General features: G+C 40.5%; 4 protein-coding genes across 11 annotated transcripts; 2 read left to right on the forward strand and 2 right to left on the reverse strand.

The window, feature by feature from the left end:
- Positions 1 to 5,752: 5,752 nt before the first annotated feature.
- LOC311504219 (signal transducer and activator of transcription 5B-like) lies at positions 5,753 to 21,325 on the reverse strand. 2 transcript variants are annotated; one of them, XM_084567229.1, is made up of 19 exons: positions 21,002 to 21,325; positions 18,580 to 18,716; positions 16,635 to 16,791; positions 15,292 to 15,381; positions 14,928 to 15,105; positions 13,690 to 13,820; positions 13,147 to 13,298; positions 12,767 to 12,922; positions 11,369 to 11,548; positions 11,061 to 11,148; positions 10,348 to 10,470; positions 9,046 to 9,138; positions 8,316 to 8,522; positions 7,943 to 8,037; positions 7,514 to 7,656; positions 7,119 to 7,274; positions 6,850 to 6,901; positions 6,458 to 6,565; positions 5,753 to 5,900 (listed from the first exon to the last, which is right to left on the reverse strand). In XM_084567229.1, exons 2-19 carry the CDS (start codon positions 18,705 to 18,707, stop codon positions 5,777 to 5,779), a joined length of 2,361 nt encoding a protein of 786 aa, XP_084423355.1. In that variant the 5' UTR covers positions 18,708 to 18,716; positions 21,002 to 21,325; the 3' UTR covers positions 5,753 to 5,776. The 2 variants fall into 2 exon arrangements, with proteins under 2 accessions (XP_084423355.1, XP_084423356.1); XM_084567230.1 differs by lacking the exon at positions 21,002 to 21,325 and having other exon boundaries at positions 18,580 to 18,846.
- A 1,048-nt stretch (positions 21,326 to 22,373) lies between these two features.
- Positions 22,374 to 46,297, reverse strand: LOC311504959 (caveolae-associated protein 1-like). The gene is made up of 2 exons (XM_084568324.1): positions 45,463 to 46,297; positions 22,374 to 25,917 (listed from the first exon to the last, which is right to left on the reverse strand). The coding sequence occupies exons 1-2, from the start codon at positions 45,991 to 45,993 to the stop codon at positions 25,039 to 25,041; spliced, it is 1,410 nt and encodes a 469-aa protein (XP_084424450.1). The 5' UTR covers positions 45,994 to 46,297; the 3' UTR covers positions 22,374 to 25,038.
- A 5,138-nt stretch (positions 46,298 to 51,435) lies between these two features.
- On the forward strand, positions 51,436 to 75,618 carry LOC311504474 (V-type proton ATPase 116 kDa subunit a 1-like). 7 transcript variants are annotated; one of them, XM_084567601.1, is made up of 21 exons: positions 51,436 to 51,623; positions 52,837 to 52,915; positions 53,141 to 53,238; positions 53,325 to 53,453; positions 53,711 to 53,793; positions 54,099 to 54,225; positions 54,514 to 54,596; positions 55,084 to 55,177; positions 55,876 to 56,088; positions 56,524 to 56,674; positions 57,539 to 57,678; positions 57,755 to 57,918; positions 58,026 to 58,116; positions 58,215 to 58,333; positions 58,753 to 58,969; positions 59,657 to 59,764; positions 60,641 to 60,841; positions 62,672 to 62,689; positions 64,273 to 64,390; positions 64,559 to 64,730; positions 73,471 to 75,618. In XM_084567601.1, the coding sequence occupies exons 1-21, from the start codon at positions 51,507 to 51,509 to the stop codon at positions 73,562 to 73,564; spliced, it is 2,616 nt and encodes an 871-aa protein (XP_084423727.1). In that variant the 5' UTR covers positions 51,436 to 51,506; the 3' UTR covers positions 73,565 to 75,618. The 7 variants fall into 7 exon arrangements, with proteins under 7 accessions (XP_084423727.1, XP_084423729.1, XP_084423726.1 ...); XM_084567603.1 differs by having other exon boundaries at positions 60,734 to 60,841; XM_084567600.1 differs by lacking the exon at positions 62,672 to 62,689.
- Positions 75,619 to 75,753: 135 nt separating this feature from the next.
- On the forward strand, positions 75,754 to 89,268 carry rfng (RFNG O-fucosylpeptide 3-beta-N-acetylglucosaminyltransferase). Its single transcript, XM_084567710.1, has 9 exons — positions 75,754 to 76,104; positions 77,369 to 77,947; positions 81,868 to 81,916; positions 83,522 to 83,624; positions 83,757 to 83,910; positions 84,106 to 84,191; positions 85,402 to 85,567; positions 85,662 to 85,747; positions 86,980 to 89,268. The coding sequence occupies exons 2-9, from the start codon at positions 77,462 to 77,464 to the stop codon at positions 87,053 to 87,055; spliced, it is 1,206 nt and encodes a 401-aa protein (XP_084423836.1). The 5' UTR covers positions 75,754 to 76,104; positions 77,369 to 77,461; the 3' UTR covers positions 87,056 to 89,268.
- The last annotated feature ends 54,911 nt before the right edge of the window (positions 89,269 to 144,179 follow it).

The raw sequence follows: 144,179 nt of genomic DNA on the forward strand, positions 1-144,179 counted from the left end.
ACTGGGGATTATAACTGCTTTAATAGAAGATGAAAAGAAAAAAAAAGTTGAATTCATTTGAAATCAATAAAACATATAGATCAAATAAACAATTAGTTGAAATAAACAAATAGCTAAATTCCTAAATGTTTTTACACTCCATGTAAAATATACTTGTCAAATCACTTGCTGTAGTACAAGCTTTTTTATTTCCTCACCGTATTGAAGCAGAGGTATACTTAATACAATCCCATTCTGAGGTACAGCACTTGAGTGCCGCTGCATTTGGACTCATGTGTCTTTATTTCACAGTGACTTAAGTTTATGGCATGAACTTTCACTCCGAGTAAGTTCATTTGTTGAAGCTGGCTGAAGGTGGTAGTCATGTGCAGTGCTAACATGGCTTTAAAACATGGTATAGATGCTGCTGTTTCTTCACAATCCACAAGACACAGATCAGCAGATAACTGGAGCAACATGTCTGAGCATGTTGAGGAGACCTCAATAAAGCACAATGAACTATGATTAATTAGAAAAAAAACTTTATTCCAATCTTCAAGTAAAATGTAGCACAAAGCTGAAGAAAATAGGAATCCCCAGACAGACCACACACACCGTACAGAATCCAGAAAACACACAGCAGCTGAAAGCCAGATAACTGATTTACACTGAACATGAAAAAAAAACTTTACATTAAACTGAATCAAAACAAACAGGAAATTACTGCATCAGCAAGGCAAGGACGTTAAATAACTGCTGGTGTGAGCATAAAAGTGCTTGTTCACGTTTGCGGATTGACTACAAATAAAAAAACAAAAAAACAAAAGTGTTTTAGCTGTCTAACAGTCTAATAAAAATTCAGAAGTTAGAAAAGAATCCCATCTACATTCCAGGCATTTTCCACTCCTCTATCTTTATTTCACAGTGACTTTTAATGACGTTTACTGTATGAATTTTCACTCCATGTGAAACGTTTGAGGCTGAGGCTGGTAGATGTAGCGCAGTGTTAACGACATGGCTTTGAGGTGCTGTCCCTTAACCAATCCACAAAACACAAAGCTGCAGAGATTATTGTATCATCACGGAGAATGTAGAAAAAGCTGATGCTGGTGGTCTCACGTATTGGCAACTAGATTAGGTCATTTAATAATTAATGTATGCAGCGTTTACAGCTTCCTGCTTTGTTGCGTGACAGTAAACATGTATTTTGGATTGCTGGTTGGGGAGAACAGACTTAAAGACGTAACTTTGGGCTTTAGTTAATTATTAATGACAAAATAAGCTGCTGATTCATCAGTAATGAGAAAAACTGTTGTTTGCAACCCCAGCATGCTGCTGTCTAGTTATTCCGGCCAGAGAAAAGAAGCATTCTGATTGAAAATAGTATTACAAAGTAAGGTTTGAGTTAATTTCCCAAAGAAGTCCACCTATAACAACGCTTAGCCTGTAAGAAAGCACACACAAAGCACATAAAAGTTCCATCGTGACAACATACTCTATATTTGCGCATGGGATATGTTTATGATTCTCTATAAAATGTGATAGTCATTCTCTTTAACTACCACAGTCCCAACTGACACTAGTAAAAAACAGAAACTTGTCACGTCTAGTTATGCTGGAGGAGGATTAAATGTTCTATCAAAACCAACTGTTAAAAACAATCAATAGTTTGTTTAAGTCGAGTTTAGGTACACGGACTGAATTCCAAGCTCCCTTTGGATTATCATACATCAAAGCGGCTTCCTTAAGTCATGTCAAACCTTGAATAGTCATTTTAAATGTATTTTGAGGGTGTGTTTTCTGTGAATTCTATCCCCGGATTCCAAAACAAGACACCACCCTGATTTCCAGTTAAATGGGAAAGCCTCTGACTCTGAGTGCTATATCTGAACAGAAAAACTAAATATATATATATATATATATATTTAGTCCAAATCAAGGGTAAATCTGCAATTTCTCAATATTCATGATATGCCAAATAAAAGTAGGGTATTACTTATTTTCCACGTAAACCTTTACTGGACTGAAAACAAGAGTCTTAGCATATTGGCCATATGTGTAAATACATCCCATGATCAGGGTTTTTTCATGCCAGTCTGCTGACTGAGAATTTACTTTACTGACCTAATTAGAGAAACTTAGCATCCACATCTGAGGAATAGTCTACTGAAAGATTTACCAAAAATTTAGGAAAACCTCTAACCTCAAATTAACCACTTTAATGTAGGCCATTATGAAACACGTTTAACCCCTAAAATCTGATCCTGTAATCTGTAACCTATAAATTCTGAAGCCTGTTTAAAAGCTGACAGACTACCAGGGTTTTCATTGCAGTTAAGTCCTCTGCTGCGTCTCAGCAGCTTGCAATGCACATAAGCAAGGTCACTCAGGGATCCTCAAGACAGCTTCACAGTGATTCCACTCTGCAGGAAGAAGGCTCTCCCTGCAGAGGGAGTTTTGAACAGCCTCTCCCAGCTCGCTGAATAAAGAAGCACTTTGCTGACTATTGCAAAGGTTAAATCCCCATAACCATGGCCCATAGCCTTTGTTATCACTTTATTCTGTATGCACCATTACTGAACATTTTAACTTGCATTTTTATAAATATATATATATTTTTAAGTCACTTTTACAAGGCAAAAGCAGTTAATTCCTGGAAAGCCTGGTCCGCACTTCATCATATATATATATAGACTTTCACTGCGTCTAATTTATATTTAGTCTGATTAGCAGATGGTCACTCTGTTAGGTGCAGCACAACAGAAATGACAAGTGATCTCATATTTCCTAGGCACAGATTTAACCACTATTCTGTGGGTATAAAAAATGTAATACATTATCTTGACACTACCAAACCCCACTCCTTTTATTCTGAAAGTCGCAAGTCTTAACGTTAGAATCAACACATCATGACACTCCACCAGATATTTCTCCCAAATTGTAAAATACCTCAATCACAAATCTGTTACAAATCAGGCTCTGTGCTGCCTGAGAGAGCTGTGGTTATCTGGAGGAACTCTGAGGTTTGGGGAAAAAAGAAAAAGAAACTTTACACAAACAATTCAATTTACAACAGCGTACCTGTGGGTGTGAAGAAGAAAGCAAGTTGCATTATGGGAAGTGGATTGAGTGTTTTGAGCTTAATTTTCATTGCTCTCTTTATAAAAATGATGAATCTAAGCCAGTGACATTTTAACACAAATTCATTCTACGTGCTTTCATGCACATGATGTGCAGACTCTCTAGTTGTCCAGATGTATCTCAAACAACAACACAACCCATTCCAAACAGGCACAACTTTAGTCATTTAAATGACCACAAACGAATGATAAACATTCACCAAGGCATGGAGCATTGTCTAAGCAGACCCCAGCGTCTGCATTTAGGACTTTAAGGCACAAAAATAAGTAACTGATCTGACATTGGTAAAAAAAAAAAAAAAAAACAGTGAGAACAACTTAGGCATTTTAATATGACTATATTTCATATTGAGGTCTAATTTAATTAGACTGGGAAACCTCAATCAGTCCAAAAGCTGGTACAACTTGTATTGTTGGTACAGCTTATTGTACCACCATTTGTATTTAGAACTATATCACAACTGCTCATTGACTCCATTAAATCATGTGATTAGCATCTAAGACCATTTTGTAGGGTTGGGCATTGATTCCAGATTCCAACTTTGAACTGGTTTCAAAATTCATATTCCAAAGTAAGTGCTAAGAAAATGTAATTTTGATTCTGCTTATCGGCTCCAAAACACATATCACTGACAATCCACACTACTTTCAGTCATCTTGGTGTCCGGCCCGATTGATTTTGGACACTTGCATGCTGGCTCTGTGTTTCTGCTGGTAACATTTATCTGTGGTAAGCTGCATTTCACACAACTCTTTTGTGAAGAATGCAGACAAAATGAAATATACAGCAAATGCATTATGCTGCCTTTGAGTGACTACTATGCCTGTCTCTGTCTAGGCATATGATACTACAGTAACTTAACCACTCCTTTAGAATACAATATCTTTGTCAATGCAAATAAATGACCCTGTTACTAGTTTACTATTACATTTATACAACTGTATTATTATTATTATTAGTGCATTCATGTAGAAGCAGGATTTCTCTGTTGTAGATGGTTGAGATGGAACTTTGAGGTAACTGATTATTAATTTCATAGTCAATTTATCTGCAGATTTTCTCAATAAATCAATTGGTTTGTAAAAATAGCCACAAATGCAATCTCTATTATCCACAGTCAGAAACAATATTGTTCTGTCCAACCGATGGTACAAATTGATCTGTTTAACGTTTTTGCACGAAAAATGCTGATTATTAAATTGTTGCCAGTTATATTCAAATGAGCATGTGACCTTCTGTGATGCCAACCATCAGATTTCATGAAATATTAACTGGTTTTGAGAAGCCGAATTGGAACCGTTAAAATCGAAACAATACCCAACCCTGGCAGTAAGGCAGTGGTATAAAAAAACTGAACAGAAGCATTTAAGGAAAATATAATATATAGAAGTTACAAATGTTAAAGTCCATTTTCACTACTTAGAGCTAGACTATGTAACCTTTGCAAGAAGAAATATAAAAAAAAAAAAAAAGAATCATTCTGTTCCAAAAAGTGAAACTAAGTTGACTCGTGGTTTTGCTGCTACAGTATTACTTGGTCTGATGCGACCTGTTGCTCACAGTGGCTAAACTTAAATGTGAACATGTCACTGAGGTTGGCGGATTTCTGACTACCTGCGCTACTGTTATGCTCTGTTTTATCCCGTTATACAAAACATTTCAATATTTTCACTCCAAAGGTAAAACTTAAAGTAAACATACTGCAGTTACTGTGTCACTTAGCATCTGACCAACTAATGGAGAATGAGTCCAGTTAAACCAGGCCAGTCACAACATTAAGTCATAATGTTATGCCTGATCGGTGTATATGTATATCATTCATGCATTAAATAGGTCTGTACTATCATTACTCTGTTTAAAATCGACTACAGTATCAATGATGGTAAAATCTATTTGTCTCTCAAGGTTGAGCTGGAAACTAGACTTAAGATATAACTATGTATGGGGTTTAACATAAGTCTCAACGTTACAATCTCTGGTGTTAAATGGTTTCAACAAGTCGCCATTGGGGCGACACTAAACCAGAGACAAAGCTAAGCTAATGATTAAATAACCCTGAGGTACATCACTGTAAACCACTGTCCTATTCTGTATGTATGATTCTGTCATTCCATTCCATTTGTTTTCATTATGGCTGATGTCAGGCAAAAGTTACATAGTCCCACTTTAAGTGTTAATTTTCCATTTTTAGACTTTCTATACAATAATAAAATAATATCGACAAATATTTTCTGTAATAAAAAATAGATTCAATTTGTCAGCACTTAGTCACATTAACTAATGTTAAATGTGTATAAGGTAAAGAAAACTTTTCAAAAATATTTTTTTTAGTGAGAATCTTGTTTGTTTGCTGTGGAATCTTTATGAAAAAGTCTTCTGGTGGCAACTGATAGCACATATGAATGCAAACTGTAGTTTTGATGTGAGATTTTTATCTCAATGACCCAAACCAGCTCTGCATGGCAGCCCTGAGAAACAATGGCAAGCGGGAGAGGACATTAAACTTCTGCTGAATGCCAGTAACATTGACTCTAGCGACACTTAGGCATGTAAAAGACTATTCATTAACAGATGAGCTCTTTCTCTGTATGCAGTAAAAACTGAACTTTAAAGGTGGAGGAAACCTGAAGGTGCACAGCAGGTTCAGGTTTCTGGTTCAGGGCTGCTGGCTGCTCCACTGATTGGCCATTGGCCTGCGGAGCAGTTCCTCCACGTGACGCGCCACGTCCATTGTGTCCTCCAGGTCGAAGTCGCCGTCTGGATCTAACATGTTGTCACTCCTGATGGGACAACAGCAGAAACAAGATGATGGAATTCACTGGAAAATGACTGTGGGACATTCTACAACATACTCATATCTGTGAGAATGTACCACATGCAGTTGGATAAGATTAATTCTAAACTACATTTTTGAATATTACCAGTCACAACTATTTCAAACAAAATTAAGGATCAACCGAGAAAATTGTTAATAGGCATTAAGTTTGGGAGGTATCAAGGTATAAGTTTCTACAAAACTGAGACAGACAGTATTTAGGTGTAGTGCACAGCACGTGCCACCAGAGGTCAGTCTCATTGTTGGAACCATAGACTATACAGTCTAACGTCGGAACAGACAACTGAAATGAGAAAAATGGCAAATGAGAGTGCTGGGGATAATGTTATATTAGAGAAAGAATGAAAATTCTTGAAAGTCCAGCATTCAGAATTTTAGCTACACATAGCATTGCCATCATTAAAACGACAAAAGCAAAAGTACTGTTTATGAAGTTTCCGTGTCTTGTTTACAGGGTTTTATCGTGAGTTAATGTGGAGTTAAAGGAAAGGAGGGGCTTACATGGAAGTGAAAACACCAAAGTTGTTGGGGTGGCTCACAGAGGGAGAGGCTGTCTGGTCCATGAATGAAGGAGCTCCTCCACTGGGTTCTGGATTCTGCGTGGTGAATCTACCACAGATGTGTGGCACACATTACTGTTTCTGTCCACAATCATAATCATAATCCACTAAAGCTCTACTGACTGACTACATTGTAAAGTAATAACATATCATACAAGTTAAAATACTCATTTCTGCAACCAACTTTAAATGACATGTATTTATGTAAACAGGGCGATACTGCAATTTGATGACATTTCACCTACAGGTGGTGATACATTAGCATATTTACAATTTGACACAAATGAGTCAAAATTGTCTGTTCAGTTATATGTTTCCTGAAGAACAACTTACTCTGGTACAACTTGTTTTATCTGTGGTTTTACATATCCATCCACTGCTTTTGCTGTAAGAGAGAGACATACTGTCTTAAAATCAGAAATCTAGAGTACTTTCAGCTTTACTGTGTCATTATGTTCTGAACTAAAATCACCAGTTAGATTGCCACAGAATCAATGCATATCAAAATACATTTATGCCAAGAAAGTATTCTTGCTAGTCTTACAGACATGAGTATAGCAGTAATGTGTCCATGTTTAGAAATAAGCATTGCCAATACATACAAAGTGGAGGGGTGTAGTATTTGGCGAAGACCTCATCTTTGGGCCGATCAGGATAAAGAAACAGAAGATGGTTCAAATCACTGATGCGGTCAGCCAGAGAGCGAATAGAGAAGTCCTTGGTTGTGTAAGGCAACAGATTCCAGACCAGCCTCTCACCTACAAGAACGGAATTAAGGTCTACAGGTATTGCACTGACTGAGGATAAATACAGAGATAAATATGATTTGTGCACTGCTTTATGCATGCATGTGTAAACATAATCACTCAAATGTTTGCTTTCAAGAAGAGCTGCATGTACATGTTGTGAAATTCAGCTGCATGCTGTTACAATGACAGTAGAATGTATTGTCCTTCAATTATAAAAGGGCCTGTACCAAAGCAAAACAGTTCAGTACCTGGTTTGTTGGGGTTTTCAGCAACCCAGGCTATGGTGATGCCTCCAATTTCAGAGTCACTGAATCGCAGGAGGAAGGTGCCATTTGGTTTGGATAGGAGCATGTCCTGTGCCTGCTGCTTATTTACAAAGCCCAGAATAGCCCTTTAACACACAAATGTATATACTTTAACATGCAAACACTGTTTGCAGGTGCAAAGTCATAGGTTCAGCAGAGAGCACATCTGTCCACATCCAATCTCCGTTGGTTTTAATAAGAGGCAAAAAATATATAAAACATTCATCAAAAAAAAAAGCAGTTAAACACTACAAACAGTACTGAGCAGGCATGAACATGTTACTTTTTAAATTTACTTCATCCTACTGATGAATAAATGAAACAAAAAAAACATTACACCAGTTTCTTCAAAATGTTACATTGAACAATTACCCATCATTCCAGTGAGGCTTGAGTTGTTTCTTCATGAGCTCTACAACTCCATCAAACCACTGCCAGAAGGTGAAATTACGTCCAGGTAAGCTCTCCTGTATAAATTAAACAAGCTCCATCAGTGTGTTTACAAGCACACACCAAATTACCCTGAAAAGTCTCTTTAAACAATTAAATTCTTTTTTGTGAATACAAAAACTATAGAAACCAGGTTACATTAAAACTCCTTAGCATGCAGCAGGAAATGCAAGATTTCATCCCTCCCTGTAATTTACTGGCTTACTTGTTCTCTGTCTTCAATATGATGCAACTCTCTTATTTATTCGTTCTGTTTGCGATTGTGTGTGTATTTGCTACGTATTACTGGCCTCACCCGGTTGAACTGGGCCCAGGATATAGTCATGTTGCGGTAGTCCTCAGGGTTATTACTGCTGCTTGTAAAAGCCTTCTGTGCCAGGAAGACCAAGTTATCTTCTGATAGGCCACGCCCACTGTGCATCTCTGCCTTGTACTTCATGTCGAGGGCCTCGCACAACTGGGGCCACAGCACCTTGTCTGGAACAATGAATGGTACTCTGCCCTAATGAGTTGACAGACACAGAAGAATACATAAAGGAGAGAAGAGAAACTTTTATTACACATGGTGGTCCAAACATTCATAAGTCACAAGAGACTTGATGGATACAACATGAAAAAAAAATGTCCCTATTTCGAGATTTTATTTTCATAAAACAATGAGCCACTCTAGTTTTTAGCAAACAGTGTACAGTGCATTTAATGGGCACTATTTGTAGTGTCAGCTTTAACCACCTTGATGTTACCAAGGGAATACCCGATGCAGCAGTAAACTATTAAAAGCACATCAAGGCCTCACTGATGTGTTTTTAATAGTTCTGGATAAAAAGGTACAACGGTCTGACAGAGACAATACATTTATTGTTGGTTAGGTTCTCTACACAGCCTTTAACAGCTCATTATGCTATCTAACACCTGACAAGCAGGTAATGTTTCAGGGAAACACTGCTCGACACAGTCACCACGTGACACAACAGCATACAAAAAGGCCAACATGCCAACAGACTGTCCAGGAACAGCCAACTTACCGGCTCAGCAAAGGCATTGTCCCACAGGACTGTTGCTGTGGCGTTGTTGTCCTGACTTCCGTGAACAATCACCACCACAGGCAGGGATAACGTCTTCAGGTCACAGACACAACAAGAGGGACAGTAACAGGTTAAAGTTTAAAAATGCTGTTAACATTTCACACGCAACACTGGAACTTGAAAATCACAATGACAAACCACTCATTTTACAATTCAAAAACATTCAAACATTATTTTTTTTGGATTTGGCACAATATCCATTGATAAAAATACCACAGTTCAGAAGGCTAAACTCAAACCACTAGACACACCATTAACTTCTTCAAATCTATATCAATTCTAGGACTAAAGGCAACAATTAATGCCAACTTTACAGACAGATGTACTGTGAAAGGAGCCAGAGTCAGAGGATGTGCAGAATGACCAAGTGAAGAACCTAGATTACAACTTCTGAGAGATTTGGGCCACTCTGATACAGTACTACAGTAAGCAATGATTATTGTTGAAAACTTTAAAAATATACGACTCAGCTGAAATTTTAAACTGTATGTACAATGTACATATTATATAGCATAATTAGAGTGCTTTGAAGGACTATAACTATGTATAATTTATGGAACAAACTACTATTTTGTGGGGTAAGGACTTTGAATACGGGAGTCAGTATGGTCAGAGCAAACACTGCTGTAATACTGAAACAAATACATACACAAATAGTTGAAGATAGAGATATATATTCCAAAATATAAACCGGGTGCATTGGTTACTACCTGAATATGTTAAAACCACCTATGAATTAAGTCTATGGGCTACTGCTTGAAAAAAACACATAAAAAGTCAAATACGTACACAATGTGTGAGGAAGTCTTGTGCATTCCAACTGTGTAACTAATTGAATTCTAACAGCACTGTATCGCCATGTTACTATATTGTAATGTAAAGTACTGTACTTCACCTTATTGATTGCTTAGAACTATTTCTGATATTTACTTCCTGTTTCAGAAAGTTACTGGACAAGATGGAGCTGCAGTTCCCCAACAGTTCACATTTGATGAAGTAGGTTTCATTTGGAGACAACATTTAACATTAAAAATGTTGAAACTTGTGTTTGCTTTAGCAAGATTTGGGAAGTTTGGGGATTCATATGTCAGTTTTTATATTTGAATCAAAGTATCTTAGTTTTTGCATTGTGAATGAAAAACTGTAATGTTAGAAAATATTAGGCTAAGACAAACAGTAAAGCTGAGCAGTATCCATTAAAAGACAATAGCTCACAACTATCAAAGATCAAACATTCATTACTTTGACATGGAAGACGAGCTCATTGCCCCCAATGCTGAACTGGGACTCGAACAGAACTGTGAACTTCTCCTCCGTCACTGATTCTGCACCTCTGCGGTCTGAACGCTTGATGCGCTTCAGTGACTGTAACAACATAAAGAGACAAAGACATGATAAAACATAAGAGACATATCCATCAGAATAAACAACCATGTGACTGTCTATCTCTGGAAACCGACCATTTAGTGCCAGATCTGTTCTTCACACTTCTGTTTGTTTAAAGTGTTATTATTCCAACTGTATTAACTAGTAAGCAGTAAAAACAAAATAAATCAAAGATCTACAATGTGCTTTACTATGGAGGACTGAAACCGTCCAAAAAACCTTTGTACTAATTTTACTATTCTTGTACTTTCATTTTTCTTTCGTTTTTATGTATTCAGTTTTAAATGTACGTATTGATTTCTGTATATTTTCAATTCGCCTTTCTCCCCATTTATTTTACTGATCATGTTTTCTTTTTACATTCCTTTGTGTATTTCTACATCATTATGCAATGACTGGGCTGTCACAAAAAATATGTGTCATGGGTCACATCAGTTTTTGCAAGTGGTAAAAGGAATTTGGTAAAAGGAAACATGTTATTACCAAATTAATTTTGACAGGCCTACTATAAAGGTAAGTGACAAAAAATTTCAATATAGTGTAATGGTTACACTTCTAAAAACACTTACCATGTTTCTAAAGTGTGCACTGAGGGTTCCAGTAGCCTGGTGATACTCCATCACACAGTTGTTGTTGAGGATTTCTCCACTGCTTTCACTACCAAGGAAAAACAAAGCAGAAATAGCACGTTTAACACATTCTCAATTACGGTGTCTGGGGATATCAGGACAATTTAGGACATTTGAATCAGGAATAACACATGATAATAAAACAATAGCTAAAAGTTTAGTGATCGTAACAAATTAATTGTCTTTTAACACCAACAAAGTATGTGTCTTATATCAAACACGTCTTTATGCTGGCATGTGCTCCTCACCTGTGTGTACTCTCATTCTTCAATAAAGCTTTTGCCTGCTGCTCGCTTACAATGACAGCCTTCACCTGAGGTGGATTCATATGGACATTGAGCTTCCCACCCACCAAAAGACGGACAGTGGCTGCAAACTTGGTCTGTGTCTTCAAAACCTGTGGTGGCTGCTTTTCAATGATGAAGGTGCTGAAGAGAACAGAGAGCACTGGTTATGACTAGAATTGTCAAGCACTGACATTTGTTTGACATCAGTATCAGAACACAGTGGATTAGGATAAGAGAGTCCACGGAACAGAAAAGGGGAGTCAGTGAGAGGGCACGACACTAATTGGAATCCTATAGCCACAGAGAATGTACTTGACACCCAGCCAAGAAAACACACTGAAGTCCCTGTGGTTTAATAAAAACAGCTTGAATCAGATTATGCACCCCATATTCCAGCAGTAAATGGGAGAGGTTGCTGAAAATAAACTGTAACCTCACAGTAGAATGAGTGAGTGTTACTGTACTGTCTAGGGAGACAAAAGCAATCAGTCTATGAGCCACTGTGTGTAACTGAAAGGACCTTAGAGCCTCATGTCTGCGGTGTAAGCCACTACTGTGGTGTTTGTCTGGACCAATACATGGTGTCTGATTTGTATAATGATAAGTCACCGGAAAAGCATTCTACACTCGTGTTGAGCGTTCTGACGAGGTTGACCATGGAAATGATCCTGTGATTATACACCCACACACACCTGGGTCCCCCTGGTAGTCACATGGCTCCATAATATAAATGTCAAATTCACAAAAATTTCATGCATCGATCTACAATGGGGAAAATGGTTGAATCTGATTAAATACAGTAAAAATATCAAATATCACTACTTTTCTTCTAAAATGCTAACATTACCGAATGCATGGCCTTATACTGTATTGGCAGTAAAAATGCAACAGCCTCGAAAGTGGATACTCCCTTTTGTTGTCTTAGACATATAAACATAGTTACTGGGGACTAACAAGACGTGTACCATGAATGATTAATAATACAAGGGAGAAAAAAATATTTTTGACATATGGCCCAGCCTTGAGTCAACGCCTATCAGGCAACCATAATAGAACACAGGTAATATAGAGCCTAACTATATAGCCTAATTGGTGGAGTCTAGTTGAGTGATTTTGAACATTTGTTTAATGACTCCCTAAAGAGAGAAATACAAAATGACTGTGTATGGGTGAACAAAAGAGAAACAGAGAGAGCAAGCAAAGAGAAGTGAAACTGAAATTTGTCTGTTTGGAAATTCTTTTGTAAGTCTTGCTGCAGTGCAGATGGGGAACTACACTGAAGACTGAGGATCTGATTAATTACGAGTCAAAAAATAGAGACTGACTGCAAGAGCCAAATAGGTAAAGTGTACTTCTCACCTGGTAACCAAGGCAGAGATGATGTCAGTAATGTCAGCATTGAGTTTGCTCAGCAGCTCTTCCATGGGGCCTGGTAAAGGAAGCTGCTGGGTAAGATGTTCACAGCGCCTAATCTGCTGCCGGTTCTGCCAGATGAGGTCAGCCAGTTTCTCACACCTGGAGAGCAAGGAGAGGAGGTGTAGATGTCAACAGTGTGGAATTGAAGGAAGTGATATAATTTGCTGTGTGAGTTATTTATACATTTATGCTTTACTAGTCTGAATGTCTTTACAAACTTTCTAACAAATCGTACAATCATGCAATTAAAGACTGCAATCTGTAATAAAAAACAAATACATGTAGGCCAATTTAACTGGTTAATAAGCATTCTCACTACATACCAAGACTGTAGAACATCCAGTCCCCCCTCATGAGGAGCCCCATTGCCAGCGAGCTGCTGCCTCCTCTTCCACTGAATGAGCTCCTCATCCAGAATGACGGTCTGCTGCTTCCTCAGGAGGCCCAGTGTCTTTTGGTGTTGTTCTGACAGATCCTATAAACACAAAGCCACATACCCACCAACATTTACATACGAAATGTAACTCTCACTCTATGACTGTTAAGACGGGACTGTGCCCTTGATCCATTTCTCTGCTGAAAAAATGCATACCGTACAATAATTGTTGTGTTAATTTGTTGCAATATTCTTTATTTCTGTCACCTCAGTGTTTTTATTGTCTGCACTGTATTAAACTGATTTTTTTTTCAGTTTGATACAACTGTGCTGCTGCTAGTGGCAACAGGGAGCAATGCATTCATGAGCAAGACCCTGCAAGCAAGTAAACATAGAAATCCAGCTTCAAACAATTGTCTGTATGCAGTATGTTGTGTATTCTTGTCAGCCTGAGTAACTTATGTATATGATGCATATGTGTTGTTCATACAAGCCTGTATTTCTGTAATGTGCTGGCCTCCCTGGTAAGCCAGGCCTCCACTGTGGCTCTCTTGCTCTGTAGGGTGGTCTCCCGCTGCGCGCGCTCAGTCGGAGGCAGTGAAGACAAGCTGCTCAGCTGGGCTAACAAGAAACGTGAGATAGGATGTTACAAAACAAGCCACCACACACAGTCTTTACCACCTCTGGGTAAAGAAGGTAATCTGGGTAATAGCACTGTCATTCAGTTATATTTTACTATTACTAATTCTCCACTATAACTTGGCTGCTACCATGAGGGTTATGCATTATTTCAAGAGGTTTTGCTCCCATGGCACTGCCCTCAATGACTTACAATTTGAGACATATCACGTAGCCCTATTTCGTAATATTCCCTGCTTTGTTCAAAACTCCTATCAGAACCTAAAGTATACCTAGGTATACCCCATGCCCCATGATCTGACTAGAACTCATTCATCTGGACACAGTTCAGATAGCTCTTTTTCTACTCAACAACTTCTCAATCTATGCTCCAAGACTGAAAAATCACCTACTAACACCACTGCTTATAGACAGAGGTCTTGAGGTTTTTGTGTTAGCAGACAGGGTCACCACAATAAGGTATCAATTTAGTGATACCCTGCTTTCATTATTTAGATGTTTGCAGCTAGGGTTTAGTATTGCTACTGCTTTTCTGAATCGATTCCGATTCACAAGGTCCTGATAGGATTCAAATCAATTCAGTGTTGATATTTCAGTTTTGAAACTTCTATTTTGACACTTCTTGTATATGGCTTTCCCTCTGTACAGCTCTTCTTTATCAACATAATTTCATTGTCATGTTTTGGATTTGAGGATGCATATATTTAGAAGAATCTATGGATTCATGTATCAATTAGGCCTTTACAGTTTTTTTGACTCGATGCGATGTGGTTGCTCTATTCCATTCCGAACCCTGCACTGGCATGCTTGAAGAGGTGGCCCAGAGTGCCAGCACTAATGAACTTGAACACTAATGAGCCACAAGATACTGTAAATAGAATCATAAACTCTATTGTGCAATGTAATGTGCTGTAATGCGCACTTGGACGATGATGTGAGTGCCCACGTTCAGATTGGTCTTTGCATGATTTTCTGTCTCACTCACTGACTCTGTCTCACTGACTCTGTCTCACTGACTCTGTCTCACTGACTGTCTCACTCACTCTGTCTCACTCACTCTGTCTCACTGACTCTGTCTCACTCACTCACCTTGGATGCGCAGGTTTTCCTGGTATTGGATAATGAAATATTCTTGGCTGTGCTGCAGCTTTCTCAGTTCATTCTCAGTTTCCTGTGTGGCCAAGCGGAGCTCTTCAAATGCCTGGTTGATCTGCTGGTGGCGCTGAGACAGGGTGTCCATGGCCTGCCCACCACTCCCACAGCTAGCCTACGCACAAAACATTTAAAAGGCCACTTAAGTTTGGTTCAGACAATGTAAAGGCAACAATAAGCGTGATGTAGTGCGAGTCATGGATTCTTCCTCTTTTTAGACTCTCTTAACCCTACCACAACCTGGAAAGGGTGTCCTTCATTCCTGAAAATGATGACCCATAACAATCTCTCCAACACTTACATTTGTAGCTTCTTGAACCAGTCTTTGCTCTGACTGGAGGATATGTTTAATGCAGCGCACCAGCTCCAAAGGACAGCGATCATAAGTGCTCTGCAGAGATGACAGACACACAAATCAAGTGTTAATCAAATCAGTTAGCTGAATCAAACATTAGGGCCAGAGCTCTTTTAGTCTGGCTTCAAAGTCTAATCCCTGTGCTTTTATAGTGAAGGGTGACACGCTTTATTAGATCTTGTTGCAACACTTTTCACTCCATCGAAACTAAAGAATGATGATACAGAGGAATACGGCATCTTTGTGAGGACACTACCCAGGACACAGTTTCTCAATAACAGTCAGTGTTATATGTTAAGAGGAGTATTTGAAAGGTCTTCAATTTCTGCATTTCTAAACCCATAGAAAAGAGTGATTGCACTTGCACAGTGATTCTTATCATCAGTCGCCTATGATACGATCATATTTAATAGCCCCTGAGCTATATATTCAAATACATTCATCAAAAATAGTTTGTGAAGGACATTTATGTCTTGTAATTAGATTCTACATGTATGCTTTAGTCAGATGTATGACAGATGTATGTTTATCTGGTTCCTCCTGCTGCTCTCCTCTCCCCTCTGTTTTTCTATCTCTACCTGGCTGACTTCTAGCCATGTAGCTTGCTCCGGGGGTTTTCAGGCTGGGTGATGATAGTTCATATTGTTATTGAAGATATATAAAAAAAAAATAACTGAAATAGTTTAAATTAGTTTATAAATGTTTTATAATTATCAATAAATCAGCATAAAAATACAAATCTGGGGAGTTGTGTTTTTGCATGTAAAGTGAGGAAGCCCACATCTGTCTTCCAAAACTGAGGACACAGCAGACTGATGCCAACATGCACAACAACGTAAACACAAGCACCTCAAGGTATTTGATTTCGGACTGTTATCCACTGCCAGTAAAGAAACTTATTTTAAATTTGCATCCCTAGTAGTAAGGACAAACATTTACTCCACACACCCACACACACAAACAAACATTGATGGTAGTAATCAGATGCAACAGTCAATTATTTCACCCCTTTTAAAATAAATACCAATTTTCAGATCTCGAGAACTGTGTTTAAGGGAAACTTACCAACAGTGGTCAAATTTTATATATATATATATATATATATATATATATATTTTTTTTTTTTTTTTATTTTTTTTTTAAGTCTGAATAGGCTGTCATTTTTATAATAAAAGAACAAACATATGATTAATTTTAATTCGAACATAACTCTTCTTTTTTGAAAGGGATATAGGCTTCCTATATCCACTGTACTAGTAAGCCCTTGTCTTGCTGTGGACAACTGGTACCTTCAGCTGGTTGGCATAGTGACCAAGCTTGATCTTGAGAAGGAAGCCATCCTCTCCTCCCTGAACCTGGGCTTTCCTCTGCAGCTCAGCCACCAGGTTGTCCAGCAGACGCTTGGCTTTGCCCTCCTCTGCTGGGCTGTCCAATTCTACTGAGTCCCTGTTAAAGACAAAATACATTTATGGATTTTAACAAATTCCTAGAAAATATCAAGCTCAGTGATACCTAACTATCACTAGACATTGATGAAGGAATAGTTATTAAGGGACTACATAATTTACACAAATTGCTCAGAAACTTGATAATGGCGGTACTGTGCTGTCGTGGTTAGCACTGATACCTCACGGTAAGAAGGTTCTGGCTTTGAACACACCTGCTTTTCTGAGCAGACAGGTGTGAACACCCCCAGGACGCACTGAGATAGCATTTGAGAGATCCTATCTCTGACCACATTTGGAGGTAGTCTAGGTCACATGTGTCTGCACACGTGTCCGCATTCCTTTGGTAGTGAGTACGCAATGCAGACCACCTATACCCAATAGGCTTTGCTCCTGCGCTCCCTCAATTATTCAGAAAAAAAAGCACACAATTGTTATTATAAATGATTGCCCATGAAGAAGAAAAAAAGACACCATAAGTGATATCTGTTCATTAGTAAAGAGAGCCTTTTAAAACATTCTGTCCTTGTAGCTGTTAACTATTCATTCATTCATTCATTTTCTGTAACCACTTGTCCTCTGAAGAGTCGCAGGGGGGCTGGAGCCTATCCAACTGTCATTGGGCGAGAGGAGAGGTACACCCTGGATAGGAGCCGTTAACTAACTCTATAAAATAAATCTGAGTAAGAATTTACAAATGAAAGCATTTAATAGGAGTACACAAGTGGGATTCTGTGTTAATTATTGATGCGGTCATGTTGATGTATGAGGAGCGGTGTGTAGTTAAGTATTTCCTCAGTCACCAGTGTCTTTATTTACCTTTATTACTTGCGATTACAGTGCGTATGGAAACTTCCAGGGTTGGAGTTATAATCTGAGTTTTGTGCAGGTCTAACTAACGTCAGGGCGGAGATCAATAAATAATAACTCAACGCGTGTGCCACAGTCATGACGCACACAAATAAAACAGCGATGTTCTCAGGTTTGGAGCAGCTGTAGAGATCCATTAGAGACATCAGCTGTTACAATATTCTACCGTGGTCCAGATGATTTCTGGGTTTATTTGCATAGAGAGCACAAAACTAAGATCAGATCTGGAGACACATTTGGAGATGGATGTTAATGCCAGGTCTGAAAACACCTACCTAAAGCTGGTCACTTGCGACTGGATTGCCCAGCTCGGATCTAAATGCAAAGCCTGAACAGGCCTTTTATGTTAACCCTGTGATAGACTGACGACATTTCCAAGGTCTGTCTGATCTTTACTTACATATCAATTTCAAAACAAGATTACAAAGTCAAAAAAGAATAACATGTGAATAACATGACAAGAATTCATTGTTGTGACACTAATTCCATCTCCAATTATACAGTATAGTTGCTGTGATTTCATTCCTCCTTTTCTCTTCAAAATCCATGAAAGAATTGTCAATTGTACAGGGATGGGAGTATGTTGAATCATACGCTATCAAGTCATCTTTAGTATTGTAATATGTTTGTTCATTTTTTCATAAATCCTTTCATCTCCTGTGGTCTTCATGTCTAAACACACAAGCATAGTGTTTACCTACCCTGGGACCTAGTGACAGCGTAACAACAGTCCTAGATTTTACTGTAATAACTAACCATATGCTCAGTTCTTGGTTTATTACAGGTACAGCTAGTTGGGACTAGTGCAGTATAAATTAGTAGGGATAAGTCAATCTAAAGGCCAGACACTTATGTCCAAGAGACTGCAAATGCCATTAACAAATTAGAATAAAACTAAAGATAGAAGTTTAGTGCTTACCAAAGCTGGCTTTCAATCCACTGGGCCAGGTAGTGTCGCACCTCAATAGGGAAGTGCTGGCCGTACAGCGCCTGCATCTGGTGCAGTGCCTCACCCTGCAGCTGCTGGGCCTGTATCCACATTGCCATGGTGCTACTCTGGAAGCAGAAACAGTGAGAGGGGGAAGAGCAGCATGAGCAGAAGTAATGCACAAGATGACCATTGTTATTATAAGATTTAACGGAGAACACCAGCAGGACTGTCCAGCAGTAGTCTGTGAAGGCAGAGGAGGGAATGATAAAGTGTTACAGGGTAAGTGACAAGGTGCTGTTTCAGGAAGATCTCACTCAGTGTCTCACTCAGCATGTAACAAATAACAAGGCCTGTGAGGAACCCTACTAAGAGAATCTGCTGTTTCTCCAACAACTGGGTCGATAAACAAGCATATCAAAGCCACGATAGGTGACAAGGAAGATACCAAGAAAGAAACCTGGAGGTAGCGGAGGAAGGAGAAAAGGAAGGTTAAAGACTTTTACAAGAATGCGATTGGGGGGGATAGTTGAAGAGAACAATGTGCAGGGATCTGAAACATGAAATTATCAGAAGGAATGAACTACTATAGATGGGACAAAGCAATGCGACAAAACCCGAATCCCCCTCAACACATGTATTGAGCCAATTCAAAAATCAACTACTGCCTCCTACCTGTGCAAGTCTGAGACATGGCAGTCACTGCTCATCTCCAATCTCCATTCATCTCACCAGTGCGCCTAAAATCCCTGATATGAAGACCTTTGAGTGACAGTACCACAGGTCCCTGGTACATGACTACTAGTTTGCACTGCAGTCTAACACTGATGTGTAAGATGCCACCATCTACCTAAGCTTAGAAGCATTTGAAAAGGCCACAAAGCACTGCATGTACCATGCTCTTTGACTTCTCCAATGCTTTTAACACTGTCTGGCCACTCTGGATGGGTGAGAAGCTTTCTGCGAAGCAGTTTTCCCTGGAGCCTTGTGGCTTAGATTACAGACTACCTCATGTACAGGCTGCAGTATGTCAGACTGCCTGTCTGACATGGTGACAAGAAACATCTCATATTTAGATGAATAGAAAGAGGCTGAGAGCTGATAATTCAGAAAATATTATTTTCATGAGGCAGACCTTCCCCTAATTTTTATGAAAAAGGCTTAATCCTCAAAAACAGCATGTACATATGCTAAATCATAATTTCAGACTTATTCTGTGAGAGATGAATGTCATAATAATAATATTTTTCACTGTAGTGATCCTACAGAGGGAAATTATGTATTTAGTATGTACACTTGGAGCAGTGGGCTGCTAACTGAGATACTTGAATACACTGAATAGATTACAGGTTGCACTGAAGTGATGTGGTAGCATTTGATTTTGTTGTTGTTGTAAATCCAGAAACATGTACTTAAAAATACAACATGTCTTAGTGTGAACAGTAATGTTTTAAGTTCTTATACTGGTAATTAGTATTGGCAAGTACACAAATGTATCAACTTGTACTTGTTCTGACTAACCATGCCTAAGCCTGTGGACAATGCCTACAATAAAGCTTCATATAATTTGTCCAAAACATGCTCTTCCATTAAGCATACTATTAAAATAAGTACAGGCATTTAAATGAATTTATCTTCACAACATTTAAACTAAATATGTCCTTTCCTCCAATTAGCTTTACTGTATCTTTATTTTAGGGCAAATATGTAGGCATACTAAACATACTAGTTACTTCATCTAGATATCAATATTACCATTATCTAACAACATAATTAAAATATATTATATTATAATAATATTATAATTCTCCAAACGGAGAAGCACCTTGCTTCTTTAATCCATGCGGGAAATTTCCACCTCAATCCAGCCCACGTTTACTGACCATCAGATCTAAAAGTAGTACAGCAGATTTTTATTTCGAAGAAACGGTACGTAATTTCAAAGCTGACTAAAAAATATGACGCGTGATTTGACTGAACAGAGCATGTTGCCGACAAAAGTTCATTAGAGTTGTGCAATTTTTCATTTATGACAAGGTACGGGTTTTGGCAGTACCTTCAGACTACACAAGACAACAGAAAGCTAGGATGTCAGTCGGTCTCCGGCAGGGAAGTAGCAGCAGGGAAGTAAGAGATAGCTTACCGTGCTAACACTGTTGTACATTGATACGGGATCGCTGAACACTGATATTATACTTATAGGACACATACATACCCTCTGATTGTTGCTGAACGGGTGTTTCCAATGCGGAATGGGACGAAATATACTACTTTTCTTTATTTTGGTAAGGCAAAGCGACGTAACGTTAGCTAGCTAACGGTAGGCGATTCTATTAGCTAGCATAGTGGCAAAGCGTACAGAAACTTTGCTTTCATGCGCCACAAGTAGTTAGGTGTTAAGTCTATAACTCACCTTTTAAGAGACAACAGCACTCCTTACAGCAAAACCATGGACAAGCAGCGGTCAGTACATACACACATACAACCAAGCATACACACACAACTTGTAAAGCATACACGGGTTAGCTGACATACAGACAGTACATGTCAAACTCTGACGTTACTTTTTGGCTTCTGGTTTCTGGTAAAGCATTCGTAGCTGACGAGAAGAAGGAGAAGAATGAATGTTAAAGACAACTTCCGGTTTCAGATTTCATAATAAAATGGTATTAAACTGCGATTATGTTTAATTTAAGTGGACATGTCAGTGATGGCTGTGTATTTTATGTTGTAGTCTATTCAATATTGTATGGACTTCATTAATAAAATGTGATGTTTATGTCCGAAAAATATCTTTTTACAATTTTAATTTAGATGGGAAGCCTTCCATTTCCGGTTTTCTTTTTGCTAACAACAGGCAGCTTGTTACAGTACTGCCCCCTCTCCCGTAATAGCCACACCTCCCTCCCGCACAACACTGGGCGGTGCACAGACACCTGTGTGGGCGCGCCATGTAAATTCTTTCTACACGTTTGTAAACAAATTATGAACATTTAACAGTGTCTGATAAGTAATCAGAATGAATGAACGCAACTACACAGAAACAGTAATAAGGGGTGATGAATTGGGGTTTAGGGTAGGGGGCTTTCTGGCTGTAATGTCAGTTGCCACTATTGATCTACTTTCCAGTTGTTTGTAAACACTTACTGTTTACTCTCTTATTTTCATAAAATGTATTGGCTGGGGAAAGAAATGTTGCTGACTGAGCAAAACTTTTCACAGTGTTTAATGTGTTCCATGTGTCACACATTAATGTGCCATTAATGTGTTTTCATGCCTCATTAATGCGTTTCATGTGTTATTTATTGTGTCATGGTCCTGTGTTTAAAGATCCCCTGTGAACCTTTGAGTTTCCTGTTTTATTTTGTAAAGTTCTTCCTTGGTTTCCTTGGTGTCCTTGTGTGCTCCGCCCTCATTAGTTTCACCTGTGTCATGTCACCCCTCTGCCCACGTGTGTGTATATATAGCCCTGCCTTTCCCTTTGTTCTCTGTACTGTCGTCTGTAATTCCCCCATGTTGTGTGGATCTTCTGTCCTGTTCTCCTTTCCCTGTATGTTTCTTCTGTCCTTCTCGATTTTCCAGTTCTTGCTGCTCCACGCGCGGCGCATTCAGTTACCCGCTTGTTTGTTAGTTTTTGTTTCTAACTCCTGCCTCATCTCCTGGAGTCCTGTGTTTGGGTCCTACCTCACCACCGAAAACCATGACATATAGCCTAGCCCAATACGTGTCATATATGTTGGAAGTATGCTGGAATAGAAGCGATAAGCACTAAATAAAAACCTAACTGTGAAGCAAGTAGCTTTTATTACTTAAATCATTAGTGGTTAAGCAATGCGACATTATACAAGAATCAGTTACAGACAAAACAAAAGCAAGGAAACAGAATGAAATACATTTTGAGATCCATTGTGAGGCCTCAGTACAGTATTCTCTCTTAGCCATGGTGTTGTTAATCCACTTTGAATGGGTGAGCAGAAAACTGTACTTCTCTGCCACATCTGCACACAAAAGGTTACAATATTTCGTTTTTGCACATCTAAACGTCTTTCGCTGCACTGTGAAATCTATGCAAACGTGATTATGGCTTGGTCTGGAAGCTGAATGTAGAAGGAATGCAAGCAGTAGATAGCAACAGGCACACCGGTTAATTAAAATCAAAATGCATTATGAACTGCAGTAGCAGTGATTCACATTACATACAAAAATGAACACAAATATAATGGTGAGTGTGAGCAGAAATTAAACTTTGGCAAGAGTTCTGTATTTAGCTCTCTTTTCTCTTACTTGGGTTCACAAATATATCTTGGCATTGTATCAGCATTAGCTCTTCTACTGCTAAATTGTCTAAAGTGTGCTGAAATAAGTTGCTCCCCCAACCCTGACCAGGATTGGTTTAGAAAATCAATTGGTGGGTGAAAATATATCTTGCTTATGCTACAAAAAAATGCAGTCAGAGCAGTACATTCAAGAGTGAAACACATGAATTCTTGAATTCATCTTGCAATGCAATCCTAAAATATCTCCAGAAGTGGCAAATATATAAAATACATTTCTGCTTATTACATACAAGTAAATGTGGAAAAAAAAAAAAAATGAAAAGAATAAAATGGTCAGAGAAAATGATATTGGAATGACTGGACACCAGGGGTCAGTGTCAGACCACAGCAGTAACAGCACACCCGCTTGTTTTCAAACTTCAGTCATAGGGGTAGGCATGTCCCAAGAGTACACACTGCTGATAAGAGTCTAAACTTGTTCAGCTAGATATTTGTCTTTTCCATATTCTCATTCCACAGTTTATTTATGGACAACATCTTTAAGTAACTCAGAACAGGTTTTTAAGAAGATAATTCTCATGAGAAAATAATACTAGCAGTGTGGGAAATATACCGTTGGTATCTCTACCTTGTGTCTTGCAGACCTTCATTTTCATCTCTAATGATTATTGTTTAGGAACTATGGTAGTTAAATGTCACATAAAAAGACTGCACGAAACAAAAAATGTACTAAAAAGACAATGATTAGGCTACATTAAAAGGAGATTACATCACCTATTGTAAAGTGTGATCACATACAAAATCACACACAAATACTTGTGCTCATCAAAGAAATAATGACAGACATCACTGTTCTTCTGAATAATGTAAATTAAGCATAGTAAGATGATTCATCAGTATTTGAACAGTAGAACAGCAGAGAAGCTGGAAGGAATCATTTTCAAAGTGATATGTGATATTTCTAAAACACAAAGAATTTCTAGTATGATGTACTCATTGTGTTCATGGATAATTTGGCCATTGGAAATCTACCACCCAATATAATTTTCAACATTTTCCACAGAAATTCAAAGGGCAGGAAAGGAGAAGTCATTTCTATATTCTCATTCCACTTGTTGTGTTTTGCTAGTGTTTTGGTATACAAGAAAACAAAAGGAGAAAATGAAATGGGATGATGGTGTCCCTCCAAATGATCCTCTGATCATGTCAGTTCTGGTATTGCCCATCTTGCTTTCGCCAACCCCACATGCAGTGAATTTGCTGCTTCTTCTTTCAGTTCATGATCATTTGCACCACAAAATCAACACAAACCCTTGAAGTGCTTTTGTAAATATAGGAAGAATTTGATTCAAATTAAATAACTTTTAGCATAAAACGTGTAGTCAAACAAAGTCAAATCCTGACAATTACATTTTGTCCAGCTAGGGTCTTATTTTTGTTGTTTTAGCCACCATTCCTGCTCTTGATGAAAGTAATGCTGTCACAAGCTAAAGAAAATTGTTAGGACAACAACAACTGGGCATGTAGAAACAATTTCCTTGTACTCTCTGTGCACTATGTAGTTTTTCCAATCCTACCTCGCAAGAATTCTGACCACCTCAGAGCAGCATAAAAAAACTGTAAAAAATAATGTAGCCCATGCTCAAGCCTATTTATACAGATAGCAAATATTAGCAACATAAACAGTCATATGTGAGTTGTACATAGTTGTGGATTCACTCTATTTTGGCTCTGTTTTGGTCAATACCAACACCTGTTACAAAAGAAAAAACAACATTTGTCTCCTTAGGCGTTACATGCTCTTCCTTCTTATGCCCAGCTTTGCCTGTGTGCTCTTTGGTACCTAGCAAGTAGTGTAAATTCTACAAGCAACAGCTTTCACATTAGATGTTGCCATGTGGCAATGATGGTCTTAAAATGACACATCAGTTCTGGAGCGCTCAAGTTCTGAACCTTCTGTTTCATTTCCTTACCAGTTGGTGGGCAAAGTTATCTTATCTGACAGGAACAATGGCAAAAATATATAAAAATAAGACCCAAGTTTTAATCAGTCTCAGTTAGCCTTTAGCAGTCTCCTAAATCCCAAATTTTCTTGAGTTTTTACAAAAGAACCCCAGGGTTGGTGCAAAATATATATTTTTTTAGGATCTTGTTGAATAATTCTTTTCTGTATTTAGTCGCTGTCTCTATCTCTGTCCTCATTATCCTGCATGGCGTCGTGGCTCTCTTCTTCTTCATCCTCATCAGGCTCTTCCTCATCCCCACCTCCGTTCATCATCTCCATCTCAACTTCCTCTGTGCCTTCCTCAACTTCTCCATCTATCCCACTGAATGGCTCAGGATCCTGAGACACCTCCACCATCTCAGTGCCTTGGACCACCTCAACAGCACCCTCACGGATTTTCTTGACATGGAAGGTGAAGGGAGGCACCTTGTACACGGCGGTCTTGGACCGCGCATAAACAACATGGTCTGGTGTAAAGGATTTCTTCATCTTTTCACTGGATGTCTTCATCTTTTGTTTGCGCTCAGGGTTGACACTCATTCGCGTTCCTAGTTTTCCCATCTTCTTCTCAATGTTGTGACGTGTCTTTTCCAGGTTCTCCTTAGTCTTCTGCTTGGTCTTTTCTAAATTTTCTTTGGTTTTTTGCCTGGTCTTTTCCAGGTTCTCCTTTGTCTTCTGCCTTGTCTTCTCAAGGTTTTCCTTGGTTTTTTGTTTTGTCTTCTCTAGGTTCTCTTTGGTCTTTGCTCTGGTCTTATCCATCTTCTCCTTTGAGAAAACGGTCTTCAGGGTTTGTACACGCTGCAGGCTGCTGCGCTTGATGCGTTCAGCACGAGACTCCTCAGTGGTCTCCTCGATCTCCAAACCTTCCTCATCTGATGAGAGGTCCACATGGGGTTTGTCTGCCTTTTCCCCTTCTTGTCCTTCTTCTCCGGGTTCTTCGGCAGCTTCTTTAAGCTCTAGCAGACTGCCCCCTCTGCTTCCTGACACAGATTCCGAAACCTTCATGGATTTAGAGATGCTGAGTTTTGAGGGAACTTTCACTTCATCCTGTGGAGAGGAGAACATAAGGAATTTAGAAATGTAGTCTGATAGATAGTTGCTCAAAGTTCAAGCATAAGGAAGAGTACCTTACTAAAAAAGAGGTACAGCAATATATTCAGACAATAGTAAGCTCATTCATTCATTCATTTTCTGTAACCACTTGTCCTGTGGAGGGTCGTGGGGAGGCTTTAGCCTATTCCAGCAATTACTGGGCAAGAAGCGTGGTACACCCTGGACATGTCACCAGTCTATCGCAGGGCTAACACAGAAAGACAGAACACCATTCACACTCACACCTACGGCCAATTTAGAATCACTAATTAACCTAACAAGCATGTCTCTGGACAGTGGGGGGAAGACAGAGTACCCGGAGAGAACCTATGCAGACACAGGGAGAACATGCAAACTCCACAGAGAAAGGCCCCAGTCGGCCGATGGATTCAAACCCCAAACCTTCCTGCTGTGAGGCATCAGTGAAAACCACCACACTACTGTGCCGCCACAATTGTAAGTTCAGTTTTAAAAAACTTTTAAAACAGTTACTGAGCCAGGGGTTGAAGTGAATAATTGAAGGTTCCAATAAGAAAGTTAACAAGAAAAGTCTAAGCCACTGTCTGAGAGTAAAGTGGTTAAGTTACGCTATAAAGCTTGGATTTTGTTTCATGTTAATGGGATGAACTAATAAAGACAATTTCTTACAGCAACAGTGTGTCCTATTTAATACTCTCACTCAAACCACCACTTCCCACCTCTTCCCTGTTTTCAAGGGACAATTACACATATAAAGGAATAACTTATAAAAGTGTATGTGGAACATACACCAAACCATAGGGAATTATGTCCCTAGATTTAAAAACAGTATGTCTCCTTAGAATTCACCACAATGGAAAATTCTGCCTGTTGCTGGAAGAGCAAGGAGTCAAACCACAATAAAGTAAAATTGGAAACATAAAATGTTTTGTTGAGCTGAGAGGAATCTAGATTCTCTGTGAGGGAAACTTTCATGTTATACTGAATGTAGTCATTTTATCACAGTCAATATAAAAATCTTGTTTAAATGAAGCATCCAGATTGGCAAAAGAAGGAGAGTTCGAATTTAGCTTGGTTGTCTGAATGTAACAAACTGGCAGGGTAACCACCTGGGACAAGGTTATTTGTAAAAGTCAGTTTGTGTGCATTTTCCTTTATGTCTGTACAAGTACATACAAGCTAATTGAGGTGAGCAGCGTGACTCACCAGCTAGGGACTGGTACAGAATAGAGGCCAGCCTAAACAGAGATGTCTGCTGAGCCCAAGGCCAAGTGGAATCTGTGACAAGGCTCCTGGTTTCAATGATTTATGTCATACCAGAGGGAAGGCACGACAGAGAAAAATGCAACTGTCCTAAAGATTTCTGTTACATCTGTCATCAAACTTAAGCAAGATAATACCAGATTGAGCACAAAGCTGCACAACCTTTTAGACTTTTTACTGTTATTCAAACCTATACACCAGCAGTGAACATTCAAATGAAATTACATTTCACTGACTCCCAACAGAAGCTTTTGCTCACATTAAGTCAATTTACCAACACATAGAAACCCAGTGGCTGGATGCAGGATGGAGTGGTCAGCCAAAGTTTTGTCATCTGATTGTTTCTTCCATGCCAGCACATGCTCTTGTAGCTACCTAGAATCACTGTATTGCGTGCTTACAAAGACACGATCAACTGCAGCAAGAGAGGAAGTGCATTACAGCAGACAATGTTTCTCCATTTTGTGGAAGGTAACTCAAGAATCTAAATGTTGCGCATGTACACACGTCTCTGGCACATCTCTGACTGAGGTTATGCATATTTTTGTACAGCAGGTACAGCAGGTACAAATCACGGATGGGGCAAATTCATTCCTTTGCCAACACAAAAAAAGTGCCAAAGCCAAATTGTTTGAAGTCGTAAACATTACGCAACCTTCACTAAATTTAATGCCACGTTAAATTTGTATACAAAGAAACAACTGTTCATGGTGGTAAAAGTTAAAATTTAGTCCTGGGGCTGGACTCAAATCCAGAACTCAACATGCGGTTTCATTTCAAAATGTAAATAATGCGCATGTGCACACTGAAATGTCCAAATGTGATTAATTGTCAGATAAGTTAGCATGGTGAAACCCATATTTTGTTTCACAATGCTAAGAGAGTGTTTGGCAATTAGATGTGAGAATGGTCCAACAAAACCTTGGCTCATGCCATGCCTGCTTAATGGAATAAAACATACCAGGTACAGGCTAGCACATGACAGCCAATATCAAAAATGCCTGCTTGTAGTCCGAATTTACCATAATCCATAAGACAGATGTAATTGAAAATTCAATCATTTGATATGCCCCACCTCCCATTCTCCTTTCAAGACCCTTGTCTTTAATCACTTGCAAATTGATGATGTCTAGACTCCAATACCTGCAGAAGAGAAAGGAGTGTGAAACCTAGGGGGTGTTCCTCAGTTTTAAATGCTTATGTCTCTCCATGCTCAGGGTCTTTCCTTTACCGCTCAGGTGAGGACTGATCTTTTTTATGCAAGGAAATAAAACTGAATGGTATATCATACATTTTCTTATAAGATGACCTGTTTTGACTTTAATGACCCAACGACCTTTCATTTAGTGCTCCCTGAGAATGCAAGTTTAGCAGATTCAGTGGCCCAGATTTTGGGATATCTAGTTCCATAACTACAATCCTCTACACACTCTACAAAAACAACAAATACAAAAATATACAAGCAAATATGATCTGACTACGCCTCACCCTGGCCCTCCCTGATAAAGCATTCCTTCACACCAACGCTGTATGCTCTCCTTTTTCCATCATTTATTGCTTCATTCCCCTTGCTCGTTCAGCTCCCACACACCTTTTCCTCTCCTTTCCTCATTTGCATTCCAGATGAGGGAGCCTTTCTTTCCCTTTCCCTCGTGTGCCCCCTTAACCTCGTAAATACAATGATCTGGCTTGTTAATGAAGGAATGGGAAGGAGGGGTAAGGGGAGGGGGGTCTTCCTCTTTCCATCACGGCAAAACTTCATCCAATTGGGCTCCTGGATGTCTGTATGGACTGCTTTTTGTATGTTGAACGTACTGTCTTTTCCTCTCCCCTAGACCGCCTTTATGATCAAAACAGGAACACAGTACGGCCTGAACAAAGGACTCTCAGGGAGTTTGTGTGTATGTGTGTGTGTGGTTGGAGTGGAGATGATATTCTGCTGTCGTATGAATCGAGTAATAGCTCAAGTGGGATGAAGAGAGTCTTGGAAAACCATCTGCTCAGCAGGAAGATGATAGCATCAAAGTGTAAGCTGGAAGGTGGCAGAAGAGGGGGGGTCGACTCTCTCCATTGTGTTTTGTTGCAGTGTAATGTTGGTTTTAGGGAGGTATTGTATCACAGTATCTTGGGTAAACTTGACCTTGAATGAGGGATTTTGGCTTTCCTGAACAGCTGTGTTGACAAAGGGAGCAGCTGGAAAATACCTGTCTCGCTCAAATTCATTACGTCTTATTTCAAACTCAAAGACAATGGAGTGTGTGTTGAAAATCACTTAATCTACATGAGGCCATCATGGCTTCACAGTGTGACATTAGAAGTCTCATTCAGTTGCATTTTAGCGCTTGATAATTGTGCTCAGCCTCTTGTGGGAATACATCCGCGAAGTTGAGCTTCTTGCTGTACCTTAAAAAAATATCTCAGTATTTTGGGATTCTTGATGTTCACAACAAGAATGCAAAAGTACAGTGGAATATATCATATTGGAATATTATTCAAGTTAACAGAAAAAACAAAAATAACCAGCATGAAGTGACCCTGAGTTTTTTTGGGATTCTCAGGGTCTTGAATTGCATTAGGAAGTGTCAGCTTGACAATGCAGAGTTATTTATACTTTCTGAAACATATTTACCAGACAGCGGTTAATGCAGCGGAAGCATTTTTGCTTGAAAAATGAAGTGTATCTGGAATTATTGCTCATGCTGGAGGAGCCTGAAGCCCAGTCTCAGAGAGTAAGTCACAGGCTAATGTGTTTGCATAAGAAGGTTTCAATAGGGAATTCCGTGTTGCGTGCATGTGTGTCCTAACGACATGGAAAGAGTGGATGGGAAGTTCAGGCATTCACCTTGGTGTGTTGACTTCCTGACCCTCCTAATTTAATGGGACATTGTTCTCCATGAGTCTGCTCTACCAAAGACAGGAAGGTACACTCAGCCATGGAAAATAGATGAATGAGGTATGTAATGGCTCTGAGTGTGTGTGTGTGCGTATGTATGCATGTGTGTGTGGTGCGTGTGTGTTTCTAAGGCAGTGAGACTGTTTCACACTTGCTCTTGCAAAGCATGCGTAGGGAGACAATTTCCATAACTTGTTTGTATTTAAATCACAAACTGCAGTTGGGTGAGAAATCTGTTGCAAAACACAGTGTGTGCATGGATCTGATTTGTGCTATTTTTGGAGACACAAACTAAACTCAAGGTTGCTGCTGTAATCTGGGACAATAGCCGTGTCCCCAATGAGAAATAAAAAACAGTTTTTGGTCTGTGGTTAAGCTTGGGGTTATGTTATGGTAAAGATCAGGGTAACTGTACAGTAACATACAATTTGCTAAAAGTGGCCTAGTAAGTGTGCGTGTGTTAGGTATTACTGGTGGGACACTGAAAAGCTGTACATAAGCTTTCTTTTGTCTTTCAATGCAAAACTAAATCAGTGTGTAGCAGACATGATCCCCTGAGACTTGTGCCCTCCACAGAGGAAACTGTTAGTTTCAGCATGACCCTTTAAGAATTAATTTTTTGTAACTGAGATCCAAGAACAAACTGTTTTCCCCCCACTTCCTCTCCATTGTCAACTAATCCCAGTCTTTGAAAAATGGATTCAATGAAATTTGGCACACATTTACATATAACAATAGTAACATGTTTTTAAACTCCTTGTATACATAATTTGGATAGTATGCATTATCCTGCTCATCTGCACATAGCTGGATTTTCAACTCTTCAACATCCAGCCTGTCTTTGCTAGATGCTTGTTGTTCTCTCGGTATATTATTTGGCTGTACTAACTGTACTAACAACAGTACAGCAAGTCGATTTGAAACCTTGTGTGCAACCATTATCCCTGTTTCTACCCGAGTACTCCAAATTGAATATTCAAATTTGTCAAAACCAATTAGGGCATTCTGCCAGTCTTAGAAACCAGGAGATGTACACCCATAGACAGGATGCCCCAAAAGCTCAATCCTGACTGGAATGTACACACTCACATTAAGTGTAACACAAGTTTCACAAGTAGCTGCAGGATTGTTAAAATTGTGTCAATCCTCTGGTTCTTCTTGGTTTGGCTTTACTCTAGTAAAGAGTTCAGAGAAGAGGTACAGTATGTAATAATGCAAAGTCTAGAGTTCTGTCCAGAAGTGTTTCATTGTTTGCTTTTGTTTGTGTGTGTTGTGTGTTCCCTTGCTGAGATCTTTCATAATGAGTGTGCACAGTGACTCACTGTATGTCCCACTGTCCACTCTGCTGCTGGACAAGTTAGCAAGTAAGATGAATTTGACTTGAGCTTTACAAAGACTGTGGCAATGCATACATTATCGCAATCAGCAGCTGTTGTCATGGACTGACCTGCACTCCGATCTTTAGAGGCATGCTGACAGTACTGCTGAAATAATAATGTAAATGCAAACTTTCGTCCTGTTTAAAATCATTAACAAGTGTACATGCTTGAGGTGTCTTGATACAGAAAACAATAGACTATGCTGGGAAAATAAAACTTCCGGCCTCGGTGTTTTTCTTTTCTGCTTCATCCATTATGTTCTTGTACCATGACGTCTTGTTTTGCCTCATTATTCCACATCCCTGGATGTGTGCGTTCACGTTGGTGCCTGTGAGTTTCCTGGAAGTCATCTTTGAGAGATGCTGTGTGCGTTTCATGTGGGCATAGTTACATTTTTTTGGGCGTAGTCAGTGGTAAACCACTATGACTATCACCCAGCACATAGAAACCATGGCAGCAACAACAATACCAGAGGAGTTACCTCAGCCAAGTGTGTGCTGAGTGTGTGTATGCACTTCCTTCCTTACACTGAAAACAGTTTAATATATCTTTTTAGCTAAATCTGTGATTGTGTACTTCATGTCATTATTGTTACACTGTGGTGTCTGATAACTGAAAGCCTACAAGTCTAAACCATACCATTTATGGCCATTTTTTTAGTTTTATTGTCTCTGTGTGCAGTGAAAACATTTAGTTCTACTTGTGTCTCCATGGTAACAGTGGTGAGTCTAAATGGAACTATAATGTTTCCAGATGAAAGGAAAAAACTGTTTCACTACAGTTGAGTCAAAGTAAACCACAATGTGTGTGCGTGTGTGGGAGCACACTGCTTATCAGTCCAAGTTTGTGCATGTGCATAGACTTGTATGACTATGTGGTTACACACATGTAAATGTGAACTGATGGTCAAGTAGGTGTGATCGTGTGTGTGAATTGAACATGTCTGCGTATGTGTGTGTGTGTGTGTGTGTGAGAGAGAGAGAGAGAGCGAGTGAGTGGGACAAGAATCACACCATGGAATCTTTCCACTCTCACACTGCAACCACTCATCAGGCTGATTTAGAGGGAGAGAGAGGAATCCCACTGTAACACACCCCTCTCTGTTTCTGTTTTCCTGTTTAAACTCAAACCACTAAGCACTCCCCTACTGCTGTGGAAAAGCCAGATGCATGTGTGTATGTGTGCGTGTGGTTGTGTGTGTGTGTGTACCTGTACGAGCAACTTGCATACAGTACTGTGCAAGCACTGAGTCCGCATGCACATACGCAATGAGGGGATTTTCCAGTAAACCCAGGAAAAAGGGGAATCCTCGTGATATAACTGCTGATGAGGAAGAGGAACTGAGGGCGGGCCCAGGGGCGAATAAGGACACTGTTATTATTATTCTGGTGCTTTGGAATTAAAACATCTTATGTATTTAAGTTCATAAAGCTATTTCACCATAAGGTCACTGTCTCATTTTCCTCATCTCACACATTATCGTGCAAATGTAGATGTTCCTTCTTAAACCTTTAAATGAAATGTTTGGTTTCTTGAATTCAGGCTGTATAGGGTACTAGTCGGTGTATGACCCACAGTTAATTGTGGTTAGCAGGGTAGCCTGCCAGGGTAGAGAAGCAGAGAGGAGTACAGTACCCAAGTAATGAACTTCTGTGGGGAAGGTCTGCAACAAAAAGAGTTTTAGCCACCTTCCCCAAGGAGGAACCTAAAAAATCTGTATCAGTTTTAAACAATGGCAAGCATCAAGTGAGCAGCTTCAATTACAGCCGTGAACACAACCAAGATGCGCTGAGGACGCATTTGCGATCCAATCGGCTCATTTAGAGGTGGTGTCCGGTTTATTTGTAATGTATTCATGTTATGTCATGTCCATTAATGGTTCTGAAACAGTGGTAGGTAAAGATCCATTGTTACAGCGGCTGTTTATGTAATATTTTATGGTGCCTCAAATGATGTTGGTGTTTCTTTGCGTACAGAGTGTAAATCTAAAATTGAAGCACCACTGGTAGTCCAGAAGTATTTAAATACCAGGTGTGAACACACATACTTAACACTGGACAGTTGCTAAGGATGCCTGTTAATACAAGGTCTGAATAGGGCCCTGATTTTACAAGGTTAACTTCTGTGTATTAATTAGGTACTAATAAAGTACTTACTGGTTCATTCTGGTGCTTACAGTTGAAGTAGACAAGACTATGTAGAACAAATTAGCGACAATTTTCAATTTCAGAGGAAATATGAAATATATATATTTTTTTAGTAAATACTTCCTGGGAAGCAAAATTAAGTTAGTCAAGTTTGATACAAAATTGTGCAAACAGTTTTTGATGCACAACTAAACAATTAAAAAGGCAAGACAGGCAGAACTTGATAGTCCACATGACCTTGTTTTGTAATTTGAAGTAAATGGTAAATGGTCTTGCTTTTATATAGCGCTTTTCTACCTATTGGTACTCAAAGTGCTTTACAGTCACAGACACATCTACCCATTCACTCACACAAGCACACACACATTCACACACCAGTGCCACGCACTGGGACCAACTGGGGGTTCACTAGGTTTCTCATTAAACATAAAGCTCCACCTCTTCAGATGACAACAGATGCTTTCCAAAGCTGGTCTCTGGACAATACAGTTTATATTCCATTCCAAAAATTATAATTAAAAAAAAACAAAATTAAAATTAAATTTACTATTCTGAACTTGTATTTATTCCAAAGCATGTGAAGTAAAAGAAACATCAATAGCCTTCAAGACTGTGGGTGTAGCTTGCCTGCATTGCACTAATGTAATAAGAACTTTATTGGCATGGTTTGACTTTCAGTTAAATAATATCTTGTGTCAAACAAGAGTTGGTTTACTTTGGCTGCTTAATATTGTTTTCTAGCAAAAGTCAATATTAGCCGACCATACACATCCATCAGTCTAATCTTAATAGTCACCATGCCATACTGGCTCCTTTGGGTGATGGATGTGAGGGCATACATTGCATTAACCAGTCAAAGACTGTATGTGTGTGTGTTTATACACACAGTTCTCATGTGAGTGCCATGGGAAACAGTGTGATGGTCACACACAGTATAAAACTCTGGGGAGAGAACTCCCTACTCTCCTCCTGTTTTCCACTCGTCCCCTTTAATCAAAGACATGGGACCAGAGAGAGAGAGAAATAGAGATTGCTATATAAAGTGATGGCATGCCGCAGATCCCAGAGGGGGGAGAGAGAGGGATGAGTCACCAGGCCTGTAGCAGCAGTGGAGCACAGCATCAGCCTTCTTTTACCTCCTTCTTTTCTCTTTCATTTTTCTTTCATTTTTTCTTTATTTCACTTCATCCATTCACGTTTCTCTCTACCTTCCTCAGCAACTAAAGTATGCGCTGTGGTTTTCTTTCAGTCTGTGATACATTTAGGTGGTCAGATCACTGAGGAATGGGACAGATCAGAGTCACAGCTCCATAGCAACGGAACAAATATTCCTGTGCCAGTTGTGGGTCAAAATAATAGAGCTTATTTCTGCTTCAGTTTCACTTGGTCAGCGGCACGGAACTAGACAGGATAGGGAGATCATCCTCGTAATGTAATCTTAAAAAGCCTCTTTGATCAAACTGATTTAGATGGTAGAAAAGTGAAATGACCAAACTCCACATAACAGTCTGTTATCCAAGACATAACATAGACAGTCACTTTCATGTCTTGCCACGTTTAATTTTAAACAGAAAGCTGTTTCAACTCGTTTCTCTGCTTGCTGTTTATACAAACACTAATCATTTACTGACCCGTTGAAGCATTGTACTATTCTTTTAAATTTATTTTACCACTTCCATCTTGACCAGATGTGCCTCCTTGTTGTTTTATTTTGTGGTCAACATGTGATGACATTATTTCCTACAGCACTGAAAGGAAGCTTTGTCTCTTCAGGGTGAATCGCTTCAGACCACAGCAGTTTGCGTAAACCTCTTGTCTACGTAAACATAGGAGCTTTGTAAGGACGTATACATGAATCTAGCACTAATAAAGATTTCCTGAAGTGTTTCCAAGGCTGCAGACACGTGAGTGTAAGGCAGCTCTGTGTTGTTTTCAGTCTCACCCCTTTCAGCTCTCACTGCAAGACACAACTTGCAATTGTCTCAGGAGGTTGTTTTTATGGCATACTTTGCATTGTGGATATTCTGGTCATGTACTTTCCTGCAGAAGCACATCTCAGCACATCAAATGTATTTCCATAGACACACACAATCCAGTGTGATGAGTAAACCCACAACAGCATCAGTAATAATTCCTCCTGTAATTGATAGCATCCTTATGGATAATGTGAGTGTACCGCTCTGTTGAAATATCCGAAGGCGGGAGCTTTGAACAAAGTCACAGATCAAATAAGCTTTCCATTCCGAAAATGGAATTGGATTTCCACACAAATTCAAATCACATCCTTCTTCTGAATTCTACTAAAAAGAAATGTAATTATAATGGTACAAGCCACTGGATTTTACAGTCTTGTCTTCCTCCTTTCAGTCCTCTCTATGTGCAGTTCCCCATGCTTGACTAACAGGGACTTGGACAGCAAGGGATGACAGTGGTCGTTCCCATGGCCACCACATGTTACTTTTTCCAATAACAATGGAGGAGGTTGATGTTTATGGAGAGATTTATGGAGCTGCAGAACAAGTGGCTTCTTCCTCTGTTGTTTGCTTTCTTGCTGCCTCGATCAGTGTGTATTCTGCTTTAAGCCAACAGAAATGCTAGGCTACGGATGAGCTAAGTCATACACAGTGTGTGGACGTTGAGTGTGGCTTTACTTTGCTTCAGAGGGGGACAACAATTCTGCGATTTTTGTGACTTTACTGTTTAGGTATGGGTCAGGCTAAAAAAAAATGGGAAATATTTTGCACTTCTTTCAAAACCGCCTGACACTGTTTTCCATTAGACCCTCCCTGCATGATAAATACCTCCAGTATGTAATGCAGCTTCTTTTTTTTTTTTTTTTTATGAATGCGTACCCAAAACTCAAGATAGCTCCAGATAATCCTGATTACATCTCTATGACATCAACTGGCAAATTTTCAGTGGAAAATTGCTACACTTGTGTACTTGTACAAAGATCAAATTCCTTGCCTACCAAACATTACCCATTGCTGTAGCTCTAATGCTACACACAATTTGGCTGCATTACTGTAGCATGTAAGCTAGACCAACAAACAGTTTTTTAGTGGCTGAAAGTTGGTTTTGAACCAGTCCGTTTTGGACTGATTGAGCTATTGCAAAGACCTGCTGGGTCAGTTGTTGGGGCTTTACGTGGTGATGGACAGATGAGTAACAGCGACATAGTCATACATGCACATACATAGGCAGGAAGGGTCTAATGGAAAATAGTGTCAAGTTGTATTGAAGGAAGTGCAACATTTTGTTCACTGTCACAAATGAAAGTGCAAATTCTCCTAAATGTGAGACATGCATTCAAAACCCAGGAAAAGGCCCATAATCATTCTGAATGGGTCAAACAGGTCATTGACTTCCTTACCCACTTGTTTTTCTGTGAGTTTAAATTCTCTAAGATGTATGTATACTGTGTATGTGGGAGGTCATTTGTTCTATTAACCACTTTGATCCTGCTGTAATGTTATGTAATACTTTGAGACTCCACCTCTGGATCACTGCCCCACTGCCCAGTTGTCTATGAAGCAAGTTGCCCAGTTTTAAACAAATGTACACTAAATAGGATTACACTGGAACAAATAACTCAATTTAAAACGGTAAATATGAGTATGGCAGTCACTTAACAACTTGAGAAATGTGCAGATCAAAACTAGACACTAAAATCTGAAGAAGTGACTTCCACAACTTATCACAAGCGTTCTTCTGTTTACAGCCAGTAATGTAACTGTCCATGGAATGATTCAAAGCTGGAATCATATGACAGAGAGGATCATGGGATTTAACAAACTAATATTTTCAATAACCACAACCTTTGACTATGAGTCACTGACGCCTGACTCATGTGGAAAAGCTTCTACCGAGTAAAATGAAGAAGATGATAATATCTCTGTTAATGTCAAGTGAGAAGCATTAGAGCAGATTTGTTTTGCACAACTAAAACATACTTTTTTAAAAAAAAGTTTGAAGGATCTGGAAGTGGTAGAATGCTCCCCTTCTTGAAAAGAATAATTCATGTGCCAAGGAGAACAGGAAAAGGCACCTTACTCATTTTAACATTTAACATTTCAAAGCATTTGTTTTATGTGTTTCTTAAAACCATTCAATATTACTAAGTGTCAATAAGCTGCTTTATGTAATAATCACTAGCTAGTGGTCGTTACAGGAACTGCACCTTAGCCATAGTGGCTGCAGCTTCCCTGAGATGCCTGAACAATGCAGGGCAATATCCTTTACATCCTAAAAGTTGCATGTACAGGAATAGGACCACAATACTACTATTTCCCTGTGCACTTTAAGACATCATGCTGAAAGTGGAATTAACTAATCTTTTTTTTATGAGCTTAATGTAAGTATGCACTCATAATGAGTTTCACTTCATTACAACTTAAACCATCCAAACATACAAACATGAGTTTTTTCAACTTGAGGTGTTTTGACTTGAAATGATGAGTTGATGAATGAATAGCTTTTCAGTTCAATTCAAATTAGTTCAATGTGATATATAACAGGAAGGAACTTTGAGCAGAACACAGATCATTAAACTGAGCTTTTAGTGAATTAAAGCTAGCATACTAGCAAACTTCCCAGCACCCACTGTGTGACAGTTAAAACTCTCCAGAGACTCTTCTTTTCGTGTCTTGAAGAGAACAAACTTGCAGAATCTCTTTGATACATGTGAAGCTAAGTCATGGTTGTTTATTCTGAGTATGATGAAGGTGCGTATTCAGTCTTGAGCTCTGTACAAGGGAACAGCAGTACAGCCTGTGTTCAACAGAAGCATGTTCAATGAAAAATGTCATTAGTTGTGTTGTACTGTATTTTAAGTCCAAAGAGCTGCCCAGGCAGTTCACTAAATTAAAAAATCTTCATAAGGGGTTTACACAGCACGTGATTCATCAAAATAACATGTATTGTATTTGTTGTCTTAACCTCTTTCTGTTTTAAGGGAATTCTTTCACGTATTACATATTTTAGCTGAAACCGTTGTGGGAAAAAGACACAGACATGTTTGTTACAGAAGTACCCTGCAAACACTTGTAGCGAACACAAATCAGGAAGACATACTAAAAACTGGACTGATGTCAGCATGTCACAAACAAGCTTCTACGCCCCAGGATCGGATCCCAAAAACCAAACAGGAACACAACCTCCTAAAGGGCCTTTCCTTCTCACAATCAAACAAGTATGTGATAGTCGCTATTTTTAGACTCCTCTCCCATTCTCTCGCTGTCTCCTTTATCCTCTCACCCTTTCCTCTCTGTCTCTCTTTCCTTTTTTTCACATTTTCTCAATAAGTTATATTCAATGAGAAGCTGACTACACTGCCTGACTTTCACACCACCCCTACCTACTGTACCCAAGCCAAATACTCTCCACCGAAAAACCCTGCTCCCTGCTGAAACAATGCTACACACAATCTGGCCTGTAAAACGAGCCAGGAACATTTCGGGCTCACATGTCCATATATGGACTTGGACTGACCTGTGTGAGAAGAATGGGTTCACTCTTGATGAATTTAGATGCACAAATTACAGTGAGACCGCTTCCAGGCTGAAATATAAACTTTACAGTGTTTCAGATCTGGTTTCAATCTTTTGGGGCCAAAACGTTTAGAAAACATTTTTGTATATCTTTTTTGGATGCAGTCTTTGACTGATGTAATCACAGCTGAGTAAAATGGCAATTTGAACACATGCTAGTGATTCACATGAAGGGAGTGCGATAGCAGCAGGTGTTTTGTGCAGGCATATGCTGGAAACTGCTGCATAGATAAAAAAAAAAAAAAAAGCAAAGTATGTTTTGATGAATTGTTTGTGACATGATACTTTTTACAGTCCAGAAAAGTAGAAAGGAGCCTTTGCAGATTGTCTGCATAACAAGTGCAACTCTACGATAAAATCAGTTTCCTTCGATCCATATGAAGAGATTAATGGCCCCTCAGACTTAGTTTTTAAGAACTCCTGTTCAACCAATGACCAAATGTGTTTATACTCAGTAGACACTGGGAGGTGGACTGAAAACACCTGCCACTGAGCTTGAGTTAAAGAGGGCACATTTATAGAGAATCTCTCCAGAAAGACACTGATAGTGTTGAATTGTTCACATATAGGTGAAAAGGTGAGCCAGACAGATTGGTACAAAGCACTTATATACTCTCACGGACACACATATCACTGAATAAGGTCAGTTTCACGAAATTACACATATAGGTACGAATGCAATCTGACCACCTGACATACATGATAAACTTGAGGCAGTTCATATTATCCAAAAATCATTTTGTAATTACTTTTCATAATGTTTTCAGATGTCTTTGACAGTCAGTCTCTTTGACATGTAGAAGGAACTTCACCTACTTCTAGTCTCCGTTGCAGAGGAAGAGAAAGCCGAGTTTCAGCCTTCAGTCATCAGGTCAGGACGACCCTGATGAAGGCTTCATTGGTCTAATAAAGTTGGACTCTTGACCTTTTTATAGCCTGTGACATGACCTGATCAGTCAAGGGAACCAATATATCAAAGCTAACAATGTAAAGTCAGTTATCCAGGAGTGCGGAGGAGGAACAGGGCTGTGACTGGCTCCACATGAGGAGGGGGAGGCTGGAGGAGGTTAGAATGGAGCGCTGGGGATGCCTGTGCTATGAATCAGCTGTCTAAATATGGTCCCTGCTCTTTATCGCAACACACCCATCTACTCCCTGTACAAAGTTGATCAACACCTCCTCTTCTTCCAGTTTATCTTATGCTCTCACTCTCCCACATATTAAATATTATTCCATCCTCCTCCCAGTGATGGGGGGAGTCCCTCATGTCTATCTGCTACATACTCTCCATGCACACTTTGTATCTCAGCCCACAGTCTCTCGTTTGAGTGATGCACACAGAAAAGGCCAAGTGGACAAAATCTGGGCATCAGAAAGAAGACAAAATGAACTGTACAAATGATAGGATACACTTTGAGACAGTCAGTCTTTCCTCAAGGACATTAACAATGATGCACTCAAGCTGAACACAAGACAAGTCTTAGCAGTAGTAGTGCAAAGAATGAAAAAGTTCAAACCCTCTGGTTTCTGAAAGTTGCTGTAATAGTTTCTCCATTTATTAAAAACTGAAAGAAATTATACTGCTTTTAAGAGCCCGCTTTGTTGGATTTAATGTTTAATAAAATCAGCTGTCTTGTGTGTCTCAAAGTCGAGTAGCTTAATGCAGTTAAAATAGCCTCTGGCACAACTTCAAAAGTTGTTGGTAAGGAAACCAAGACAAGCTGAAAGATTACAGTTACAGTTACATTTCAGCCTCTCACAGAGACTGTGGTGTAGAGGAGTTACATTCCAGACAGGATCCCCAGTATGTGCAGTAAGCTCTGTTCTCTGGCAGCACATGGCCTCAGCTGTCAAGGAACTGAACACAGATGTAAGGGAGTAAATCTCAGGCTTACTGGACAGTCAGGCTTAAATGAGCCAGACACACACTCACACAGAAACAAATACACCCACACACAAACACATACTCCCACAGAAGGCATACTATACATGCTAACAGGGAGTCAACTGACAGAGCCACTGATTAGTTTAGACTGTATTACACTGTGCAGTAGCTTGGCTGGCCCACCACGCCATTATGGGGTATTGTTTGCCTTGTTGGCATGAACCATGAGTGGTTTTATTCTGCGTTTGGCTGATGTTCCACAGCATTTGATTAGGCATGTACGTATTCTGACCTTATCACTATTTGTATAAACATTTTCCAACTCCCAATATAAAAATGCTTGAATGCATACTGGATCATTCTCAGGTCATATATATATATATATATATTTGTGTAAAATTCAAAAATTGTGTAATTGCCTCCCTGGTGGACGGATCACTTTTGAGATAGCTAAACTATTGAGACGTAATCACTGAACAAACAATTGTGTTGTTGCAAAAATAAGTTTTCAAAACACACATGGCAACGAAAGGGACTCCAGAACTTGCTTTCGAAATTAAGAAGCCTCTCAACATGTGTTGAGATTGGGCCAAGATATACCTGAAGACAGAGTTGATGGACCAAATGAGTGGGCCTGTGGTTGGATTACCACCACTCCATGTGGGGGTCCATTAATGATGAGCTTGGTGGTCCTCTCTAGGTGGAAGACAGACTGCAAATGTTGTCTGTTTCTTAAAAGCAGTGGCAGAGGAGTACTACTAGAAATATTTTAAGAATATACAGTGTGTCCTGTATATTAAACATATACTGTATATTAAAGCATGTGTACATATTCAACTTATCTGAGGACAACAACATTTATTTATAGGGCAACAAGGTGAACAAAGTCATCAATCCCATGTGTTCAACTTTGTTAAGACCACACTTGTGAAGGGGGCTCAGTAGGGAGCGGAGCGAAGACTGACAGCCGCTAATAAAGCAGAGATTAAGCGTCCTGTGATCCACTACAAAGCTCTCGTGCTGTGTGCTCCCCATATGAGTTGGCCCTTGGTTAACACTAAACACTACTCTGTAACAGCGTGTTGTTATTATCAGCAGAGTGCCAGGGCAGGGCTTTTCCACCAGCCACAAACAGCACGAGTACAAATCAGGGTATCTGAATCGAATTATTGCATTTTCCACCTCACACAGACTGAATGAGAGACATTTTTTGGAAAGAATTGGGAAGAAATCATGAAACAGGATCTATTGTAAGGTCTGTTGTAAGACTCAATACTCCTCTGGATAAGTGTATTACCCAGGGAATATATATAGGAATGTGGTTGACTTTGTGTTGAGATGTCTGCACCTTAGCAAGAAACAATGGGAGAAATGCAGTATATTCATGAGTGGAACATAATCACGGCTGAATAACGAAATAAGTAAACATATTTCTGTTTCACTGGTCGTCTCCTGGAGGGACATTAAGCACCTGTGTAGATTCCCAGACTGCAATAAGAACTATTGTTGAAGAAAATCACATTGAATGAAGAACAGAGTTTTTTACATCTCCATATTTTGCCTACATGTACAGTAATACTGCCTATAGCTTTTATAATACAGTATACTGTGTCACATTGAGGCATACTGGTGGTTCTGGTTTGTTGGCATAATGCTTATTTAAGCCCCCAAAACCCACAAAAACACGTCCAAAATTACTGTTCTGAATAAATTACACATTACTGGATTTTTGTGGTTAGTGTCAAGATGGATGCTTAAGAGCTTATGATAAACATTTAGTCCTCAAAGAGTGGTGACCAAGATATTGTTTTGTGAGCAGTAAAATTCAGTGCTCGCTCTTACATATCTTTGACATCTGTGATGTACACACTGTACAGTGTATACATCTATGATTGATCACCACAGGCTGATGCCATCACCTCGATGATATATTGGTTTAGTTCCAACTTTGTGCATGTGAAGAAGCCTTTAAACAGATATACAGTATGTTGAAAGTTGTGGCTTACTTTGTTGTCTTTGTCCTTCTGTTGCAAATACAGAGCTGCTACTCTGCTTGTATACAGTACTTGTGAACAACAGTCTGAAGGAACAAGTAAGAGACTGCTAATGAGTCCTAGCAAAGGTCACATATTGATGTGTGACATACTGTCCCAAGTGGCCAGATAAACAGTGTTACAGTTCACTGGGGGCACTGGTGGAGCCTGCTGCTGATTTTGAAAGAATCTGCCCTTTAAGGGCAACGGAGGAGCACAGAAAATTAAAAACAGAACAACACATTGTGGTTTGCTTTTTTAATGAAGACGAATTTGACGTTATGTCATATTTGGCAAACATTAACAAAGCCAGTGTTTTGAGTTAGCGAGAGAGCCAGAGATAGGCATTTCAGGGGGAGTTTCTCTTGCCACAGGGCCCAAGTGCTTGGCTAACGCTAGCAAAATCCTGTTTTGTTTTTCACTATGTGGTATTTCAAATAGACTGTATTGGAAACTTGCATCACACAACCTCGACACTTTATTAGATACTAATTACAAAGAAGATTTATGACATTCTCAGATTGAGAAACAGTTAAGTCACTGAATTTCTCCATATGTGATGATTAGTTTATCGTTTTCTGCTCATCTGCAGATTGTTAGAGTATATGTGCAATCATGTGCTGGTATCCCAAGACAACGAAGCAAAATACATTGTGTAAGCATGTTAGAGTAATATTAACCAAAGTCAGACAGTCTGGGTTGCCTAAGATGGAAGTCTCATTTGACTTCTGAGCAGCTTTTGAACAGATACTGAGGGAAACGGAGAGAGTGAGACCGGTCGAATCCATGATGTCTGAGTCAAGGGTGGAAACTCTGAATGTTCTTGTGCCACTGTGCAAAAGCTGCAAGCTATTACACATCACACTGCAGCCTTACAGGCTAAAAAAAGACACAGGGCTCTCCTCAACTCTCCCTCCTTAAAAAGAGAGAAAAAACTCTCTCATTTTAAGTGAAACATCTGCTCCTCACAGCTCTCTTCTCTGCTGTCCCTGTGCTACCACTCCTCTACCTTAAACAGGACCTTGAGCATGCTTGTGGTATTTTCCATCTTTGTTTAAAAAGGGGGGGGAAAGAGTGAAATGACTTTCCGAATGGATTCCGTATGGCTTGGGCTGCCAAGCAAACTTAGCTCACATGTGAAGGCTTGTATTCTAGTCCTATACATAGCATGCTATGGAAAAAAAAATGTCTGGAAGCCACCTGTAGTGGATACTAAATATTCAACCAACATACAGGTTCAACCAGCGTGCAAACTGAATGTTCAGTATCCACTACACGTGGCTTGCAGACAATTTTCTTAGATTTGGGGTGGAGCAGGAGTGGTGTAGAACAACATGGGGGACCACATCCACAATCGCAGACACACACCCATGATCCCTGCTTTCATACGCTGTTCAAGAATATGAAAGATTTGCTTGCACAATATGTAGAATGGACTCAAATTTTAAAAAACGATATGTAAGAATACGTTGGAAGGGTAGCATTTGCCAAACTGGAAAATGACTGGAAGCAGTTTTTTCCGACAAATAAATGTGACTGTCTAGTAACTGTTTCCATGGGTGTGGATGTGTCTCAACAAGCTGAAAGATTGTATTATGCTTTAGAGTGAAACTGTGATTTGGTCCATATCACATATTCCCTCTTCTTGTAATACTTACCATTCCTACTACTCCTTTTTGAACATTCTGGATATACTGTACACAAATTACACTACAGAATGGCTTTGCCAATATATTTGCATTTTACTTACATCATTCAGAAATACTCAACTGCTCATAACAAGCAACATTTTTCTTGAAGTGTGTAGAAGGTAAATACAGAGGGTCTGGGTGGATGGAAGGCCCACAGAGGTCAAGAAAGTGGGACTGATGACCCCAAAACAGTCTGCAGACAGGTCTATAGTGGTAATCACTTGAGCCATTGCACTTATTTTGTACATTGCCTGTTTATATTGTATAACTGTTTTTATTATATAAATAAATACTAGAAATATGATAAAGTAACAGAAGAACAATTCAGAATTAAGAGTACCTTTTTATTACTAGTTCTGCGGGTTTAGTGATGAGAGATAGCACTGCATGTCACCTGGGCACTTGCCATTAATTCTTTGACCACTCCCTAAATTCTTCTTGATCTTACCAAACTTAACTACACATTCCCCTTTCCCATTCATTTGCACTAAGTTACCTCTGAATAATTTTAATGAGATTTTTTGGAAAGTATAGTTACACAGAGCCTATCAATTAGTTTGGTTCACACATGGGCCACACCCATTCCTCATACTGTCATACTCATCATACTCTTTAAATAAACCTACACCGCAAGCAACCACACATGGATACAGATATTTCTATCAACAAACAATCTCCCACCTGGTAGATCATGACTTTGAAGTTGCGTCTCTTGAGCAGCTCCGCCTCGTTGTTCTCCAGCTTCTTGATTTGGCCTCCCTGCTTCTCAAGGTTGGCCCGCACTGTCTTGACGTTGACGCTCACCTTGCCCACCTTCTCCATCATCTTATTGACGCTGTTGGATGTAGTGCTGTGACTCTTTGCCAGTTTCGTGAGCTCACTTTGGATGCTGGTCACTGAACGCTCCATCTCCTGCTGTCTGGCCTCCAGTCCGCTCTGGGTCTGCTGGATCTGGTCGACCGCACCAATGATCTTGTCTAACAAAGACAGCACCATGACCCCATTCATCTGTGGGTCCAGCTTCGCTGCCTCATCCTTGTCTTCGGTGTTGTCTCCCTCTGTGCCCATGGTGGTCAGCTCTTTTTTAGCTACAGCAAGGGCATCATCTTCATCATCTGAGGGTGGGAGGTTGATCTCATCATCTGAGATCTCAGTGAGGGTCTGAGGCTCAAGCTGAGCACTTGAGGATTCCAGTGCTTCCATTGCTGCCATGTTGGTGGAATAGAATTGTAGATTCAGCTGATGAACCTTCTTCACTAAATCTAAATTTGTTTTCGACTGCTTTCCTCCTTACCTGCTTGTTCTGTTCCCTTCTGTTCTTATTCCCTCCAATTTACAATCTCACTTTTGCCTTTCGAGCATACATGCACTCTCTTTCTGTCTACTTCAAGTAGGAGTCCATACAGAAGTCCCTGGAATCAGAACAGGGGAAGTCAAGCAATACTGGATGTTAGCACATGAGCGTTAGGATGTGAATGCCACAACAGGCAGAGGCACCCTCCAGTCAAACTGCAGCCGGTAGGGCTTTTTCTTTCAGCCCCTCCGCCCCCTATTTTTCCAGTGAATTCTCCGCCTCTTCTCAGGCTCCTCCCTTAGCTCCTCCCTAATATGCTCATACCCCTCCACGCTACAATGACACACCCCCTGAGCTGTGTCCGGCATGGATGCAGGAGCTGTTCTGATTGCTTATACACAAGCTGAGGCAAAGGAGGAATGTCAGGCAGGATCTGTTCTTGTTTCCACTCCTCTCTCCCTACTCTGCCCAGCATGTTCAGACATAAGCTAAGAGGGGAAATAATAAGATTGTTCAATAAATAGGAATGGTGTTGCAGTAAAAGTCATTGTTTATGAGATTGTTTGGTGAATACAGTGATGTATTTGGGAATGTTGCAGCTAAAAGTCAACCACTAGCTTTAGTTTGGATTAAAAAATAATAAGAAGTCATGGTCCATTCACTGGCTTCACTCCAGACATTAATCCTGCACACAGTCACTGATGTTGATGGTGCTCCATGACAATGCAAATTACTGTTAAAGACAGAGTTGAAAGTTCAGACAGACATTTGCAAGTAAATCTGGCTCCAAGGTTGCTTTGTAATGTTCCCAATGTCAAGAAAGAATTTACATGCTAAAGTGCGACCGCTAGCACTGACTTTGCCATCAAAGAATAACTGATCTCGACTTATTACTATTCCTAAATATATATGTAATGAATCATTCTTACTTAGATGAATCTGCAGGATGAGTTAGTCTTCAGTCAATCATTGATGGACTAATAATGTAAAAAAGAAAACACGAGTTTAAGAAACACAACATTGGTGAAACTCTTAAACTCTTTGTGGTACTGCTCCGACAATAAACAATCAAATATGAACTTCAGATAGCTTCCAGTACATGGTGGGATCGTGCTTATCCCACAAGCTAGCAGCGTTAGTAACCTGGCTACTATTAGATGCATGACATATATCTGTTTGACTTAAGTGTTCACAAATCCTGGAAAGCGATCCGATAAGCCATTGTACATTTTAAGAAATAAAAAAACTAGAGTTACATAGCTCATCCATTTATTCTCCGAGCTATTGTAGTGATTGTACAAGTGAAAACTGTTTTCATAAAAGTTAAGGACTGTTTTCTGCACAACAAGGAAAAATATTCTAATGCATACAAGTTATGAAAACCATATGGTACCCCAGAATGCTTTAAAAAGCTATATTTGAAAAGCTGTTTCTTGTAGTATGCCACAGTAATTGATGTACATTATTGGAGAGCCATGCATCTAAAATTGCTCCCTGGCAGCCTGCCACTGTCCTGGTTTAAACCCTGCATCATGTAGAACTGAGAGGGGGTGAAACTCTGCTGTGGCTGTTTGTAAGAGGAAAATTTCTACAGGATCTCATTACAACTGACTCAACACTTGGCTAGTTGTGAACTATTCCACCACATCTGGTAGACCTTATCCTTGGGATGTTTTGGTTTGGTTTTGGTAGCACTTAATTTTAGATGCCACTAATGAAATGAAATTTGCTGTTCAAAGCATACTCTAGGTAAGCTGGGTATGATAATGATTTAATCAGAATTTGATATTCAAGACTGTGTAAAAGTTTAGATACTAAAGGTCTAGTGAGGATGCTCATTCTTTTGTGGATTTAACTCGTGTCAGTGTCTTGTGTCTCTTCATGTAATCCATTCTGATTCCATAATGTTGACTTCAGGACTCTGTGGAGCCCAGACAATGCATTGCATAGCTCTGTGTTTCCTCCTTGATAATATTGTCTTACTATAGGTACACAAATATCAAAAGTGAGTGAACCTTGTGCACTTATGCACACTGTGTATACTGACTGTAAAATACGTATATAATGACTGACTGTTAAAGCTGCTACTGCCAATGTTTTTACAATTACAATGGATCAAATGATGTGCAAAGTGAAGGCTGTAGTTTGCAGTAAAACCTTATCCTGGCCCTGTTCCCTCAGCTTTGGCGTCTTTTGATTTTCTAGTCCCCTCCTGCAAAAGCATGTTTTGACTGCGAGCAGCTGTTTTCAAAGAAAAAATTATAAAAACCACGCTGTCTAATACCTGTGAACAGAAGACACACAAAATATGAGCGCCTTGACAAAAGATGAATAAATAATAAAAAATTAAAAATTAAAATAAATACAGCGGGATTTGAATAAGGTCAAGAAGCCTGTGTTTGCATTTGCCGTGGACACCCGAACAAAGCGCCTGGGAGCAGTTTGGGGGGTTTGAGGTGCTTGGCAAGGTCAAGGATAAAATGCTTTACCTTCTCTTGTCACAGTAAATGTAGTCATGCAAAACCAATGGCTGCCCTTTGACATACGTATTACATATTAATATTACATATTAAATGAATCCACCTTATTTAGATAACAATAGAAAATATACAAGATAAGTATTAATTAGATATTATAAGTGAATTAGTTAAAAACAACGTGTTACTATTTGTTTTAATGTAAGGGCTCTCATAGTGTGTGAGGAGAGGATGTAGCCTCCACTTGGGTCATTAAAATGTCGTAGACTATAATCTTTAAAAGTGTAGATAAATCGTGTCAAATAGTAGCCTACTTTCAAAATACATTTCCGGGGGAATGTTTTTTCAAAATAAAGTCATGTTGGTAACTATATCAGCAGGATTTCACTCAGAAAGTTGAACAGCATCGGGTTAATAATATGACTTGTGTGAAATAAACCATTATCACTTCTCGAACAACTAAAAAAACACACCAAAAAAACATAGTGTAACCATAAAGTAAAGACGCAAACTTTTATTTTGAAATCTGCTGTTTTCGGTTACAGCCTTGCTGGTTATATCAAACTTGACGCACAGCTGTGGACCAAAGCATCCAGCATCCAAGAGAAGCTGAGCGGCAGCATCTCACACGGGTGAGTGAATAAATATTGTGGAAAATAATGCTGTTGATTTTTTTTTTTTAGCTGTTTCTGTGTATTAATGAGGGAATTATAAACAACAGTCCGCTGAGTAGTATTTTTTTATTTGTGTTACTCGTTTCTGATGCTCGCATCATAAAGTCGTGCCCATCCTCACAATCTGTAGTCACCCTCCTAATATGAATATTTGTAATGGACAAAACATCAATTTAAAATGTACAGCTCTCTGCTACGAATGGTGTGTTCATTTTAAAGGCGGACAGTGTTAGACTGTGAGAGCGGCTAGGCAGCATCATGGCGTCCTTGAGAATGAAGGGCAGAGCTGCAGCAGGAGGGATGCTGCGACATCAGAGATGCTTTCAGCAGGCTGGGCTTCAAAAGACAGGGCTGGGTTTATAATGCCATTAATCACACTGACTTGGTGTTTAGCAGCTTGATGTTCAGGCCCTACGCCACTACCGTTTATGAGCCAGGCCTCCTGCCATCCTCATCAAACAAACGCCATTCTCTTCCGTGTTTAGCTTTAGCATCTTCTCTAGCATCATCACTAACACCTGGTCACGCTTAGAGCTCCTCTTCAAGCTCCCACAGCATGCAGCTCAGCGCGGTACTTCGTCTTTATTTTTATCTATTTAGGTATTACTTATATATTTGGATAAATTACGATTCAATTACAACAAAAATAATAAATTGGATTTTTCTTCCTCATAGTATACTGTATCTTACAATGATAATAAATGCTCCAATATGCTTCTGTGGAGTTATTTTTAATAACAAATACAAAATACAATACAAAAGTGCAAATATTACGTGTATTCACTATATGTATTCAGAGATTAGGTACAGTTAGAAAATAGGAACACAACAGTGCCAGTATTCAACACTGTCTGCCCACAAGTCCTCATGTTATTACAATACGCCCTGCTGCAGCCTGATGCATCACTGGCAGTTTTATGCAGATACAGTATATCTGTAGCTATGTCTGGATATTCGGGATAAACAGAGACATTTGCTCAGGTTACTCATGGTTGTAAACTTCATGCCTTCATGAGGAAACATGTTCTTCTAAAGCAAAGTCAGTGCTCATCTTTGTTGCCCATGCGCACGGTGCCACACCAAAAATTAGAAGATTTGCCCTTAACTTGGTGGTTACTCTTTGCTTAAGTACAGCCCAATTACATGTGGTATTCATGGTTAAATGCACTGACAAATGGCTGACACATTCAGGACGCACTAATAGGATGCATGTTTCTGTGCTGTCTGGCTGTCTCTGAGTTGTGCGTGTAGCATAACTTGACATTAATGTCCAGAGAAAATTGCCAGCTGAGAGTCCCTAGTATGTTCCACAGTTCAGGTCTGGATGTGTGGAATTTCTGGGGCAGACAGAGTCACGTGAAGAGTCAAATGTCGTTTGTGCTTCTCTGCACGTCCTTTCACCATCACAACTCTGCCAAAGACGGAAGTTTGAAAATGAGTGAGATGGAGGACCATACAGTCTCTAGTTGGTCCCCATTTAGCTTCACAGGATTGCATTTTAGACCCATATGCAGACTCACAGATAGACACAGGCAACATTTATGTTTCTGCTGTTTGTGCATATTGTACTTTTAACTATAACAGACAACTGCAATAACTAATATTTATCAACTGCAGATTTTATTGGACATCCATGTCTGCTCTAGGATCCTTACATCTTTTCAGGAAATAATGGGTCTGCAGCTGGATGAGAGCAACTATAGCACCACATTCCTAAAAAAAAAAAAGCCAAAATATTGGCTTGTACAGTAAGGCAAGATTGTTATCAAATAGGCATTTCTGCACTGGCCCAGACAGAAATCTATTTTACCAACTAATTGTAACACATTACAGAAGAAGACAACAAAATACCTTTATGGTTTGTGAGTACCTGGGGAACTGGAGTAATTGAAAATAATTGGTAGCAGACTTTCAAAATGTTTCAGGATTAGCTGCTGTTATACAGGATAGTTTGTCAATTTTGTACACACATTTGACAGATTCTTGACATTTTAAAGAGAATTATAGAGAAAATGCACATTAAAAGGCTGTGTAGTGTACACTGGTATAATATAGTATAGTATCGCATAGTATAACATAGCATAGCATAGCATTATATAGTATAGTATAGTATAGTATAGTTGTTTACCCGTACATTTAAAGCAATAATAATATAGGATTTAGATATAGATTACAATATCTATATGTATTTTTAAATGTTTAAATCTAATAGCTTATATCACCTCCTGTCTTTGGTGCAGTGTTTCTTTATTCTAGCTGAGTTGGAGTGTGGTGGTCACCATGGGGGAACTGTTCAGGAGTGAGGAAATGACCCTGGCCCAGCTCTTTCTCCAGTCAGAGGCAGCCTACTGCTGTGTCAGCGAGCTGGGAGAACTAGGCATGGTCCAGTTTCGAGATGTAAGTATCAAAACTGTCGGGACGTGACATTTATCGGTAGGCATTTATCATCAGGCAGAAATAATGGATTATCCATTAAGAACAAAAAAAACTGTCTGTTCCAAGAACATTGGAGTCACATAACGAGATTTTTGCTCCCAGTGCGAGATTTTTCATAAAAAAGGATATTCCAAATCTTTTATTCCTTTAATTATCAGGTTACTAAACATTGACAATGATAACAGAGTGATAACATTATCTTGTAGTCTTCTTTTACTAACCTCTGCTTGTATGTCTGTGACCTGTCATGTTGACATGTAACACTTTCATTCCAGAAAAGCCATTGAAAATGGTAAGAGGTCTGATAGAATGTGACTGTGGCTCAGTAGGTGGAGCAGATTGTCCACAAACCTAAGGGTTAGCTTTTCGATCGGTGGACCACGTGCCAAAGTGTCCTTGAGCAAGACACTAAATCCCAAGCTGCTCACAGTGCTTGGCACTGGTGTGTGAATGTGTGTGCGTTTGTGTGAACAAGTGGGTAGATGTGTCACTGTGACTGTAAAGCGCTTTGAGTACCAATAGGTAGAAAAACGCTATCTCCAAAAAGCATTTAAAAAGGCAACTGGACTTGTAGAGTATTTCTGAGAAGACGTTTCACCACTCATCCGAGTAGCTTCTTCAGTTCTAGGGGACTGGTGGCAAGTTTGAGGTTTAAATAGGAAACTCTGAGGGTGACCCATCAGAAACTTGCATATTTGTGTAAACAACCAGAAACCGGTGCAGCTAATATCCATGAACGGTTAGATACTTACCTGTCCCTGACCTTGTCAGTCAGAGGCTCCAGTCTCAAGGTGTGATTGGGGTTGAAACTGTATTGTAAATTGATGGCAGATTAAATCTCAGTCCACTGTTTAGAGAAGGCCTTTCCAGTCTGACATAGATGGCTTCCTTTACTCCTCTTTCCAACCATCGGTCTTCTCTGGCTAAGATTTGGACGTTGTTATGTTCAAAGGAGTGTCCTTTGTCCTTCAGGTGTAGAAAAGTGATATATAAATGCAAGACCATTTACATGTTGTGGTATTACTCTTGTGTTTCATTCAGCATAACATCACATGTACTGGTGATACTGACTTTATACATGTTTTTTTCCTATATCATATATCAATCAGTTTGAGTGTTAGCCAAATGTGTTGTTGTGTCTCTTATCTATATTTCTTTACTTTTTCTTTTGCAGTTGAATCCAGATGTAAATGTGTTCCAACGCAAGTTTGTGAATGAAGTGAGGAGATGTGAGGAGATGGACCGGAAGCTGAGTGAGTAATGAAACAACTGTAATGCTCAGACACAGCCAACAACAACAGTGTGTAGCTGCTAAATCTGATTCAGTTTAGCTTTATTTTCTGATCTTTTACTGCTGATGTTAGAAGAACACCACATTGTGTTATTTTACCCTGAAAGAATAATAAAAAAAATTAAAAAATGTCTCTTTTAGAATAATGTGGTAATGGCTTGAATTATTCATTTTCTCTGCTGAGCAGGGTTTGTTGAGAAGGAGATCAAAAAGGCCAACATCCCAACAGTGGACACTGGAGAGAATCCTGAAGTGCCTTTTCCCAGAGACATGATTGATCTAGAGGTAATCACTGATCAGTTAATACCTGTCGCAATTATGTGATCACTTCCTCATTTAAACTTTGAGTGTTTGTTTGTTGTGCTTGACAGGCCACATTTGAGAAGTTGGAGAATGAACTCAAAGAGATTAACACCAACCAGGAAGCCCTCAAGAAGAACTTCCTGGAGCTGACGGAGCTCAAACACATTCTACATCGAACACAGCAGTTCTTTGATGAGGTTCGCTTATTTCACTGACACCGAGCTAAAAACTCATGGATCACTGAGATTATGTGTGTTAATCCAGTATAATCCTGTACCACATTTTGATTGATTTTTATTGTTCTTAAGTAAATTGGCAGTTAATCAGATTATCAGTGAATCTGAGGATGGGGTTTATGGAAAGATGTAGGACAGATTATACTCAGATTCACAAATGCAAAAGCAAAAGCAGTACCACAAAAATATGGTTGAAAAGGCTTTCCTTTTTTTGACAGATGGAAGATCCCAACCTGTTGGAGGAGTCCTCAGCTCTGATGGAGGGCAGTGAGGGAGGACGAGGGGCCCCACTTAGACTCGGGTAAAGCATGACAACTACATCATATTCTCTAATATCCACAGCCCAGTTGTTTAAGCAAGTATTAAAATAGTCACATATATTGCAGCATATGAATGTGTATTTTGAAACTGCAATGATATTCTGGATATTCTGAAGTGTAATTTTTGTTCATCATTTGGTTTACTGTATTGAAAGATGTATTGTCACCGTGAAAGAATTGATTTAGACAATCAGTGAACTCGGTTCACTGTATGCATACTGTGGTGAGCTTTTTTATTTTGTTTTGTTTTAATTATTCTGAGAGTTTGAATGCTTTCTCTGTGAAGGTTTGTCGCTGGAGTCATCAGCAGGGAGAGGATACCCACTTTTGAGAGGATGCTGTGGAGGGTGTGTCGTGGTAATGTCTTCTTGAGGAAGGCAGAGATTGAGGACCCTCTGGAGGACCCCGCCACGGTCAGCATACAACAGAATTATCATGTTTTTTTTAAAAAAGAAAGAATTACAAATGTTACATAATGACAGCACAACAATGTGCACTAAAACAAAAGTGCAAAAGCATACTCAGTAGAAATGTTGGGAAAGTAGGAAGTGGCAATTTCCAACAACACAAATTCATGTGTCATTTAATTCCCAAACAAAAACACCACTCCAGCAACGACCTAATGTACAGCTTTTCTTACCCACAACTTACTTCTAAATAAGCGCCATCTGTTTTCTAATACATTCTTCTCTTCTTAACAGGGCGATCAAGTCCACAAGTCAGTGTTCATCATCTTCTTCCAGGGTGACCAGCTGAAGAACAGGGTGAAGAAGATCTGCGAGGGGTGGGTGTTACACAATAAATCATTTCCTCTTCCTCACTGTACTTCATGCTATTTTCAGTGATGTAAATAAAGTCCATATTGACATTTTCTAAAAATACAGTATTATGGCTGTTTGGCCCTTGTGTTTTGACATAAAAACGCAGACAAATATATGCCATAAGTCTTGGCACGGGCACATGATGGTGTACATATTGACCACAACATAAATTTTGATTTTGATTAGCGATTGTGACATATGTAAGTCAGCTGTCATTCATGTTATAAAAAGTATACAATAAATTGCATTTTCTTAGAGCTAACACTTAATGGTTTTGAAAGGACCCACAACTTAGAGCAGGACACCGTTGACTGACATGATATTCACATCACCATGCAGAATTAGAGACAACACATTTCTAACTAAAGGGATGTGTTACAACATGTGGGTGATTATACTGTAAGTGTTTAATGCAGGAAGCTAAAGCAGATGATGGTTACATTTCTCCAGGTTCCGTGCCTCTCTCTACCCGTGTCCAGAGACCCCTCAGGAGAGGAAGGAGATGCTGGCTGGAGTCAACAGCCGCATTGATGACCTCCAGATGGTGAGTTGCATATTGACTATGTGCTACATACGCTGATGGAAGACTGTCAGGTTAAATACCTTTTAAATGGATTTATGAGTAGGTTAGTGGGAGGGGAGGTGACATTGGAGTGATGCCTGTTATTGTTTGAGCCAAATCAGGATTAGGAATGCAGATCTTTCATTTATAAGTCTTTCAAAGGCTCTTTGTACTCTTTGTTACACTGCTGCTCACTAAACAACAAGAAATTAATCACAAACCTTGCACAACAGGATGTATGTGTTCAGGCTGTTGGTCAGTTTTCCTTGATAAAATTAATTTCCAATCAAATTACAAAAGCCCTCATAGTGCAGGGCATGTGTTTTCTTGTGCATTAGTTCTTATCTGTGATAGACCTTTGTCCTGTCTCAGTGTTGTGGTTCACCAAGGTTTTCCATATTAAGCATGGAAAAAGCCCTGGTTCTGCTTGAGAGGCCTGCCCTAGTCTGAGTCTGCCAGTCACACACAATGTGTTACACCAATGCCACAATAGAGCAAGCTTACTTAGAAAATCTAATTCTGTGCATACCCTTGATGTAAGTCTGGTGCAGTAAGATAACTTAACAAATAAGAAGTTAAAAGGGTTATGGCTCAAAAGCATCAAGGACAATCTAACAGTATGTAATAAAATATCTATCTATCTATTTATCTATCTATCCCTCCACCCTGCCCTGCTGTAGGTGCTGAACCAAACAGAGGACCACCGTCAACGAGTGCTACAAGCTGCCTCAAAGACCATGCGAGTGTGGTTCATCAAGGTGAGGAAGATGAAGGCCATCTACCATACACTCAACCTTTGCAACATCGACGTCACCCAGAAGTGTCTGATTGCCGAGGTGTGGTGTCCTGTCTCAGACCTGGACTCAATTCAGTTCGCTCTGCGCAGAGGAACGGTGAGTTTATTTTTTTACACAAGAATGCCCTTTCCAAGCAATTCAGTAAGTTCAGTGAGTTTAGAAATATTTCAGGTCGGATGATTTTAGTGCAAGCAAATTTATTTCTGCCTACAGTACAATTTGAAAACATCAGCTATTCAGCTATTATAATTCCAAAGCTATTGTACACATGTCTGAGTTTTAAGAGGAGATAAATCTGTAGTTGCACATTTCTGTGAAAATCTAAGCCTCAATCCTCTGAATAATTATCTCTGGCATTGTTTATAGACTACAAGCTGGAGAACATTGCACTGAAAACATTTTCTCGTATATAACTTTAACTGTCTTTTTTCACACATATATCTAACAGACAGAACTCAGGACATTGAAATGACTGAATTAAGCTCTTATACCTAGCTTTTGCAGCATGTGACTGATAACTTTTTTTGACAGGAGAGGAGCGGCTCGACAGTGCCCTCCATCCTTAACAGGATGCAGACCAAGCAGACTCCACCTACCTTCAACAAAACCAACAAGTTTACATCAGGCTTCCAGAACATTGTTGACGCCTATGGCATCGGGAACTACAGGGAAATCAATCCAGGTTATACAGGAATTTCTTTGTTCAGATTAGAATTTAGTACTTATCACACAGTTAGTGTGGTAAGCAAAATGATGACACCATTTCTGTGCCAGTTGAAACCAGTGTGGCTTTCCTGTATAAAGCTGTATCCACTGTGTTCAGCACTTTGGTTCTTACCACACTAATTACTTAGTGTTACAAGATTTTGTCCAGCTCTGTGGTCATTTTTGAATAACAAATCCCTCTAAAAGCGGTCATTGTTTTATCAGACTAAACGTGAAGAACAAGATAAAATAAGTAACAGTATACTGTGTGCTAGATTAGCTTATTTTTTCTGTTAGTGGCTACAAACAAGGTTTTTGCTTGTGCTTTATGAAGGCCAAGCCTCACATGATGGCATTGGGTTGACTTTAACATAAGTTGCTTTTTAAGGAAAAACTTTTTCCCATCTAAGTTGTCCACTCTTAAACACTAATTTAATTTTAATTTAATTTCTAATTTTTTTTCTCACATTAAGATACTACAAAAAATGTCTAATATATTTTTTTTCTGATTACATGTCATTAGGAATATAGTGCAGGATATTGCAGGATACTGCAACTTACTTCCAGTAACATTATGCCTTTAATATTTTTTGTTTTTTGTTTTTTCTTGGTCATGGGCTCATTATATTTAGAGTCCTTATACTTACTGCCTTGACCAGCTGTAAAAAGCTGACTAGTGAATTTCGTCTTTTCCATCTCTTTAATTGTTGGCAAAGACTTAGCATATATTGGCAGTGTCTTTCTTGCAGTGAATGAATTTGATAAGTCAGTACTGAATGACATTTAACTGAAGTGTGTGGATTTAATTTTTTGAACCTCAGGATTTTGTGTTTTTTTGCAGCTCCCTACACCATCATCACCTTTCCCTTCCTGTTTGCGGTAATGTTTGGGGATATGGGTCATGGCCTGTTGATGACCTGTGCTGCGCTCTACCTGGTCATCCGAGAGAGTCGCCTCCTCTCCCAGAAGAGTGACAACGAGGTACAGTGAATAATAAACAAGTTATCATCCACAAAGTACAAATGTCAGAATTCTAAGTTGTTGTTTGCTTCTGTAGATGTTCAACATGATTTTTGCTGGTCGCTACATCATTCTTCTGATGGGAATCTTCTCCATCTACACTGGCACAATTTACAATGACTGCTTCTCCAAGTCACTTAACATGTTTGGGTCTGGCTGGAGTGTGAGGTCCATGTTTGGACCCAAAGGAGCTAACTGGTCGTAAGTCAACCGGCTCTTCAGCTTCCCACCAACTTATATGCACTGATCTTATAACATATCACTGAAATGTTAGGTCAACTCATACAGTTGCTGTTGATCTGTCCCAGGACTTCAACACTTGAGGGAAATGCTGTTCTGCAGTTAGACCCTGCTGTTCCTGGTGTGTTCAATGGGCCTTATCCACTTGGAATTGACCCGGTAAAACATGCACACTCAATTAACAACAAAAACTCATTACTACGTGCCCTCAAATACTTGTTATATTTTACAATGCTGTGTGTGTGGACTCAATGCAGATCTGGAATGTTGCCACCAACAAGCTGACTTTCCTCAACTCATTCAAAATGAAGATGTCAGTGATCCTGGGTGTCATCCACATGCTTTTTGGAGTGTCTCTCAGTCTCTTTAATCACTTGTAAGTGCTAGACTGAATATGAATGTTGATACATTACATGTATTTTACTCATAATAATATGGTCATTTTGTCCATATGATAGACAGTCACAGAAGATTTGGTTCAACATCAAATCATTGCAAGTGCAGCTATTTAGGCACCAAAACAGTTTACTAGTAGTAAAAGTGGTAAAATATACTGTAGGAGAAGTAAAAAATAAAAATAAAGAAGGTTACAATACATATAAATATAACTTGTCTATGGTAAATGCTCAGTAATATTCTGGAGAGTACAGTAGAAGTACAACAAAAACACGTAGGTGTTATTTTTGTCTGGTGCGTCAGGTCATAGTGTAGAGTGGGGGAGATGGGGCTGTAGTGACCAATGACATTTCTGACATCATGTCTGACTTATTTTTGTATGACTTCACTACAATTCAGGTACTTCAAGAAGCCATTGAATATCTTCTTGGGCTTCATCCCAGAGATTGTCTTCATGTCAAGCCTGTTTGGCTACCTCGTCCTGCTGGTCTTCTACAAGTGGACAGCCTATGATGCCTACACGTCCAAGGATGCGCCCAGTCTGCTTATTCACTTCATCAACATGTGTCTTTTCAACTACAACGACCCCACCAACAAACCCCTCTACAGGGGACAGGTGCTCTCCCTCCCGCACCCACCCCTCTGTCTCTCCCACCTTCTCTCTCCCTCTAAAACATGTTTGAATAGTGGAAGAGAGGCGCATACCAGCTGTTAGGGATCAAACACACACTTGAATAGACTTTATTTTCTACTAGCTTGTCTTCCTTATGCACAGGTCAGTTTCAGCTGAAGAGCAGCAGCACGGGGGCTGGTAGTGTGTTGCTCTAAAATTCTTTTGTAGGAGGTTTTCTTGCTTGCATGAAGCCAGAACTCTGGTGACACTTCTTCAGCAAAACAGAGTAGTTAAAAAAGAACATTATGTACCCTAGTACATGTAGTGCAAGATGAAAACGCCCCTCAGCTAGTTATTCACTAGTTACCAGAAAAAAAAGCTAGGGCAGTTCTCAGTAACTGTATAAACTGTAGAACATCAGTAGCAGTGTTTTTCCCCCATCAGAGTTTTCATTGTAATATCACTGGAATGCTTTTCTTGCATTTGCTATTTATATATTTCAGTGGATTTGCCCAGTACAAAGAGCTATTTTTTCTCATTTGAGACCCCACAGATGTATGACTGGGGAGAAACAAAGAAACAAACGTTGTCCACAATAAGATTTTAGAGGGAGAACTGGTTTAGACCTCACCACGATAAGTTTATGGAACTAGCATTCCCTCATTAACCTCTCTCTGTTTAAATCTGTAGATCGGGATCCAGGTTTTGTTGGTGCTGATTGCCCTTGCATGTGTTCCCTGTATGCTGATTGTGAAAACTATGGTGCTTCGGCGTCAGCACCTGTGGAAAAAGCACCTGGTATGTGGATATGACCCCACCTATAACCTTAGTGCCTATTTTGTTTGAATAACAGTTATAACCTTGATATAACCTTTTTTTTTTACTCCTATTCTGCCATTCATTTCAATTCACATCGTATGGTGTAATGTGGTTGGTTGTGTTGCCATGAAAAATGCTTAAAGCCCGCCTTGGAAACGCTAATATTTTGAAGGGAAATATTTTGGGAAATTCTGAGGGCACCCTAACAGCTGATGATCTTCTATTTTAATCCTGTTGTTCTAACTGTATATTTGACAAGTTTCTATCCAAAATGTTTTACATGAAGCAAACATTTCTGGACATGTATTTATTTACATCGTAGCATACTGCATATAGCTGCCTGCAACACTCATTTCCAAAATGCTTGGCCTAGGAGCCACATAACCATACGCCAACCCACCTTTGTAAGCGTGTTCACAAGTTGTCTTCAATTTGTGTGTATGGCTTATGTTTTAAAAATGGCAGGCCCATATTTGTAATGATGTAGTACACTTACTTCATTTTTGAAGTAAGAATGTTTGTCTTCATTTCTGTTGTCAATGGAAGGCATATCATACACGTCACATTTTTTATTTCAAGTATTAATGCTTTTTAATGCAGAATTATCATTAACTTATCAGAAGCATACATTCCAGGTCCAAAGTTACCAGCGGAGCTCAGCAGTCAGTTACCGTTGAACTTCTCCAGCTCAGTGTGGCAAGGTTTAACTCAGGATTTATTTCCATTAGAATGAAAGTCTTTACTCACTGTCTGGGTGCCCTGTTTTACCATGAAAATAAATGTAAATTGTATAGGAAGCGTTCATCCTAAGGCTTGCTTTACGCTAGACACAGCTCTTGTGGCTTTTGTATCTAGTCCCAGAAGAGGGAAGAAACTCCAGCAGAGAATCTAGAGCAGTCTTTAGAGCAAACAGGCGTGTCCTCATCATGCACCGGACTCACCCAACAGGGCACACAGAAGTTCGGAGGGGTGCGGGTGGGCAATGGACCCACAGAGGACGAGGCTGGCATCATGGACCACGACCAGCTCTCCCAGCACTCAGAGGAGGGAGATGAGGTGAGCCAGTGAAACATCACCAAACATCACTGATTAAGCTTGAAGTTGCAGAACTTCTTTATTCCTAGATTTTTTTGATTGTTTAATAGTATTGCAATGCTAACTTTACTTTAACTATTGTGTATGGACTTGGATTGTCCTTTTTGTGTATTACACATGAAGAAGGTCACCGTACCAGATTTTTCCTGATACAAATCTATATATAAACCATACAGTAGTTTTCACTTTTTAAGTAGGCTGAAAGAAATTAGATAAAGATTTCTGTCTGGCTTTATGTATGCCAGTGTGGTACTGAAGTATCATTACAGATACCTAGAGATATGTTGATTTCACATGATGGTAATGAGAGATGGGGTAAAGTGTGCACAACAGTATGCAAAGCGAAAGAGATGGATTGGAGCAGATAAGAGAACACTTTTCCATTTCAGAAACATAAACAATGTGGTGCTCTTCATGAGAACCAGCAAGTGGAATTTCTGAAAATACCACCCACTTATATTTGTGTGTGTGGGTGTGTGTGTGTGTGTGTGTGTGTGTGTGTGTGTGTGTGTGAGTTAGAGGTTTGGTGTCTCTCACTTCTCCTACTCAATAAATCTCACAGTGTTTATCTTGTGATACCATATTGCATAATTTGTTTTTAATGAGTGGAGTACTCTAGCAACTGACTGTAAGACACTGATAACACCCTGGTATTTTTCACAGGTACAGTACCTATATGGAAACAAATCTGCCTTTTCTCTTGCTTTTGTCTGGTTATTTTTATTATGTAAAATCCTCTAAAGTGCATACACTGACATTTGAAATCCTTAACAGTGGTAGTAGGTGGGGCTGGTTATTTCACAGGGTAAATGTATTATGCTGCTGTTCCACCGGATAAGATCAGTGCATTAGTTCAAGCTGTGGGTGTGCATTAGGAGTTCTGCACTTATAGCAAATTGAGATCAGAACCACCTTGCTATAACCATGTCTTTAAAGGTCAACTTAGGATCCAAGTCTATCTCAGCACAATACTCTTACTCCTACACCCCTCAGTATATGTTAACTAAATTAGGTACATTGCACATCCGACAACTAGGTGGCAAATAGCTGGCAACCAAATGAAACTTGTGCCCTTAAATATACAGTATAATAGGTAGTTCATTTGTAATATTCACTAATATTTTGTCACTTTTGGATGAGGGATGAAGTAGAAGTTTTGGTATGCTCTACTGCTTTTATTTACATTTAGCTAACTCTTCTTTATTAGTAAAGTCAAGCACTGATATCAGTTTGACATGGTCCACAGCCACAGCATCTTCTCCTGTCTCCCACATGTAAATTGGAGCAGGGATGATGACAGCACTATACAATGACTTTAAAATGAGAACTCCAATCACAGTAACAGTGTTACTAACAATGTTAACAAATAAATCAGACAGACAATATAGTGCTCTACTTAGAATCTCGTGGTCAATTCCAAGACGAGACCAAGATCTTTAAACAGGTTTGAGGTAGGCTGCCTAGATGCAAAAGTTATGTTTTTCTTTGTTAGCTTTCATGGTTAAGGCATGGAGTATGTGTCCCTCTACACACTGGGAAGTGCATAGTCGTCGATACAACGATTTGACCAATGAAAGAGAAAGAGAGAAATGTATTGATAAATCGCACAAAAAATATCCCAAATTTTCCAAATATGATCTGAATCGCAACATATATATCAGGCCTGTAAAGTTTAACTTGTGTCTTGGGAAATAAATTACAAAACGATGATCTAAGAGTAGAGTGGATGCTTCAGGATTGTTGCAGCTCCTTATTTCATCCACTAACCTTTGAACTTTACTTGCTTTCAAGCACTCAGAGGAAGAGCCGGTAAGAGCCTGAGTTTTTCATCTTTTTAGCATGCCTGGATGGTGTCTTGCCCCGTCTGTTGTGACGTAATTACCAAGCTGGGGTTTTCTTTCAAATCTGTTTGTTTAAATATTCTATTCTCCCTAACTCCAAATGCCAGGCATACTTTTGTGGATGATTGTAGTGATACGGGATGTGTGACAGAAACTGTGAAAACTCTGAACTTAAAGTTACTCCACAAGTGAAGAACACTGCTGAGATGTTTGTTTGTTTTTTTACCTACTCCATCACACATCAAAAGTGTGTATATTTATACGTGGTAAAAGCACATTTTGAAACCACATGACTTTGCTCACCTGAAAGGATTGCGCCATGATTTCATGTTAGCTGGTGTTGTTTTCATTAGCCACTTCTGTCGGAGTTCCTTTGACTGGGAACAATGAGTGCTGCTTCCATGAACTCTACTTCATGAGACCAAGGACAAAAGGGAAGCATGGAAAGAGGAAACCAGACAAGCACCAAGCCAAACCTAACAAGAGCAGTGTACAGCAATAGCCCCCCCCCCCCCCGCCCAGCTCATACAGGAAAGGTTAGCCTTGCCCCAGGATCGAGAGAATGGAGGAACTGTGTTGGCTTTACAATACACAAACAAGTTCCTTGGCTGTGATCCTGCTGGGGAAGAAGAAGAAACAAATTCAAAGCCGAGACGTCTGTGCTCTTTGTTTTGTGCTTAATCAGAGTAGAGTCTGATAGATACAGGGGTCAAAGGTCAAAGCAGACATTAATTAAGATGACAGCAGGAGTTCTATTCCAAGTATTTTCCATTATTCAGCCCATACGGACAGTTATTTTGATTGGCATTGTTTCTTATTGCAGAGCTGGGTCTGTTTACATTTTTACAAAAAAAGGTGGCTACTAAAATTGTATATGAAGACAGCTTAAAGACTTCCCATCTATGTCTTTAAGGAAAAAAACAGAATCCACAACCCACAATTGGCAGTAGAATCCTTAGACAATAAACAACCTGATCTAAGGCTCTAAGGCTGCCATCATCCTGAATAAGTCCATAAATAAATGTGCCATAATTAAAAAAGGCAAAAATATAAATGTACGCATATGTGTCACATAAAGTGTGTCTGTTATAATTTGATTCCACATTTGTTTAACTTGTTAATTTAACTTTGTATTCATCTGTTAATGTATATTAGCAACATATTTATATATTTCCCTTTAATGCATCTGCTTCATCATGTGAATGAATGGGGTTGTCATTAGAAAGTGTGTTGTGATCAACTTGCCTATTGTTTGGTCGGAATCAGAACTAGTGTAACAACAGAAAGTGGAGAACCAGCATGATACTACACTGCATACTACTACTATTTCCTTCAGTGCATGTACTCTGTCCACATAATTAAGTTACTTGCAAAGCAGTTTTATTCATTGTAACTTCTTACAAATCTTTTTTTTTTTTTTTTTGAACAAAAGTGTGCATGATTTTTTTCTGATTAAATTAAAGTGCCCCCAATGTTTAAGGAGCTTGTATTCCTTTAAAAAAAAAAAAAAAAAAAAAAGCACTCCAAAGCCACTTTGTCTTTCTGTCACAGTTTGATTTTGGTGACGTAGCTGTCCACCAGGCCATCCACACCATAGAGTACTGTCTTGGGTGCATCTCCAACACAGCCTCCTACCTGCGCCTCTGGGCCCTCAGCTTGGCCCATGCACGTGAGTACAGACTTGCACACACACTGTAAAAGCATTATTAAATGAGCTTGTATATAAAGCTTATTAAATAAACATTTTACTGTGTACATTAGATCGTGTTATATCATCTATATTTTGGTGTAAAATAAAAAATAAAATTTTGTTGTTTTCATCCCTGGGTGTATGCAGAGCTGTCAGAGGTGCTTTGGTCCATGGTAATGCACCTGGGTCTTTCTTCCCGGAGTGGGGGTGGGTTCTTCGGCCTGTCCATCATCTTCTCGGCCTTCGCTACTCTCACAGTCGCTATCCTGCTTGTCATGGAGGGACTGTCAGCCTTCCTGCATGCCCTGCGACTACACTGGTTAGTATGGACACACCCATACACAACAACCATATATATATATATTTTTTTTTTTACATGAAATATCCACACAGGTTTTGCAATACATGTCACTAAATTTGTAGCATGTATTCTGAGCACATACATCACATGTATAGAACATATGCAGAGATGAACACTCTCATATAGTATGCCTACCCAGTGAGGCTCACATTGATAGAAAACACACAGACAGAGAGATTCCATTGCTCACCTTTTGAACTAAGTATCTCCGACAAAACTGCAGTTCTTCATTTTACATGCGCATCAGGAATGTCCATGTAAAAATGGGTAGTGATTTTTACATCATACAGTGACCGTACAGGAATTCAGAAAACCTCACACACCATCCAGGTCCATCGCCTCCTAGCACCACCACCACCCTTCAAATCCAGTGTAAACTGTGAGGGAAGTCAAACATTACAGTGAACCGGCATACCACTGGAGAGTAATAGTGCTTTATACAGTAAATGATATGGAAACAACAGGGCACTTATTCACTCATCTCTTCAATGCTGATTCTCCAACTATAAAATGAATTGCCACATATATTGTATATATTTTTGGATATGGTACAAACCAAAAACAAACAAACCTGCTGTAATAACTATTGGAAGGTTAAAAAGGCACTAGTGGCTACTTCATTTTGACTCCAACAATACCCCCTAGCACTAGAAGTCCCAGCATTTTTTGCCTATAAAACCCAGAGGGCAGCCGATCGGCTGGAAGGCTTTTAGCTAATATCCTAATCACCTGTGAACCCTCCTTTTGTTATGTAAACCAGGCAATCACTGGGGCACCACAGGAGGGGACATGCTGAGCCACTTCATGGAAACCTGTGGGGAGGGGAGGGGGAGTGGGCCCAGAGAGCTTATGGGGGAGAGGGTGGCTGTTCACTTCTAACCTGGCAACACCTTGAGACAGAAACTGGTTCATCCCAAAGACAAAACACCTTGACATAAAATGGGGGAGGGGGAGAATCGGAGAGGAGCAGGATTGCTGGGGGTTTGGAGGCCAGAGTGTGTGGGGGAGGGAGGCACACCTGAGGGCTGTGAACTCATTTGCTCTGTCCGGGCTGCTAACTGACTGTCTGTCTTTCACCAGTTTCACCAGGTGGCAGCCCGGGCAGAACAAATGAGCTGAATCAAAATGTAATATATGTAGAAGGATGTAGAAGTTATCAGGACCCTACAACATCCCCACCAGACACATAGGAAAAGTAAAAGAACAGAACCACATCAAAAAAGCACTCAAAATCTGTGGTTATCCCAACTGGGCCTTCGTGATATTTACAAATAATAATAAAAATGCATTATCAGGATACAGTGTTAGAGAGTGGAAGTGAGTGAGACTTAGACCTAGAACTTAGACTTAAAACTTTATTGATCCCTTTGGGGTGACTCCCTCAGGGAAATTTGAGTTTTCCGCAGCAGAAAGCACACAGAGCAGTTTGCAGACAAACAACAGCAGTGGTTTGCAAATAGTTATAGAAAAAGTGATTGAATAATAAAATGGTGAACATTAAATAATGAACGGTGAACTTCTTTTGAGTGGGATTAAAATAAGCTGTAGTAAAACACTAGTAGGGAAAAATAAACAGTAAAACAGTAAGTAACAGTGAGTAAGGTGAGTACATTTCAATAATCACGCACAATGCTGGCACTGCCAAGCCATCTCCTTTCTGCATTTGCCACATGTGTATCTGTAGCAGTCAGTACATCGCACAGTGGCATGATTGCTTTTACACTGAATTTTAATCTGACACATTGCTCTTTTCCCAGGGCAAGGTGTTGAAGGTTGTTGCCGAAGCAATTGTTCCTTTTGTGCCTGCTTTGCACCCACATGAGAGTGAGCCAACTCTCTTGCAAGCTCCACCAGGAAGTCCACCCGTCTCTCCTGCCTCCCGGTGCATGCTTGATAGAGCACATATGCATTCTGTGCTGCCATATCAATCATGTTATAGAACACAGCGACTGGCCAGCGCCGTGTTCCTGTGCGGACAGTGTACTCCCGCATCATCTGGTCCATCACATCAACGCCGCACTTTGTGGTGTTGTAAAGGGTGGCAGTGTTTGGCTTCCTTTTGGTGGTATTCTCAGTCTGAACCACGCTGTGCATGCTGCTGAGAATGTAGACCGTCTTCTTCCGTTTGGGCGCATACACCGTCAGCGTGGCACCAGTGGTTGAAAATACCTGAGTGGTGAATTCATCGCGGTCCCTCTGTCTTGTTGATTGTGGAATTTCTCGCCGAATCCTGTTGACTGTGCCGAGGATGGTGGTTTTCCGGCTAAGCAGTCGTTGTGCCAGTGACAGCGATGTAAAGAAATTGTCCGTGGTAACATTTCTGCCCTTGTCCAGGAATGGTTCCATCAGCCTCATAACTACATTCTCGGACAGTCTCTCTCCACTGGGACGACTGGGGTCCTTGCCAAGATATGGGAGGACATTGCAGATGTATTTGGATTTCAAGTCACAAGCCACCCAAAACTTGATCCCAAACTTGTCAGGTTTCGTTGCAATGTATTGCAGGAAACAGCAGCGAGTCTTTGACGGGAAAAGCTGTTCATCAATGGTGATGTGTCGACCAGGGTTGTAGGATGTGATGCAGTTGGTGACAAACGATCCCCACACACCGGAAATTGCAGCAAACTTATCTGTCTTTGCTCGCTCACTGCGGGTGTCCTTGTCATCAAAGCGTAGGTGTCGCATGATGTCTTGGAAGCGATTTCGGGACATAGTTGCAATGATCTGGGGGTTTCCCAGGTTTGCTGACCAGCAGTCACGCAGTGATGGAACCTTGGTCAGCCCCCGCAAGATGACAATAGCAATAAATGCCATTAGTTCAGGGAGGGCCATGCACCAGTCCACATGCTCAGTTTGCTGTGCGTGTTCAACAGTACAGTCTTGAATGGAACCAAGCATTTCCAGAGTGATAAAACACAGGAAGCTCTGAAGACGACTCAAGATGGAGCTCCTGGCCTCAGCCGTTGGCTCTCCATCTGCGTCGTATGGAGATGGAGGGGTGAAATGGAGACCTGTCCCCACCTGTTCTTCACACCACACTGTGCCATCTTTCGCCGTCTCTGTCTGGTCAGTCCCCACCCGAGCTCTCTTTTTTGGCTGAGGAGCAGTCTCCTCATCTGCAGTGTGAACAAATTCAAATTATGAGCAATAGGAATAGAAAGTCAAATGATATCACAAATGCATGCATAGAAGCTAATAACAATAATAATCATTCCAGTACATCTCAAATAGGTTGGCTAATGTGCTAAGGTGCAGGGACCTCAGGAGAAGAAGAACCAAACAAAACAAACGGAGGCCTGCACTCAGAAACAAAATGGAGGCTGTCTGATGCAAGACGCCCCAAAACTCTATTCACATGGTGCTATTTGCACCACCATTTCCACCTTCCTGCCTGAAATGAAATATAAAATAGGAAATAATATGAAATGAAATCTTACCTGAAGACAGCTCAGACAGCTCGGAGTCCGAATCCGCCTGAAGGTTTATCTCTTCTCCATCCGAGTCACAAGGGTTTACTCCTTCCAGGACCATTTCCAGTGCCTGTTGAGTGCTGAATCTTCTCTGCATCTTCGTTCCTTGGAGAGGAGGTTCGTACGCCACAGAATTCTTGAGGGTACTGAAGTGGTAGGCTATGTGCAGTGAGCTATTTATCCACCTCAGCACAAAGGAGTGCCAGCTGCAAGCAATAGGCTACATGACAATGTGATAAATTGTCAATCAAACAGTGATTAGTGAGTCGTCAGTGAGTCAGGTGGGTCAATGGCCACAAAACTAGTCGGGGTGGTTGCAGTCACATGAGTCATTATGGCCACATTGGTCATTAGCATGGCTACCCCGTACCCCGTCCCCCATAAGCTCTCTGGGCCCACTCCCCCTCCCCTCCCCACAGGTTTCCATGAAGTGGCTCAGCATGTCCCGTCCTGTGGTGCCCCAGTGATTGCCTCGTTTACATAACAAAAGGAGGGTTAAAAAGCCTTCCAGCCGATCGGCTGACCTGTGGGTTTTATAGGTAGAAAAGCCAAATGGCTGCTCCCTGGGACTTCTAGTGCTAGAGCACTAAACTTGGATCAGTCAGTTTCAGAAAATTTCCCACAGCAAACTAATTATACTCCCTGGCCACTTTATCAGGTACACCTTTTTCATATTGGGTTGCAACTTCTGGATGTGAACCTCCCATTTCACTATATTTCACCAAATGTGGTCTATTGGATTGAGACTGGGTAACTATGGAACTGTGGAGGTCATTTGAATACCATTTGAATGTGACGGGAAGCTGAGGTCATAAATGAATATTAAGAGGTACAAAATATGGCAAAAAAAATATCCCGCTCACCATTACACTTCCAAGAAAATGGGATGGTAGAATGAAATATCAATCCATCGTTTCAGATTTTGACACTACCATCTAATTGTTGCAACAGAAATCAAGGCTTGCTAGACCAGTCAGCATTTTTCCAATCTTCCTAATCCCAATTTTGCGGCAATTTGATTCAAAATACTGTATGGTGTGTTGCATCTTTAAAGATACCCTTCTTAGATATAGTTGTGTATGAAAATCTCAAATGTACTGCTCAAAGACAAAAACTGCGGTTCTCAATACGTGACAGAGAAGAAGAAAAAAAAAACAGATGCGAAATGGATTTGGAATTTAAAACAGACAGATGTATTGGAACTTTGTGTGTTCTGTATAGGAAGCGTGCTCTGCTTAGGATGTACATACATCCCAGAGGGTAGTAGCTACACCTCTGTCTAACCAGAAAGTGATTTTATAAATGATCTTTTCTAATATAAGGGAATGCACAAACTTTTTTTTTTCTATTTCTTTCATTTGGTTATCTTATTTAACTTGCACTGTTTTGGTATGATTTGATTCCGTATGATCTTGGCATTGCTTTTTCTTTGATATTTCCAGATTTATTTATTTTATTTATTTATTTTTTGAAGTGAACCCCTTGTGCCCTGACATTCGCTGTTGAAATGCATCCGAGGAAAACTTAATAAATTTTGAATTTTGAAAGAAAGGGAATGCACAAACTTCCAGTAGCCAACAGTAAGAGACTATGGCTATACTAGGCAGCGTTTGTACAGTGTCTATAACTGTTGTTAAAAGGACTTCCTTAATAAAGCAGCAGCGTGTCAGTTCTGTAAGTCTGTGCTAAGGTTAAAAAGAGAAGTGGAGTATTTTTCACAGAGGTAAGTGAATGGAAATAGCCATGTTCAAAGTAAACAGCAGTCACCCTAGGCACTCTGCTCTGCTGTTCACTCTTCACACACACGTGCTGATGAGCTTTCTACGCAAACGCATACACAGTATGTCAAGCATAGTACGTGTAAGGTACAGCCATTTTTTCCACCTCCATAGCTATGTGGGAAGGAAGATGAGAGGATCACTCATTTCTTTCCTCTTTTTAAGTGTTGCCCTCTCACAGCTCTGGCAGGCCAAATATTTGCCACGGCTGGGAGACATTCCTGGGCACTCCCCTTGCTCACGGAGGCCAGGAACCAGCAGGAACTCCAAATCCACTTTTAGTTTTTTTCCCTCTTAAATATAGCCATCAGAGGTTGTCAAGATTTTAGAATTACAGTACACTAAGTGTGGATGGACGTTTCCTTACGGGGCAGCTAGATTCTTTTAAGATTCATGAGATCGCAAGATCGCACTTCAGTCCATCTTGCCAAGCTTAAATCTATGCTGCCCCACAGAGTGGAGAAGTCAGCCTCCTGTGAGGAAATACTGGCAGCTATCAGTGTGTTTTAGGCAGGACAACAGTCACTTTGGTTCTGTGTTACAAACCATCTAGCATGTCAGGTTAACAAGTTAGTGTGTGCTGAGCAAAATTCAGAAAATACATAAAACAAAATAACACTGAAACACACTAAATTAACTTTGATGCCACTTTAAAAATAGAATTCTGCCAGAAAGACTTATAAACAGTTTGTCATGCAATCTGTAAATGATTGTAACATACTGTATAATGTGAGAACGGGATCATACACAATCAGAATACACTAACATCTTTCTACCTGTCCCGTGATCTAAATCAACAGGCACCTGAGAAAGGAAATCTTTTCTAAAAATAATATTTTATCATATACCGTATCTTTATTGAAAAGGTTAATTCAGTGTGGTCTGTGGTATAAGAGTTATTTGTGTTGACATTAGAGTCCAGTTTCATAGGCAGAGATATAAAGGGCAGTGTCAATGACAGCAGCCATATTTAGTCATAGAAAGATCTTTGGACATGCAGAACATATGGCTGTATTCCTCCTCTACTGACTCTCATACATCACTTTCACATGCTGTCGTCCTCTCTGTCTGTGTTAAACAAGCTGTTAATGTTCAGACATTCCATTGATCTAAAAAGGCTGCACTTCCAACACTAATCATACAGTCTGTTCTCTAGAGGGCATGCAAATTCAAGGCTGTGTGTTAGTATATCATTCACTGAAAGATTTTAATCCATCATGTCTGCAGATACAGATATACACTGATCAGCCACTACATTAAAACCACTGACAAGTGAATAAGATTGACCATCTTGTGACAATTCAATGTTCTGCTGGGAAACTTTTGGACCTGGCATTCATGTGGATGTTACTTTGACGTGTAGCACCCACCTAAACCAGACCAGACACCCCCACCCCATAGCAATGACACTCCTTTATGGCAGCCCATCCCCAGCAGGATGCAGCCTGACACAGTTCTGGTTGTTAACACAACAAGCAAGTTGCAGTAAGACTTCCTATTTAAACCTCAGACTTCCCACCAGTCCCCTAGAACTGAAGAAGCTACTCAGATGAGTCGTGAAACATCTTCTCAAAAAACTCTACAAGTCCAGTTGCCTTTTTTGAACCATTTTTGGATATGAAGAACAGGACAAGGTGTTGACCTGGCCTCCAAATTCACTAGATCCCAAACTGATCAAGTATCTGTGGGATGATCCACAGAGGCCCCTCCCCTCAACCCATAGGACCCAAAGGCCCCATTATGCCTGATTGGTGTAAGTGATTGATTACTATCCAAATGTGTTAGTGGGACAAGTAGCTGAACAACCCAAAAGGTGCTCTTATTCATGAGTATAACTGATCAGCTCATTTAAAGTTTACTAAGCATTCTTAAGGCCAATATTTAGAACTTAAATAAGGCTTACTTAACAGTAGTATTTTATTGTTTACAGTATAATCTGATATGTTAATATTCTTACAACAGCAGCATAACAAGCTGGTTCTAACACAAGCTTCAGACAGAATTACACATAGCTGGTATGTATTGTAGATAGTTTTATCATCTTCGTTATTTGTACTTCAGCAGCCATTGTAGATGGCTTACCAGTGAATATTACTCTACTCGTGAAGGATATTGTGGGATGGGGATTGTGGGGAATCCTGACCAGAACAGTCTAACACTTCTTAACAAATCTTGAGGTCATACAGGTACGTGCTAATTCTGATTTAGAGCATTACTATAAGGTCATTTACTGGTATTTTGCTGTCTTATTTTCTCATTGTTCATGACTGTAAAAAAGTGTATCATTAGATTAGTGGGTCTGTTAAATAAGCTGCTTTCCCACATGCACTGCAGTCCTATTTTCTGGAGAGTTCAATTGGTCGAACATTTGTATTCTCACATACAGCCGCTTTTGAGAATGTCACCAGCCATATTTAGGCTGCTGGATCTGAGAACGCAAATGTCCCAGTCAGTCGAAATTGTCGATTAACAGACTTTATCTTTGCACATAAATCTTCAACCATGCATAGAAATTGTTTAATACACGAATAATTTGATTTCTGTATTTGCTCTTTAGAACTGCCTCGGAGCATGTGTGTGCACAGATGGTGAAGCCCTGTTGTTTTTAGAAACTGTAAACACACCATTTAACTGAATGCATAGCATATTTTTCTAATAATTGCAGCAAAGTTTTTTACTTGTCTTTTTTTAAAGACAAACCATATCTATTTTACCATTTCGGTTATTGTAGCTCAAGCCTCTTCTTTTTTTGCCATAATTAGAATCATAGTACGTCTTGATGACACTTACAAAAAAACAACAAAAAGAAAACTCACAATTTTGACTCATATCTAGCTATTACTAATAAATAGTTTGAATGCACTCATTGTGTAGCACTTTTTGAAAGATTTGTTTTATATATAATTTATTTCAGACATAAATGTTCCCCTCAAGATGAATTGAAACACATTTCATTTACTTTATCTCCTCAGATAAAGCCAGAGCCACCCTGTTCCAGGCACAGTTGTAACAGTCGCTCCACCATTTGAAGATATACATGACACAGCTCACTGACTGACGCTCAGTCAGTCTTTTGCTGGTTGATCAGATGAGCGTCTCTTGAAAAGCTGCAAGCCACGTCAGGACCTTCCAAACGCAGCCTTTCAGATTTATGTTTTATTATTTCAGCTTTTTTCTCATTTTGAATTTGCATATAAGCCTAAATATGTCTCAATATTCAAGATCCAAGAGGAAAGAAGCAGTCACTGGCACAAGTAGCAGTAGGGAACTCAACACACTGTGTTGCTTTGGAATGTATTAAAAAATACACTTCAAACGTGAACTGATTGCCCTGGGAGTGATTGTGGTGTATTTTTGTAACTGTCGGTCTTCCTTAACCAAACAGTTAGTTAAATAATTGACTAATCTCATTAATCTTTTCTTTCTTTCTTTCTTTTTTTTTTCTTTCAGGGTGGAGTTCCAAAACAAGTTCTACACAGGCCAGGGCTTTAAGTTTCTCCCCTTCTCCTTTGAGAGCATCCTCGAGGGACGATTTGACGAGTGATCAGCTCTACGTCGTCCAGCATGAATCAAGAATCCCAGACATTGCCTCCCTTCCTCTGTGTATGTGTTTGTGTGGGTGTGCATGAGCCCCAGTACAGCCCTCTGTCACCCTCTAATGGCTAGTGTTTGTGAAACTAATGGTGCGTGAGCTATAATGTAGTCCATGTAAAGGGGTTTTCCAGTGTGCCATTGCCAAGCCATACCCTCCAAGTTTGACACAAACCCATTAGGCCTGATAAACAAAAGTTGTGTGGAGTCCTGGTAACTCATCTTCCTGTCAGATTAGATTTTGTTTATGTAATACAATGCATTTCATGTCCAGTAATAAATATCATCTCTCTAAACATCTCTTCTCACACAGAATGTCTCTTCCTGACCACCATCTCTTTGTAGCTTAGCTGTGTCTCTTTCTGACATATAAAAGGCTATTTCTTCTAGTCCCTACAGTAAATTGAAATTTGTGTCACAGTTGGTTTGCCAGGACTGATTTCTCATTCTAAAGGAAACTCTATAAAAAAGAACCTGCTTAAATACACCACTAGTGGAAGATGATCTAGACACAAATTGTCGAACTTGAATTGCTTAAATCTTACATGCAGTATAGGTACCATCAGTATATGCACAACTTGTTGTAGTTTACCACTGGAAAGCCCTTTCCTGCTCATGAAATATCCCCAAATCCTAGTTAAAAAGTTCTGTGTTACACATCCATCTAAAAAGGATGAATCAGTAACATTTGACTGCAGTTGTATTTCATGGTATAGATAAGGTTTAGAATCTATGTTTGGTTTAAATGGATGTATTGATTTGTTCCTTGATGACCATGAGTGAATCAGTGTTACACTGTGTTGAGAAGAGAACAGCGCTGTCGTTGAGGAGATGCAGATCTGACCTGTTGTTCTCCCTGCTGTGATCTGTTATTTCCATGTGCTCATTCTATGTGATGTGTTGTAACCCAGTTAAATAAGTGTACTGACGTATTTAGCTTGAAATATCCAAAGGTTCACTGTGTGGAATCGATACCAATTGCTTTCTCCCAAATATGAAAGAATTGTATCTGAACTTTGTTCATTAATTTTTAGTGCATTTCTGTTTTAGTGTATCTTAACTTTATCTTGAAGTTGAGTTTAATTACTGGTGATTCTTGTGTTTGTTATCCTTCATGAAAACATATTTTGAAGTGGTTACTTTTAATGTTTTTTATGTCTTTGCATTGTCTTTGCATTTTGATGGAAAAAGGGGAGAGACACTTTAAAACACACATGCAACTGATGTTGGACAATGACTGGTAATGTAAGATGATGTGTTGTGGTCAGTAATAAACATTAACCTGGGGATTCAAATTGTGTCTTTTCTTTGTCTCTCTTGCTACCCCCTGCCCGTATTTAGCACCTATTACAGCAACTCTAAATGTTAATACAGGATAGTAGGATTAAAAAAAATACACAATACACAAAACTAAATACTTATCGTGTGTCCCTGACAAATGAAGTTAACAATGTCTACACTTTGCAACGTGTTTCTTATATTTTGGAAGTTGTACAATTAAGATGCAGCATTTCTCTGTAAAACTGGAACAAAATTTCCTCTTCAGGTTTCTCCTCAAGGTTCAGAGTAATTTTCTGCTGTGCATGTCCTGGTTTATTTCATCCCCTGCCTGTTTGTGCTACCTTTTGTGTATATATGGTTCAGTGTATCTGCTTTTCAGTTGTTTTTGCATTGTTTCGTTTTTGTGCTTTGGACTCTGCCTGCTGCCTTCTTAGTTGCTTGCTTGTTTGCTGGAGATGGTTGAGTTAAGATAAGGGTATGCATGATGCTGATACAGACTGGTATGGAAGTAATGCACTGCCATAGCCAGCAGAGGGCGCTAAGCTGCAGTGTTGATAATACGAGGACGACCGAGATCTGCGTCAAACTAATGGAGTCATTAAATCCCCGTTTCCTGTAAAAGAAGGAAAATTAACAATAACAATACAACTAGGTGTGTGTTGTGGATCCGTTGTAAATATCCGATGAAGTAGCCTAAGAAGTTTCTATTTGCATGAATCAAATAATTTGTTTTGTCTAACACTCGAATGTCCACTCATAAACTACCTTGATTTACCTTCCCTGCCGACGACCATTTGTTTCAGCCTTTCTTTTATTTTGAAAGTTCTGACCGGATTACACATTGAACTATTGTGAGGGACTTCACATGACCATCCGAAATGTGTTTTTGGAACATTTGGGTAACGTTAGCCAGAAGTAGGCGCTTCAAGTGGAAGTAACATTGTTTCTGTACCATACTTCTTGTTAACACAAGTGGCGTTTAACTGATCTGAGGGGGCAGGAGAGGAACCAGGAAATCTATGTGTTTAAAGTCGCCTCGGAACTACGAAGACACCGAGTCTCGCAGTGGACCCGGTGCCTTTTATCCTACAACTACGCCGAAACCTTCATTTTCCAGTTGAATTTCAGTTAAGGCTTGCTCACATTTTCCTGAGTGGTTGGAAGGTGTCATTGTGGAAACCAGAAGCAAAATGTGTCCTCTGATATGTTATGGTAAGTTCTTTCACCGACGCGCCATTGCCGTTTTCGCCGACGCTTATTCGCCATACCGGACTCAACTTAGAAATCTTTCCAGTTTGATTGCGCTCGTTACACACTAGTTTACGCGTGTCGTAGCACAATAGGATAAAACCTCTAAGAATGGAACCCTGTAACTCTTCAAATCGTCATACGTGTAATTCTTTAATCCTGAATTAAAAGTCTACTTTTTTAACGGCTCATCTTCAGTTTACACGTTCCTGTAAACGGCGTTACACAGCTGTAAGCAATATGTTGGAAATGAGAACTGTTTGGTAAATCACGCCGGCCGAGAACTGAACATAAACTGTTCACTTGAGTCTTAAATCATTAGTGTCACAATTAAAGTTGTGTACTGTGGATTTATATGCCAGTCTGAAATGCTGCTGTGTTACCAACTTTGAAACACAAAGGCTGCAAGTTAATCCATGCGGCCACGGAGTGCAAAAAGTTCCAGCTGCCCTTTAAACAATGCTGGAAAAGAAACCTCCACAACCCCAAAGTGTTGTCCTTTTAAGAGTCATATCGGTTATTTATTATTATTAATTTTTTTTATCTCGATGTACAGAGACCAGGGTCTTTCTGTACCTTGTTATCACCAGAGATTTTTCCTTTTTCCACTCTGCATATGGACACATCCAAGAATGGATTTGTACAGCTCTCCTCATGCTTCACTTGGTTTTTACAGTTTTCCACGGCTGTTTGGTGATTTTTAGCTAATTTCTGGCTACTACTTGACTGTCATATTTCCGTCTCGGTATCCTGGCTTTATTTCAAGCTGCAACAGCCAGTAGCAGACAGATGAACAAAGAGCAGCATTTAGCAGCTAAACCATATCAGTTTAAAAAATGTTGTGTAACATTCACTGCCTGCTTTTGCTGCGCTCATTCGCCTGAAAGAATTGTCTATTGAAGTTTAAATTTTTTCCTCCAAAAAACAATTGAGAGGCTTTTTGCACAAATTAGTTTGGGGACTGTAGTTTTTGTACTTTTATTGTGAAATACAAAGAGGAATGCATCTGATTGGCTATTATTGTAATGATGCATTCAGCAAAAGCAGCAGTGTAGCATAATAGCCCCTCTATGTCTCTGTAGTTATCAATGACCTTGATAACAGGCACATTTGTGAGGCTCATGATGTGCGCTTGTGACTCCTACCTATTAGAAAAGCTCTCGCCATGAGATGTGCTCTTTGAGGTGTTGTATAGTTGTTGTTGTATGAACTTCCTCCTTCTGTGCAGGATTCCAGCTGATGGTGTGATGATGGGACAAGGTGGTGCTGGAAGCGACTGCAGCCCTGGAGGCTGATAAGCCTGTGCCATCGGCCAGTCAGGATGCACATAGCCTCTGTGGGTGTCAGCAAGTTCTGCTTCCTGTTGTCCCTCGCATTCTGCGGCCTTCTCCTTCTGTTCATCCCAGCCCTCCAGTCCCGGGCGCGCCAAGTGGACCTGCCTCTGCCCCGACCCCAAGTAAAACCAGCTCAGGTAAACCCATCACACCTTGATGGGGTTCCAGCAGGTTCCGTCCATGCTGAAGATGCGGACTCGGCCGAAAGACTCAGTAGGAGCTCAGCAGGGCAAGGGAGAGCTATCAAGACTGAACTAAACAAGAATGATGACCACAGTCCCATGAGAGGGACAGACTCCGGAAAAGTCCTTGAAGGAGGTCCTCTACCTGGAGGAAAAGTTGGTGGATTTTCAGGGCCCCGTGACAAATTAGACCCGAAGGACATTTTTATTGCAGTGAAGACTACCAGAAAATACCATAAGTCCAGACTGGAGTTGCTGATTCAGACCTGGGTGTCCCAAGCTAAAGAACAGGTAAGAAGACCTCCAGTCATTTTTTGTGCATTCCCTGCAACTTAACTGCACTGTGCATACTATAGGAGCTGTCCTACGTCTAGATTATTACATTTATATTGGGGTTGCACTTCTATGGACATGCAGACTCATTGTGGAGCTGTGCTCCAATGAGAGTTGGGGGTTGGATGGCTGTTGGTGTTTAAAAAAAAAAAAAAAACCCTGTGCAACATGTGCCTTTTTTCCAAAGTGCTAAATAAAATGCTCTTAAAGATATAGATTTCCTCCTTTGTAGTTTGAAGAACTCATTCAGACTAATTAAGAAAATATATGTAAACAATATTGTAGTTTCAGACTCTACAATACAGTGCAGTGTATCCCCTACAGCCTCATAGGCCTAGTGGGTCAAAGAAAACTACCTGCCATAAAATAATATAGTGTTGGCAGATAACTTGTTTTGGTGGAGCTATAGCCCTCACAAGCTATTAAAGGCGTGAAGCCTTAGTCAAATCTCTTAAGGTGCTCCGTTTCTTTTCTTCACTTCAAATTAATAACACTAATGTTAAAATGTTGAAAAGAGTATTATTAATATAACTATTCGCTGTAACAGACATTGTGACCAGCACTGCCCAGTTTTTCATGCAGCCTATAGTGGTGACAGAGAGACACAACCACCAGCTTTTGTTTGGATTTTTGTTGATAGAGTGTTGTTAGTGGTAATGGGTTTGCTCATCCGCAAACACACCCTGTCCCATGTTTGAGTGAATTCTGGGGTGTTGTCTCACCGCTGAGATTCTTCCCTTATGCGATAAGAGTTTGTCCTTAATGACTGTTTGTAAAACCACAGCACATCTGCTTTGTGTCAGAATCATGCTGTTTATCGAGGTAATTGCTCATTTTCCCCCCACAATTTCAGCTCGTGGACATTCCTATGTTTGTGCGATAAGAATTAATACTTGAAGTCTAAGTGTGTTTGCCATAGGAGACACTGCAAAGTCTTTGTCCAATGTAGCACCATACGCACCTGTAACATACGACGGCACATCTCCGACTCTCTGCCAGTAGGGTGCAACAGATTTGTGCTTGACCGCTAATTTGAGACCTGTAGGTAAATTCAAATTTTCAGTCAACATGGGAGATTTGTTAACCCAAACTGGTCATCTTTGACAGTGCAATCTTAGAATCAGTGGATTCTCACCAGATCACAGATGAGTAGTTGGACCAGGCTTGTCAGACATTTTGGTCTGAAGTTTGATCAGTGTGATCTATGTAATGACACCCAGGTGTTGTTCAGTGCCCTGTTTTATTTGAAAAAGGACAAAAGACAAAAGAGCTTTCTGTGGACCTCAGAAAAAGAGTTGTTGTTGTTGTTGATCATAAGGCTTTAAAAGGTTACAAAACCATCTCTAAAGAGCCTGGAATCCACAAATCAACAAACAGACAGTTGGAGGACATTTAACACGACCGTAACACTCCACAGGAGTGGTCAACCAACAATCATCACTCCAAAAGCAAGACGCATAATAGCCCCAGAGGTGACAAAGGTCCCCAGGGTAACTTCTAAGCAACTAAATGCCTCTCTCACATCTCACTTGTAAATGTTCATGAATCCACCATCAGGAGAACACTGAACAACCATGGTTTGCATTACAGAGTGGCGAGGATAAAACATCTGCTCCCCAAAAAGAACATCTCTACCAGTCTGCAATTTACTAAACATCATGTGGACAAACCAGAAGAGTATTGGGAAGATGTTTTGTGGACAGATGAGTCCAAAGTATAATTATATGGTTTAAGTCAGAGGCGTTAGGTTTGGAAACGAAACAACACTGCATTCCATAATCAGAACCTCATGGTGGTTGTAATGTCCAAGACGACTTGCTGAATTCTTGAATTATACCAGTGAATTCTAAAGGAAAATGTCAGGACATCTGTCTGTTAACTGAATCTGATGAGAAACTGGGTCATGCAGCAAGACAACAAGACTAAGCACACAATTTGTTCTACAAAAGAATAGTTAAAGAAGAACAAAATAATGTTTTGCAATGACCAAATCAAAGTCCTGACCTCAGTCCAATAGAAATGTTGTGGAAGGACTTAAAGCAAGCAGTTCTTGTGAGGAAACCCACCAACCTCTCAGAACTAATGCAGAGGTTAATAGGCTTGTTTAGTTGTTGTCATTGCTGCACAAGTGAGTCACATCAGATACTGAAAACAAGGGTCTGCTTTCTTTTGTAACTCACAGAGATGTACAAATATTCAATAAACACAAAACGCAAAAGCATAAAATCCTGAGGGGGAAAACATTTTTAGGCAGCACTGTATATATATATATATATATATTCACTTGATTTCTTTGGCTCAGATTCATGAGAGGTGGACTGTTTTCATAACTAAAGTTTTTTTTTTAATACACACAAAGTCAGATGTGAGGGAATTAACCCGAAGTACCCCCGTTTAAATGAACCAGCACAGAGAGCACTGTGATCCCTCTGCTTGACATAGAGCCTCATTGTGGAGAGAAGAGGTTTTTAACTGCAGAAACACTCGGCTCCACTTCAGACATGTCACAGTCTCAGAGAATGAAGGCAATCCAGTTCACTGTGTGCTGGCTGTACCAACAGCTTGGCTTCTACTGGCTCTGAGTTTAGGTCTGTTTTGAGAGGATCTACAGAAGTGAGGTCTGTTCTGTGTTAGCAAACCATTCATTACCATGTACTGGGAGGCATTACAGGTCATCTTATGTTACTGCTCTCAGGTCAGTAAAGTTTGCCCCCTGTGTTTAAACTGCCAGTAAAATTAAAACCTGCTCAGACCAATTTGTGTTTAATGTAAACTTGTCAACACAGCTTCCACTGTAGCCTGTGGGGTGTATGTGTATGGTTAATTATTTAGATTATTAGAAAACCAAGGTCAAGTCATTAGGGCTTTGAAGAGGCTGAGCATGTCTCTCTCTACCTTCTGTTCCAAAGCTGTTAAGTGTGACTATCCACATGTTGTTTCTCATGGCATACTTAAGAGCCTGGGTGATGTAATATGGCAACTATGAAGTCTGTGGAAGAAAAATGTCCAGTATCTAAAGCAGTTGACATTGATGCAGAAATTGGATTGGAATACCAGGGACAGCAGGTATAAATGGGCTTACAGGACTGAGCCCTCCTTATCACTTTCAGTAAAGATGAATTATTATATATTTTAAAATCACAGAGTTGCATTACAAAGAAAAGCTCAGTTAAAACATTTGCACACAGACGAACTGTACTCAACAGATTTCACCATCATTTTAAACTTGTTCAGGGATACTATGTTTTGAAGTTTGAGATTGGACTGCAAGTAATTCCATGTAGCAGGAGCAGAACAGTTCTACTACAATTTGCTTTATGTCCTTATAGAATGGTGACTGCAAGGTCAAAGATAAATACGTAGGAATCATGCCAAGAATGGATTTGTAAATAAAAAGTACAGTGACTAAGGCAGCGTGTACCCAAAGCAGGCCAGTTCACTTTTGAGTATAAGACCCAGTGGTGAGTAAGAGATCCACAGTTTGTAATGACTCTCAGCCCCTTGGTAGACACTGCCCAGCATATGAAGACAGTGAGCAGAGGCATTCATGCACAACACATCACCATAATCAATTACAGGTAAAAGGTTAGACCACCAGTTTCCAGGTTACATAAAAAGAAAACAAAACTTGTTTCTGTAATAAACTCCTAATAAAATCTTAAGATTTTTTAAAACATTCGTAGAGTGCCTTAAAAGATAATTGGTTATCAATTAAAAACCTCAGGTGTACAAAAGTGGACACCGACGGAGTTAGCTGACTATTTCTGGTGAAACACTGTTGATCTTACTGTACTTGAAGTGTTAAAAAAAATTTGCTTTGTTTGATGTCTATGTGTTATTGCACTACTTCTTTAATAGAGTGTCCTGTTCTGTTTCAGACTTATATATTCACTGATGGTGAGGACAAGGAGCTACGTGTGAGGACGGGTAAGAAGCTAGACGGTTTTCACTGTCAGAAACCCAAATGTCTTCTCATTCTTCTTGTGAGTCCATATGATGACACATCAAATCAAATTCAACATCAATTGTTGCAAATATTAAAAAATAGAAGAGAGTACGAGATTATTTCATTCCGACCGTTGTGCAGAAGAGTGTCCAGTACAAACTGACAGGAGTTCTTTATTTGTACTGAGGGGAAGATGATATAATGATGAAAAAAGTTGTCACAGGCATTCAGCGGTGAGGTAGTAATTTTAGTGGTTTATGTAAAAGGTCTACAAAGTTATAAATCTCCAAATCCACACCACAGGGAGTTACTCTCTCTCCCAAAGAACACACTGCCCTTGAGATGCCTTTTATCTGCATTTGTCTTTAGAACCATCCTGGATGTTGTCCTTGGAAACTGTTTTGACAATTCAGGCACACATGTTTCTCTTGCAACATGAAGGTCATCATGTCATCATCATGACATGTGGCCAGTCCCATGCTAAGCATTCCTGAGAAATATGACCATCATTTGTCCACTGGGCAGGGAAGGATGGTCAGAAAACCATCAAAACTGTGAAGTTTGTTTTTATATTGGGGGATAAAATACACATTACGTTACATATTTCTTTTCTTCATAATGTCATAAATGCTAGTTGTGGTTTGTGAGGAATTCAAGAGCCTAGGTGCAACCAGCAGCTCATTTGGAGAATGTTACTTTGTGATTGCCCAAATATGCGAGCACAGCTTGAATAAAGCAGTAAAGCCAGTGTTCAGATGTTATTAATATGGACTTTAAGTGTAGACTCGTATTCGTATTCAAATTGGATGGTGTATGAATTGCAACAATTTTTATACACAGTCCCCTATGCTTATTTTTTGGACCACCCGTGTTAAACTGTGTTATCACACAAGTGAAAATATTGGTACCTTTGACATATTTGAAGTCTCCAACATTTATACCTTGAAGAGGTGGAATAAATGCTGCTGAAGTTTTGCAGAATGGCAACTAAGACACCTAGCCGTGCTGTGCACAAATGTGTTTTTGCCCTCTAAAGCTGTATCAAAGAAACCTAAACTTAATTATAATGTTCTATCAAAAGTATTTGACATATACAAAATAAAGCTTAGGTGGTTCAACTCTGTCAGCCTGTTCTTCGTGACTTCTGGCTTTATCAGCAGACAGGGCTTTTGGGGAGGGATGCTTTAAGGAGAGCGTAGTTAAAACAGTGTGTTTCATAGAGGGTAAAGGAAGGTGTTTCCTCAGTGTATGGGAAAATTCAAGAATATTATAGCCTCTTTAAGCATAGTGAACTATTGCACGTGTAACGACAATATTGATGGAAAATGAGACTCAATGCTTTGATTAGTTGCTGATTAATATTTAGGTCAGCAGCTGCCATCTGTTGAAAGAAAGAATTCTGTTGCCGCCTGGCCCACGCCTGGCCCACTCCAGCATTCCTCTTGCCATCCAGAATCCAGTTTTCTTTTAAGGCATAAGAGGGATAACATTTATATCTTTAGTGCATATCTTAATGTATAGGATGTGAATTATCTGCTGCCAGCATAGCAATTAACCCGTGCTGTCTTCTGCTTTCCCTTTCCCAGGAGCTAACATCATCAACACCAACTGCTCAGCAGCCCACACTCGACAGGCTCTGTGCTGCAAGATGTCTGTGGAGTATGATAAGTTCATCGAGTCTCAGAAAAAGTGGGTGAAATGTGAACTGTGTCTAAAAGAGCATTGACGTAATGTTGTGTTAGCAAATAGTTGTTGATGCCATTTCTAGGAGATGAAAGCACCGTTAACACCTACACTTCTTTCTCTGTGTCTGTGTTGTAGGTGGTTCTGCCATGTAGATGATGACAACTACGTGATCCTGCCAAGCCTGCTGCGGCTGCTCTCTTCCTACCACCACAGCCAGGATGTCTACCTGGGCCGGCCCAGTCTGGATCACCCTATAGAAGCTGCAGAGAGGGTCAAGAGTGATGGATCGGTCTGTCAACTTGAATTATTTGACTTTATAAATCATGGGTGTGGGGATGTGTCTGACAAAAAAGTTGGGAACCACTGACCTGAATCTAGATATAACAGTGTCACATGATATAAGGTGTTTTCTTGAGACTTGCATACTATTAACAGCCGAATGATGTCATCTTTGTTGTTTGTGTTTTGTCTTTTCTCATTTCAGGTGTCTGTCAAGTTCTGGTTTGCCACAGGTGGAGCAGGTTTCTGTATCAGCCGAGGTCTGGCCCTGAAAATGAGCCCCTGGGCCAGGTAGGACGGATTTGAGTAGTTTTGATGCTTACACCTTATTAAGTTGGATTATAGCTTAATGAATGGCTGAAATTTGAAAATAATATAATAATAATAAAACAGAAAATAAACTAAGCCTAAAAGTCAGTATTATTTCTTTGGTTTCACACATAACACAAATCTTAATCGTCTTGGTGAAATTCTTGTATTAGACCCATTCATCCACCTTGACCATGTCACTTTTCAGGAAGAAAGCCCTGAAATTGAACCTCTCCCACTACTTTAGTTGTGTGGCCTGGGCATACTGCACAGTTCACTGGCAGATTACAGTCAGGAGCTTTGTTGTACCACCCCAAGATTTTCCATGGCCCTCTCTGGGCACATCTAAAATCAAAAAAAGCTTTAGGTTGACTGTATGACAGTAGCCAACTGGTCCAGAAGTACCTGCCTGATAGCCCTCCAACAATATCAAGCAGGCTGAGATGTGGCTACTGTATTTCTGTATCACTCTTGTAGACCTGCAGCTTCATGTCATTTCCACGCTGATTCACTAAATGTATATAATCTTTGTAAATGCTGTGAAAATCAAGAAAATATTCTCCTACAAATGAACTATGAAACCTGCCTGTAAAAATTCTAATCAGACATAAGACATTGTTTATTTATCCCACCTATAGGAAATTTCCATGTCACAGTAGCGTGGAATTTGGCAAAAATAACAAATTTGAAAAATATATACAAATTACCAGCACTCTGAAAAATTTGTTAGTGTCTGCTACAGATATCTTACCATATATCATCGACACATACTTAAAATTTGTAAATAGTCTTGTTTTTATATGGGTCTTTTCCACCTATAGGTACTCAAAGCCCATACAGTCACAATGACACATCTACCCATTTGTTCACACAAGCACACACACACACATTCACACACACACACACATTCACACACCAGTGCCAAGCACGGGGAGCAACTTGTGGTTCAAGGGCATTTTGGCATGTGGTCATGTACTGGGGATCAAGCCGCTAACCCTCTGTCTTGTGGACCACCAGCTCTACATTTTAAGCCACAGCTGCTGCAGTTTGGTGCACTAACACATGCATACATGCATACATGCATACATGCGTGCATTATTTAAGCATAACATGGCCCTTAAAACAAAGGTGAGCTTTGAAACACAGTGTTGGTGTGAACACGTTTGACTAAAACTCTGTCCTGTGGCTTTAGTTTGGGGAATTTCATCAGTACAGCCGAGAAGATCCGTCTCCCAGATGACTGCACCATCGGCTACATCATTGAGGCGCTGCTGGAGGTCACTTTAACTCATACACACCTCTTCCACTCACACTTGGAAAACCTCCAGAAGCTGCCCAGTGACACTGTGCTGGAGCAGGTGAGCGAGTTTCGTCTTTCACCTGTTCTCTTAAAATACATTTGTCCCCTTAATTAAATGTTAATTCATATGTTGTATGATTGTTTTGCATTAGGTGACTCTCAGTTATGGAGGCTTTGAGAACAGAAGAAATGTAGTTAGCATTGCTGGAGGCATCTCACTGATGGAGGACCCCACAAGGTAAACACAAACTCCTTAAAGGAGTAGCTTAGTTTATTTGAAATGGGACTGTAGGAGTTATTTATCTATAGTCAGTGTGTTATCTACTGTAAATAGTGCTTAGTACACCTCTAGTTAAGAAAAAGTCCAGTATGGAAGCCAAACAAAGTGCTTTTGATGACATTGGCAGATTAATACTTTACCTTTCTGTCAATCAACCTTTTCCAAGGGAACTGAAGACATTAATCTGTGCTCTCTCAAAAGCCACTACACTCCACTAACAAAAACAATCATTTTACCTCACAGAAAACAATATTATTATTATTACTATTACTATTTCTATTACTTCTGGACCAACGCTGCCTATGGCTTAGTGTGTTATTGTGTGACTTTGGTGTCGGAGTGACACAGTGGCAGACCAGCTACTGTTGTTCTAAGGGCTATTGTGATGCAAAATAATAATCCCAGTGAAGCTGAATGTTTCAGGAGAAAGATGTAAAAGGGTTAAACAAGCAATTTCAGTATGTTATTTCATCTCAATATAAAATTGCAAAGGAATCATAGAATTTCATCATCTACAGTAGAGAATACTGAAATATCTGTATTCAAAAGACAAGGCTATGAACCAAGGTCTGCAATCTTTAAAACGTGTCATTGTATTAAGAATTTATGATTCTCTTGTGGACTGGGAGGTCTCAACAACATTTCCCAAAACCCTTGCCAGTGAACACAACCCTTGCTGCTTCCAAAAAATACAAGTTAAAACACCAGAGCTCTGTTAATCTGGACAAAGGTTTTTCAAAATTTTGGTTGCCACAGCAATACACTGTGTTCCAGCCATATGTGAGAGTTGATGTAATTCCAAATCATGAACACTGCTACTACAACAGCCCACTAGAAATACTTCCCACCAGATTTTGAAACTTGGCTGCAAGGATCTGCTCCATTTCAGCCACGATGGCCTCTGTGTGGTCAAGTTCTGATTAGGGTTGGCTTATAGCTCATGTTCCAGTTCATCTTAATTGGAGTGGGTTGAGGTCAGGATTTTGTGCAGGCCAGTCAAGTTCTTCAACACAGAACTGGGAACTCTACATATTTTTGTCCTCTTGTTGTACTTCAGGTGTGCACTATGGATTGGTTGTAATATTTGAGAAAACTTAAATGTTAGATGCATTTTGATTGTGTGATCATTGAACATTGATACACAGTGTAATTCTGTACTTTTTAACTCTGATTCTTTTTATTGCCTGCAGGTTTAAGACGGTCCACTGCCTTCTGTATCCACGTACTGACTGGTGTCCACAGCTCAAACCTCGCCATAAAATCTGAATACAACTGACTGATAAGCCAAACTATGATCAGCTGGAAATCCTTCAGACTTCAGTCAATTGGTGGATATCTTTACCCAAAATGACTTCACCTCTCACTTTTGGAGAGTCTTCTAGTAGAGTTTTCTTCAGTTGTACACATTTCAGAGGAATAATCCAATATTTTAGGTCAATATGATAACAGATGGAGCCAAAGATTTACTTTTACTAGTTAGCAGAGCATGCAAGTAGGTAATACAAGAAATAAAAAGAGACAAATAGTTCCACACTGTAAATTAGATGTTGATAGGTGACCTGGCCATCACTATTGAGAAGACTACAGCAAGAGATGTGAAATATACCTACATGGTGTTACGCCATTGCATTATAGCACTAACATATCCAGAACCATTGATCAAAGAGCAACACTGTATCCTAGCTCCTAAAATGATCCACAATCTGAAAAGGAAATGAAGCTGGTGGTTAGACAGAGCTTAACCTCTGAAGTTCCCTCCATCGTTTTGAAATCACTTTGAAGCTTTCTTGGCTCAGTTAACTCCTCTCCTAATGTTAATTACACAGCTTTATATAACGTCAGTGAAGCTTTTTGTGCTAATGATTCAACAAGGAAACCATCATCACTATCAGAATCTTTCGGTGGTCAGTCAGTATTGTCTCCTGCTACAGTGGCCATACCACATACTTTCAGCTCTTTTCCACTAGTGGAACTTATAGACCCATAGCTGTCCTGGATTCTGCTTTTGCTTTCACCGTCTTATGCCTGCTTTGGAAAACTCATACAAGAGGTAGATGCCAGCACAATTAAAGACGTGGTACTAATTCATTTCATACACGATTGGTCAAGTTGCTATTGTGGTGATCATATTTTGTCTGTAAGAATGATAAGCTCTTTCCTGCTTAGTCCTACATCTTTTCAAAAATGTTCAGATTCCGGTGGTTTCCAGGTTATGGGTCATGTTCCCATTGTGGAAGAGTACTTTTACATCACTCATTCATATGTTTATTTCTCCTTCTGGTTAAATGAATCCACAGTGGACAGAGCCAGTGTTACTAAAATGTGGATTGAAGAATTAATGCAAGCTTGCACTCTTGCTAACTTTAGGAATGAAGTCTAGGTTATCTTCATTATGGTTCATCTTTATGGGTTTGCACTACTTTGATCCTGTCCGTTCCTGTATGTACCAGTAGTTACATTTCACAGTGTTCTTGTAAATATGAGTGAACTTTGTTTTTATTTTGTGTTATTGGTTCTTTATATAGGTTGTAGTTTTAACTCTGTATATACTTCTTTCCAGTAGAGCTGCTCTGGGGTCAGAGTTGTACTTCAGTAAGTGGAGACAAAGATATCTCAACATCAGTGCCATGAAATCACAAATGTTGTTTCTGGAGATGAGCTGTTTGCATTCAGATCTCCACTATTTTCACATAAATGACAGGAGAAATCTTGTGTTTGTAGCTCTCTCTAGGATTAGTCTTTCATTTGGTCCTTTGCAGCAGATGTCTATTATTGATCTAACTAACTCTACAGCCACTGGAAGCCTACCAGCAGGACATCAGACATTTGTCCTACACTAACAGGGCTCCTGGGATAGCAGTGCTGGTCGGTTCGCCTACCTTTTTGGTCCAGACTGAAATATGTGAAAAATATTTAATGAATTGCCTTGAGCTTTTGTTTGGATCTCCAGCTAATAACTTGAGTGTGCCTCAGTCTTTCCCTTCCCTTTGATTTTGAGTAAAATATGAGTGAGTAAAACAATGATTAAATTCTGTACAGATACTCAAGGTCCCAAGAGACTGAATCATGAAATCCTGGACTAAAATCACATACAGGCATTACCCCCAGACAATAGATCATACAGACATCATATTGTTCTTCATGCACAACTTATACATTTTATTTTGTCAAATTCCAGTTGTAAATGGTCAGAGAATTGAAAGGCCACCTTTTTTTCTTTAAAGGTTTGAAGGATAAACACTCTTCGTCTCCACCTGCTCAGCTTACACAAACCAGCATCAGTATTTTGGCCTGTAAATAGTATTTGTGTAAAGCACTGCTCTCTTTTGCACAAAAAACTAAAATCCAGACCCCACGCCATGTGTCCCACTGCAGGTCAGTGGGTGTGAGTGAGTGAGAGAGACGTGTGCTTTTAAACCTTGCCACTGAGGTTTTTTAACAGTATGTATTTCCGCTAAGAATAAAACCTTTCTGCAGTATCAAGTGTTTCAGAATTGTGTTCATACCGAGTCCATTAACAGTACAACACACACACACACACACACACACACAAACAATACATTGCTGGAAGCAATTATATACATTCTACTTGTTTCCAGCGTGAGCAGAAGTAAACACACATCTTGAACAACCATTTTTCTAAATGTTTTAGGAATATCCATCAAAAGATAACTGCCATAATAACTGACATAATAGCTGAACTAGTGTATGTAGTCACACTGCATGCAAAAGCTGCAATTATTTAACTCTTTCATTCTTTTTGAATAATATGTTTTTGACAATTGAATAGATGCTTGGAAAATAGGATGGAGTCAGGTCAAAATAACATCACTGCAGTAAGGGGCATTCTGGGAGGACAATTAATAATTCATGACTCAGGGGAGACTGTCCCTGTCCTCTTTCTCCAAAGAATGGTTCTATAATGAGGAGGGAAGGAGGGTGAAACGTTTTGGGGGACGCAAGTTAAGACTGTATTGTAAATTGATTCAACTCAACTCAACTCAACTTTATTTATAAAGCCCTTTAAAACAGCTGTGGCTGACACAAAGTGCTATACATAAAATACAACCTAAAATATAAGACATCAAACATAAGAGACAATATAAAAGCAATAAAAACAATATAAAAACAATAATAAATGATAAACAGTATTAAAATAATAATAAAACAGAACAGAAAACAGGGTCTCATGCTGTGTTAAAGGCCAAAGAATAAAAATGGGTCTTAAGATGTGTTTTAAAAATGGACAGCGAAGGGGCTTGTCTGATGTGTAGGGGGAGATCGTTCCATAATTTAGGACCGGCAACAGAAAAGGCTCTATCCCCTCTGAGCCTCCGTTTGGCCCTTGGTACCTCCAGGAGCAGCTGATCAGCTGACCTGAGGCACCGGGCAGGAGTGTAAGGATGGAGCAGCTCAGAGAGGTAAGGCGGGGCGAGACCATTTAAAGATTTAAAAACAAATAAAAGAATCTTAAAATGGACTCTGAAATGCACAGGCAGCCAATGGAGAGAGGCTAAAATGGGAGTAATGTGCTCCCTCTTACGTGATGGCAGATTCTATCGGAGTCCACCTCCACTGTTCAAAGAAGGATTTTCCATTTGACATGGATGGCTTCCTTCTCCTTTCAGGCTATTGGAGAAAGAGGACAGGGACCTCTGTGCTTTGGTGTTCTTCAGGATCTTGTCCAGAGCGCATCTGTCCATCTCAGGGACAATCTTTGTCCACAGGTTCAGAAAGTCCTTGTGTAAAGCCAGTTCCTTGAGGACCACAAGTCAGTTTCTAGAACTCAAGCCTCCTCACTGTCGGTGCAGCGTTCACAGACATTTTGGAGACAGCAGTGAGGAAGTGTTCAGTGTAGCTCCTTCCTGCTGAGAAGATGTGAGCTGCTCCAGTGTTGTCCACCAGCTGGTGCAGGTGTTGTCCCATGATCTCTCTTACAGCAACACAGCGATGACTGAGGAAAGACAAAGACAAAGGGATAAGAGAGACAAATCAAGTGACGATGTTTCACTTGACTTCAGTGTTTCTACTGATAATCAATGCAGCCTCTCCTCTACTCTTAGCTCAGTGTTCAACAGAGCGCTCACAACCGTGGCTGCAGTGTTGCACCATGGCATCAAGGGCCAGATTGGTCTGTTGGTGAATGAAGGCGCCAGTTTAAGCAGCAGGGCTCGTCCTGTTCTAGCTGTAATGTAATGTAACTGACACAAGATCCAGCACTCCCTCAGCTGGTACAACAGACTGCTGTATAGTGTCAGTGTGTTACCAGTCGTGAGGAGAACAGAGTGAAGCAGTGCCACAGACTCGCTACAGGTTTGGTCAAAGTCTTCACAGTCTTCATGGTGAGTCTTCCATCCGGAGCTGTGCTGTTAGGAATAAAAGTAAAATGTTCCCAACATTTGACATACACCTCCTTTTTCAGTGAGCAACATGTTCACAGCCATCCTATTTTGTCATGCCGTAAGACAAGTTGGAGCTAATTGTTCAGCTATGCCTCCCTTGCCATCTCTTGTGGGATTCATAAATCTCTGTTGGTTATAATACAAGTAGTTGTCATACTGAGAACGTAAAGCTTGTCATGTTTTGCATTGTGTTTTCTTTTTCTGTTTTTTTTTCCCCGCTTTTATTATGTTAACCGTTTCCTTGTGTTTTAGTTGTCCTTCCTGTATGATTGTTTTCCCCACCCTTTCACTTGTGCCTGATTACCTCAGCATGTATATATTGTCTGTGTCTCCCTGAGCCCTTTGCCAGTTGGTCCTGTCTCATGCCAGTAGAACCAGCGCCATCTCTGCCTTGTCTCGCCAGGTTATTGTTTTACCTAGAGCTTTTGTTATTTTCCTTGATGGTTGGATACTTTTTTATTTATCCTTGGAAATAAAGACTGTGTGATTTTGAACAGCTTTGTACAGTCATCACAGTAGTTAATCCAATTAACATTTCTGTTTATTGTAGACCACCAGAAAAAGAATGACTCAAACCTGACTGTCAATTGATTACATGCCTTAAACTCATCAGGAACACCTCTTGGTACATCAATAGCATCAATGTACACTCTGTCATCAAATGTACCTCCCGACTGAGCCCTCTTCCAACGGTGGTATGCCCCTTACCCCTGTCACAGAGAATAGCTGAGATTCTTAAATTCTCCTACTGCAAACAGTTGGAATGGCATGAGTAATGGTGCCAGTTTGATTTACAAACCATGAGGTGGAATAGATGCAGTTGAGAGCGGTAGTATTGATAGTATTGGTGCACCAGACTTCCTCCACCAACTGGCAGATCAGTATGTCTAAGTGTAATCAATTCAGTCTGTCCCCTCAGACAACCCAAGTACTTTTTTACAGTGTGACAGGTGAATCCACGTAGTCCTTTCAGCGATATTTACAGCAGTTGGAGTAGCGAGAAGGCCTTGGAATGGGCTGTCCCGCCTTGGGCTGGTCTTTCTCTTTATGACTTTGATCAGCACCCAGTCTCCAGGCTTGACAGCTAGATCCTCAGGACTCACAGAATTGTTGTTGGAGTTGTTGTTGCAGGAGTCTCGTTCAAAAGTTTTACTTGTAGCAAGGGGTCAATACATGTACTCTAGCAAGTGTAGAATGGACTTACAATAGCAAGGTTACATTCACTCTTATACAGTAGATTCCACCCTAGATACGGTTACAGAGAGACAGCCTTGTTGGAAATCAACTAGTCACAACAAAGGAGATGTAGACTTGGTGCATCTGTGCCTTATCTGTGGGACCTCTCCCCTACTATTTAAGGAAAAATAGAGAGAACATCTCGTGCAATAGCTTAACCTTGGATTTTTCCAACAGGAGCATTGTCAGTGTAGTGTTGTATAGTGTTTATATGTATGTAAAGTTTTACATGTGATACTTAACAACTACAGAAGCGATTATTCCTCCTCACAGTATACAGTATGTCAGTTTACACATGATTAGACATGCAGGGAGTCCTGTTATGCTGATATTATGTCAGGATCTGACAACGGATTTGATCACTGCATGCTGGGTTTCTCAAATGACCTTATTGTAGTATGCAGTAGTTGCTAAAGAATGAGTCTACTAAAATTTCTGTATCCTCTACCTCCCTAATATTTTGCTATCTCTCCACACTGAAGGCAAAACAGCCCAAGTTTACTGCGCTTCAGTCCTTGTGATACTGAACCCAAAGCTGCTCCCAATGACAGGTAAGCACCGTACATGGCGGCTCCCACTATTGGTGTGTGTGTAAATGGGTCAATGAGATACACTGTAAAGCCCTTTGAGTACTGTTAAGGTAGAAAACACTGTTGGAGTGCAGACCACTTACAATTACTGTGGAAAAAGATGAAACAGGAATGGTTCAAGTTTTGAACCAACAGTCCAAACATCAGCATTATTAAAAATAAATTACAAAATAAAAAATAAGGTCAAGAAAATAACTAAATAATACAAAAACGTCAAGTGCACTTTGTGATATAAAATGAAACCTTGTGTTCTGAACATGTAATGATGAACATGAACCAATAATATTTTCATTTCATTTCATACTGTAGAGATAGTTGCTGGATTGTCATCAGACGAATATGTGCTTTTGCAAGATGGATGAATACACTCATTAGTAAAGAAAACAGAAAATAGTTCATATTTTATATCATTCTTTTATTGATTCAGTTTAGTAAAGTTGGTGTTATTTCAGATAAAGGATAACGTGGGCCTGATTTATATTTCATAAGTTAAATTAGGTTCAGCTAATTTCAGTTAAAATCATTTAAAATAAGTTATAAAATATAAAATGCATCCAAACTGTCTGAGGACAGGCCTGAAAACCCCAGAACAAGCACGAAGGCCATGGTGGCAAGGAAAAACTCCCTTTTAACAGGAAGAAACCTTGAGCAGAACCCAACTCATATGGAGGGACCCATCTGCTTGAGGCCAGCCCTGTAGACAGACAAAAATAAGATGCATTGGGAATGGACAACTGTGCAAGCATTTGATTGTACATATCTGACACTGATCAAACACAGGGATATTGTTCCAAAAAGTATTACTCCTATCAATCATTTACACTCAAATGCATAGAGTTTCTGAGAGTATTATCTGGAAATGCTGAAAAACAAAAGCAGAAACTCAGAGAGTACACAACTGGACGACACACAACCTCACACATACTCACAATAACCACAAAAGTAGAAATCTTGAGAGTATCTTCTGGAAATCCTGAAAAACAAAAGCAGAAACTATGTGAGTATCTTCTGGAAATCCTGAAAACAAAAGTAGAAATTCAGAGAGTACACAACTGGACGATACACAACCTCAGACATACTCACAATAACCCCAAACAAGAAATCCTTAAGGGCATTTTCTATAAATCCTGAAAAACAAAAGGAGAAACTATGTGAGTTTCTTCTGGAAATCCTGAAAAACAAAAACAGAAACGCAGAGAGTACACAACTGGACGATACACAACCTCACACATACTCACAATAACCCCAAAAAAATAAATCCTAAGAGTATTCCCTGGAAATCCTGAAAAACTAAAGCAGAAACTCAGAGAGTATCTTCTGGAAATCCTGAAAAACAAAAGTACAAATTCAGAGAGTACACAACTGGACGATACACAACCTCACATATTCTCACAATAATCCTAAAAAAAGAAATCCTGAGAGTATTTTCTGTAAATCCTGAAAAACAAAAGGAGAAACTATGTGAGTATCTTTTGGGAATCCTGAAAACAAAAGCAGAAACTATGAGAGTACACAACTGGACGATACACAACCCCACACATACTCACAATAACCCCAAAAGCAGAAAACCTGAGAGTATCTTCTGGAAATCCTGAAAAACAAAAGTACAAATTTAGAGAGTACACAACTGGACCATACACAACCTCCCACATACTCACAATAATCCTAAAAAAAGAAATCCTGAGAGTATTTTCTATAAATCCTGAAAAACAAAAGCAGAAACTATGTGAGTATCTTTTGGAAATCCTGAAAAACAAAAGCAGAAACTCGGAGAGTACACAGCTGGACGATACACAACCTTACACATACTCACAATAACCACAAAAGTAGAAATCTTGAGAGTATCTTCTGGAAATCCTGAAAAACAAAAGCAGAAACTATGTGAGTATCTTCTGGAAATCCTGAAAAACAAAAGCAGAAACTCAGAGAGTACACAAATGCACGATACACAACCTCACACATACTCACAATAACCCCAAAAAAAAAATCCTAAGAGTATTTTCTATAAATCCTGAAAAACAAAAGCAGAAACTATGTGAGTATCTTCTGGAAATCCTGAAAAACAAAAGCAGAAACTCAGAGAGTGCACAAATGCACGATACACAACCTCACACATACTCACAATAACCCCAAAAAAAAAATCCTAAGAGTATTTTCTATAAATCCTGAAAAATAAAAGCAGAAACTATGAGAGTATCTCCTGGAAATCCTGAAAACAAAAGTAGAAATTCAGAGAGTACACAACTGGATGATACACAACCTCACACATACTCACAATAACCCCAAAAAAGAAATCCTTAAGGGCATTTTTCTATAAATCCTGAAAAACAAAAGCAGAAACTCAGAGAGTACACAACTGGACGATACACAACCTCACACATACTCACAATAACCCCAAAAAAACGAAATCCTGAGAGTATTTTGAGGAAATCCTGAAAAACAAAAGCAGAAACTATGTGAGTATCTTTTGGGAATCCTGAAAACAAAAGCAGAAACTATGAGAGTACACAACTGGACGATACACAACCCCACACATACTCACAATAACCCCAAAAGCAGAAAACCTGAGAGTATTTTCTGGAAATCCTGAAAAACAAAAGCAGAAACTCAGAGAGTATCTTCTGGAAATCCTGAAAAACAAAAGTACAAATTCAGAGAGTACACAACTGGACGATACACAACCTCACATATTCTCACAATAATCCTAAAAAAAGAAATCCTGAGAGTATTTTCTATAAATCCTGAAAAACAAAAGGAGAAACTATGTGAGTATCTTTTGGGAATCCTGAAAACAAAAGCAGAAACTATGAGAGTACACAACTGGACGATACACAACCTCACACATACTCACAATAACCCCAAAAAAAGAAATCCTAAGAGTATTTTCTATAAATACTGAAAAACAAAAGTAGAAACTATGAGAGTATCTCCTGGAAATCCTGAAAACAAAAGTAGAAACTCAGAGAGTGCACAACTGGACGATACACAACCTCACACATACTCACAATAACCCCAAAAGTAGAAATCCTGAGAGCATCTTCTGGAAATCCTGAAAAACAAAAGCAGAACATCTGAGAGTGCACAACTAGATGATACACAATCTCACAAATACTAACAATAACCACCTACTTAAAAACTCTGAGCTGAGCAGTGGAACTGGGATCAGAGACTCCTTTATGACGTCATTACAATGTCATAAACTTCCCTACATTCTATATGCTAATGAGAGAACGCAGCTGATCTCTACCACGTGACATGAACGACTTTGATTTGGTTAAAATAAATAATTCCGTAACTATACTATTAATTATGCGTAAAGTTTCAATTAGTTATAATGAAGCCATGTTAGAGCTTTATCCGAGCGTTTTCTTTCTGTGCAACGCTCAGGCTGTTACTGTGAGACATAGTTTTCTCCATTACATTTATTTCAAATAAATTGTTGTTGTTAAAATAGTGTCTTTGCAGTAAGAAGACGCAAATAAAATATGAGACACCATACCAACATCAAAATGTTATGGTTTTTCTTTTGCTAAAATCAACAACAGTAGAGGTGGGAAGACTGTACTTTACCTTAAGCAACATCAACAATCTTACATTTTAAACGTTACTGCAGCTACTTGGTTCATGCAGGAAATAAGGAAAATGTTGATTATGCATCCCTGAGTAATTTATTTACAATTTAATCTGTAAAAATCGCCCTCACAATATGTCTTTGATGCTAATGCTATTTTGCTAGCAATAAGGTAACTAGCTTTCACTGCTGCATCACGTCTAGACTATGTATATACGGATAAAAATAGTCTGCTCTTTCCTCAGACCCGCTAACAATTCATTTACCCTCTCTCTTCTCTGTTGTCCTTGCAGTGTGTTGTATTTTTCACACATCATGGCGCCGAATATTATATTCTTTCAGCGCTGAAACTTGCTGCATACAGGTTTCCCATTCACCTCCACAATAAATAGGAACTGGTCCATTTTTCTTGGAAAACTCAAAACTCTGTGTCCACTATTTTCCTTTTTGACAAAGGCATTTTAGTAATGACGACGCCTCGAAGACTAATTTTAAAAGCAAAAGAGCGCGCAGAATAAATCACGATAAGCAAAACTGTCATTTATGGAACCAGAACTCTAGCTAAACAGTGCGACCCCTAGTGGATAAATTAGGATAAATAGTTACTATTATTGAAAAATTGTCGTGAAATTTTAGCATTTTACAGATTCTTCCTGCGGGCCAGTTTGGAGCCTCTGGCGGGCCGGATTTGCCCCACGGGCCGTATGCCACATTGGGAATAACACCTCCAACACCATTATGCTGAGCAGGAAAGAGGTGAAACATCTTGAGGGCTGATGCAGAGACAACAACCTGGTGCTCAACGCAGACAAAACGAAGATGATGGTCGACTTCAGAAAGTCTCGACCTGAGCACACACCCCTCTGCATCAGTAGCTCTACAGTAGAGAGGGTGAGCAACATCAAGCTTCTTGGAGTTCATTTCTCAGGGAACCTCACGTGGTCAGCAAACACCACCACAATTGTGAAATGGGCTCAGCAGAGAGTGTAACAGAGAGTGGTGGAGAGTGTTCTAACCTACTGTATATCCTCATGGATAATATAATATACATAAGGATAAACAGAAGGCCCTGAAGAGGGTTGTGAGGGGTGCAGAAAGAGTGACTGGAGTCTCCCTGCCTCCTGTTCAATAACTCTTCCAGAGTCAGTGCAGTAACAGAGCACAGAATACAATCAGAGACCCTCCTCATCCTCTCAATAAACTCTTTGAACTGCTGCCATCAGGCAAACAGTACCAGAACATCAAAAGCAGGACTAACAGACTGCTCAACAGTTTTCTCCCACAAGCTGTTAGACTGGTGAACTACTGATCTGAAGGCCACCGTGCACTTTGCACTTTACTTATTTTGACTCAAGTCTTTAGCATTTCAACAGAGTCTTTTAACTTATTTGAACTGAGTCTTTTACTTATTCTGCAAAGCCTGCACAGATCTCAGAGGGAAACACAGTGTCATTATGTTTGCATTACAGTTGTATGTATGTCAAAATGACAATAAAGTTTAATTTGGTTTGATTTAATTTGACGTCTCACACCCATGCTCTGCATGATCTGTGTAAAAATCTAGTCACTTTAGGGTTGTAATGTGGAGTGTGGAGCAGAAATATAAAGCCTGAAATTGAAATTGTCAAGTGAGAAAGGCTTCATAGGTAATACAATTGAGCTGGGAAGATTATTATCAGATTATTAAAAACATTTTTTTTCTTTTCATTTGTCTTCTTTTAGCTGTTACAGCATTTTGTGATTAAAACTGAGCCATTCATATACTTTTATATGAAATTAAACTAATAAACGCATCACGTATCAGTTATCACTGCTTATTTATCATTACATTTGAATCACTGTCACATTCAAAAATAGTAATCCACAAATAATATGAATGACACTACTTGAAAAAATATTTTAAATGTCCCATTTCTTAATTTCACTAATCAGATTCAAACAATTGATAGGAAGATGAACAAATAAAACCATTTTACAATTATAAATGAGAATAATATGTATCATGAGGAGAATTGGGGTACAAATTAAATAATTGGTAATTATCCCTATTGATTTTGTTGGGATTTTTCTTCTTCTTCTTATAATTATAATTATTATAATAATGATTTCTCTTTTTCTGCGTAGCTAAAGTGTCTGCCCAGGAGAAACTGCAAGGCAAAAGGCATCAAACCTGGTAACTTGGTAGAAGTCCTCGCATGTCACTTTGCCAAGGTGTCAATACACATGTCTGTAGCCAGGTCCTCCTAGCCCGTTCATCCAATTCTCACTTGGCAAACTTGGCATGTATCATTCATGGACAAAGATAATAAAAAGTTCTCAAAATAACTTTAGCAGGGTTATTGATTACAAAGTTAATGGCTAATTCATATTTACGGCGTGGCGCAGTATAACTCCAAAGCTAATATTTTGTGAAGTATAAACCCAAACTTAATCAAACTTCATATCATTAATAATAATATGATTCTGTACACGCACCTCTACTTTTGTGACCCTTGGTCTCTAGGGGGCGCTACACAAGCAATATTTCAATATCTCAAAAACTGAAATAGCTACCTTCATGAAATTTGGCATACACAATCTGTAACATATTGTCCATCAAGTTGCGTGACATTATGTCAACAGGGGGCGCTACAGGTGACACGGAAACATTTCATATGACTTTCAGGCCTATAACTTTTGAAGTATTCACCCAATCCTTACGAAACTTAGCAACCGTCATTATGTTTGCGTACAATCATGGCAAGTTTTATGAAATTCGGGCTGTAGGGGGCTCTACAACGACTACATGTTTATATCTCACAAACTACCACAGTCACCTGCTTGAAATTTGACAATAATAATCTGTGGATGACTCCACAAGCCCATCAAGTTTTGTGCAATATGGTCTTATAGGGGGCGCTACTGGTGACTTATGCCTCTGCTTCCCGCTGGTGGAATCCCAGAAGCTTATGGCTGGATGAGCAGAAGCTAGCATGCTAGCATAGCACTGTATCACAATGCTCAGCCTCTGATAGGTTTATTTCAGTGAGCTGAAAAGGAGACTTCTCAACCATTTGTAGAATGTCAGGTTCAGGTGGAGCGATGGAGTTTACATCTGGGATGTGGAACTATGGACCAGCTCTTTGTAATGGTAGATTAGTTGAGGGGATCGCGTCAGTCTAACAATCCAATCTATATGTGTTTTCTAGACTTGGAGAAGGTCTATTACTATGTTCCCTCAGGAATTCTGTGGGGTGCAGTGAAGGAGTATAGGAAATTACATTTTGTTCACAATAGCGAAATTCATTCAAACTGTTGTTTTTAATGTACATTGCGAAGGAAGCTAAACTGGCTATACACACACACGTTATTTCAGTCTATTTGCTGAATGAGCTCCAACAAACTAGAAACTGGTGAACTGACATCATTCTCTCAGATGTTCATGTCAATACTGTGTTCTGCTACTACCAGTCACTAAGGAATCATAACGTGCATTCTTTAGTTGTCATTTGTCCAAACAGCGGTCATGTTATGGATTTAGATTTTCCTGTGTGTGGAGACAGACTGAACTATTCTTTCATTCAGACATTCCATAAATATATCAACCCAGTTAGCTGAAGAAGAGTCAAGTCTACCATTATAATATCCAGTAATCAGATGACAGTAACATCACAGCAGGTCTTAAAATCCTTCTAGGAAGTGCCATAATGCCAAGATTATAGCTGAAATACAGTACTGTTTTTGAAAGTTAAATTCACAGCAAAACAAATTCTTTTGAGTTTTTATATAATATATTAGTTTGTTTTTCTAAAGTACAAAAATAGTGTTTATTTAACAAATGTGAGATAGCATTAGTTACATTACTGATTACAAAACACAAATTAAACTTGCTGTTTACTGCTGAACAACTGCTTTTGTCTCTTTTTAAAATGGACAAGAGTTGTGGAAAGTTAATAAGGCATTTCTGCAAAATAAAAAAAATCCACAGAGGGTTGTGAGGGGAGCAGAAAGAAAAAAAATGAACATCCACCTAAACTCTCCACCCTCCCTCCATAAACATCCACCTAAACTCTCCACCATCCCTCCTTGCCCCCTCCCCCATACCATCCTTCTTTAGACCCTCACCCCCTATGTAGTTTACTGTTTGCCTTTGTTTAGTTTTCCAAAAATGTAGCACCTATAGGATTAATGTTTTTTTGTTTTTTTTGGATGCTACATCATTCATTTCCTGCTTACATAGTTTTTGTGGTAATATATTTATCCACACTTGCCACTAGGGGGCAGAGTATTACTTTTGTTTTGTGCACTTGACCTGAATAAAAAGAGAATAAGACGGGCAGTTCAAGTTGATTTGAAAAGTGTGGTCCTTGTGAATTGTTTCGCAAAACAGAATAATGAAATTAATCTCTATACCAATGACGCAGTGGTAACTTCAGTGGTGTGGCGATTTGGAGGTTCCACCGAGATTAATTACTCCGCCACGAAAGACAATGTAATGAAGACCATTGTGCGACTGGAAATTTTAGCTGGTAGCTAGTGGAAGCTAACAGTTAAGTGTAGACAGCGCGGCACGGTCCCATTTTGTTGTTTTCGTAGTAGTCGTCGAGTATTCGACGTTGCTTGGACTGACTGTGAGAGAACTGCAACACGTTTGTGAGAACTGCAATATTGCGGGAAAACAGCAGGAGGACATTAAAAAAAGACCCGCTAAGCTATGCACTTGTTAAACACGTTACAAAGTTTTCTGAACATGCCAAGCAGTTGGAAAAGGAAGATGAAGGTATGTCTGTTCTTCTGGAACTGGACGACACAACCCACGAACTGCAAGAGGGCCGTCTGGAGACTGATGCAGCAGCGAGAGCACCATTTTCTTCTTCAACTGCAGTCACACCATGTAGGAGGAGGCAGGGAGCCGGCAACCGCACACCTCCTTTCTCGTCAGCGGCCAGCAGGTGGTTCCGGAGATGGTGCGGGACACCGTGGCACAGAGCAGAGGAAGGTAAAGACAGAGCCCGTCTACGGAGAGCCTTCCCACTCTCTATTAAGTCCCATTGTAACGAATTTTGGTTGCAGTTCCACCAGATTTCCACTGGGGGCGATCGCCATGAGTGCAACATGAATGGGACTCTATGGAGCTAAACGGCTAAATGTGTCTCTTTCACCCGATTGTCGTTGAGAAATCTCAGATTTGATTGTAGGTTTTGCAAGTTCAACATGGGTTATAGGTCAAAAGTTGAATGAACGAGAACTTATGTCATTTCGTTTTCTTACAGGTTGAGTTGTTGTTGCCCATAACACGCTAGCATTGTGCTAATGAACGCTGATTGGTCAGTGAAGGACTGATTACGACCAGATCCCGCTTGACGGCATCGTGGCATCCGAAGCGGGACCAGAATGTTAAGACGGACTTTTTCGCCCAAGTTTTTTTTTCGGCCCGGTCTTTTAAAACAACGAAACAGAAACTCTTCTAGCACGATTATTTACCCGTGTCAGCTGTGTTGTCCATGCCTCGAGAGAAAAGAAAGTGCAGAGCGCGAAAGCACCAAAGCGGTGACTGAAGGATTGCCGTAAAGCAGTATCTGGTCGTACGATGTGTATGACGTCATTGACATTTTAAAATACTTTTTAAAGCAAAATAAGTGACTCTAAAAAATCTAACACCCAGCAGTGTGTAATTTCTTTGCATCTCCTTTCAAATTCAGTATTCAAATTACTGCACAAAAAATTATATCCTGAGAAAAGTGGATTTTGAGGGGTACTGCTCCATAGGCCGCCATTCATTCTGCACTCGTCCTGAGAGCGCCCTCATATGGAATCAGAGTGGAACTGCAACAGTTCAGAACCCGGAAGTTTAGTGAGAGTGGAACTTCTCCCCATATTAGACGTTCTCTGGTAAAGAGCTCTGGGTGTCACATGACTGTTTTTTGTAGACACCGCCATGTTGGTAGGAAAACTGAAAATGAATGGCGCCAACGCTGATTTCATGCCGTCAGAGTTTACTGTGCACTTTAAACAGATAGAAATTGACTTGTGAGTAGTTTTAGTGCTGAATGAGCAACACCCCTTTGTAAGCCACGTTATAAACGTTAGCCTAGCTTGTCTTTATGAACAGAAATCTATTGGACATTGTGTTAAAAACATGCTAAATAAACAAAGACATTACACTTGGAAGACGCTGGATTCAGTATGATATAAATTGATCGTTACACAAGCGAAATCCGTTTCTTGAGGGATCCCACCGTTTTCTCGTCCCTGCTTCTTGCACATTTTTTTTGCAGTATCCTGGAAAACATTGGAAAACGGTGACGTGTTCCTTCAAATGTGGCCCTAATACCGCTCACACTCACGCCTTGTATGGACACAGGTTTTCTAGTTAGAATGAAAGGCTTGCTCGAGTGTGAAGGTATTCTTCATTCCAAACCTTTAACCCTTTAGGCGCCGGGTTTTATTTTTAAAAATACTAGATTTTGACAGCTAAATTTCAGAAGGCTCTGACTTGAAAGTGGTTTGAGATAGAAACAATGTGTAAATGAGACAAATATTGAGAATGACCTAATGTTTATCTAGGGAGTAAATTTTCCCATCTAATTTGCATATTATGACGTCATATGGTGGCGGCCATATTGGATTATGTAATTTTTATGAAATACCTGATATTTTGAAAGAGAGGTGAACTTATTTCATCAGATTCGCCCCCTCCATCCATTTGTTATGTTGTCCACACATCAAGTGAACAGGGAAAAAGTAAATTGTAAGCCAACAGTCATAAACTAGAACTATTACTACACCACAAAACTCATGCAAACAGTATGCGTTTTAATAATAGCGTGATAATAATAACAGACAGCGTCTTTTAGCTGCAGAGGCCTTATCTGTGCCCATCTATCCAGATAAAAGTTTGTAGTATTTGTGTATGAGTGTAAATAAGAACAAGAACAATAAGAACAAGAACAGTAAGAACAATATTGAGACCCCCCCCCCACCCCCCACCCGGTAAACTAGAACTATTACTACACCAATACAACTCATGTAAACAGTAGGCGTTTTTTATGATTTTTTGGGGGGTAATTTGCCTACAGAGGCCTAATGTGTGCCTATCTATCCAGATGACACTGTGTGTAGTTTTTCAGAGTGTGGAAGCTCTCATTATGTGGCACAGCACACAGGCCTACCCCACACTGATTGCACCTGTATTGTGTCTGATGATGACCTTTAGGACGGGTACGATCGGAGCAAACTATACACACAGAAAAATGAACCGCTGGATCAATATTGCACCAGACCAGCAGTAGTTAATTTGACCCAGCAAGATGGGTTGGTCCTTTTTAACCCAACAGATGAGTTAAATATTCTACCCAAATGCTGGGTCAAATTAATTACAATTCTGGGTTGTTTCAACTACATATTTGTTATATACTGTACCCAAATGCTGGGTCAAATTAATTACAATTCTGGGTTGTTTCAACTACATATTTGTCATATACTGTACCCGAATGCTAACACATTACAGTAGGGTGATATCAGCTAAATTGGGCCACTTTTTGGTAAATCGCTTGGGACAATAATACAATACCATATATGCCTTTTCCATGTGTTTTTATGCTTAATAATGACTGTTTTTGATATTTTTGTGTTGAAATTATGTAATAAAATATAATTATTTAGGCCCTACATTTCTTGAAACATCAGCTGTGCCAACTTTTTTTTGCATAGGCAGTTTCAGGTAAAATGGGCCAGCTGTTTCAGGTACAATGAGACAGTAAAACTGCAAAGGGAAATAGTAATTTATCATCAATTTTCAAAAACACAATTGCTTATACAGCCACATAACATTTAAACTGCATTAAACAAACATATGTGTGGCATTAAAAACAAACACATTTTGGGTCCAAACCCACATATTCAAATGTACAATTAAAAAAGTCCATTTTGGAACAGCATAGATCAGTGAACTGATGTCAGTGCGTGCGTGTGTGTGTGTGTGTGTGTGTGTGTGTGTGTGTGTGTGTGTGTGTACAACACATTCAGAACGAAATGTGCAAATTACAAAAGTTCACATTCAAAACTGATAACTGATGTGTGTGTGATGAAAACGTTTTTCAAACACAGTCTTTGTAAATGAAACCATCGTCATCACAGATACCATTCTCTTCACCACAGCTTTCATGAAACCAGGCAGAACATGGATCGCATTTTACCCATTCCTCAGTGGCCTAGGGTCATTTGGGTCAGCATAATGGGTTTTGCAGACTTTGCAAGGTGATTTGCTTCTCTTGCCCTGCTTTTTTTCCCCTTTTGGTTGCTTGCTTGCTGCCCGGGTACTTGCTGGCTTGCTTGGCTGGTTGCTTGGATGACTTTTTTGTTTTAATATATTCAATGTGTTGCTCACTTGTGAAGTTATATGATGGTGGCTTCGCTCTCTTTCTGATGGCCCTCTCCCTTTGCGGCACTGAGATCAAGTCAGAGAATGTGACCGATCTCACCCTGCCTGGGCATTTTCAATAGTGGCAGCCTTTGCCCAAGCCCTGCTGAACACCGCAAAGAACTCCATCCTTGACAGCTTCTGCCCAGCCATCATCCTTGGCCACTTCCTCCCTTCCTGGTCCCAGGGGTGTTTTAGACTCTTAAAGGTGCCATGTGAAATGTCCGTCAACAAATCAATTCATACTCCACACTCCATAAAAGATGGGGGCAGTATACCTCCAGAAAGTGAGTTGGTCTACCCTAGAGTAACAATCGAGGAACGGTATAGTCCCTCCTCCGATCCAAGCCTACTGTCTATGCTCCGCCCCTACCTTCACAACGACCCTAGAGCCATAGCCGAGCCAACTGCACTGAGTGCAAGCCTAACAGGACGTTTTGACTCCAGAGGAACATTGGTTGATGTCAAGTGATTTTGAAATATGACATCTTCAAGCTACTCCCCTTCACCTTTACCAGTGAATATGTTCATATTATGTTTTTATTGTTAGTTTGAATTACATTAATTTGACAGACAGCATTCGCTGATGTTGACTAAGCTAGCGTCAACGTAACGTTAGCCAATGTCAAGCGCTAATGTTGAGCCAACATTTGCGTGAATAAATCTAGCTAATCTTGGCTAAATACAGTGTGAAATGGTGCATGTCTTCCTCATGTTTACTTCGAGATTCCGACTGTGTAACCAGCAGGCCGTTTTTATCTGTTATGGCAGACAGATGATGGTGAAGATTACACCCCAGTGTCCAGCCAGACACAGCCTAGTCAGAGCAGAAAGAAAAAGGGAGATTCTGTACAAAGAGGCAGAGGAAGGGGCAGAGGCAGAGGCAGAGGCACAGGCACACGAGCAAATAGGGCAGCAGCAGCCAGGGCTGAAGAGGAGAGACAGAAGAGTGGAGGAGCGTCGCCGTGAGGGAATGTCCGCAACTCAGGTTAGGCTACTTGGACGTGGTGTCTCTGAAACTAAACGTTATTTATGTCCACCCAGTTTGTAGTATTTCAAGTGGATTTCACTGGCCACACATGACATCCTGGACAGTTAGCCTATTTGAGGAGATAAATTGAATGTTATGAGTAGTAAATGTTCCACATTATGCAGTGATGATTTGCACATGATTAACTAACACTTTATGGCCTCGCAGAACCTCCTGCAAGATTTGAGCTATGAGGATCTGAGGTCCTTCACAAATGATATTCTACAGTGGCAACCAGGCTTGGTGTTTGATGGGTCCCTGGGAGCTGGGAACAGACTGGTAATACCAAGTTGTTGTGTCTGTAAAATTAGGGACACATTTCCAGATCCTCAGGGCCAATACACAGGTTTTCTTCCTGGCTTTTAGTTTACCTTTTTGTTCTTAACTTTTAGTTTACATAACTATTTCACTTTCAGAAAGTTTACTGTACATTGTGTTGTTACATTACTTTGCTTTGAGTTAACCAATTTGTTCAAACTGGAAAGACGGACTAAATTCAGTGTGTAAAATGTTCTTTTTACCACATGTTAGTATAACTGTAACAAGTACAACTGCAAAATTTGGTGACAGCATTTCATTTTTTTGTGGAGTTCATAATCTGTACTTTCTGTCCGTCGTTGACAATCAAACCCTGGGTCCAGCTCTTACCATTTGTGTACAAGAAAGAAAGCAGTAGAGTAATTCTTGCCAGTCTGGAACAAATTACTCTCTAATAACGATCAGGACAAACAATATGTTGCAGGGTTTCAGTCTGTTATAGACTGAAAGAACTGTGGTAAAGCATGAAACGGTAGTGATAATTAGGGTTGGGTATCGTTTGAATTTGAACGATTCCGATTCCGATTCCTTGTTTCGATTCCGGTTCCTAACGATTCTTGATTCCGATTCTTTTAAGAGGCAGGGTCAAAAAAAGTTTAGGATATTTTAAATGAGCTAGCTAGCCAACGGTCTTTCTGAAGGAAATAGTCTGACCTTCTCCATCAACTACAATATAAATATCAAATCTATGAACTTAAATATTATGAACTATAAATGTTATAAATTATGAATATATTTTCACAGGGGTACACTTTCCTTGCAAGCTTTATTTTTGAAAATCTCATGAAAACACATTTGCACATGAGTGTGTGATGCTGCAGGTACTTAAACATGTTACTGTGCTCCTGTACTGTATCTTCTTATTTTTAAAATATATACAAAGAAAATATGAAAAAAGTAGGGGCATAGGGGACACACCAAATGTGTCTTCCAAAATCCACACAGAAAAGTGCAACATTTCTTTTAAAGGTCCTGACAGGCGGTGATAATGAATCTGACTCAATATGGCGGAAAATAACATAGGTCACCGCAACCACAGGTCACCTCTAACACAAAACCACGGTGTAACAGCAACAGCACACCACGTACAAAAACCGCCTTCAGTCTTAGGTCCACTGATGGGCTAACCTGGTGCAGAACAATAAGAAACAACTTGTAAAACCCAGTCCAGATTAGCAGCAGGTACAGTATAAAAATCAGAAACAGTTCTTGTTTAGGAAAATGATCATATCTGCATTCTCAGGCAGGATGCGTGAGCGTTCTGGGCAGATAGTATCTCCTGCTGTGGAAAAAACACGTTCGCTGGGTGTAGAAGAAGCTTGAACGCATAAATAGGAGAAAGCGAGATTTGACAGCAAAGGATAAGTCTTTTGTTGGTTCCACCACCATGCAGCAGGGTCCTCAGACATAATGACCGGTGGAACTTCCTTGTATATCTGCAGCTCTCTCTCCACTCGTTTCTTGATGGACATGGAGCTCTGCTGTGACACTATGTTCTGTGCTTCTTCCTCGGCGAACAGCTCCTCCAGTGGAGTCTTCTTGGGCAGTTTACAGGGAGGCTGTTGCTAAAAAAACAAAACAAAAGGTTCATCAGTATTATCACTAAAAAAGGGAAAACCTCCATTAAAGGCATGATCATTATTTAAATTGAAAACCTATATAATATCAGCTATTGTACACTGACACTCTCCTGCTCATCCTCATTCTCAGACTGCATGGTGTCCCCATCAGCTCCACTGTCTTCCTCTGTTGACTACAAAGAACATAATATCATTTAGATCTTAGATTTTAATAGCTGAAAAGGACAGTTGTGCATGAATGACATTTCACCTGTTCAATAAGATTTCTCTGGATCTGGTCCCAGACGGTGTCATCATCCAATTTATGTTTAAAGCGTGGATCCAATGCAGTGGCCACTTGGAGAAAGTTCCTGATCTCATCATTCTGCAAAACACATGTTCTTTAAATGTTTTAACAAGCCACAGGATATTTCTATTCTAGAACAATTTCTTTACAGGTGCCCTGCCTCAGTCAATTACCTGGTAGCGCTTGGATAGGTTTGCCCAAACCTGTTTTTTAAGGTTTGACACAAAGACTGTGTCTCCCTCTTTTACAGCCAGGTGTGCCTCAAGCTTTTTGAGGATAGGCAGAATCTGTCCGCATGTGGGACTCTTTTCAGAGGACACGCAGAGTGTTGATGTGTAGAGCACCTTCATCAGGTTGATGGAGTCTTCAGCTTTCCTAAAATCCTCCTCAGTTAGCCGAGCAAGTCTGCATGTAAAAGAATTAAGATCACATAGATTGGAGTTAGAAATATTCTATGCACAAAAAATGAATTATCATTCACAGCATACAAATGCCAAGGCATTGCACTGGCGTTATGGACGTGACAAAAAGTAAATTTTCCATGGAATTGTCTGGTATTTTTTGTCTAAACTTGTCTATCTCTACCTGTCCCTATCCATATTTTTTCTCAGCCATTGATCCAGGCTGGCTGCTTGAATTGCAGGGTACTGCTCTGTGAATCTCTCCAGCATTAGGTACAGAGAGTTCCACCGTGTTCTCACATCAAGGCAAGGCAAGGCAAGGCATTTTTATTTATATAGCGCATTTCATACCAAGAGGCAACTCAATGTGCTTTACATAAAAACAGAACAAATTAGAACACACAGTTAAAAGCAAGAACAAAGAAAAAGAAAAAAGAAAAAAAAAAAAAGAAAAAGAAAAGTGTATTATATATATATACATATATTAAAACGATTAAGAGGACTTACAGTGTAAATCCAAGATTATGATTTAAAAGGGCTCAGCCATATGCACATGAAAAAAGAAATGTTTTTAACCTGGATTTAAAAGTGCTTACAGTTGGGGCTGATTTCAGCTCTGCTGGTAGTTTGTTCCATTTGTGTGCAGCGCAACAGCTAAATGCTGCTTCACCGTGTTTGGTTTTAACTCTGTGCTCCACTATCTGACCTGAGTCAGTCGATCTCAGAGCTCGACTGGGTTTATACATTGCTAACATGTCATTCATGTATTCTGGACCTAAACCATTCAGTGATTTGTAAACCAGTAGCAGAACTTTAAAATCTATTCTGTAGCTGACTGGGAGCCAATGTAAAGACTTAAGAACTGGGGTGATATGCTCTGATTTCTTTGTTCTGGTTAAAACTCGAGCTGCAGCGTTCTGGATGAGCTGCAGCTGTTTGATACTTTTTTGTATGAGTGAATGTCGGGGCAGCTCTGACAAAAACAAGAACATAAATTTTAAGTCATATAACAGATGCTTTTCATCCTAGGAGACAAACAATACTTTTGTAAAATTGGATTCAAATACTGTAGTACTACTCTGCAGAGCTCATAAATAATAATAAGATAGATCAGACATATAAAGTCATTACGTGTCAATGCACAACAGCTAAATAGTGAACTTTGTGTGTCTTACGTAGAAGTTGTTGCTTCTCTTCGAGAACCACCTTGGCCATTAAGCACCTCTTCATCCACACAACAATGGCTCGGACCTTGGCCACCCACTGGCTCACTGAATTTAGGGAGTATAGACTTTGTGCTGCTAAATTAAGGGTGTGAGCGAAACAGCACAGTTTCACAAATTGCAGGCGCTTAATAGCCACATCCATGTTGGCAGCATTATCTACAGTGACTGCTACAACTTTATCAGATATGCCAAACTCTGACAGAACATCACTAATTTCCTCTGCAACAACACAACCGGTCTATGCTTTGTACACAGCCTTTGTTTTTAGCACTTTTTGCTGCATTTTCCCCTCTTCTATGTAGTGTGCTGTGATGGTGAGGTAGTGGTCCTGTGTGATGCTACTCCAGCCATCACATGTGAGTGCAACAGCGCTGACTTCACTGAGCTCTGTAATAATGTTAGACTTCTCAACCGTGTACCACGATGGGATTAATGTGTTGGACAGGTAATCCCTGGTAGGTGGTGTGTATTTGTATTTGACCTGCACAATATACTTTTTTTAATGAGAAAGTAAAATTGTTTGCAGAATTTTAATGTATGTATGTATGCAATGTTATGACAATAACATTATGTGTATAAAATAAAACATACACAAGTTTGATGTCATAAGAAACTCTGAAACAAATAACTGCCAAACTGGCTTCATGAAATTACATTTTAAACTGAATATTAAACTTAAGGACTTAAGGACAACTAACTAAAAAAAGAACTCCCACGAGGCTAGAACTGGGTGTTAACTTTACTGTTTAGGGTGCATTTTCCTTTTTAACGCGGTAATTCTGTTGTAGACATAGAATTTCACATTCTGCCAGCTTCGGTTGCGGAGACTTTCAGCTTCAGCTCTTAAACATTTCTCGCAGTCTGTCTTTGATGGTACTGTAGAAGACCGAATGAATTGAATCGTGTCTCTCTACTGCCCTGATCTCTGCTGCCTGCCAGGGTCTTCGTTTTTGTGGAGCTTTACAGAATACATTTCAATATAGTATATTTCATTTGTAACAAAATCTAAATGTTCTATAGCTAATAAATGATCAAGTTGAAGTTATCTGATATTACTGCAATAATAAAGAAAAAAATATATATATATCACCTTTGGAGGAATGTGCCATGGGACTCGCTGCTCCATGCTCTTCTGATGGCTCTTCTGGGATGGGATTCTTGCCTGTTGAGTTGCCCACATCTGCAACAGTTTCCTCTGCTGATGGTTCTATAAAATACATACAGAATACATTTGGTTAAAAAAAAAAATTAGAGTTGCACGGTACGCAGTGCCAAATCGTCACAATTCCTACTATACCAGAAATTCTACACGACGGTACAACCGTGGATTACTACACTACCAAGCCTAGCTAGCTGACCTAGCTAGGCTACCTGACCTAGCTTTGACAAATACACCGGATCGTGGCAGTACAATGTGTCAATGTACAATGCTCTGTCCTCAGACTGTTAAGACCTGTCCCTGAACAACAACATGGCTTGTGTGACAGGTTATTGAATTTTATTAATGTTTATATCTGGCTGAGTTCAACAAATCAGTATGCTACTGTGATTTAAGTAGTTAACTACAGTAATAAGATGTAATTCATATTAGAGTTAATATCACCATAGTGTAGTGGCAGGAAAGACCAATTCACCTGTATCAAATATTGTGTTGGTTATAATATACCTAGAACAAGTTACTGCTTGTCATTTAAAAAAGTTGAAATATTTCCATGTACCCTATGACCCATTAGTAATTATAACTTGTGTAAATACACTGCAGTTCTTAAATAGTATTTTTTTTTTTTTTTTTTTTTTTTTAAAGGCTGCAGTATTGCAATAATACCCGCAACCGTGATACTTTGTCTGGTATAGTTTCGTGGGTACTCATTTTGGTACCGTGACTACTCTAAATAAAATAATCAGTGGAACATGTGGTAATTTTAGTGCTTATGCTGATGGTCAACATGAACACTTAGCATTTACCAAACTGAGATTTTGTCAGGACACATTACATAGAGAACAGTAAGTCAGCCGCTGGTTAGATGTTGCATATACTGGTAGCCTTAACCATGGTGCAACACATGGGAAGTAAGGCTGCTGAAGGCTTTAAACAGATTGAAAGAACTACTACATTGCAATATTACCCTGAGGATGCTTTACACTGTATACTACACTAGTATGAAACATCAGTACCCAAGTAGGAAATGTACCTTAAAAACAACCATCTTACTTCTTTACACACATGAAATTACTTTAACATACCATCAACAGCAAATGAACAATCTCCATCGCATCCATCTTCCTCATCACTACCCATAACGTTTTCTGCAGGAGACATGACAAGCTTATACATACGGTCAGACAAAAAGAAAAGTTGATACATTAAATACAGTGAAAATCAAATATACCATTTGGATCTATTGTGATCTCATCTAGATTCTTTCCATGGAACTCGGCCAATCTCCCGCTCTCAAGAACCAGTAAAACTTTACTGATCTTTGCGAGCTGCAGTGTCTTGTCAGGTAGTCTATAGAACTCGCGGTGGATCCTGATGTCATGACCAAGAAAGTTGGCTAGTTGATCCATGTCTGTGTCAGTCATGTTCAGGACTGTTGACAGAGTTGCTGCATGTTTTCGCAGTTTGGTTGATGACAATGCTTTGGGACACTTTGCACCACATGCTTTGGCAAAGTCACGGATGCAGTCTGAGCCACGGAGATGTGACATTGCTGCAGGTCTTGCAAACATATAAATATTGTCTTGAAGAACCCCACAGGCCTCTCTTTGCTGAACGAGGAGTTCCAAAGCATGGAGCATGTTCGGGGTCAGAAGAATTGGAACTGCTCTGCCTCGCTTTCCTCTGGTGACAATTCTGGAAAAATGTCTGCAGAGCTTTTTTCAACTTCTGACAGTGCCCAGTCCAAATCCTGATGGTGGTCAGATGTGTCCCTTGACAAAAAAGCAAACAGAGGCATGCTTGCCACCTCTCCTTCTCTGCGCCTGTTAAAGAGGATGGTATGTGTTAAACATACCTTTGCAAGAGCTATCCAGGCCTTTGTAGAGGGACTTTCAGACAGTGTGATGCTCCATTCGTTTAGCTTTTCACAGAGAAACTGGTGCATTCTTTGCACATCCTCAGTAAATGGCATTAGAGCGGGTGCATTCCACTTTGCTTCGACAATATTCCTTAGTGCTGTTGCAGAAACCAATGCATTCCACTTCATATTGTGCACTTCTTGGAATTCAGATGCATGCTTTACAAGCTCTTGGTTGTTGGAAATTAGTCCTTGAGCTTTCAAAAGCTTGCTGACTTTTACCAAAGCATTTCCAAGTTTTGTTGCCAGTGATGGAATGGCAAATGTGTTGGTCCTGCTCTCATAGCCGCAAGTACTTTTGACAGCTTTAACCATTATTTCAGTGACAGGATCCACATTCATGGAACTGATAACTGCCCACAGCTGAATGCTGATATGTGAAGGCACAGGCCCAGTGTATGCACATAGAGCCTGAATACGGTTCTTGCCAGGTTTTGTCTTGACTGGTCCAGGCTTTAGTCGACAAATTTTCATATGTCTCCACAGAACCTTTCGTGTGAAAAGTCCTTGGCAGTATGCACAGTGCATGAAATCTCCTCCCTTTGTTTGTTTTGATGGACGTTTACATGGCACAAGTTGTCCCTTTCCTGACTCCATTACAGTGGCATTACGGGCATAGCTGCCTTTGTTCCGAATGTATTCTAGTAGTTTTTTCCTCTCTTTTGAGCCTTTTGGAAAGCTAAAAGCTTTTGCCACATCCGTCTTATTTTGGTGTGCATGTTCCAAATGTCTTGCCATTTTGGCATATGGCTTTTGGCAATATAAACAATACTGTCTCTTGTCGTAGATTCTCTTGCCATTTTTATTTTGGTAAGCACTAACTACTAGGCCATCATTGGTGTCCTGACTTGAGCAGGGTTCTTCCTCTACAGTGAGTTCAGAGCAGGCTTCTTTCTCTACACTGAGTTCAGATACAACAGGGTTGATGTCCAGTTCAGGTGTTGTGGTGTCACATTCATTGGGCATATCTGATCCAGGGTTTAGCAGTGAAGAAAGACATTGTGGTTTTCTTGGGGTGACATCAATGCTAACATCACTGTCCTCAGGGTCTGTGGTAGAATCTGGAACATACTCATCTTCATCATCATCTCCACTGACTGATGTGCTATCATACAGTTCTGTGTCTTCTAGACGTGTGTCTTTCATCTAAGAGATTTATTTTGAAAGATAAAAAGGTAGGTCACTTAGACATATTTTCATTAAACAATCACATCAAATCATGTACTTTGTTACGCTGTTGATTGGGGCATTTAATTGGGGACTTACTATAATGCTTTTTGTCCGTCTTAGTCTCGGTAAAATATTTTCACTTTCATTACAGAAGTCATGTCGAGTCTGCAAACACAAACAAGATTTTAAGTCATTCTACAGTAAGAAATTAAACAAAAAATGCAAAACAAATTGTGGATGAAGCAACATTTGACCTGAACATTCTTGGGAGAAAGACTGACAAATTTTTATTTTACAAAGCATATTGATTAACTAGTGGCTTAAAAACTAGTGTCAAAGGGAAATTTATGTCCAACTAAAAGTGCACACAGTGTCATCTGCAATTATTTGTAAGGAAAAGACAATGTAAGGATGAAGACCTTTAGGTCAACATAATGTCAACACAGCATAATATTCAATAGATAAATACATGTCCTTAAGGATCTATAAACTTAAATACATGCCAAAACACCAGACTTCAGAGGAAAAGAAATCTCCAAATTGTACTGTAATATTTCAGACTAATAAGTCAAGCTGTGTTTGCTGTCACACATCTTCAATACAACAAGCTTAATGGGGACATTTTACACACCATGTTATCATCCTTTATGGGGACAAAGCATGTCTGGATTGTATTTAACACTATTGTATTTAACGCTAATAGTAACATAAAACGTGCACTGTGGGGACATCGTAAATGTGCCAGATTACAGTCATCATTGGGCCATCTTAAAAGTCCATTTATCTTTTGCCTCATTGAGGCATTAGACTTAACTGTTAGTAGACCTGATTGACAATACATTACCCCTACAATGAGCCCATCTGCTTTATTTAGTTGCTCAAATCAAACTTACAGAGGCTGTAAAAGTAAACATCAAGTGATGAAGGTGAATGTACCTGTTGAGGTGTGTCCTGTGGGCAAGAAGCTTCTTCCATCCCTTTCTCAGACATGACAGCAGGATGGGAGCTCTTTGCAGGATGAGTATCCATGGCACACAATGTCGTCTGCAATGATTTGTAAGGAAAAGACAATGTAAGGATGAAGACCTTTAGGTCAAGTCAACACAGCATAATATACAAGTAGATAAATACATGACAATACGTTACCCCTACACTGAGTAATATTCTGTTCAAAATTCCCTAAACATGTGAAAACACTAATGAAGACACCTTCACACACGTTATTCTGAGCCATTCCCAAACTCTACACATTTATATACTGTGCAGTCATCTGACATACCTGCATTCGCCATGGGCAGTCATCGCCTCCGTAGTCATAAGTAATTTCCTCACCGTCCTTTATGTCTTTTAGAGCAAAAAGACATGAGTGGGGTTTTCCCTCCACCTCGATTTGTTTCATACGACAATTTGGATTTCTGTGTTCATCATTCACTAGGCGGCCAAATGAACCATCTTCTCTGGATGCATCAATACTTAAAATGGACAAGAGAAAGAGGAAAATAAAAACAATTTTACTTAAAAATAATGTCTTGCCCAGGTCCTGTGCAAAATATTTGTTTTCATTTTGCTATATTTAAACATTGACAGACATTGATTGTGCAAGCTTATATGAAATTCAACAATTCATACAAAGTATATAAAGGAATATACCAGAGATGAGGTGCAATTTTAAATCTTACCACCATGCTTTCCCTCTCCACTTGAAGACAAAGAAAAACGCAGCACATGACGGGTGATAAACCTTTCTCCTCCTCTCTGCTTCATCATCATCTATCAAATCACCCCTGTACTCAACCACAAAGTCTCCCTTGCAGAATGAACCTACTGCAAACAAACCACGTCCTGCAAGAAAGAAATAAAGGAAATTTTGATCAAAACAAGAAAGCAAATGATATACTTCAACCCTTGTTCCTCTCTCCTCAATGGACAAATAAGAGACATCGAACAGCTGTAAGATGGTGGAGCTTCCGGGTTCAAGCGAGGACCGAGGAGAGTGTAATTTGTGTCTGTTCATATCTGTGTAAAGCATCTTTGGGTTTCTTGAAAGGTGCTATTTAAATTCAAGTTATCATCATCATCATCATCATCAAGACATAAGACATAATCTTACCTTTCACTGCATTGATGAATTTCACATCCAGTTTCTGTTTTGTTGATTTTTAAACCAACATTGTGACAGGCATCTTTAAGAGGACTGAGCCTGGGCGGCATGTCAAACTGAAGAGCAATGTATAAAAAAAGGACATAGCCATGTTACAATAAAAATACATAAACTGTATTTTAAACTCTGCTATTCCAACTCAATTTCTGTCCAGCCTAAATCAAAGATATACAATGGTGACTTTTGTTAACCAGTGAAATAAATAAGGACAAACTTAAAAGGATATTCTTCTGCATATACTGTACTTATGGGCATTTGTAGCTCATACAACCCCAATTCAAAAAAGCTGAACTATCCCTTTAAGATGAAACACACAAATAACTCTTCTCAAGCACTGGTCCCTTTACTTAACATATAGCTTACTTTTTCTTGTCTTCTATGATATATTCTTGTACAAAATCATTGGGATCTCATTTCCACTGGCATTATTTATATATGTCCACTGTGGACAGCACCTGTTCTGTTGACAGAGAAGACCTTTAAAATCAGACAAATGAACTAATCATTGAGAATATTTTATGAGGCCTATTATTTAGAAACTTAATTATTATTATATAGTACTTATTTTTGCTAGATTGGAAAGATTTTGTTCTTTGTTCTGATTACACAGCAATTATTTGACAGATTTACATGAAAATGTACATACAATGAAAGTTAATAATTTAATCGAAATCACAGATTACTTGTGCAGATTAATAATAAAACACAGTGTCATAATTACTAACTAGGCCTCAGTTAATGCCGGGGCGCTGCTGCCATGCGTGCTCTGGCCCTCACCAGCCAAGGTGCACTTCAACTTGAAGAAGCCTACAGTCTACGGAGAACCTGGCTCTAAAAACTTAAGCTGGTCTCAGAAAATTATTTGCTGGTCTCAGAAGATTACTGTAGCCCAGGAAAGCATAAAGTCACAGCATATTGTCCACATTTTCTCTCGTTAAACGACATTGCTAGACCAGAGCAATTATCACACCCTCCTCAACACGCATTTAACACGGTGTAACATCAACTTTACACTCTCTACATGGCTTCTAACATTATACGTTTACTCTTCTACATGTGTACTGACTTTTATATCAACTGAATCCACCCTGGTACCAGAAAACTTCGACAACTGCTACCTGACTTGAGCACGGCTAATATGCTAACGTTATCTTTACTTGGCTAATAGCCTTCAAAAACACGATCGTTTGAATAAGTAAACAAACAGAAACCGCTATATTTCAATAAACTGTTTAATACTTACTGAAAACGCCGCTGGCCACGTGATGTCGAGGCTTCTTGTCTTCTCATGTACGGAGCGTGAGTCGTCAAGTGCTCCACCATCTGGATGGAGGCATGTCTCTCTGTGGTGTGGTGGTGGGGACACGCACCCTGGGGTTGCTGCTGGTGGTCGGGGTCCTGGGGCTTCCTGTCCATCCTCTGCTCTCCTTGGGGGAACGGTTGCACCATCACAGCCATCTTTAAACACTCTTCATCCTCATTCTGCATGGTGACACAGTCACTGCATCCTCTGGTGAACATTTAAACCGTGTATACAAACCGTGAACATTAAGGTCTACTGTGGTTTAGTTATCTGCTGTGTTATACAAACATGTATGTGTAGACTTAAACACGAGTGTATGAAACTTTTGTGCCATGGTTGCTGTCTACTCCAATGTAATCTTTCTCTTTTGTGTGCCTTTCAGTATTGTCAGCTTGCTCTCCGGCCGAGGCCGGGTGATGTTCTTTGTTGTGTTTCTCAACAGGTGTAGCAGTTGCTGCTTGGCGTATCCCTCTTTTTCTCTCCACCACCCCCCCCTTTCTCTCAACTCCTGTCCACTCTATCTTCTCTTCACTTTCTCTCTCCTTGTCAGGTTCGGCAATATTATGTAAAGGTCCATCCACCAACATGTATAAACAATAAAATAAGTTTAACTTAGATTATCAAGAGGAGCCTTATCATCCATAAAGCTCCCCTTGACAAATCAAAATCTGCTCAGCACAACATAACAAACAGATCATCATTCTGCTTGCTTTGATGCTGGACAGGACAAAAAAAAAACAAAAAAAAGACAAGATCTTAATAGTTTAGTTACTTCCCACCGTGGGCGTGATTAGCCCGTTTTTCGGGGTGCTCAAGCACCCCTAAACTTTGTCCCAGCACCCCTAAAAATAACAGTTGAAAAAAATAAATAGTTGTTTTATTTTAAAATGGTTTGTCTATGATATGATGCCGCAACAAATAGCACAATCGAAGAAAACATGTGGTTTAAACTAAATATTTTAACGAGGAAATTAAGAACCCCTCCCCCCCTCCAGTGGTATGATCCACCTCTCTGTTTACCGCTCCTTCCCTCACGCAGCGCGCACACCTTAGGTTTATCTGACCACCTGAGGGGCGTGGCTCCTATAAGTTACCGAACGATCTATTTAATTTATCACTCAGCACCAACACTAGTCATTAGCAACAGCCCTAACTTTTACTGTTAGGAGTTTACTAGCTGACGTGTTTCTCTCTCTGGTAGCTAATAGTGCAGGTTGTCAATCAACCACTGTCCACAGTTTATATTAAGTTTTTGGTTTGTGCATATATGTTGATGTTAAAGGCAAACTTTAAGACTAATACTGCCTAAGATTGTTCCTACCTCATCTTCTCATTTAAATGCAATTTCTTTTCTTTATTTTTTAAACCAAATGATAGCTTTGTGACACAGTAGTTTGACATTAGAGGACGATGTCATTTATTGTTGTCTTTCCAGTCTTTGGTGGGGGGTGCTCAGCACCCCTAAAGCTCTGACCCTAGAATCTCCCCTGCTTCCCACTGGATTCCTGTTAATGATATACATTACCTCAAATGACTAAAGTATCAAAAGTATCGATATTTTGATTTTAGAATCGATTTTAGAGCATAAAGATCTGGTATCGGATGTATTGATATTTCAGTATCGATCCGCACATCACTAGAGCACAGTGTCAGGTGCTGATGCTCGGCCAAGACAGACGTCTCTGGCAGGTCGTGGTGCTTTGGTGCTGCATGCACTATCCAGGTGCAGAGAGAAAATGTGGAGCTTTAAGTGGCGCTAAGCACTGTTGCTGTTGGAGTTGTTCAAAATAATAAATATGGTTATGAAGTAAGTAACGAAATAAATACATGCTTCAACAAATAGCGTTCAGCTTATAATAATGTGATATATATCCTATATGTATGTATGTCTCACATAGGCACAAAAGCCTAGATTTATTCAGGTGAGGTTTCCTAAAGAATTGACCATTTAAAGTGGATTACATAGACTAGGTATGGAATTAGAACGCTGCCATTAATCGTGCGCGCGCAATGAGGCTCGCGCGAGCGCAAATCAAACATCCGCGAGCGCAATGAGACTCGCGGGTACGGCAACACTACTAGGACAAACGGGACAAACCACACAGCCCCGAATGCCTGAATGACATGTATTGTGATTTCGTGTCTTGACTTGAAAGTTTGCAAAATGTCACACAGAGCAATGAACTTCAGTATGTTTGACTGAGTGCTGTCTTTCCTTCCCTCCATCGTCGACATTAATCTGATAAAATGCTGATCATTTTTTGTAACTTGGATTCTGTTGCACAACGACATTTTTTATTTTGGTAAAACTGTTTTGTTCATATTCTCGATCTAGACTACTTCTTTCTCCCTGAAAATTATAAACGTAATGTTAAAAAATTCTAAAAATAAATAAAAACGATAGAAGGCCTGTAGTTTATATAGGCGTCAGCAACTCTCGATATGAGAGCAGTATATAAACGTATGGTCCAGTTGCAGATGTGTGTCAAAATATAGTAGGCTATTTCTTATTAAAATCTTATTAAGGCAAAGATGCCCATGGACACTCTTTTTAAGAGACACAAGATTGATGTGCAGAATAAGAACGTAAAATGATGATACACACTGTCGTACAGCAGGTGGCGGTATGCACTTGACAATTGTTCGTCTTCCGCCTGTTCCGCCATTAACTATTAACAGCCATAGCTCTTGATGATAATAACGTTAACTAAGAAGTTATCTGATACTACTGTCTTTGACGTTACCTGAATGGCGGTTCGGCAACCAGCTTTTTGGTACATTACCGCCACCTTCTGTTCTGGAGTGTGAATAAGTGTGGTTTGTCCCGTTTGTCCTAGTAGTGTTGCCGTACCCTGCTGTTCAACTGGCCAATACGCTCAACCAATTATATTCGGGGATACAATGGTGATTGGCATGCCCTCAGGCCCGTCCCCCTCACTGACAAAAACGCCCACTAAAAGAAATAACTCGCGCGCGAGCAGGGGACAGTTTTCCGCGCGAGGAGAGGAGAGTTTCGCGAGCGAGCAGGGGAAAGTTTTGCGAGCGGACTCTGCGCGCGCGCGCGAGCTGTTTTTCTCCTCGCAGGCTACAATATTGCTCCAGGGGGCATAGATACAGGATACAAAATAGCTCGCGAGTGCTTGGAAAAGCGCTCGGGGGGGGGGGGGGGGGAATGCGCGCGCGGATGTTTGATTTGCGCTCGCGCGAGTCTCATTGCGCTCGCGGATGTTTGATTTGCGCTCGCGCGAGTCTCATTGCGCGCGCACGATTTATGGCAGCGTTCTAATTCCATACTAGGTGTCATAAAATTATACAGAGCAATGAATTGTGATAAAACAGCCATGGTGAACTTCTCTAAAGCAAGGCAGCGGCTGTACTTTCTCCGGCGGCTGAGGAAGTTTAAGGTCTCTCCCTCCATCCTGAGAACCTTCTACTCAGCAGCCATTGAGAGCATCCTCACAGGTTGTATCTCAGCCTGGTATGGAAGCTGTACTGTACGGGAACGAGCTGCATTGCAGAGGGTGGTACGCTCGGCAGAGCGTACCATCAAGGCATCCCTCACCACGCTGGAGGAAACGTACAGTAAGAGGGTGAGGGCGAGAGCCAAGAAAATCAGGCTGGATGCCTCTCACCCTAATGTTGGCCTCTTTACCCTGCTGCAGTCAGGCAGGCGCCTACGCTGCATAAAGGCCAGGACTGAGAGACTGAGGAAGAGCTTTTTCCCACAGGCAGTCAGACTTCTCAACCATGATGGACTTTAATTGGCACTTTTGCACTTTATGGACTTTTGCACTTTTAAAAATAAAACACCTGCACTTTTTAAGTCATTTTTACACTTAACCTTTTATCAACTATTTTATAGCATAACCTTTGGTAGATGCCTGTTTTTAAAAAATGCATTACTATTTATAAAAGTATTTTGCACAGTAACAGACAGATTGCTTTACCCCTTTTTAATCTCACTGTATGTAAAGAATGCTCTTTTTTACAAAACATGTGACCAATAAACTTTTGAATTTGAATTTGAATTATACTAGAAAAGATGGATGACAAATAACATTTTATCTATAAAATATATCTATAAATAAATAAATAAATTACTCTGTCTTGTATTCTTTATGAAGCTATGATTTTAAATACACTACCTTATTTAGATTTTATAATAAATAATAATAATAATACATTTTATTTATAAAGCACTTTACATCAAAGATCTCAAAGTGCTACAGGTTAAAAAGAAGAAGAAAAGGTTTAAAAAAAAAAAAACATCTAAAGGGGACCAAAAGCTTTGCTAAAAAGAAATGTCTTAAGACCTTTTTTAAAACAGTCAGTGGATTGTGGTGCCCTCAAGGTGTCAGGGAGGGCATTCCACAGACGTGGGGCAGCAGCACAGAAGGCCCTATCTCCCGTGGTCCTCCGTCTGGTTCTGGGTATGTGGAGGAGGTTTGAGTGAGTGGAGCGGAGGGAGCGTGTTGTGTTTTGTGGATTGATGATTTCTTTGAGATAGGGGGGTGCGTGTCCATGGATGCATTGGTGAGTGAGGAGGGAAACCTTGTACTCAATCCTGGTGGAGACGGGAAGCCAGTGGAGTGAGTGGAGAATGGGGGTAATGTGCTCATGTTTCCGCACTCTCATCAGGATCCTGGCTGCAGAGTTTTGGATGTACTGAAGCCTCTGCAGACTCTTGCTAGGAATCCCGATGAGAAGTGGGTTACAGTAGTCCAGTCTGGAGGAGACAAAAGCATGAACCAGCTTTTCAGCATCTGAGAGGGAGAGAATGGGGCGGAGTTTGGAAATGTTACGGAGGTGGTAGAAGGAGGTCTTGCAGAGGTGATTTATATGGGCTTCAAACGTGAGTTGAGAGTCCATTTTTACACCAAGATTAGTGACTGTTGATGAAAGGGGGATGTTGGAGCAAGAGAAGGTGATGCTGGTTATGGATGATGATTTGGTCTGGTGAGGGGTGCCAATCAGTATGGCTTCGGTTTTGGAGCTGTTTAGTTGGAAGAAATTGTGCTCCATCCATGCCTTTATCTCCTCCAGACAGGAGGTGAGTTTTGATGGGGATGACAGTGAGGATGGGGTTGCAGCTGTGGCATTTACATAAAGCAGTGTGTCATCAGCATAGCAGTGGAATGAAATTTTGTGACGGCTGATGATTTGGCCAAGGGGGATGAGGTAGAGGATGAAGAGGATGGGGCCAAGGACTGATCCCTGGGGACACCGCAGGTCACTGTGTGTGGATGTGATTTGGAGTGACCCAGGGAGATGTATTCTGTCCGGTTTGTGAGGTATGACTTGAACCAACTGAGAGCAGTGTCATTGAGTCCAGTGGTGAGGTGGAGCCGGTTTAAAAGAATGCCATGGTCAACAGTATCAAAAGCAGCAGAAAGATCCAGGAGGATGAGGAGGGAGGGAGAGCCACCATCAGATGACATGAGGAGGTCGTTTGTGACTCTGACGAGGGCAGTCTCTGTGCTGTGAGCGGAGCGGAAACCGGACTGGAATTTTTCAGAAAGGTTATTATGTTTGAGGTGGTCCAGAAGGTGGGTGGCAACTGCTTTCTCAAGTACTTTCGTTATGAAGGGGAGATTGGAAATGGGCCTATAGTTGGATAGGACGTCCGGATCAAGAGTCGTTTTTTTGAGTAATGGTCTGATTATGGCATTTTTTAAGGCAGGGGGAACATGACCAGTTTGGAGGGAATGATTTATAATAGCAGTGATCAGGGGGGTTAGGACAGTGATATGGGTTTTCACCAGGGAGGTTGGGAGAGGGTCCAGAGGACAGGTAGAGGATTTCATCTTCCTGATGATGTTCTGCACCTCTTCTGATGAAACCACAGGAAAGCAGATTAGGGGTTGTGAGACAGTATACGCTGTAGGAACAGTTTGGGTGGGAGGACCAAAAAGGGCAGAGCGAATATGTGCAATTTTTGATGTGAAAAAATCCATGAATTTATTGCACTGCTCTTCTGTAGTGGCAGTAAGTGGAGGGGGTTGTGGTTTGAGAAGGTGATTTACAGTGGAAAAAAAGCTGCTTGGAATTTCCTGGACTGTTTCTGATGGCATCGGAGTAAAACTGTGACCTTGCATCTTTGAGGGACTGAGCATATTTTTGCTGTTGCTCCCGGTACATTTGTTTGTGGACAGTGAGGCCAGAGGCTTTGAAGCGCCGCTCAAGGACTCGCCCTGCTGCCTTCATCTCACGAAGCCCATCTGTGAACCAGGGAGCTGAGCGGGTGAAGGTGACTGTTCTGGTTTTAACAGGGGCATGGAGGTCCAGGAGGCTGCTCAGATGGCTGTTGTAGTAGTCCACTGCTTCATCGGCTGATGAAAAGTGTGTGGAAAGATGTTGAAAGTCTGCTGCCAAGAGTTCTGGGTTTATGTTTTTTAGGTTTCTGAAACAGATATTCCGCTTAGGCTTGGAGAGGCTTGATGGGGATTGCAGATCCATAGAAATGGCCTTGTGATCAGACACACCTAGGTCATACACCTGCAGGTTGGTGAGAGGGGCAGAATTTGTAATGACCAGGTCCAAGGTGTGTCCCCTGGTGTACGTGGGGACATCAACAAGTTGTTTTAAATTAAAACAGTCCAGTATCTGAAGAAATTCGGCTGCAAAAGGGGAGGAGGGGGTGTCAACGTGGATGTTCAGATCACCTAAAATTATGACATCGGCAGATAATGTGCAGAAAGTTGTGAAAAGATCTGACATCTCAGTGATAAATGACGGGTTTGGTTTTGGTGGTCGGTAAATGAGGAGGAACAGCACAGGGGAAGGGGACTTAGATTTAAATGCAAGGCATTCAAATGAAGACAGTTCAGGTAATGGTTGCAGAGATAGCTCCAGATCGCTGCGATAGATAACTGACAGGCCGCCACCACGTCCTGTGCTGCGAGCTTTCTGGAGGTAGCTATAGCCCTGGGGACAGCTCTCATTTAAAGAGGAAAAAGTATTTGGTGGGTGCCAGGTCTCTGTAATGCACATATAATCCAGACGTTTATCCAGGATATGGTCATGAATAAGGCAGGATTTGTTTGTAATAGACTGTGCATTTAAGAGTTCAATTTTGCTACTTGATGATGCAACAAGTCTTTGCACTGGCCGTAGCAGACTGAAATCCACTCCGCGTTTCCCATTTAGCTCACTGAGAGGTGTTGCCATGGAGACGCCCAAACTACTTATCCGGTAGGAGACAGAGCTCTGATGACGTATGCGTGGAGCGACAGTTCGCATTGCTGACCAGAGAGCCGGGATGGTAGGACTTGTCTGTGAGCAGACAAACTTTCTGCGGGAACTTCTATGGATGTAGCGCGGGCGGCGGAGAAGTCCAAGTTGCTTAATCACTGCAGTGCATGGTGGAGTGAAAAAACTGTTGAGATTCATCAGCTGGTTGACGGTGTAACTCAACATAGTGGTGGTGCCGGCGACAGCGTGGAAGAAGTGCAGGTTGTTTTAGCCGCGTAGCCAGGATACTAGCTACAAGGACTTCCAAACTCTGCGGCGGCGGCGATGGGTGGTTTCAGACTTCCCAGATGCACTTCACGATGGCAGGGACACGCTGAGCCCAGGTTGTCCTGTGTCCACTTTGCCAGCTGAGGTAGCAGCAGCGATGACCAATTCCAGGGAGTCTCCGAGCAGTGTTGTGCGAGCAGCAACAGGTGGGCCACCGCTAGACTCGAAAACTACCTGATACTATCCAGAAAGTAAAAAGTTATTTAAAAAGATCCACTGGTCGGTGGCGCGGACAGTAAAAGGTTATAAAAAGTTAGCTTTAAAGAAGACCTGACGTGACGTTATTTTGGCCCAGCCTCAGGATGGAAAAGGAGAGACACAACACAGCTTCCACCACACAAGCAGACAGCAAGTCCAATAGCAGTGAAATAGGCCTCGCTGATGGCAATCAGCAGAAAAAAAAAAAATAAAACAGTTGATCACCAAAACAGTGCAGGTAGAACGCGCGCTAGAGACAGACTTCATAAAACGCAATAAAAGTGTGGAAAAACTAAATAAATAATTAAAATAAAAAAGGCTATCTTTAACTGTACAGCTAAAGTAACGAATATACAAGAATTGAAGAAAAACAATCGGGAATAAAATAGTAAAATATAAAAAATCCAAACAAAAACAGGTCAGACGGAGCGGCTTGAGCAGCCAGCGTCCCCGTTGCCAAGACACATTACTGTAGGTGTATTTGCACAAAGTATTGGTATCAGATCGGTATCTCTAGATTATCGGTATCGTTAGATTCATGTCTGAATCTCAAGGATCACTGACTGTAAGTAGAAATACAGTGTCAGCGACCTGTCACAGCAGCCAGCTGGAGCGGAGCTCTCCACAGTGCCCATGCGTCTTCATGCTCACTGGCATATATGCAACATTAATAATTGCAATTAGACTACAGACATGACAACGCTCCAGTTATACACCTGAAATCATTGACTAATTCCAGCGATAACATGCCACCTGGTACAGAGGTGAGCATCATTAACATGCAGAGACTGACAATAACTGAGATGCAGGCATGCAAACTTGCCACCTTTCGGCGAAATTCGCCGTTTTGAAATCGAAATGGGTCATTCTTCTGAATCGCGTAGATCCGAGGAGAAAAAATTTGATGGGGGGGGGGGGGGTGTCTCGGGCCGAGCCGAGCATGTCAACTAGCGAGTGGGACTGTGAACCTCAAAACAACACAAGACCCGGACCACAGATTTATTTGCCGCCACTTTCTTCTCGTGACAACAAATGACTGACAAGAGTGGCGTGTGAGAGAAGCCCCATCACCAATCAGAAGTGAGGAGGGCGAACCCTTCTCTCCCTCTCCCTCCCTCCCCCCGCCTCGTATCTCCCGCTCGGTGGAAATTGCAGCAAGGTAAGAATTAATATCAACAGTTTCTTCTGAAGCTAAAATGCTAAAATTTGACTGATGATCAGTGTTGGGTTACCTTTTTTCAGTAACTAATAACGTAACGCGTTGCTTTTTTAAAATCAGTAACTCCGTTTCCGTTACCAAACGCTACGTTACTCCGTTCTTTTCCGTTCCCTCTGGTGAGGTTTTACAACGGCACACAGTTCCCATAACATTTTAGCGATTTATAAAGTTTCATTGAATTGAAACACAGAGCACAACAAAGCACTCGGTGCCCTCTAGCGTCCTCCATGTAATCAAACACGCTCCATGAAGAGGACGAGACAGGTCAGAGCACGGCATGACGGCGAGCTAAGGTAACATTAGCTAACGCAGCATCCGAGTCAAAGAGCTTAGAATAGCATATTCTAAGCTCTTTGTCCGAGTCCGAAGCTGTGTGTCAGTTCAGGCTGCAGCTGGGACACAGCTCCAGAGTCACAGCGAGCACACGCTACACGCAAGCACCCACTCCACCTAAACAGCAGCGGTTAGAGTGCGACACGCTCTGTGTAAACACAGCTGATCGATCGCTCTGTGTAAACACAGCTGATCGATCGATAAAAATTACCGCTTGAGTGAATTGTATTCTCTATATGTCTCATGTCTTTATTTCAGGATGAGAGATTTAGGAGTGGAGGATGCTATGTGTATTAAAGAGCTGGATGCAGGCATCAGATGTTCTTGGAACTTCACCTGGCTTAATTTGAAGTGTCATGTGGAAGTGAAGGGAGAAGACAGGGAATTCCCATTATCTGATGTGTTCAAGAAGATAGATAAGACTGGTCATGCAAGGTTCGTTCTGTGCCACAAAGAAATCAATTACGGAAGCAAAGGGAGCCATGCTTTGTTGGCACATTGTAAAACAGACATCCACAAAAAGAAAGTGTGTGACCTGTTAGGAACTCACAGTATAGCCAGCCTTCTGTCCAGTGAAGCAGGGCCATCTACATCAGCTCCAAAACAGGGACCAGAGAACATCAGACAGCAGTGCCAGGCAAAGCTTCCAACTCCCATTGTAAATCGCATTGCAAATTCAGAGGTAGGGATAGACCTTTCAGCTCAGCATAAGCAGCGCCATCAGCATAACAGCCTTAACCTTATCCGTGTGTTGGTACACAATTTAAAATGTCTTTTTTGTTGTTGTAGGCCATGGTTCTTGGAGTGTTAGCAGAACGCTCTCTTCCCTTTTCTATTGCACCAGTGATGGTGGAGCTTGCTCAAACCCTTGCTCAGGACCGAGAGGCTTTGCAGGGAATGAAGCTTTCTAGGACCGCAGCAGCATACAAGATGGTCCATGGACTTGGGAGGACCTACTCTGAAAGGACTTTATCCTACTTAAGGAGTAGACCTTTTTCTTTGAACATAGACGAGAGTACAACAAACAACAACAAAAAGGTAAAATTATTTATTAGACTTATTTTCAGTAATGTTTTGAGTATCATAACATGTTGACCTTAAATAATATGATGGGCTATAAAATAACCATTTTGCTTTAAAATGTATGATTTAAAGGTGTTGTCCATACTTGTAAGCTACTACCATGATGACTTGAAGAAAGTTCTTGTTGAGCATCTCGGAACTTTGGAGGTTTTGAAAACTACTGCAGCCAGCTTGGAGAGAGAGCTCTGTCATTTCTTCGACCAGAACAACATACCATGGCAAAACCTGGTCAGTATTTTAATGGATTCATGTGCTGTCATGAGAGGCAGCAAGACTGGCTTGGAGACAAGACTCCACCAGCACTGTCCAGGCCTTCTTGACATCGATGGGGACTCCTGCCACCACGTGCACAATTGCGCAAAGAAGTTTGCAGAGCCATTTCAACATTACCTGGAGGAGCTGTTCCGTGATTTGCAGATGGACCACCAGTGGTGCCCAGATCAGGTACAAATGCAACTAAATCTAATATGTGTTTTCCTCCTTTAGAGAATATGGTACTCAATCTTCCATCTTAGACAAACTAGAAAAGTGGGTGATATACTGGAATATTAGCTTTATTTATATGCCTATATAACCATAATATATCGTTTATGACTGTAATTGATATCTGAAAGGAAAGTGCTGAAATGGATATTGGGCCTATAAATCAGAGAAAATTTAGGTATAGCAAGTTAGTAATTTCACAAATTATCTGTTGGTCAGGTGCAGTATCTTAGGGAGATTTGCCTCCTGATGAAGATTCCTGCCTCCAATCCTCAGAGGGGGTTTGTGAGCCATCGCTGGCTTTCAGCGTATGATGCAAGCTTGAGAACGTCCAGCATGCTACCAGCGTATAAAGTGCTTTATTATGGGTACTTAAGCGTGGGGGACAAGGAGCTGTACCAAGAGCCCCTTGAAGCATTATACGGCCAATACAGTGTGAGTCAGGAAGGAAAGAGCAGGGTCAGGTGGATACACGATGACCTCAAGAAAAAAGGTGAAGAACACTGATCCCTATTTGCATCTTTCAAACATGCTCATTAAGCTTATATGTAAGTTGTGAGTAGTTATTAACATACTACTTTTTTTTTTGTATGTCTTTACTTAGGTATGACCCAGCAGGGCAAAGATCGGAAGAAGAGGGTCTGCCAAAAAATCTGGCATCAGGAGACAACCACAAAGCTGCAGCTCAGTGTTTACATTGGTGTCCTTTCCATTTTTAAGGAGTACGTCATGGTTTTCCAGGTGGTTACTTATTTTTTTGTCATGACTGTTTATAGTGTTGACTGTCGACTACTGTGTATGCACACACACACACACACACACACACACACACACATTTCAAGGGATGTATGCTCGAATAGTTAGAGTTGGTTTTGGTTTGCATCCCACTCTTAACCTGCAGGAGTATGTGTGTGACCGCTGTTTTGATAAAAAGTAAATGTCATGTAATATTTTTTCCATTCACAGGGAAGTGAAACATTGGTACACAAGCTTCATGAAAAACAGCTTGAGCTGTTCATGTCCTTCTTGGCCTGCTTCGTTAAGGGGGAGTACTTCACAGCATTGTCACCCAGGGCTCTCGTCAATCTGGTTTTGGAGGGCCACATGATTTTGCCTGCAAGAGAGATGTATGTTGGACAGGATGCAGACACATTCAGGTCAAAGACTCCAAATCATGCTGTAAGTACTCTGTAGCATAGGAAGTATTAAATAACTGTTCTAGCTGTACATTGGGAATATGCACTTATGGTGAACTGTGTTGTATTGTGTGTAATGTCCTTGTGTCTTCTGTATGTATGTATGTATGCTACTTGACACCTTAATTTCCCTCAAGATCACTAACTGATACTTTACTCTACTCTACTCTACTCTACTATATTACAGTTGCTGAAGCCATTTATGGAGAAGCTAAAGACCGCGTACACAACCACTGCTGCATATATGCAGACGAAGCTTCCCTTGGACAGCCCGACCCTGAAGGCCCTGTCTGCTCTCGACCCACTTTTGAGAGGCCATTCTCAAGGACCCATCCAGCTGAAGAGGCTAAGTGGAATGCTGAGCCACCTCCTTCCCACAGGCTGTGATGTCCACCAAGAAATACTGAAGTACAGTGTTGACCTGGCGTTACCTGCCTTCAAGGAGGGAGATTGCTTCCTGGAGTGGTGGGATCATGTGTTTCAGAGGGAGAAATACCAGGCCCTCACAGCACTGGTGAAGAGTGCGCTGTCAATTTTCCATGGCCCCAGGGTGGAGTCGGCCTTCAGCCTGATGAATGAGGTCATCGACAGCAAGAGTGGTAACATGAATGTGGAGACATGCAATGCCATTCAAACGGTCAAGTATAACCTCATGGCTAGAGGGAAATCGGCTGTGGAAATGTTTAAAAGGGAGAGCGTGCGTTATGGGGAGGTGGACCGCGTTCTCTGTAAGAACATACGGACAGCCGGAACGGCAGACAAGCGGAAAAGGCAGCAACGTTTGGCTCAATGTGAAGTGTCACACAGTGCGACAACACTCAAAGCACAGGTTGTAGACAAAGAAAAGCAGGCCAGGCTGAGGCACGCTGCGAAGCACAGGAAGAGGGCCTGTGAGGTCCTTGTGCAGGCCAAAAAGAAAAAACAATGAACTTTTTTATGATGTTGAACTGTAAATAGTCCTACTGTTGATCCTTATGAAGTTTTTTTTCTATTGTTTACCAATAAATGTTTGTATATGGTAAGTTATTTTGTAGTGTATTTATTAATTCAAAATGCCTCTGGTTGCACTTATAACACAAACTACGAAATTCACTTTTCTGCGCGCGCGCACGTCCGCGTACCCTTGTCACCTTTTTCACCCCTGACCAGTTTGCATGCCTGGAGATGTCCACTCCATGCGCAAAAAGTTGGAATAAGTTGGTTCCTATATTCTAGCTTCTCTGGCGAGGTCAGGACAACTAAACCGTGTATCTGATTACAACATTACTATCACGACCACTGACGAGCAATCGCCTCCCCTCTCCTTCTCTAAAACTGTTAAGTTATGATCAGACATCAATGGCATCTCAACTGTGTCGCCCTCCTTCATATATTATGCTACCCAAAACTTTTTTTTTTCATCTTTTATCTTTTGAGTTTTGAGTTGAGTAAATCAATAAGTGAACAGTGTTTGTCTATGTTTGTTGCTTCTTTTGTGTAATACACTATTTGAATAGGACATCATCATCATTAATTTGCTTTTGGAGTGAAAATCACCACAACCCCACTCATGACATTGTCAGGATCTGACGGTATCTGACACACCTTCATGACAGCTGTCACATGCACACACCAGATTTATAGTGAAATAGTAACAACACAGCCCATATGGATGGATCCCAAGTGCCACCGCATCTTTTGTTTTTATTTTTAAAAGCCGAAATAAGCCCACATGCACATAATCCTCCCCTCTGACTGTAGATTTTAACCTTACAATCTCATGTTCGATTAAAAAATATCTCAGTTTAATAGATGGGCTTTCAAATCACCAAATGACTTGCTCTGATGACTTCGTTTGTTGTAATGATTGCGAGCATGGACAACAGACGTCTTGTCTGTGGATTCTGCTGACCGAAATGTCATGTAAAGATAAATTTTACATGCAAGGGGAGCTGAACAGGCTACAGTTTTCATCCACAAACTAATGTAGAGCTCCAAGACGCGTGTGCCAGATGCACAGAGGCATGCGTAAAACACATATTTTGACTACTTCACGCTGTTTAGTTGCTTTTTTAGATAACTTTTGTTTCTTTTGGAGTTTTGTGTGTATTAGGGAGCCGTTCTGGTCCATGTTTGTAAGCATTTTTTCCTATAGTAAATTTTCCAAAGTTGCAACAAGTGGCGTTGGAGTGTGTGATTGAAAACCACAACGGTCTGCTTCCCGTTCAAGGCATCTCCTCCTTTGCATGCCGAGACTTCACTGATCACATCTGTACACCTGTCTGTCTTAAAACATGAAAAATGCATGAACAAGAGCTGGACCCTCTACGCACTTTTGACTAGACTACGGCGCTGTCAAAATACAGAAGAATAAGCTGGTATCTCAGTCAATATGTAGGCTCCTCCTGAATCAAAACATCTCAGACTCCATTGTGGATATACCTCACCCAGCCAGACAGAGATGCTAAGGCTAGTGGCAAGAAAAACATTTGTGGAGTGGACATCAAGTTGGTGCCAACCTATAATCTAGGTGTACACCTGAATAACAAGTTGGACTGGTCCCTTAACAGAGATGCACTCTACAAAAAGGCAAAAAGGGGCTTTGTCCTGTAAAGAGATACACAATGAGGACACTGGGTTATATCCTGTCCCACTGCCCTGTTACTTTTAAATTAAATAATAATTTAAATGATAATTATTAAATAAATGATAATATTATTAAAAATATATCAGAATAATTATTATGGTTGTGTAGTTTATTATAATTTCCCATAATGCAGGTACTCTCTCTCTCTCTCACTCACTCACTCTCACAAAGATCTTGTAGTCATGGGTCTGAAAACTCCTCTCCCAAATATACACACCTGGAGGTTAAAACCAGTAAAAACATGAATAAAGCAGCTTCATGTTAAAAACCAGTGTTTATCTGATGCTGTTTGATGGAGACACATAGGCTGTCCACAGGGCTGAAAGCCAGGCTGATAACCACAGACCCGGTGATTAAAACCCGATAAAACACAAAATAAAGCTGTTTCAAGTGAAAAGTCACCGTTTCTCTGACGGCATTCAGCAAAGGGCTTCCCAGAGGGGCTGCGAGTTTGTTTTTCTGGTAAAAACAATGAAAAGGCATAAATAAAATATTATAATAAAGTAATAATATTAAATACAGCCAATAATAAAGCTGTTAAACGTCATGACCCCCTAACTTAACGTTGCAGGAATGAAAGATTACACTCGGCCAAAGAAAATGAAAAGAGGAATACTGGCAGCAAATTCTTGGGTTAGATGAAACCAGTATAAATGGGTTTAGACCAGGTCCAGTATGTTTAGCACTGACCTGGCCAGGACTACTGCAGTGTCACCCCACTGTGAAACATGAAGGTAGGAATGGGCCTGCATGAGAGCAAAGGTTGTAGGAGACATGGCCTTTACAGCCATGAATGCAGGTAACAATTGATATATACATATATATATATATATATATATATAAACCTCATCAATTGTTACCTTAACACTATGAATGTTCTTAACATTCTTAATGGGGACTTGAAAGGGGCGGTACTTACCATATTTGGAAGATGTGAATCTACCCAGCTCAAACCAAACTGGGGATCAAGCATGGCTGCAAGGAAGTAGATCCGATGATTAAATGGCTCCTCGGGATCCCCCTGCTCCATGTTGATCCTTCTGAAGATTCCTGAGAACCTCTTCTCCAAAGACTTTTTTAGTGCTCTAATTATTGTCACAATCTGCGGCAGCTGCACTTCCATCTTGTTGCAATGAGTTCTTAAGTCTAGGACGGTTGGGACCACCATGCTGATGGTAACCACAGTGTCTCCTTCTGTGAGGTCCGTTGCCTCAGAAAAAGGCTCAAGCACAGCACAAAGGTCTTTCAGCTGGGCCCATTCTCGGACTGAAAACGCAACATTTTCTGTATCACATTCGCTGCACATTTCTGTGACAGCCCGGTGGTCAAGTGTGGTGAGAGCTTTTAACTGTTTTAATGTGCTATTCCAGCGTGTGTTGTTAGCTGCCGGGATAGATTTATTAGCCCCAAAGTGGGTCTCAAACATGTCTCTGACCTTAGAACTGCTGTGAAGCAGGGTTGTGAACTTGGTGGCCTTAGCAATGGCTCTTGCTATTGCCTTCACTTCTTTCATGCCATCACTGACGACCAGTTGGAGAGAGTGTGCAAAGCAAGACAAGCGTTCTGATGACCACGGCTGTTCAAAGTCTTCTACGTCCTCCCACATCATTTCATCATCAAGGTCATTACTGTCACTTTCAGGTTGCTCTGAGTCCGGCAATCTCACTTTAAAGGCCCGCTTCATGTTGGATGCGTTATCCGTCAGAATGAAGCTTATTTTGTTGCCAATGCCATACTCCTCAACAATTTCATCAAATTCTGAGGCGATTCATTCACCACAGTGCTTCCCTGTGAAACGCCGACAATCCAGCAAAAAGGATTTTAAACTGTAGGAATCCTCGTCTTCGCAGGCAATATGCGCAGTAACTCCAAGGAAGGAGCGAAGCCTCCTGTCAGACCAGAGGTCGGTTGTAAGTGCAACACTTGCCTGAGCTTCCAGAGCTTTGATGATGTCATCCTTAACCTTACTGACTAGATAAGGTATCTGCTTCTCTGTCAAGCTGGTCCTAGACACAGGAGTGTATTTGCAGAAAGAAAGTGTCTAAAATTGTGATTTTCTACTAGAGACAGGGGCAGAGAGCATCCAATGACAAGGTCCTGGAGGATGGCTTGTGTAATGGCCTGTTGCCTGGATGAATTTGGGGCATATAAGTGGACTCTTTGCGCATAGGATGATATTGTCTGCTGTGTGGTGTCTGCCATCGCCAGTGATGCAGGTCCTGCTTTGTACTCCAAGTACCTGCAAAATAGGGAAAGAGACATCTGTAAGACATCTGTTCATATTCAGCCACAACAAACTGTCTTGCAAGTGATATGAAAATTAAGTGTACAGTCTAAACATCAGGTCTTTGCATTATGAAACCTTAATCCAATCCAGTATGACACATTAACAGATCATCTCTGTATTCGATTTCATCTTTTTGCATAGCTGCAGCACTATGCCTGCTCCTCCTGTCAGCCAACTAACTCGTGTGTATTGTTGATAAGAAATTCAATTCAATTTTATTTATATAGCGTCAATAACAATACAAATCATCTCAAGACGCTTTACAAAACCCGGCCTGAAACCCCAAGAGCAAGCCTGAAGGCAACGGTGGCAAGGAAAAACTCCCTTTTAACAGGAAGAAACCTTGAGCAGAACCCAGCAAATGAAACCAATCTTAACAGAAAATACACTTCTACTCTATAAGGTCTGATGATGTTTTCTACAGAATCTGTAGCCTAAACCATTCTGCAGCTGTAGTGGCATGATAGGGCCACACAGAAGAGGACTTAAGTCTTAACCATTATACATACCACATCCAACATTTAATAAAATAAAATATATAATATATAAATATATAAAATAAGGCTGCATTGCATGATCATGTAGGCACGAGAGGGATTAAGCCTGTGTGTTTGTTCTCACGGTCACGGATTGACAGACTGTGCAGCGACACCATACCGTACCGTATCGTATCGTAAGCCCCCCCCCCCCCCCCCGTCACCACCAAGGGTGGACTGGCGTACGGGAACACCGGGGATTTCCCCGGTGGGCCGGTGGGCCTGTGGGCCGGGCCATGAGAAAAATAAAGGGGGGAAAAAGTCTATCGCAACTTTCAGCGTGTCTGTATGTTAGCATGTATATTAACAGACTAACTGCAGTGGTGTTGTCGTTTTCTGTTAGCCGTGTGTGCTACTGTGGAACAGTAGGCTAACAGATTTAGCCCGTTGTCTGCTAACTGGTCTGCTAACTGGTTACAAAGAAGTAGTAACGCTGCTAACTGGTACAGAACTAGTCTTTGTGTCAGAATCTCCGTTAACACAGAGCGCCGCGCTGCTGTACCGATACGCGGAGCGGTTGCCAAGGCAACCAAGAGACTCTGACAAGTTTGTCAATAAAGTTGGGAGGAGGAGCTAATTGACGTACCTGCCTGATGCACGCAAAACACCTGCGGGTCAGTTCTGATAGATAGAAAATATTATCTCGCCTGATACAGTTATGGGAAAAATAATTGCCCACCCTGCTATAGACATTCAGTGTCATTCAGTTCTAACAGCCTGGCAAATTGCTCCGGTTTCACACGTGATTCTCACGGGACCTATAATGATCTTTTATGTATATCAAGTTTGATTTTCATTAGCAATACCTCTTCTAGCAATTAAGTAAGTTATCATTAGTCACCAAAAACATTCGGTCTCATTACACCTTGCAATGTTTTCCGTTACGTTTCGTGCGTCCATTTGGGGTTCATTATCATCGAAGACATTTCAAGCTTCTTAGCTAATGTTACATTTTAGCATCAGCTTGGTAGATAGCCTAACAGGTGAAAACTGGATCGGATCTGTGGGTAGAGCTAACTATCAAACGCTAACAGCTACGGTTAGCCATCGCTAACATTAGCACGTTTACCGAACAGCCTTCGAAACATTTTTATGTTATAACTTCCCGGAAAACTACACAAACATATCAAACAAACTTCTAGCGAAATACTAACAGCATCTTACTTACCAATCCAAAAGAAATGTTGCAAGTTCGGAGTCAAACCTCATTTCTTTCATGTCCATCAGTTGTCTCCAGCGATGGAAAGCAGTGCCAATATTCACTCGGGTTCTGTTCCTTTTTTTACTCGATTTTATTTGTGCTTCCGAGCGCGTTTTTTTTTCCTGCAGCGGGTGGTTGTGGTGGTGGTAAGGGTCTCTTGCCAAGGGCTTCAGCCATTCTTCCGCTCTCTTCCCTGAACTGAAATGTAGGCCTAGTAGTGGGGCTGTACTTTCCACACGATTGACATCAGGTTCAAGTACGCCCACAAGCCGTGCGAGTTATTCGTGTATTGCAGTTTGGCTGGCGGTTATGTTGCCCACATACCGCCTCCCATGGCCGAAACTGGTATTACGACACCTGTCGGGCTGTAGCTAGTAATTTAGCATGCTAATTCAGGTTGACATCTCTGCAGCACTATACCTTGTCATTTTTTTAATGGCATCATCGCCCTTATTTCTTCTCATTCTTTTGATGCGTGTAGCTCATTTTTTGGATATTTTTACCTCAATTCTTACACATGGCACCTTTAAAGAGGGCCTTGTCTGCCGGTTGCAGTGCATGGGTTGTGTGGGCAGGGTAACACATGATGTGCACATTCTTGTTCTTCAGTAGGTTAATAAACTCCAGGTTATAGACGTGGCTAATGTGGCCGTCAAGGAGGAGAAGGTGGGGCCTGGGGTCATCCTTAGGGAGGGACTGAATGAACATTTGACCCCACTCCAGAAAGAGGTCAGAGGTAATCCAGCCATTGTCTGAACACCTTACGCTGGTGTTCTCCGGGCATCCCTGTAGCCACTCAGAACGTACACGCTTCCCCTTAAAAATAATCATCGTTCCACTGTATGTGCCTTCTGCATTGAATGCTGCCAGACAAGTCGTCATCTCCACCTTCTCTCCGGCACACACCTCCACACATGGCTGGCCAACCTGTCCAACGACCTTTGTTGAACTGAACTGGTCCTGAAGCCCAGACTTGTCACAGTTCCATATATGTGATGGTGTGCCCTCAATACCCAGCTCAACCAAAAGGCTCTCATATTGGTTAAACCATTGGCTGACCACCTCTTTGTTGAGTCCAGCAGCCCGTGCTGCAGACAGGACCTCTGGCTTGCGTATCCCGAGCTCTGGGTTGCGCTTTAGAAAGTTCTGAAACCAGTAATATCCAGCCCTCCCTGCTGTCTTGGAAAAACCAGATATGTTGTTCTTGGCTGCAAAATCAAAGGCCACTTGCTGGACATCACGTTTTGTGAAGGGAAACCCCCTCTGCGCCAAGTTCTTGAGGGTGGCAGCAAGCGCCCTTTCCGCCTCCTCTGGAAGGTAGGGCTTCCGCCCTGACGCATGTTCCCTGCCAGTCACCTTTCCACTGATGCGTCTTTGCAGTGTGGATCGCGGCACACCCCATGCTCATGATAAGAAGTGCACACTCACTTTAATTCCTTTCTTCACTCCCTCCCTGTATTCATCTAAGGCCCCCTTCATCCTCTCCTCTTTCCACAGATTGTAGTTTGGCCTTCCTTTCTCTCCTTGTTTTATCTTTGTAACAGTTTGAAATGCTTTGCAGTCATTGGCTCTAAATTCCAGAGGGGCTGGGACCCCAAAACCTTAAATGGCCCATTTTACCTGATGGCCCATTTTACCTGATATCACCCTACAATTTAAGAAAATAAATTGCAATAGACTACCCCTAGCTATAAAACTGACAAACCTATAACAAAATACATGCTAGATTTATGCATATATTATGCAATAAACACTTAAACAATAGTAGAATCTTTGAAAAAATGTATTATTAGAAAATATCAACAATATAGTGAAACTGGAACAGTTCAAATCAGTCAAGTAGTAAAAGATTCAGTGCAAAACAACAATTATGAATGAACTGGTTGAACATTCAACAGGTCTATAGTGAACATTTTTCAAATTCCTGTTTGCCTGGTTATTAACAAGCTGTCCTTGAGGCCATTCGCTCTACTTGCAAGCAAGTATTCTAGTTTGAAGAAACTTTACCATTTTGGACTCCCCTCCTGGCATTTCATAGATGACACTCTGTATGAATTCCCACACATGTTCACTCTGCTTCGGGTATTTAATGCCTAAGACAAAGAATGCCTTGAAACAGACATCAATGGCCTGAAGCAGTGCTTCTTGTTCCAAGGCCTGTCCAGCTATGACGACGAAGGCCTGAAATGCACTCTGATCATTTCCCAGTGTCAGGATGTAGGGGTATGGTTTGCATGCCTTGGCCTCATGCATCAGTGCGCCGTGGTACAGAGGTAATCAGCCTGTGGCACTGCTGAGGTGTTCTAAAAGCCCAGGATGCTTTGATAGTGACCAATGCGTTGTAAGCTTGTAGATCGGCTATTTTCCAAATACTGTCAAGCTATATTTGATGCCTGTCCCCACAAGTATAGTAAAACAAACCTGGATATGCACGTGTGCGTGCACACATTCTTGAGCCCAGATATGTTAATAAAATTAATAAAGTTTCCCCTTTAGATGTGCTGGAGGACTTACAGGCTTAAGGTCGATGAAGGCCAAGCTGCATTCCTGAATGATGTGTCGAACCACTTTAGCACCGCGGCCACGGCCAACTTTGTAAGTTGTAGGTGGAAGCAAAGCTGGCAGCTGCCTCAGGGTGAGTTCCCCAACGCCATCTGTAGGAAGACATAGCAGTGTTTCCCACAGGATTTTAGGAGACTGAGCATATAAAGAGCATATAAAAATTAACATCAATCATGTTAACAATCTTTTTCAAACTGTCCAACAGAACAATGAACAAAGAACACTGACATACTACTGACACACCCTGCACCCTGCATTTGGACACCTAATTTTTCTAGGTTTTTTGACAAACAGTTCTAGAGCCCTCCCAAAGTTGAAATCTTCAGGGCTTGGCCCATTGATTGAGACCCTCAGGCAGGCAGCGAGGTGTTCTCCTTGCAACCTGTTGCGCAGGTCTGTTTTGACCTGAAAATTAAGATAACTACAATTAGTCAAAGGAATTTGTCAAAGGAATGAAAGTAAAACACAGTTTGTACTCTCCTTTAGTTAAGACAATTATGCAGTTTCCTGTAAGTGCAATGGGTTAAGTATTTGGTACACCTCTCAGCAACTCCAGTCATGCCCTTTGTCCTTACCCTGTTCATCGTGGAGAAGTCTCTCTCACAGTTGACACTTGACACTGGAATGACCAGAGCAACTGCTGCCAAGCGGCCGAGTAATGGGTAGATTTGTCCCCATTCATCACACTCACTGGCCAGCAGAGACATCACCTCTGCTTGGTTCTTGTCCTAGTAAAGATATTTTAGAGAGATGTTAATTTATATTATTTAAATTACACAAGTTGTGCCTTCATCTTAATTGAATAATTATGTCTTAAGCATTGTTTTAAGCATTAAATTTGGGATCAAAACTTTTGATCCTGCTGCAGAACAATGACTCATGCTGACAATGTCCATGTTGAGGTTTCACCTCAACCTCACCCACCTTGAATGCTCCTCCACGCAAGTGCTCCTTGAAGGACCACCATTCCTGATGTAACAAGATCTCGTCACCATGGAGAAACCTTTTCGCCAGGGTCTGAAGATGGGACATGTTGTCTTCATCACAAAATGAAAGAGAACATTGGCTTTAATCTAAGACTCCATACACTAATTCTATCTAGAAAACAACAAAAACATTTACCTCTCTCACAAATCTTTTCCATTGCTCTTCTCGTGGCAGCTGAACACCCTGTCCCCTCCTGTTCCTCTCCTCCTCATACTGGATGCTGAAGTGTCCAAGTCCAAAGGGGTCATCCAGGTCTTGGTGCAGACGGGACAGGAATGACCCAGGAAGTGGGACCTCACCTGCATCCTTGATGCGTCTGAGGGTCTCAATCGTGATTGGAACCTAAAGTTAAAGAAATGTTAGTGTTAACCAATTACATTATATTGTCACCAATGTTAACCAGCAGTATCTTAGAAAGACAAACACAGAAAAGAGAGCAAAGAGAACATAAACTCTAATATTATAAACTGATTATAACTCACTTGCTCCTTGATGTGGAGGAAGTTAACATTGGCCTGTTGGAATATTTTTGACAGCCGTGCAATATGTGGCAATATGTCAGCCTGAAGGTACACAGATGCCCCAAATCTGTAGGTTGCACAAAAAATATATAGGCCATTGGCAATCCGCCTCCTCCACCTCCTCCGCTAATGTGGCAAGCACAGCAGAGAGATTTCTCTGGAGCTACTCGATGACCAGGTGCTGAGATAGCCACCTCGTGTCTTTTACCTCCTAGAAATTATAAATCAGTGATATGTAATTAAAAACTTACAGTCAATGTGAATCTAAATGTATCATGGTAATATGGTATACCGTAAATCCTCTAATACCTTTATTTATCTTTATTTTAGTCAAGCGCATCGCGGTCCAGGCCTTTATTGGAAGGAGGCCAGAATTAGAGGCAGGCCTCCATTTCTATTTGAGCAAAACGAACTACCAGTAGAATGAATAAAAACAAGATTTTGTGTCTATTTGAACCTATAAAATACTAGGTTCATTTATTGAAAACGTACAGTTACCATAACATGGTATGCATACAGAACATTAACAACAAATACTGGTAATTCAGGCTAAATTCCAGTGTAGAAAGATGGTAACAAAAACGTAGCAAACATACCGGTAGTGCATTGTAAACACTTAACCATACACGGTGATAATTAGGTTATTGATTCATAACAGAAGGCAACACACACCTTACCGCTCCAAAGTTTAACCATTCCTGTCTCGTTTGGTTTGAAGTAAAAAAAAATAAATCCTCCAATTCTATTTAATCCTCGTCCTCCTCAGTTTCCTCCTCCTCTTCATCTCTCCCTGTAATCTCCTCATCACTTGCGCCAGCCTATACAACAAGTTCATTATTGTACAGTTCCTCTTCGTCCTCCTCATGTTCTGCTGCGCGTCTGTTCTCATCCTCGCGCAGGCAGGCAGCAGTCAGGGCCTGTCGTCCAGCTGTGCAGGGCTGTAAAGAACGATATATTTTAGTTTGGCCGTCACAGTGGACAGGCGCACTCCCGAATAGAATTCATCTAATGGTAGAGAGAGAGAGCGAGAGCGAGAGAGAGAGAAAGAGAGAGAGACTGATAGTGATACGTGAGTGCTAATTTCAACATACCTGTCCCTCTCGGAAGCACAGTATGAGGTCGTCCTCACTCCCGTCGGGTTTCACAGACTGCCCACACACTTTGAAGGACTTGATGATCAGGTCCTTGTCCAGCTTGTCCCAAGCAGCGAGAACCCAGTCCACAAGCAGACGGCGAGATGGTGCTTTTAGGTTCCCTCCACTTGTGTATTGCTTGTCTGCGTCCCCAGCCATCCCCTCATCATAAGAAGCATGTAGACTCGCTTTGAAGGGCTGGTTCCACATGACATCAGGGGCTTGTACATACTTAGTGCAGCCTCCTGGGATCACCGCGGTTGTGATGTTGTAGGGCCTCAATTCCTGTTTGGTAGAGGTGCTGATGTGACAGCGGTAGGCGTCCCACACCAGCAGGCGCGGGCGAAAACTGAATTTGCCTACCACTGATCTGAGCCATGCTGTGGTCAAGTCGTCATTCATCCAGCCGTTGGCAGATGTGGCAATGATTGCTCTTGAGATCTCTTGCTGCATTGCCTTCACGGATGGCCCTCCGGAAGACGACAAAAGGCTTGAGATTAGAGCCATCAGCCTTGGCAGCAAGGACAACAGTGAGATGGCTTTTCTCGTGGCCTTTTGTTTTGAGCGCAACACTCTTCGTCCCTCTTACGTCAATGGTACTGGGAGACACCATATCGAACCAAACGGCAGTCTCATCCATTGCAATTATGTCCTTCTCTGAAATTATTTTCGAGACGACAGTCTTGCTCACGTAGTCGACGAATGAGACAAGTTTCTCTGTGAGGAGATCTGGGTCCTTCGGCTCAATTGTGGTGCGAATTCGCAATGCGAAGCCATTTCGGTTTAAAAACTTTTGCAGCCAACCTCTGCTAGCCAGAAATCGTGCACCTCTATCACTCACTGTAGGGTATATTTCCAGAGCCTTGTTTCGGATAATTTTTCTCGACACTCGGTTATGATTGTCCCTCATTGAATGGATCCACTCAGAGAGTTTTGTGTCCAACTCCTCGCTAACCTTTTTTCTCCCTCCTCCTGGCAGTCTTGCTCTCTTTTTGTTTGCTGCGGCTAGATCCATTTTCTGCTTTTTCCAGTATCTAATTCTTTTCGGGTCAATGTTAAAATGTTTAGCAGCTTGCTCCCCAGAGTGCTCTGCAGCATATTCCAGCACGTTCTCTTTGAACTTGATGTCAAATTTTCGTCTCCTCTTTGGCTCTGCAGCTGCCATGGTAAACGTTAGCCTACCGGTGACTGAATTCTCACGTGCGAGTCAAGAGTGAGGTGATTGACATGACCAGGCTACCATAGCTATGGCTTGGATTCGTTAGCAAACATTTCCCCCCCTGTGGTACTTGCATGTTACTATCACAAGCATAATGGTGAGGCCCACGCCCGCCGACAGGGGGGGACAAACGGGTCTGCTGTCCCGGGCCCAGGGTAGAGGGGGGGCCCAGAACTGGGCCCTCATTAAATTATGGAATAATTAAAATAAATAAATAAATTAAAATAGGCCTATTTATGGAAAAAAAGTGTAATATTTGATTTACATAAAAGCTTTTTATTTGTTTTCTTCCTAATTGTCCTTGAAATAATGGTCAAGAACCCCCCCACCCCCAACACAAAAATGGTTTGGCCACTGATCATAATTTGATGTTGCCGTTTGATTTGAAGTTCAGTACGCTCAAAATGTCCGGTCAGCATAAGTCCGGTGCTCAGAAAAGGAAAGAAAAGAGGAGAAGAGAAGAGAAGAAGAAAATAGAGACCTTAAAGATTTTCTTAACAAATATTTAAAAAAAGTTGGTGACGGTGAAGCTGGGACTAGTAAAGTGAACGTAGAGCAACAGCGCAGCCAACGTTTACCAGCATTGTAATGTAACCTAACAGGCTAGCTCTAATGTTAACGTCCATTAGCTTGTATAAAAGCCCGACACAACACGTTATCTTTGACAGAAACAGTTGAGTTTGGTAGCTCCGTCAGAGAGGAGAGAGATCCAGCTGCAGTCAGGTGACAGAGAGAGTGATGCGGGAGGGGCCCGCTGTCCTGGGACAGAGTCAGGCTACCGGTGAGAGAGAAGAGCGCGATAGAGAGAGTCACAGTGATGCGTGCGTGTGTGCGGGGGGAGGGGCGCATCTAAAACTATCTCGTCCCGGGCCCAGGCAAGACTGTCAGCTGGCCTGGTGAGGCCTGCCCAGAAAAACGATGGTTCTAATAATAGCCCCGGCCGCTATTAGAGACCGTCCTTTATTTACCTCCGCTGACAGCGAGACCGGCCAATGTTGGAGACCCGGCCGCTAATGGAATACAGGCCAATATTAGAGGATTTACGGTAGCTTATACTCATAAGTGGTAAAAAACCTCAGTTTTGCTTGGTGACATTCTTAGGGCCGATTTATAAAATTAAAGGGGACCTATGCTCATTTCAGGGGCCTTTAAAATTATACTAGACCCCAGTGGGTCACTGTTGAAAGTTTCAATTGATAAAAAATCATTATACAATACATTTACTGAGCTCAACGATGTATTTTGTCACATTCTCATATCACAGTACATGTAATAATACCTTCATCTTCAAGTCACACAATCCAAGGGTGGTAGCTGCTGTCTCAGTGCTGCACTCCGGTTTGCACTGTGATGGAAGTACAAGTGTAGTTCCTGGAGGTGGTCCCGGAAGGTTGCCAAGTACTTCACATCATTTGATGCGTCTTTACAGACTAGGGCAAGACGGTGGGCTGCACAAGCCACAGCAACAATCATGGGGAAGCTGTCATTCAGCTGCTTAGCAACCCCATTTATGCGCCCTGTGGTTATATGTCAAAT

This window comes from Chelon labrosus (genome assembly GCF_963514085.1).
Source record: "Chelon labrosus genome assembly, chromosome: 19".
Taxonomy (NCBI): Eukaryota; Metazoa; Chordata; class Actinopteri; order Mugiliformes; family Mugilidae; genus Chelon; species Chelon labrosus.

Bases quoted from the DNA above. Each gene is read 5' to 3' on its own strand.
- rfng (XM_084567710.1), top strand. From the start codon at position 77,462: ATGCACATAGCCTCTGTGGGTGTCAGCAAGTTCTGCTTCCTGTTGTCC. The intron at 83,625-83,756 runs GTGGGTGAAATG...TCTGTGTTGTAG, and splicing joins TTCATCGAGTCTCAGAAAAA to GTGGTTCTGCCATGTAGATG. The intron at 83,911-84,105 runs GTCTGTCAACTT...TTCTCATTTCAG, and splicing joins GGGTCAAGAGTGATGGATCG to GTGTCTGTCAAGTTCTGGTT.
- LOC311504959 (XM_084568324.1), bottom strand. From the start codon at position 45,993: ATGGCAGCAATGGAAGCACTGGAATCCTCAAGTGCTCAGCTTGAGCCT. The intron at 25,918-45,462 runs GTGGGAGATTGT...TCCTCTCCACAG, and splicing joins TCAAAGTCATGATCTACCAG to GATGAAGTGAAAGTTCCCTC.
- LOC311504474 (XM_084567601.1), top strand. From the start codon at position 51,507: ATGGGGGAACTGTTCAGGAGTGAGGAAATGACCCTGGCCCAGCTCTTT. The intron at 51,624-52,836 runs GTAAGTATCAAA...TTTCTTTTGCAG, and splicing joins GCATGGTCCAGTTTCGAGAT to TTGAATCCAGATGTAAATGT. The intron at 53,239-53,324 runs GTAATCACTGAT...TGTGCTTGACAG, and splicing joins GAGACATGATTGATCTAGAG to GCCACATTTGAGAAGTTGGA.
- LOC311504219 (XM_084567229.1), bottom strand. From the start codon at position 18,707: ATGGCAATGTGGATACAGGCCCAGCAGCTGCAGGGTGAGGCACTGCAC. The intron at 15,106-15,291 runs GTAAGTGTTGGA...TTTTGTGCGTAG, and splicing joins TGGTTCAAGAAGCTACAAAT to GCTAGCTGTGGGAGTGGTGG. The intron at 11,549-12,766 runs GTGAGAAGTACA...TGTTCTCTTCAG, and splicing joins ATCTCTGCCTTGGTTACCAG to CACCTTCATCATTGAAAAGC.